We start from the raw sequence: 144,179 nt of genomic DNA, 5'->3' as shown, positions 1-144,179 counted from the left end.
TTAGGCTTAGATTGTTCTTCTTTTTCCAATTCCATAAGATTGCTTGTGAGATTGTTGATGCGCTCTCTTTCTGTTTTTTGAATGTAGGCATCTAAAGCAATGAATTTTCCTCTCAAAACTGCTTTTGCAGTATCCCACAGGTTTTGGTAGCTTGTATCTTTCATTGTTGTTATGCTCAAGGAAGTTAATGATTTCCCGTTTTATTTCTTCCTGCACCCATCTGTTATTCAACAGAAGATTGTTTGATTTCCATGCCTTTGTGTGGGGTCGAGCATTTTTGTTAGAGTTGAGCTCCACCTTTAGTGCCTTATGGTCTGAGAAGATACCAGGTAAAATTTCAATTCTTTTGATTCTGTTGATATTTGTTTTGTGTCCCAGGATATGATCAATTTTGGAGAATGTTCCATGGGGTGATGAGAAGAATATATATTCTTTATGTTTGGGGTGGAGTGTTCTATATGCATCTATCAAGCACAGTTGTTCTAGGGTCTCATTTAAATCTCTTATATCTTTGTATAATTTCTGTTTAGAGGATCTGTCCAGCTCTGTAAGAGGAGTGTTAAGGTCCCCTGTTATGATGGTATTATCAAATATCATATTGCTCAGACTGAGTAAGGTCTGTTTCAAGAATCTGGGAGCATTTAAATTGGGTGCATAAATATTTAGAATCGAAATGTCTTCTTGTTGTATTTTTCCCTTGACCAATATAAAGTGACCATCTTTGTCTTTTTTGATTTTAGTTGCTTTAAATCCACATGTATCTGAAAATAACATTACAACTCTTCTTTTCTTCTAAATTCCATTTGCCTGAAAAATTGTCTTCCAACCCTTGACTCGGAGCTTTAATTTGTCTTTTGAAGCCAGGTGTGTTTCTTGCAGACAGCAAATGGATGGCTTGTGTTTTTTAATCCAGTCAGCCAATCTATGTCTCTTCAGTGGGGAATTCAAGCCATTAACATTTATTGAGATAATTGATAAGTGTGGTAGTATTTTATTCGTCTTATTTTGTGAGAGTCCATTGCTTAGTTTTATCTTTTGCATCAGTGTGGAGGTTAGGTTCTGTCCTTTAAGTTTTGAGTTCTTACTTTGCTGCTGATCCGTTGTGGTGGTGTGTGCAGAACAGGTTGAAGTATTTCCTATAGAGCTGGTCTTGTTGTGGCGAATTTCCTCAATGTTTGTATATCCATAAATGATTTGATTTCTCCATCAATTTTTAAGCTTAGCTTAGCAGGGTACAGAATTCTGGGCTGGAAATTGTTCTGTTTAAGTAGATTAAAGGTAGATGACCATTGTCTTCTTGCTTGGAAAGTTTCATTAGAGAAGTTTGCGGTCACTGTGATGGATTTGCCCCTGTAGATCAACTGGCGCTTACTCCTTGCAGCTTGCAGAATCTTTTCTTTTGTCTTGATTTTGGACAGGTTCATCACAATGTGTCTTGGAGAAGCTCGGTTAGAGTTGAGGCGACCTGGGGTCCGATATCCCTCTGAAAGCAGTGTGTCAGAATCTTTGGTGATATTTGGGAAATTTTCTTTTATAGTATTCTCTAGTATGGCTTCCATTTCTCTGGGGCATTCTTCTTCCCCTTCTGGAATTCCTAGAACTTGTATGTTGGAACACTTCATAAAGTCCCATTATTCTGACAGTGAACGTTCTGCTTTCTCTCTCTTCTTTTCTGCCTCTTTTACTATCTGAATTATCTCAAGAACTTCATCTTCTACCTCTGAAATTCTTTCTTCTGCGTGGTCTAACCTGTTGCTGATACTTTCCATTGCATCTTTAAGTTCCCTAATTGACTGTTTCAGTTCCTTCAGCTCTGCTATATCCTTTTTATATTCTTCATATCGTTCATCTCTTATTTGATTCTGTTTTTGGATTTCCTTTTGGTTATTTTCCACTTTATTAGCAGTTTCCTTCATTGTTTCCATCATTTCTTTCATTGTTTTCATCATGTGTATTCTAAATTCCCTTTCTGTCATTCCTAACATTTCTTTATAGGTGGAATCCTCTGCAGTAGCTACCTCATGGTCCTTGGCGGGGTTGTTCTGGACTGGTTCTTTATGTTGCCTGGAGTTTTCTGCTAATTCTTCCTCATGAGTGATTTCTTTTAACTGTTTCCTTGTCCTAATTTTCCTTTCACTTGCTCTTGCTCTTTAAGTTCTTGTGCCTGTGGAATTTGCGGGCGGGTTTAGACGGATTGAACACACGTGACCACTTGCCATTTTTCCACTGTTTTAGTCCTCCTCTTCGGGTCCAGAAGTCTCTCACTGACTCCCTGTATCCTCACAGGGGTGATGATAGGCAGATCCCACCAGCCAGAGATGCCTGGAGTCCTATCTCCCCAGACTCACGGTGCCCAGATGCAAGGAAGCTGTTACTCGGCGGCCATCTTTCTCCGCCTCTCAAATGTTTACTTTTCTGACGGTATGGAGCGTCTTGAAGAGCGGCCGCTTCGGCGACAGCTCGCCCAAAGAGGATGTAGAGGGCCTGGTAGGGGTCCCGCGCTGAAGATAATGTTTTATTTCTCTTGCACAGAAGTACGTGGTGGTGAGAAGCTCATAGTTGACTCACAGGGCAGTTTGTCTTCACAGCTGATACAAGCTACAAGCTGATGGTTGGTCTGGCTACATTCAATGTGAGGCTTCTATTGGTAGGTCCAAGGTACTAACTATTCTGGTTCTCCATGTACCAAGCATCAGGAAAGCAGAGAGACACCATTCTTAAGAATGAAATATAGAAGTTTCATTCATAGTTTCCACTTATATCTCATTGGTAATAACTGAGTCCCTTTGTCAAACCTAGCCACAAAAGAAAGTAATAAAAGCACTAACTGGCCATCTGTGTCCTTTACTAAAGTTCCAGAGGGATTTATTACTAAAATTATTGAGAGAAGATTCCCATTATCAGTTTCTAATATAGGGAATTATGATATCCCTATTTAAGGAGGAAAAGAAGAGGCTTAGAGAGAGTAAGTGATATTTTTACAGAATCACATACCTAGAATGTGGCAAAGACAAATTTAATTCAGATCATATTGATTCCACCTTTATTTTTAGATGAATGTAGATTCATATAAAATTGTATGAAATAATATAAGTTTTATGTATCCTTTATTTAACTTCCCTTAGTGAGATCATCTTGCAAAGCCATAGCAGGCTGTCACAGCCAGCATATGGACATGGTTACAGTGAAGGCACGGAAAATTACCATCACCATGCAGATCCATCCTGTGGCTTTTTAAAAGTCACATTTACCTCTCTCCCACTTACCCCTTTCTTATTGGCAATCACTAATCTATTCTCACTAAACAGACTGCTTAATTTGAAATAAATTTCTATATAAATATAAATATATATATGGAATCATATGGTATGGTCCTTCAGTGACTGGCTTTGTTTCAGTTCACATAATCGTCTAGTGGTTCATTTAGATTGCTGTATCTGCACCAACAGTTTGTCCCTTTTCACTGCTAAATAGTATTTCAAGGTATGATACCACAGTTTCTTTAACCATGCCCTCTTTGAAGATGCGATCTTGGTGGTTTTTAGTTTTTGGTTATTACAAACGAAGCTGCGATAAATACTCATGTACAGGAGTTTATGAGAACACAAGTTTTTAGTTAGAGTTAGCTGGGATCAATTCCCGCAAGTGCAATTGCTGCCCCTGTAGTAATGCATTTTTAAGTTTTCTTTTTAGCCTGCCAAATTGTTTTCCTAAGTGAGAATGGACTGTTTTACATTGTTACCAACAGTGGATGAAAAGCACAATTTCTCTGAATCTCTGCCAGCATTTGGTGATATCACCATTTTTTATTTTAAAGTGATATTTCATAGTGGTTCTAATTTTCACTCCTTTAAAGTCTGATGATTTAGACATCTCTTCATGTGTTATTTCACATTTGTATGCCCTCTTTGGTAAAGAGTCTTTTTATGTCCTTTGCCCAATTGTTAGTTAAACAACTGGTTTTTGAGAATTCTTTATATATCCACTAGTTCATTGTGGAATATGTAGTTAGCAAATATTTTCTCTTGGTCAGTAGCTTCTCTTTTGTCCTCTTAGCACTGTCTTTAGTACAACAAATCTTTTTAATGTTGAAGAAGTCTTCTTTAGCGATTTTTAAAATGTGTCATGCCTTTGGTATTAAGTCTAAGAATTCTTTGCCTAACCTTAGAGCATGAAGATTATTTCCTACTTTTTTCTTAAACCTTTCATGGTTTTACATTTTATACTTAAGTCCATTATACATTTTGAGTTAATTTTTACATAAGGTATAAGAAAGGTCTGTGTATATGTGTACTTTTTGTCAATGTATGTACAATTCTGTCAACACAATTTCCATTGCTTTTGTACCTTCATCGACAATCAATTGGTCATATTTATGGGAGTCTATTTCTAAGTTTCCTATTCTGTTCTATTGCTCTTATGTCTATCCCTGTGCTAATATTCACAGTTTTTTAAAACCACTTAAATGAGGTAATATTGACATTCAAAAAGCTGTATATATTTAATGTATACAACTTGATGAGTTTAGAGATAAGTACACAGATAAAAACCATCACCAAAATCCATGCCATAAACATATCCAACACCTCCACAATATTCTTCCTACTCTAGCAATTTATTATTATTATGTTTTCATAACAACACATAATATATATGTATATATAAATGTGTGTGACTCTCCTAGCAGAATTTTAAGCATTCAATACACTATTGTTAACTATGGCCACTATGTTGCATAGTACATCTCTGGCACTTATTAATCTTACATAACTAAAGTTTTGTACTCTAGTATTTGTCCTTCTGTGTCCAGCTTATTTCAGTAGCATAATATCCTCCATCTTCACCCATATGATCATAAATGGTAGGATTTCCTTCTTTTTCAAGTCTATATACTATTCCATTGTATGAATATGTCATAATTTTATTTGTTCATTCATTTGTAGATGCACATTGAGTTTGCTTCCCTGTCTTATTACTGTTAATAATGCAACAAGCAGGAAAACATGTTATAATGCCTTTTGATATATGCCTAGAAGTGGCACTACTGCATACTTTGGTAGCTCTATTTTTAACTTATTGAGGAACCTCCACACTATTTTTCACAGTGGCTGCATCATTGCATATTCCCAGCAGCAGAGATTTCTTTGTATCTTCTCCATCACTTATTATCACTATGTTGTCCTGGCCATCTTCGTGGATGTGAATCGGTACAGTGTGTGTGGTATCACTCTTCATTTGCTGATGATTGCTGATGTTGAGAACATTTTCATGTCATTATTAGCCATTTGCATATCTTCTTGGGAGAAATTTCTATTCCGACATTTTGTCAATTTTTATTGAGCTATTTTTCATTTTATGATTGACTTGCAACAGTTCTTTGTATGTTCTAGATACAAGTCCTTTATCAGATATATGATTAGCAAATATTTTTTCCATTCTGTGGGTAGACTTTTCATTTTCTTTCTGGTGTCATTTGAAGCAAAAGTGGGTTTTATTTGTTGCTTTAGCTCAAAGAATTGATGTCTTAGCTAAGAATTCACTGTGAAATCTGAGCCACAAAAACTTACTACTTTTGTTTATTTTTATTGTTGCTGTGTTTACTTTGGGGGTCTTCTTTGATAAACTCTTTCCCTAGGCCAATATTTATAAGAGTCTTTCCAACATTTTCTTCAGAATTCTTATGGTTTCCTGCCTTAGGTTTAAATCTTTTATCCATTATGAATTAATTTTTGACAGTGGGGAGAGGTGCAGATGCTGTTTCAGTCTTTTACATTGGCTACCCAGTTTTACCAGAACCATTTATTGAATAGGGACTCTTTTCTGTAGTGCATGTTTTTATCTACTCTGTCAAATATTAGATGGGAATATGAGTATGATCTCATCTCTGGGATATCTGCTCTGATTCATAGGTCTGTGTCTTCTGCTTTTGTGCCAGTACCATGCTGTTCTGGTTATGAAAGCCTTGCAGTATAGCTTGAAATCTTCAAAAGTGAGTCCTCCCACTTTTCTCTTATTACATAAGGTTACATTGGCTATTCAGAGTCTTTTATGGTCCCATATGAAGCATAGAACTATTTTTTCTAGCTCTGCAAAAAATGGTATTGGTATTTTAATGGGGATTACATTGAATCTATAAATCATTTTGGGTAGTACAGCCATTTTAACAATGTTGATTCTGCCGATCTATGAACATGGTATATTTTTTCATCTGTTTACATCCTCTGGAATTTCTTGTCTCAGTGTTTCATAGTTCTTTCTATAGAGTTTTTCACCTCCTTTGTTAAGTATATTCCTAGGCATTTTGTTTTGATTTGATTCTCAGCTTGACTGCTGTTGGCATATGTGAATGCTGATTCGTGTACACTGATTTTGTAGCCTGAGACTTTGCTGAATTTATTTATCAATTCCTGGACTCTCTTGGTTGAATCTGAGATTTTCTACATACAAGATCATATCAGCAGCCAAGAGTAAAAGTTTGGTCTCTTCATTCCCTGTTTGGATACCCTTTATTTCCCTCTCTTGCCTGACTGCTCTGGCTAGGACTTTTAGCACTGTGTTGAATAGACGTGGTAAAAGTGGGCATCCTTATCTGGTTCCAGTTCTAAGCAGAAATTTCAAATTTCCCTATTCAATAAGATATTAGCAATGGACTTGTCATACACGTCCCTTATAATTTAAGGTATGTCACTTCTATACCGATTTTTGTTGGGCATTTTTATCATGAAAGAATGCTTGAATTTTGTCAAATGCTTTCTCCTCATCTATGGTGCTTGATTTTGCATCTACTATGTGGTAGATTATATTTATAGATTTGCATATGTTGAACTATCCTTGCATCTCTGGGATGAAGCCCAGTTGGTCGTGATGAATTATTTTTTGATGTGCAGCTGAATTTGATTTGTTAAAATTGTTTTCACATGAAAGCTATAACCCAGTTACAACCTAAGAATAGGGGGAAGGGGGAAAGGGAGGGGAGGGAGGAGGGAGGTGGGTAGAGGGAAGGGGATTGGTAGGATTACACCAGCGGTGCATCTTACAAGGGTATATGTGAAGCTTGGTAAATGGTCTGTGAAGCTAGTGAATGATGCCTCATGATCATATCAATGTACACAGCTATGATTTAATAAAAAAAATTTTTATAGAGAATTTTTGCATAAGTGATATTGGTCTGTAGTTTTCTTTCTTAGTTTTGTCCATTCCTGGCTTTATGGCTTTGTAAAATGAGTTGGGAAGATTCCTTCCTTTTCATTGTTATGGAATAATTTCTCCAAAAAAGGTAAAAGTTTTTCTTTGTATTTTTGGTAAAATTTGAGTGTGAAACTGACCTCAGATTTTGTTGGAAGATCATTTTATTACTGCTTCAATTTCAGTGCTTGATATTCATCTGTTCCAGAACTCCATTTCTCCCTTTGTGAACCTAGGGAGGTTGTATGTTTCAAAGAATTTGTCCATTTCCTCCTCATTTTCAAGTTTATGACCATAGAGATTTTTCTAGTATTCCTAGATAATGTTTTGTGTTTTTTTATATCGATTGTGATTTCTCCTTTATTTATTTTGGAGACAGAGTCTCATTCTGTTGCCCTAGGCTAGAGAGCCATGGTGTTAGTTTAGCTCAAAGTGACTTCAAACTCTTGAGCTCAAGTGATCCTTCTGGCTCAGCCTCCCAAATAGCTGAGACTACAGTGTCCACCACCAGGCCTAGCTAACTTTTCTATTTTTTTGTATAGACAGGGTCTTGCTTCTATTCAGGCTGGTCTCAAACTCATGACCTCAAGCAATCCTCCTGCCTCAGCCTCCCAAGTAGCAGAAACTACAGGTATCTGCCACAATATCCAGCTAATTTTTCTATTTTTAGTAGAGACGGGATCTTGCTCTTGCTCAGGCACATTTTGAACTTAAGGGATTCTCTTACCTCACCCTCCCACAGTGCTAGGATTACAGGTGTGAGACACTATTTCTGGCCCTTACTGGGATTTTAACATTCATGTTCATGGTTACTAATGAGATTAAGCACCTTTTCAATATTTTTTGAACATTTATATATTATCTTTTATAAAGGATACATTCATATCTCTTGAACATTTTTGCTATGGTATTGTAGTGTAAGCACACTCTATGTTTGCACAATGAAAACATTGCCTAGTGGCATGTTTTTCAGAATGTATCCTCATAGTTAAGTGACCCATGACTATATACTAGATGAGAACCTTTTGCCAGTTATGTGTTGTGAATTTTTTCTCCCTCTTTAAATTTTTGAAAATATTTATATTATAAAATAAAACATAAAACCAGAAAATGACTTTAATAAGTACATAACAGTAAAGCTTTCTTGAGACAAACTCTTGTAATCACCACTTAGATCCAAAAAAAATAACTTTGCTGGCCAGAAGCTGCTCTGTGTGCCCTTCCCCAAACGCAGCCATAGACACCTTCCTTCCAAAATTCATTATTACCCTCAATTTTATACCAGTCACTTTGTAAATATCATTGTAGTTTTATTAGTTGGCTTTCCTATTCACTCCCTAAATAGTACCTTTTGACTGAATAAAATTTCTCAATTTTGATATAATCAACCTTTTGATTTTAGTTAAGGATTTGCTGTATGGTTTAAACAATTTTTTTGTTTGTTTGTTTTTACCACAGGTTGGTGAGGACATCTTATTTCACTTTCTAAAAGCTTTATTATTTTGCTTCCTCCATTTTTAGGTTTTGATATTCAGAAACATAAGATTTTGTTTTTCTCATATGGATATTCTATTTTTCTAGCATCGGCTATTCTCATTGCTCTGCAAGGCTATATTCATCGTAAAGCGAATGCCCATGTGTGCGTAAGCCTTTGGGTATTTTCAGCTTCCATCTAGTCACTTATTTCTAGCTTAGCAATGGATCCACATGTTAAACAAAAGCAAGTTAATCGGTCTAAATTCAGATTCAGGAACTGGAGCCTAGATATAATGTATGTCTTCTGCACCCACTGTGAGGAGGTAAATTGTTAGCATTTATTTCTGAGATTTATAGCTTCCCAACAAATTGCCGGGAATGAAATCAAAGTAGAAGAAACACTCTTGCTACTGATGTAATGACCACAGATCGCAGACAGCAAAGATTAGATTCCATCTGCATGTGTTATAAAAATAATCTCAAAGAAAGAGAGTGTGGTAGGAACTAAACTTATCAGTTGATGTGCATCATTATGTTAATCTATTATTTCATTTATCTTTAATATGGTTCCTAAATAATAGGGTCAATATTACTCTAATATAATTTTATATAAATTTTATATATACCAAATCCCAGTTCAAATTTTATGTTTCCCAAGAAGTCACAGAGTTGATTAAGGGTAGAATTTAAAAAAAAAAAAAAAAAAGGATTTAGGAATCCTAGGCTTACATTTCAGCATTTTCATTAAGATCATTCACTATTCTTCTGTGACATAAACTCCAGAGCATTTCTTATTTTATTCTGGTGATATAAAGAATTAGTGCTGTGTTCATCTGGTTTTGTCCTTTACACGCTGCCAAAATTATACCCAAACACTTTTCTTTGTGAAATCTCTCTGTATCATGATGTAGTTCTTTAACATTTGCTTTTAAATATCTTCACCTTAGAGAAACTGGGGACACATTTTTCATTTCCATGGTTCTCTCAGTCTTAGAAGATGTAGACACTAGTGTTTCGTTTACTCTTGTGAAGAAACGTTGCACCATAGCCTATATACTTGGAAGTTAGCATTTGGCAGTCATTGAAAGGCCACAGTCATAAACAAGATATTATTAAAAATATTCACTAATTTTTATGGCATGAGCACTTAAAAATGTGTGTGTGTATATATATGTGCACAAATAGACAGCTGGTGTTTTTAAAAGGGTATATCTCTTATCAGAAATAGTTTCTGTACTGGGAGGTGCAACTGAGTGTTTTATAAACTTGCCTAGAAAAATTCCTCAGCTTTTGATGGTTAGCTATTTAAAACATCTCTTAGTGCAGTAGTTATACATGCTGGTTTTTTCCTTCCACTTTATTTCTTTTCCCACTTCATGAGTGGTACAGGACCCTCAGAAGTTGACTGGCGGAATCTGTATCTGCAGGACATTCTTCCTGTGACAGTGGAAAGCAGAAACACAACCTTTTCAATAAACTAAGTAAATATCTGTGATGGCTTATGTCCTGGTCTCAGTACCTGTATCTCAATCTCTGAATAAAGGTAAATGGCATAGGCTTCTCCAGAGGTCACAGGATAAATGTCCACTGAATTCTAGGGACCTTGAGCCATGCTTCAAACCAGTACTAACAAGGCAAGATTATTTTGTCAAGGCAAGTGTCCTTCCCATCATCTTTATAAAAGCATCCTTCATGTCCTTATTTCTGAGACTGAATATGACTGGGCTGAGTAAAGGAGTAACAACAGTATAAGGGACTGCTATCAGTGTGTCATCTGCCCCTGAGGCTTGTGGCTTCAAATAAACAATAGATGCAAAACCAAAGTGGATGATGACCACTGTGAGGTGGGAGGTGCAGGTGGAAAATGCCTTATGCTTGCCCTCAGATGAAGGGATCCTGAGGACAGTCGAAAGAATGAAAACATAAGTCAGGATGATGAGCAGAAAAGTACCCAGCAAGCCTGCCACTGAGATCACCGTTACAATGAATTCTGTGAGGTCACTGTCTATACAGGACAGCCTGACAACTGCCCGCATGTGGCAGAAGAAGTGTTTGATGAGGTTAGGTCTGCAGAAAGAGCCCCTGAATATCAGCGCCGTCTCTACCAGAGAGATAAAGAAGCCTCCAGCCCAAGCAGAAGCCACAAGTTTTCCACATATGCTGTTGGTCATAAGCAATGGATATCTTAGAGGATTAAAGATGGCTAGGAAGCGGTCATACCCCATCAATGTGAGGATGATACAGTTTGTGCCACCAAGTCCCAAGAAGAAACACATCTGTAAGCCACAGCCTGTGACTGAAATACTTCTGTCCTTGACCAGTAGGTCTTGCAGCATCTTGGGAATAATTGCCAGTGTGTAGCAGGTCTCAGAGAAGGAGAGTGCACGAAGGAAGCTGTACATAGGGGTGTGGAGAGACCTGTCCACCCAAGTCAGAACCAGGATGGCCAGGTTACCTGCAAGGGTGAGAAGGTAGAGGCAAAAGAAGACCACAAAGAGGAATGTCTGTGCATGTGGGTAAATGGAAAAGCCCACAAGGATGAATTCCTTCAGGATTGTCTGGTTGATCTTCATTGCTTGTGTGTCTGAAATATAAGAGAAACAACAAATAGACATTCAATTCTCCATTATTCTTTGACATCATCAAATGGAAGTTGTGATGCGAAGCAGACAAATCATCAGAATTCCAACTGCCAACTGCCTTTTAATTTAGTTTAGCAAAATCACATGTATGGAGGTAATAAATTTTCCTCCTTTTCCCATTTATTCATTCAACTCTTCCTTTATTCAGCAACTAATTATTTGATGACTCACATGATAAGAAGACTTGCAATAGCCTAATTTTAAAAAGGGTTTTATTTGCTGATAATATAATAAGAGAGAAAATACTCCGCTTGATGTTCAGATGAAGGAGATTCAGGTGAGCCAGACTTAGGTGAGCTTGTGAACATTGTAAAGACTTGTAAGTGACTAATAAACAGAGTCAGAGACCCACACAGCAACTTACATGTGTATATAGCCTCTAAATGTTTACTGAGTAAATTGATTTACTAGTAATTTCATTAAAAGCTTGGACAATGCCTTACAATTGTTGGGGAAACAAAATCGTTATTCCTTCTTGGAGAAGTCATTTATGTCCTAAAATATTAAAGGAAAACAAAGAACATGCACCCTTCCATATACCCTGAGAAGAGGTAAGGAAGAGAGAAGAGGAGACCGAAGGCCCCTAAGATTAATAGTGATTAATTAGAATATTTGGATGGTCTTGATAAACAGACTCTATGCAAGCAGGTTGCAATTGGGATTTTATCCATTAGTGAATGCCAAGCTAAGCACCCAAAAAGCTAAATTCTTTAGTCATTGCATGAGCTCATCAGTAACTTTACACCTGATTTAATCTCATCCGTCCCCGAGTTATACAGGTTGCTTGTCCTTATATCTAACACATTTCTATTATATTGGAGTACTGTTTTTCTTGTCCCACATGTCAAGATATTAAATACTTAGCACTTATAGAGCCTCCATTTACCAAATTCTGTCAAAGGTTTATTGATTTTGGTCTTCACAGCACATATATGCAATACATAGGCCAGCTGTGAAGTGTGTAGGGCAGCTGGGATTATTTTACCTATTTTAGAAATAAAAAAGTTTTATCTAGGAAGTAGAATATTTGTAACTAGAAGCAAACTATTATGACTTGAATTACATATATTTTTCCATTTCTTTCCCTTTTCTTGAAGAAAGACACTACAAGTTATATATTTCTGTATTTTTCAGGGTGTTAATACAGAGCATTTTAAGAAGGAAATATTTCCCAGCAAATATTGGATAGATGGGTCAACTATCAAAATGGTGCTTAATGTATAATGAATGTTTGCTTTACTGAAGCAAAAAGTATTCAGCACTGCACAGCATGTGATTTTTGAGCATGGAGTTGAACAGACTTTTCTCTCTAAATATCTAGTGTAGGCTAAGATCAAGCATCCTCTTAACAGACTCCATCTGGTCACCAAGAGTCAGAAGAAGTAGTAGGAAGATGGTCTAAATTATAAATAGTTACCGAAATAATTCATGGCCCTATGGACTCTACCTTATAGGTCCTTAGGATTCTTTGTCCTCTCAGACCTAACAAGCCCCATTCTCTCATAGGCATATGTGAATCACATGATGTAATCTTTCCTTACTCCCATCAAGCTGTTACAATTTCCCTTTCTTTCATAGTATCCACACTTCTTATCTGTGTATATTCATTTCCCAAGAAAAAGTCTAGAGTATTTTTATGTCCTCTTGCCTAAGGGTATATTAAGCGCACCAGTGTCTACTGGAACCTTAGGCTTCCTCTGGAGGCCTTTTCGTGTAAGCCTCTTCAGTGTCCAAATTTAGTATGGATATCCTTGGTTTTCAAATCCATTTATGTATCACTGCAGAACTCTGGGTTTCCTTCAGAAGACATCCTTCCCTCTCAGAAATACTAGGTCCCAATAGGTCTCTTCTGCTTATCCCTAAGCCACTATGGAAAGTTCCTCCCTTCAGCAGGGCATTGCTCACACCAAGGTTCCAAAGTTCTCTTGACTCTTTACAGTAACTATGTAAGAAAAATAATTAAATGGATTCTAGAACTAAAATAGTGAGTAAGTATACCAAAGGAGAAAATAGACTACTTTCTTGGCAGAACAAGAAGCTGCTTTAAGCCCAGCCTAAGGCAGGAGGATTGCCTGAGGTCAGAAATTGAAGACTAGCCTAAACGAGAGCAAGACTCCATCTCTACAAAAAATAGAAAAACTGTCCAGGTGTTGTGGCAGGTGCCTATAGTTCCAGCTACTCTGGAGGCTGAGGCAAGAGGATTGGTCAAGCCCAAGAGTTTAAGGTTGCTGTGAGCTATGACACCATGGCACTCTACCGAGGGCAACAGAGTGAGATTCTGTCTCAAAATAAATAAATAAATAAGTAGTTGCCTTGGTACCTTGCGTCTTTGGTGTACTACCCAAACTCTTTCTAACATACTGCCTGAGGAATAGTCTGATTTCATGAAACATGACTTATCCCTCCTAACACAGACTGGGAGGTGGGGTGGCGGGAGGTATATTCAAAGGCATTGTTAAATTAATAAGCATTTTTAAAATGCAAAAATGCACCAATATAAATTTTAAGACAGGTTTTTCCTTATATGGTATTAACTATATACTAAATATTTATTTGGGGAATCGCAACAGTACAATATTAATGTCAGAAACTCCTCCTACAGTCTGATATATTGTGTGTATGTGTGCTGTGTCCCACTGCACCCACTTATCTTTGCACCCACTTATCTTTGAAGTTCTCCTTAATTGTACTTGTATCAAATTTAACTTGGGATAGGGAGACACTGAAAAAAGAAATATACATACTTTCCTAAATCAAAAAGAAGTGATTGATGATTTGGAGAAAATATGTAATTTTATTTCAAAGATACTTCTTTTAATAGTGACAATTAATTATGAGGAGGAAGTCAAACCATCTAGAATAGTTTCCTACCTTGTGTACTTTATCAAAATCCAAAGCAATTCACTGTCACAATTATATTCTTCCAAGACAGTCTTCACATTGTTGGTGGAAGCATGCTTTGTTCACCACTCAAAAGAAACAGAGGAACAGTTAGTATGAAAATCACAAGTCTTACTTTTACCACTACTAGTTTAGTGATGGGCAGGTTGCTACATCTTCTGAATTTGAGTTTCCCCACCTGGCCAGTGAGGTGGATGATCCTGAGTCTGTGCAAACTCCAGCTTTCTATGGCTCTAGAATTTTGCAAAATGAGCTGTAAGGCTAGGCCTTATGTGCTGTGGTCAGCCCTCACTGCCTACGAAATTAGTGGTTTAGAGCCTTCCTTTCCACCAGTTTAAAGATAGCATCAGATTATTATCAGAGCCTGAGATTCCTCAGCTTTAGAGGTTTGGTCCTACTTAGGAGACCCCAGGGGATTCCTCTCATCTTTCATCAGAGGGAGTAGAGAACTTTCTCAGCCAACTTTGTAATTTGCTCTCATTAGTTACAGGGCTTAGGGTAGCATGTGACTTATAAAACTCTTCTGGGTATCTCTCGGGATTTAAAACTTGCCAAGTTCATATCCTGACCATCAAAAAGGCTTCCTGCTGATACTCTATGAGGTTTGTCTGAACAGGGATAGTGAATCAAATTTGCAGCCCTAATGGTCATTCAAGTCACTCTTCCACTGACAATTATTTTCCTTGGCCTGACAGTAGTCAGGCTCCTCCAAGATCTCTCAATTAGACCTTGTGGGGCCTGCATCACCCAGCTGTTGCAGAACCTTGATAAGTCAGTTTGGAAAGAATTTACTCCCCTTGACATCTGGTCATCTTTAATATCTGATCAATTCCTCGTCCCCTCCCCTCTCTAGGTGGTATCTGCTCACCCTGACCTGCCCCCAGAAAGAGCCCTATTAGATCAGTTTAGGAAGATTTCCCCCTTATCCTGGAGGTTTCTTCTTAATAATTTTCCACCACTGACATCACCCATTTTTTGGTTATAGATCTCCACTTTTCCATACTTTATTCAAAATTGACTTTAGGTTTAAACTAATGTTTGTTTTCCTCTATTGCAGTAGTTCCTGAATAAAATCTCTTTTGCTATTTTAAACTACTGTATGTTTTTTTTAAAATACCACTCACCACAAACACATTCACTCGTCCCCTCTAATCACTGACTCTTTTCCTGGGTATTTAAGAAGGAAGTCTACAGCATGTGAAAGAATACTCTGAGCATTTCAGGAGAACTTAGAAAAGTATAAGGAGTATATTTATAGGAAGGGTGTCTTCTCACAAGGGTTTAATACCTCTGTAGAGGAAGAAGATGGTGCCCATAATGTGAATTGTACCATAGTAAGCTGAGGACCAAAACAAGATAAGATAAAAATAATGGGACCAAGATGGTCAGAAAGTGCCATGGAAAAGAAATGTTGAGAAGGAGTTCTAAGAATAAGAGAGGTTGGAATTCCAGCTTCTGGTAGTGTGTAAGATCTTGTGGCAGGGTTCTAAGTATGCAATGACTATACAAAACTGACCAAATGAATATATTTAAAAGTGTCAAACATATACTATGGTAATCAGAGTTTTAAAATACTTAATATATGCATACAAATGGGAAAAAAGCATATGAAAATACACTAAGCATTATCATTCATTAAAAAATGTAAATTACAAACACAATATGATTCTTCCATATCACTACTCAAATATTTCAATAAAAGATTAAACATATTACTAGTTGGTGAGGAACTGAAATAACGGTAACTCACACACTGCCATTAAAAATGTATAAATTATAAAATAGCTTGGGATTTCAAAAAATAGTTTGTCGATATTTCAACAAGTTTTATCTATTCAGGTTCTAGGACAAGATATATATATTCACTTTTCTCTGCTCCTTCGGTCCAAATGCAATCATAAAATGACCCAGAAAGGTAAAGAAGAGGAGCAGGCCTAACCACAAACCTTGGGTTTATTTTTAGACCCCACATATTCTAGACAAGGATGTGGGGAGCCCCTGCAGTTTGTTCAACTGTCAACAGGCATAGTCAAAAACAAAAGGAAGGAAAAAAAGTTGGTTCTCTCTGTCCAGAGGAACAGAAAAAAGTTAGCCCAGCAGAGGTTTAATTGTGATATTCACCATTAATGGCAGTCTGAGCTCTAATCTGCCTGCAGTTGCTCACCAGCAAAGCTGGGAAAGGAACTTAATCCCTATCTCACATCAGCCATTTAGGTCTCATCTGGACACAGTTAACAGTGTGGGCAGAGCCTAGGGGGCAATACAGCCTCAGCCTTGTGCAGCTGGCAGCAAATGGGCTGATCATAGGCAGGAAAACCCAGGAAAGTCAACCCTATGTGCTTGTTTTTACTTTTTCCTTAAGCATTTGGTATAGTCAACTAATAAAACCATCTGAATGTGGATTTTTCTTTCTAGAAAGTGGAATAGTTTGAAATCCTCCTTTTAAAACAAAATTTAAGCTATTGAGATTTTCCATTTATTTTTGATACTTTTAGTATGTTGTTTTTATTTATTTATTTTTTTTGAGACAGTCTCACTATGTTGCCCTCCGTAGAGTGCCGTTGTGTCATACCTCACAGCATCCTCAAACTCTTGGGCTTAAGCGATTCTCTTGACTCAGCCTCCCAAGTAGCTGGGACTACAGGTGCCCACCACAATGCCCGGCTATTTTTTGCTTGTAATTGCCATTGTTGTTTAGCTGGCCCAGGCCTGGTTCGAACCCACCAGCCTTGGTGTTTGTGGTTGGCGCTGTAACCACTGTGCTACGGGCTCTAAGCCAGTATGTTGTGCTTTTAAGTGAATTTTTTTTTTTTAATCTAAGTTTTCTAACTTGCTGACACTAACTTGTTCACATAGGATCTTATTATATTCTAGTTATCTGTAGGATCCAAAGTAATAATCCCTCTTTTATAACTGCTTCTGGTGACTCCTTTCTTTTCTTTTTTTTTTTTTTTTCTGGTTTCAAATTAATATGGGAGTACTAATGTTTAGGTTACATTGCTTTCAATTCCAAGGCAAAATTGAAGTTATAGTTGAGCCCTTCAACAGGGGTGTGCTGAACACCCTCATATGGTGCACATTAGGTGAGATCTCGCCTCATTGCCCTCTCTCTTCTTGCCACCCCTTCCCTCTCCCTCCTCTCCTCTCTCCATTCCTGGACTATATTTGTGTTTTATCTTTCATGTGGTTATGTAGTTATTTATATATTGGTTTCGTTATACTATTGAGTACATTGGATACTTGTTTTTCTATTCATGAGATATTTTACTAAGAAGAATGTGTTTCAACCCCATCCAGGTAAACACAATAGATATAAAGTCTCCATCTTTTCTTACTGCTGAATAGTATTCCATGGTATACATATACCACAGTTTGCTAATCCATTCATGGGTTGATGGACACTTGAGTTGCTTCTACAACTTGGTGATTGTGAATTGAGCAGCAGTAAACATTCTGGTGCAAATGTCCTTGTGGTAAAGTGATTTTTATTCTCTGGGTAGATACCTAGTAATGGAATTGTGTGATCAAATGAAAGGTTGACTTTTAGTTCTTTAAGAGTTCTTCATACTTCTTTCCATAAATGTTGTATTAGTTTGCAGTCCCACCAGCAGTGTAAAAGTGGTCCCTTCTCTCCACATCCATGCCAGCATCTGTAGCTTTGGGACTTAATGACGTGGGCTGTTCTCTCTGGGGTGAGGTGATATCTCAGAGTAGTTTTGATTTGCATTTCTCTGATGATTAGGGATGATGAGCATTTTTTCATGTATCTGTTGGCCATTTGTCTATCATCCTCAAAGAAGTTTCTGTTCAAGTCTCTTGTCCACTTAGAAATGAAGTTGTTTGCTCTTTTCTTGTTGATTAATTTGAGTTCTCTATAGATTCTAGTTATCAGTCCTTTGCCAGATTTATAACATGCAAATATCTTCTCCCATTCTGAAGGCTGCCTGTTTGCTTTAGTTGTGGTATCCCTAGCTCTGCAGAGGCTCTTTAACTTGGTAAAGTCTCATTTATTTATTTTTGGTGTTGTGCAATTGCCAGGGGGATCTTCTTCATAAAATCTTTTCCCAGGCCAATTTTGTCAAGTGTTTTCCCCATACTCTTTCTACAATTTTTATTGTTTTGTGTCTTAAATTTAAATCTTTTATCCAGCAAGAGTCATTTTTTTGTCAAGGGTGAGAGGTATAGATCCAGTTTCAGTCTTCTACCTGTGGCTAACGAGTTCTCCTAGCACCATTTATTAAATAGGGATTCTTTTCACCAGTGCATACTTTTGTTTGGTTTATCAAAAGTCAAATGGTGGTATGTGGCTGGGTTCATCTCTAAATACTCTATTCTATTCCGTAGATCTATATCTATATTTTTGTGCCAGTACCATGCTGTTTTGATCACTATAGACTTGTAGTATAATCTGAAGTCTGGTAACTTGATGCCTGCATATTTGTTTTTATTTCTAAATATTATATTGGCTGTTTGTTTCTTTCTGTTTCCATATAAAATGAAGTACTATTTTTTCAAGATCTTCAAAGTAAGACATTGGTGATTTGATGGGGATGACATTAAATCTGTAGATTTCTTTGAGTAGTAATTGACAGTGTTGATTCTTCCCAGCCTTGAGCATGGTATGTTGTCCCTTTTGTCAATGTCCTTTTCTATTTCTTTTCTCAAAGTTTCATAGTTCTCTTTATAGAGATCCTTCACATCTTTTGTTAGATATATTCCCAGGTTATTTCATCTTCTTTTGAGCTGCTTTAAAAGGTATTGAGTCTTTGATTTTACTCTCAGTTTAACTGTTAATGGCATATATGAAGGCTTCTGATTTGTGGACATTGAGATGCTCCTGTATTCCTTGATGATTTCTCAGAGCTTTGTAGTTGAGTTCCTGGGGTTTTCCAGGTATACAATCATGTTATCCACAAAGGGCAAGAGTTTGACCTCATCTGTCCCCATTTGAATGCCCTTGATCTCCTTCTCCTTGACTTATTGTGATGGCTAGGACCTCCAGTACTATGTTGAATAGCAGACAGTGGGCATCCACTCCTTTCTCTTTATTGCTGATCAGTCTTGTAAAGGATTTATCAATTTCTCTAAGAACTTCAAAGACCTCAATTTTAACAGTGCTGATTTTCTTTTTTCCCTTAATTTATTGTGTGTTATTCATATATTTATTATTTTCTTTCTTCTCTTTAATTTTGGATCAGGTTGACTTTTTCTTGTATATTTTAATTTTTAGGGATGAATAATGGTTTTAATATTGTCTTCTTTTCTTTTTTTTTATTGTTGGGGATTCATTGAGGGTACAATAAGCCAGGTTACACTGATTGCAATTGTTAGGTAAAGTCCCTCTTGCAATCATGTCTGCCCCCATAAAGTGTGACACACACCAAGGCCCCACCCCCTCCCTCCATCCCTCTATTGTTTTCTTTTCTAATAAAAGAATTTGAAACTATAAATTAGCCTTAAGCAATTTTTAGTGCATTTTACAAACATAAAGTTTTTGTTATTATCATTCATGTGGAAATGTTTTTTAATTGAACTTGTGTATCTTTTTTTGAGAAACAAAAAGAGACATCTATTATCTTGGCTTTATTCATCTGCCCACCACTTGCACTAATTACTGTAACCAAAGATTGATATACTGATTGGCCCAGCTAATATCCATGGTCTTCTTAGATTGAAGAATGGATTGAGAAGGTAGGGTATTTAACCAGCAATGGGGTGGTTAGAGATATTATGCATAAAATAGGAAAGGGGGAGTTAAGAATAGCCCACATCACAAAATCTCAAAGCTGAAGATGCTGGCATGGATGTGAAGGTAAGGGAACAATTTTACACTGCTGGTGAGACTGCGAACTAATGCAACCTTTTTGGAATGAAGTATGAAGAATCCTCAAAGAACTCAAATTAGACTTCCCATTTGATGCTACAAACCCATTACTAGGCATCTATCCAGAAGAAAAAAAATCCTTTTATCATAAGGACATTTACACTAGACTGTTCATTGAAGCTCAATTTATAATCACCAAAATGTGGAAACAACATAAATGCCCACCAACCCAGGAATGGGTTACAAACTATGGTATATGTACATCATGGAATACTATTCAGCCATTAAAAAAATGGAGACTTTACATCTTTTGTATTAAGCTGGATGGAATTGGAACACATCGTTCTTGGTAAAGTATCACAAGAATGGAGAAGCAAGAATCCAATGTACTCAATTCTAATATGAAGCCAGTGTACGATCTAATACACATCTACATAAGAGAAAAACTCAAATCAATTCAAGGAGGGGAATGGGGGAATGAGGGAGTGGGGAGAGGGGAGGAGGATGGAGCATGGGGGTTACAGTGTATGATACCTCTGGGGGGCAGGATACAATTATAAAAGGGAGTTTATCTAAGAAATGAAAACAGTATAACCTAATTCTTTGTACCCTGAATGAACCAGAACCAATAAAATAATAAATAAATAACAAACAAAAAAGAATATTGTGAAGAAATCCAGTGATTCCTCCTATAGATAAAAATTATGAAACATAGATAAAATATTTAAAAGACTGATTTGAAATCAATGGAAAATAAACAACGGAAGTCAGAAACCAGGGAAGTAGTTAATCTTAAAACATTACTACTTTGTCATATCAGGTAAGAATCGTGAGTTTTGTTTGTTTGTGTGTTGAATTACATTTATAGATTTACATATATTGAACCAGCCTTGAGACCCTGGGCTAAATCCCACTTGGTCATAGTGTGTAATTTTTTTGATGTGTTGTTGGATTCTGTTTGTTATGATTTTATTGAGTATTTTAGCATCAATATTCACTAATGATATTGGTCTATAATTTTCGTTTCTTGTTGGGTCTTTCCTTGGTTTGGGGATCAAGGTGATGTTTGCTTCATAGAATGTGTTGATGCAGAAAAAGCTTTTGATAATATCCAGCATCCCTTCATGATCAGAACACTTAAGAAAATTGGAATAGAAGGGACATTTCTTAAACTAATAGAGGCCATCTACAGCAAATCCACAGCCAATATCATATTGAATGTAGTTAAATTAAAATCATTTCCACTAGGAAGAAGGAATCTTCCCCAACACATTCTATAAAGCAAACATCACACTGATACCAAAACCAGGAAAAGACCCAAACAAAAAGGAGAATTTCAGACCAATCTCACTCATGAACATAGACACAAAAATTATCAACAAAATCCTAGCCAATAGATTACAGCTTATCATCAAAAAAGTCATTCATCATGATCAAGTAGGCTTCATCCCAGGGATGCAAGGCTAGTTTAACATACGCAAGTCTATAAACGTTATCCACCATATTAACAGAGGCAAAAATAAAGATCACATGATCCTCTCAATAGATGCAGAAAAAGCATTTGATAAAATCCAGCATCCTTTTCTAATTGAACACTGAAGAGTATAGGCATAGGTGGCACATTTCTAAAACTGATTGAAGCTATCTATGACAAATCCACAGCCAATATTCTACTGAATGGAGTAAAACTGAAAGATTTTCCTCTTAGAACTGGAACCAGAAAAGGTTGTCCTCTGTCACCTATACTATTCAACGTAGTTCTGGAAGTTCTAGCCAATACAATTAGGCAAGACAAGGAAATAAAGGGAATCCAAATGGGAGCAGAGGAGGTCAAACTCTCCCTCTTTGCTGATGACATGATCTTATACTTAGAGAACCCCAGAGACTCAACCACAAGACTCCTAGAAGTCATCAAAAAATACAGTAATGTTTCAGGATATAAAATCAATGTCCACAAGTCAGTAGCCTTTGTGTACACCAATAACAGTCAAGATGAGAAGCTAATTAAGGACACAACTCCGTTCACCATAGTCTCAAAGAAAATGAAATACCTAGGAATATACCTAACGAAGGAGGTGAAGGACCTCTATAAAGAAAACTATGAAATCCTCAGAAAGGAAATAGCAGAGGATATTAACAAATGGAAGAACATACCATGCTCATGGATGGGAAGAATCAACATTGTTAAAATGTCTATACTTCCCAAAGCAATCGACCTATTCAATGCCATTCCTATCAAAATACCAACATCGTACTTTCAAAATTTGGAAAAAATGATTCTGCGTTTTGTATGGAACTGGAAAAAACCCCGTATAGCTAAGGCAGTTCTCTGTAACAAAAATAAAGCTGGGGCATCAGCATACCAGATTTTAGTCTGTACTACAAAGCCATAGTGCTCAAGACAGAATGGTACTGGCACAAAAACAGAGACATAGACACTTGGAATCGAATTGAAAACCAAGAAACGAAACTAACATTTTACAACCTAATCTTTGATAAACCAAACAAGACCATACCTTGGGGGAAAGACTCCCTATTCAATAAATGGTGTTGGGAGAACTGGATGTCTACATGTAAAAGACTGAAACTGGACCCACACCTATCCCCACTCACAAAAATTGATTCAAGATGGATAAAGGACTTAAACTTAAGGCATGAAACAATAAAAATCCTCCAAGAAAGCATAGGAAAAACAGTGGAAGATATTGGCCTGGGGAAAGACTTCATGAAGAAGACTGCCATGGCAATTGCAACAACAACAAAAATAAACAAATGGGACTTCATTAAACTGAAAAGCTTCTGTACAGCTAAGGAAACAAGAACCAAAGCCAAGAGACAACCTACACAATGGGAAAGGATATTTGCATATTTTCAATCAGACAAAAGCTTGATAACTAGGATCTATAGAGAACTCAAATTAATCCACATGAAAAAAGCCAACAATCCCTTATATCAATGGGCAAGAGACATGAATAGAACTTTCTCTAAAGACGACAGACGAATGGCTAACAAACACATGAAAAAATGTTCATCATCTCTATCTATTAGAGAAATGCAAATCAAAACAACCCTGAGATATCATCTAACCCCAGTGAGAATGGCCCACATCACAAAATCTCAAAACTGCAGATGCTGGCGTGGATGTGGAGAGAAGGGAACACTTTTACACTGCTGGTGGGACGGCAAACTAGTACAACCTTTCTGGAAGGAAGTATGGAGAAACCTCAAAGCACTCAAGCTAGACCTCCCATTTGATCCTGCAATCCCATTACTGGGCATCTACCCAGAAGGAAAAAAATCCTTTTATCATAAGGACACTTGTACTAGACTGTTTATTGCAGCTCAATTTACAATCGCCAAAATGTGGAAAGAGCCTAAATGCCCACCAACCCAGGAATGGATTAACAAGCTGTGGTATATGTATACCATGGAATACTATTCAGCCATTAAAAAAACCGGAGACTTTACAACCTTCGTATTAACCTGGATGGACGTGGAAGATATTATTCTTAGTAAAGCATCACAAGAATGGAGAAGCATGAATCCTATGTACTCAATTTTGATATGAGGACAATTAATGACAATTATGGTTATAGGGGGGGAACAGAAAGAGGGAAGGAGGGAGGTGGGTGGGGCCTTGGTGTGTGTCACACTTTATGGGGGCAAGACCTGATTGCAAGAAGGACTTTACCTAACAATTGCAATCAGTGTAACCTGGCTTATTGTACCCTCAATGAATCCCCAACAATAAAAAAAAAAAAAAAAATCATTTCCACTTAGATCAGGAACTGGGCAAGGTTGCCCATTGTCTCCATTGCTCTTTAACATTGTAATGGAAGTTTTAGCCATTGCAATTAGGGAGGAAAAGGCGATCAAGGGTATCCACATAGGGTCAGAAGAGATCAAACTCTCACTCTTCGCAGATGATATGATTGTATATCTGGAAAACACTAGGGATTCTACTACAAAACTTTTAGAAGGGATCAAGGAATACAGCAATGTCTCAGGCTACAAAATCAATACCCATAAATCTGTAGCCTTTATATATACCAACAATAACCAAGCTGAAAAAACAGTCAAGGACTCTATTCCTTTCACAGTAGTGCCAAAGAAGATGAAATATTTGGGTGTATACCTAACAAAGGATGTGAAAGATCTCTACAAAGAGAACTATGAAACTTTAAGAAAAGAAATAGCTGAAGATGTTAACAGATGGAAAAACATAGCATGCTCATGGCTGGGAAGAATCAACATTGTAAAAATGTCTATACTACCCAAAGCAATATGTAATTTTAATGCAATTCCTATTAAAGCTCCATTGTCATATTTAAAGATCTTGAAAAAATAATACTTCATTTTATATGGAATCAGAAAAAAACCTCAAATAGCCAAAACATTACTCAGCAATAAAAACACACCAGGAGGAATCACGCTACCAGACCTGAGAATGTACTATAAATCGATAGTGATCAAAACAGCATGGTACTGGCACAGAAACAGAGAAGTAGATGTCTGGAACAGAATAGAGAACCAAGAGATGAATCCAGCTATTTACCATTATTTGATCTTTGACAAGCCAATTAAAAACATTCAGTGGGGAAAAGATTCCCTATTTAACAAATGGTGCTGGGTAAACTGCTAGCAACCTGTAGAAGACTGAAACTGGACCCACACCTTTCACCATTACCTAAGATAGACTCTCACTGGGTAAAAGATTTAAACTTAAGACATGAAACTATAAAAATACTTGAAGAAAGTGCAGGGAAAACTCTTGAAGGAATCGGCCTAGGTGAATAATTTATGAGGAGGACTCCCCAGGCAACTGAAGCAGTATCAAAAATATACTATGGGACCTGATCAAACTAAAAAGCTTCTGCACAGCCAAGAACATAGTAAGCAAAGCAAGCAGACAGCCCTCAGAATGGGAGAAAATATTTGCAGGTTATACCTCCCATAAAGTCCCAGAGTCCACAGAGAACTCAAACGTATTAGCAAGGAAAGAACAAGTGATCCCATCTCAGGGTGGGCAAGGGACTTGAAGAGAAACTTCTCCAAAGAAGACAGACGTGCAATCTACAAACACATGAAAAAAAGTTCATCATCATTAATCATCAGAGAAATGCAAATCGAAACTACTTTGAGATATCACCTAACCCCAGTAAGAGTAGCCCACATAACAAAATCCCAAAACCAGAGATATTGGCGTGAATCTGGAGTAAAGGGCACACTTCTACACTGCTGGTGGGAATGCACACTAATACGTCCCTTCTGGAAGGATGTTTGGAGAATACTTAGAGACCTAAAAGTAGACCTGCCATTCGATCCTATAATTCCTTTACTAGGTTTATACCCAGAAGCCCAAAAATCACAATATAACAAAGACATCTGTACCAGAATGTTTATTGCAGCCCAATTCACAATTGCTAAGTCATGGAAGAGCCCAAGTGCCCATCGACCCATGAATGGACTAGCAAATTGTGGTACATGTATACCATGGAATATTATGCAGCCTTAAAGAAAGATGGAAACTTTACCTCTTTCATGTTTACATGGATGGAGCTGGAACATATTCTTCTTAGCAAAGTATCTCAGGAATGTAAGAAAAAGTATCCAATGTACTCAGCTCTACTATGAAGCTAAATTATAGCTTTCACAAGAAGGCTATAACCCAACTATAGCACAAGACTATGGGGAAAGGGCCAAAGAAGGGGAAGGGAGGGGGGAGGTTATGGTGGAGGGAGGGTAATAGGTGGGGCCACACACACACACACACACACACACACACACACACACACACACATCGTAGAATGGGTATAGGCAAAACTTACTAAATGCAGAATACAAAGGCCTACATACACTAACTAAGAAAATGCCATGAAGGCTACGTTGAACAGTTTGATGAGAATATTTCAGATTGCATATGTAACCAGCACATTGTACCCCTTGATTGCACTAATGTACACAGCTATGATTTAACAGTAAAAAAATAAAATAAATAAAAAGAATTGTGAGTTTGAAGCTTTCTTGCCTATGAGCAGTCCCAAGCACACCCCACCTAACTCTCAAGATGGCAGATAATAGAATTTAAAGCAGCATCAAAATTGGATGTGTAAAAGGGAAATTGTATAAGTAAGAGAGCTACAAAAGAGATGAAATACAGAATCTGAGTATTATCTCTTCCTAAAGCTCTGACTTATCACAGGGAGCCTTGTGAGAGAGGAAAAAAAAAGGGGGGGGGGAGAGGAATACACTCTTGAGTGAATAAATGACTCTTGGTGATAATTGCGAATGTGATCTGCCTTTGTCTGAGTGTGTTTACTGACTACTGTATGATTTGAAGGCTGCCAGTAGATAGCTTGTTGATTTGAGTTATCAGACAACAGATCTCAGGAGCACCAAACCACCCAGAGATTTAGGGAAATACAGAGAAAAAGAGTCTCAGGATCTGAGAGGAAACTATGTAGATATTTGCTGAGGGCTAAATCACATAAGCAGCCAGCAAAACAGCACGTACAGATTGGAGACAACCTGGAGACAGGACTAGAAGGAAAGACAAAAGAAAAGAAGCAGCATCTTGGAGCCAAACAAAGTAAGCAGTGACAGCAATTGCTCCAAGCGGTAAGTGAGAAATACTTTGCATTTTTAGCCCAGGGAAGTTAACTGCTTGCTAAAAAAACAAGCAAACAAACCCTCAGAAAAAGAAACACAATAGATTTCAGAATCATTACAAAGTCTTTTCTAACATGTTCAGTTCTCAACCAAAAATGTTTAATTATACAAAAATTTGGTAAAGTGCAATCCATACTCAGGAAAAAGATAGTATCAAACCCACAAGCGAGCTCATGCTTTGATTTTGCAGTCTTCACATTAGATATCAAAAATATATTCAAGGAATGAAAGGGAAATATGATGATAAGGATTAAACAAGTAGATAATTAGTAGAGAAATGGAAATTATAAAAAAATTAGAAACCTAGATCTGAAAATATAATAGCTGAGCTTAAAAATTCATGAAATGAACTCAACAGCAGAATGGAGATGAGAAAAGAAAGATGAATTTGAAGCTAAATCAGTAGCAATTACCTGATCTGACGAATACAGGGGGAAAATAAAAACAAAATGAAAAATTCTTCAAGACTTTTGAGACAGCATTAAATGGTCCAATCTATGTGTAATTAGAATCTCAGAAGGAGACAAAGAAAAAGGAAGAAAGATTTTTGAAGAAATAATAACTGAAAACTTTCCAAATTTAGTGGAAAACATTAGCTTTCTCCTTTAAGATACTGAGCAAACCACAAGTTAATTACAATCAAATTTATGATACTGAAGAGAAAATATCAAAACAAGAGAAAAATGACCCATTACATAGAGCATAGTAATGACAACATTTAATGGCAACATTCTTTTCAGTAACTTTGGAGGATGGGGACATTGAAAATGACACATTGAAAGGTGAAAGAAAAGAAACCTTGATAATCAGTAATTTTATATTTGATAAAAGTACATTTCACAAATAAAAGAGAAATGAAGACATTTTCAAATAGATAAAAGTGTAGATAATGTGTTACTGGCACACCTGCTCTATGTACCATGAATAAGAAGGACTGCAGGAAAATAAAACTCTCATTTTCACTTAGACATGCAAAAATGAATGAAGAACTCTGAAAATAATAAATATTCATTAGATTAAAAATATTACATATACATAATTTTTCTTAATGCTTTACAATACAGAAATTTACATGAAAGGATCTGTGTCATTGCAAATTTTCTCCATTTGTCTGGAAATAATTTAACTGGAAATAATGTTAAGTTTAAGTAAATTATTTTTAAAATATATGCTATCTTATCTAGACAAACAACTAAAACAATGGTACAAGAAAATTCTAGTAATAAAGCCAGTAGTTAGTTATACCCATATTATTTGGTGTTTCTACATCTTACTCATCTTTTGCATCCTCTTAACCAATACAGAGTACCAGGGAACGTATGGTAATTATGAGAAAAGTCATCTTGCGTCTATTTGCTACTGTGTCACCTATTACCTCAAGTAAGTTACTTAATTTTTACATGGTTCAGTTTTCTTATCTGAAAAATAGGGATAATAAATAATAATCTTTACATATTATAGTAAATCTATATAATCATGTCAGTTGTTTCAACTCTATCAGATTCAGTTTCCTCTTTTATAAAATATAATTGTTAATACTATCTCATTAAGTGGTTATACATTTCAAAAGATTTATCATGTGAAAGTAATTAATGTTATATTTGGCACATAATAGATATGTACATTATTGTTTGAATCACAGTCCTAGCATGTCTTTGTTTACATTCTCTTTTCTAATTTCCCCCAAAGGATATTCCCAACTAATGATAAGATGTAGGCACAATTAGATGTACTTCCTGAAGGGGTGCCCACTGGGACTGGGGAATCCTCGAGAGACAAGCTATTTGGATAGAAGGTATATGTGAGTCACTACTTAGGGCTAGGGATGTGGAAGGTTTCTTGGTATCATTTGGGGACATTACTCTGCTCAGGGTAGGAGTTACTGAGGTGGGCCTCAGGTTTTCCCTGCTGGACAGCCTGCCAGAGAAGTCCAGCACATGGCTGCTGGAAAATGGGACATACTCTCATTATGAGCATCTTCGGGTGAGTGAAGAATCCGCCCTTTCCCAATTTCTCCCATTCTTTGATTCACAGCAGATCTTTGCAAGGCAGCAGCCTTCTGGCTGATCTTTGGGCTGAGAGACCAACTTGCCCTGAGCACCGATTCTCTCTTCGGCGCTCAGTATGGCCTCATATGTAAAATGAGCCTTCCGTACCTTGCCCAAGGAATTTGGAAAGGGTTAAAAATAGCTCCAAAGAAAGGTTGTATAGACCGTTTGACACATTTTCATCACACTGGTTAACATAGCCTTCCTGTGTATGGTGCCCCACGATCACATTAGTGGACACAGCTATGATTTAATAAAATAAATAAATAAATAAATAAAAATGAAATGCCAAAAAAAAAAAAAAAAAAGAAAAGAAAGGTTGTATAGATGCAAATGAGTGCCACAGACCAAGTTGTATCTCAGTCTAGATCGTGTTAGTGAGTGTCCCACAGGATTTGAGGAGAGTTCTCAGCGCAGGAGAGAAGTGATGTTAGATTAGGTCTCACCATTCTTGTTCTTGCCGCCTGGTTCTGTGTGACTTCAAGAAAGTCACTTCACCTCTCTTAGCCTTTGTTGACTGATCTATAAAATAATGTCCATCAAGCCCTCTACCTCCACCTCAAATTCTAATAGACAATATATTTATGTCCACGTGTGTATTCCTATGTGGCTGTGCATACGTAGGTCAGTATGAACGTATATGTCATCACGTCTCTACAAATTTGTGTGTTACCCAAATACATATGTATTTGTGATATAAGTGCATGACTAATATATATGCAGAGATGGCCATTAGTGGTAAATGTACAATGCATAATTTTGAATGTATGAGTACAGTTAGGCGTGAGTGCTTTATATGTGACTGTATATATGTAGTCATATGTATGTTTGTGTGCAAGTGTGTGCATATGAACGTTTATGATGATTATGTGTATGTTTACTCACACACATGCGCAGGAGAATGGATCCATACATTTCTGACTATTATAACAAACATCACTCGGAAATTTGAAATGAGTCTAAATCAGAGCTTCCTTTTCAAGTTACAACAGGCACAAGGAAAAGAGAATCCATGTCCTCCTGCCTTTGAGAGAAGCTGGGCATCTGCTTACAAGGTGGAAAGGAAGCAACAAATCTATGAGGGCCATCCCTCAGAATGGGGCTGACCAATGTGACCTCCTGGAGGGGTTTTGTCTTCCTGGGCTTCTCTTGCTTTGGAGAGCTGCAACTCCTGCTTTTTGCCCTGTTCCTCTCTCTGTATGTCATCACCCTGACCAGCAATGTCTTCATTATTGTAGTCATCCGGCTGGACAGCCATCTGCACACCCCCATGTACCTCTTCCTTTCCTTCCTTTCCTTCTCCGAGACCTGCTACACTTTGGGCATCATCCCTAGGATGCTCTCTGGCCTGGCGATGGGGAACCAGACTATCTCCTATGTGGGCTGTGCTGCCCAGATGTTCTTCTCTGCCTCTTGGGCCTGTACCAACTGCTTCCTCTTGGCTGTCATGGGCTTTGACAGATATGTGGCCATCTGTTTTCCACTGCATTATGCCAGTCGCATGAGTTCTGCCCTCTGTGGCCAGCTGATTGGTACCTCCTTCCTGAGTGGATATTTCTTTGGCCTGGGAATGACGCTGGTAATTTTCCGCCTCTCATTCTGCAGCTCCCATGAGATCCAGCACTTTTTCTGTGACACCCCACCAGTACTGAGCCTTGCTTGTGGGGACACAGGACTGAGTGAGCTGGGGATCCTCATTCTCAGCCTGCTGGTCCTCCTGGTTTCCTTCTTCTTCATCACCATCTCCTACGCCTACATCCTGGCAGCGATCCTGAGGATCCCCTCTGCCGAGGGGCGGAAGAAGGCCTTCTCCACCTGCGCCTCACATTTCACCGTGGTCATTATTCACTATGGTTGTGCCTCGTTCATGTACCTGAGGCCCAAAGCCAGCTATTTCCTGGAGAGAGATCAGCTCATTGCCGTCACCTATACTGTGGTGACCCCTCTCCTCAACCCCATCGTGTATAGTCTAAGGAATCGGGCTGTGCAGGCAGCTCTAAGAAATGCTTTTCAAGGGAGGCTGCTGGGTAAAGGGTGAAAGCTAGCCCATAGGGACATTCTCCCCTGAAAAGGCTGGGCATGGATCAGGAACCCAGGCCAACAGGCCAGACATTCAGGGGCTTAGGCCAAAGCTGTCTCACTCTCAGGCCACTGGCACAGCCCCATCTTGCCTCCTGTCCTTCCTCCCGGTAGCAGGATGCAGAAGCTTTTGTTAAAGGGGCTTCTATGACAGGATGTGGCTTAAACTAAGGAAGGATTGACTTCCAAGCAGAGAAAGATATTGACACTAAGGATTGTAACTAAGTGACAACATTCACATATTGGGAGGTGGGCTCTTTGTACAGAATGCTAGCAGTTTTACACAAGGTGAAGGAATGACCTAAGAATTCTCACTGGCAAGTGTCATCATCACCTTTAGCAAGTCAGATCAGAATGTCAAAATTTAAACCTGTTCAGACCCAAACCTGGCTTGAAAATTTTGGGAGGAAGACTCGCCTTTTCTTGCTTTTTAGTTTAATTCTTAACTTTATAAACAATTGCACTGACTCTAATAGAAATAAATCCAAGTAAATATTCTTTATATCACAGTAAAATTTAAGAGGAAGTTCAGGCACACTAAAATCCCTGACTCAAACATTATAAAAGGTATCCATGTAACAAAAACATTTGTATGCCCTTAATCTTTTGAAATTTTAAAAAGAGGAAACACAGGGGCTTGGAGGACAAGAAGGGGCCCAGCTGTGTTAGGATTTTGCCATTCTGAGAGTAGTAACATTGGCTATGATGGTGATGTAAGTAAAAGAGACAGATTGGGAAGAAAACAAGTGTTATGCTGATCTCCGTGGGGTTTCATTTTACAGGCTAAAATACTGATATTCTGGGGAATATGAAATATCTTTATTTTCAAATGTAAGAACTGAAACATGTCTTAAAACTAAAAAGAAATTACGTGTAGATGACCTTGGATGTTATGTACCTATTCTGTCATGACTCTTCTTTACAGTGTGATCAGCTCCCCTCTCCAGATGATGATACAATTCTCAGAAATACATTTAACTTTGTCCTATTTAAAAAATACTGTTTTTCAAATAAGAAATACTTTATTTTATAATCATAACAAAACAAAATGATAAAGATATGCCAAACACAGAAAATAAAAAAAATAGAGACCTTGGTACCCTTCCACAGCTGCTACTTATATACTAAGAAAATCCATAGCCTCCTGTCCTACAGCTCTTAACCCCTTCTAGCCTCCTTCACCACCCAGTTAGAGGTTCTTCAGGTACTGCAATAAATGTAATAAACACACACACACACACACACACACACACAACTATTTCTTCATCCTCCACATTTGCCCATCCCTTTCACCTCCTGGGACCTCCCACCACACTAAGATTTTCTATCATCCATGGGAGCTGCTGATCCATTGCCAAAGTAGGAACTGGTGAAGCCAACGTAGTCATAGCCAGCAGGATGGCTGCGGCCCCGTGGGTCCATGTACTGCTGCATGTGTATGGTACAGAATGACACTTGCTCTGGGGTAAGGGCCTGAAAAGCATAGAAAAAGAAAGATACAGGGACAGGGATTCAAAACAGCTGGTCCCTTGGGGCTTCCCCTATGCCATAAATGCAGGAGGTGGGGAGACTTTGGCAGAAGCAGCAAACCCTGCTCCAAATCCATATCTTTCTCCTAAATCATAATTTCTAATGAGCAGGACCAAACCATCAACTTAACTCTTTACTAATGAAAAAAGCCCACTCCCCTTGACCATTCTGCACGTCTCATTCCATGCATTTGGCTTACTGAATAGAAGGAATGAGAACGAGTCCTGAATACTGAGTTGCAGATTTTGGATGGACTGATGTGCAGTAGAGAGCCACTGCAGGACTTTTGAGCTGGGTCCAAAAGAAATGAAATGATGATCAATGCAAATGACATTCTGCACACTGGAAGGAAAGGAATGGGTGGTCATAAGATGGGGGTCATCAGATGCAGACCAGGTGATCATAAGATGCAGATTGTGAGGAGGCCTGTTGGGGAAGGTGACCAGAATCTGACCTGCTTCATGTCCTCTTTGGTAATGTAGGCCTTGCCCTCCGCCAGGGCTTGGAAAGCACTCTCTACGTCATCGCTGGACTTGATGTTCTCTGACTCCTTGTCAATCAGGAAGGAGGTGTAGTCCTCCAGTGTGACATAACCCTTCCTGTGGGGGAAAAGGACCAGTTGCTATGCCCTCTTGGGTCACAGCAGGAGGAAGGGGCCCTCCATATTCTACCCACTGTGTCAGGGACAGAGGGAGGCCTGACTCTCCAGTGCCTCTTCCACCTAGCTGAGACTCTGGGTGATAGTCCCCATTTGACCCTCTCCTCATCCTTTTACAGATAAATGATCAATGTTTACTAAGCTTCTGACTCTCGGCCCATTCATTCAGCCTGACTCTTCACAGGGTTTTGGAATTTCCCATCAGCACCACCCTCCAGGTACCTCAAATAATTTCTGATCTGCTTTAGCCCTTGGTATTAGAAAGACTTTAGTCCCTTGACTAAACCTCTATTTTCAGCAACTTGAAATCTCTATTAATCTACCACACCCTGGAAAGCACACAACCTCCACCCACCCCTCTGCTGCCCTCTGAATCATCCACGTCTTCTTAACACCTCCTATAAAGGATTCTTTTCTCAAGTCTCACCCTTAAAGCAACTGGAAATTTAGGGATCAAACACAGATAATGAATTGAGCAAACTGCAGAACTAGTGCCTGTGTTGAAGTCAATGCTGTTTACTTCTGAGTTAATCTGGAAAGTGCACCAAGCGTTGCCCACATCACCGTCGTTCCTGTATCTTCCTGTCCTCAGATGACTGAATTTCATGTTATATGGATCATTTTTCTCTCCGTACATCTCCCAACAAGCCCCAGTCCCTCCTGTAGTTTGACTCTGGGTGTCCCTCCTACCTCCCTGGGTCCACAGCATTCAGGAACTTTTGGAACTTGGGCTCAGGTTCATCCTCCTCCACCATGGGCAGGTAGTAGTTAAGTCCTCGCAGGCAGGACCGGAATTCTTTGTGAGTCAAGCGCCCTGTCAAATTATCATCAAAGTGCCTAAAAAATGTAAACATTATATCAAGCTCAATAGAGAAGCAAAATGGAGCAGAAAGGAGCATGTTTTGCTGCATCAGCGGGAGCTTTATTAACATCTCGTAAAGCTGTCAGAGAACTGAGCAGAGAGCCTAGCGGGGTCTCTCACATTTTTTTTTTTTTTACTTTTTAAACAAATGGATAGAGGTAAAAGAATAAAATATTGAGAATGAAAGGAATGTTTTTTTTTTTTTCAAGACAGTTTCACTTTGTCAACCTCGGTAGAGTGCCATCGCATCATAGCTCACAGAAACCTCAAACTCTTGGGTTCAAGTGATCCTCTTGCCTCAGCCTCCCAAGTAGCTGGGACTACAGGCACCCACGACAACACCCAACTATTTTTTTTTTTTTTTTTTTTTTTTTAGAGACAGGGGTCTCACTCTTGCTCAGGCTGGTCTCGAACTTGCAAGCTCAGGCAATCCACCCTCAGCCTTCCAGAATGCTAGGATTACAGGTGTGAGCCATCTCGCCCAGCCTAGGAATGTAAATATATATATATATATATATTTTATTTTATTTTTTTTTGAGACAGAGTCTCATTATGTCACCCTCGGTAGAGTGCTGTGGCATCACAGCTCACAGCAACCTCAAACTCTTGGGCTTAAGCAATCCTCTTGCTTCAGCCTCCCAAGTAGCTGGGTCTACAGGCGCCTGCAGCAACGCCTGGCTATTTTTTTTTTTTTTATTGTAGTTGTTATTGTTGGTTAGCAGGCCTGGGCCAGGCTCGAACCTGCCAGCCCTGGTGCATGTGGCTGGCGCCAAAACCACTGAGCTACAGTCATCAAGCGTAGGAATGTATTTTTTTTTTTTTTTTTTTTTTTATTGTTGGGGATTCATTGAGGGTACAATAAGCCAGTTACACTGATTGCAATTGTTAGGTAAAGTCCCTCTTGCAATCATGTCTTGCCCCCATAAAGTGTGACACACACTAAGGCCCCACCCTCCTCCCTCCATCCCTCTTTCTGCTTCCCCCCCCCATAAACTTAATTGTCATTAATTGTCCTCATATCAAGATTGAGTACATAGGATTCATGCTTCTCCATTTTTGTGATGCTTTACTAAGAATAATGTCTTCCACTTCCATCCAGGTCAATACGAAGGATGTAAAGTCTCCATTTTTTTTAATAGCTGAATAGTATTCCATGGTATACATATACCACAGCTTGTTAATCCATTCCTGGGTTGGTGGGCATTTAGGCTGTTTCCACATTTTGGCAATGGTAAATTGAGCTGCAATAAACAGTCTAGTACAAGTGTCCTTATGATAAAAGGATTTTTTTCCTTCTGGGTAGATGCCCAGTAATGGGATTGCAGGATCGAATGGGAGGTCTAGCTTGAGTGCTTTGAGGTTTCTCCATACTTCTTTCTAGAAAGGTTGTACTAGTTTGCAGTCCCACCAGCAGTGTAAAAGTGTTCCCTTCTCTCCACATCCACGCCAGCATCTGCAGTTTTGAGATTTTGTGATGTGGGCCATTATCACTGGGGTTAGATGATATCTCAGGGTTGTTTTGATTTGCATTTCTCTAATAGATAGAGATGATGAACATTTTTTCATGTGTTTGTTAGCCATTCGTCTGTCGTCTTTAGAGAAAGTTCTATTCATGTCTCTTGCCCATTGATATAAGGGATTGTTGGCTTTTTTCATGTGGATTAATTTGAGTTCTCTATAGATCCTGATTATCAAGCTTTTGTCTGATTGAAAATATGCAAATATCCTTTCCCATTGTGTAGGTTGTCTCTTTGCTTTGGTTATTGTGTCCTTAGCTGTACAGAAGCTTTTCAGTTAGGTGAAGTCCCATTTGTTTATTTTTGTTGTTGTTGCAATTGCCATGGCAGTCTTCTTCATGAAGTCTTCCCCCAGGCCAATATCTTCCAGTGTTTTTCCTATGCTTTCTTTGAGGATTTTTATTGTTTCATGCCTTAAATTTAAGTCCTTTATCCATCTTGAATCAATTTTTGTGAGTGGGGAAAGGTGTGGGTCAAGTTTCAGTCTTTTACATGTAGACATCCAGTTCTCCCAACACCATTTATTGAATAGGGAGTCTTTCCCCCAAGGTAAGTTCTTGTTTGGTTTATCAAAGATTAGGTGGTTGTAAGATGTTAGTTTCATTTCTTGGTGTTCAATTCGATTCCAAGCGTCTATGTCTCTGTTTTTGTGCCAGTACCATGCTGTCTTGACCACTATGGCTTTGTAGTACAGACTAAAATCTGGTATGCTGATGCCCCCAGCTTTATTTTTGTTACTAAGAACTGCCTTAGCTATACGGGATTTTTTCCGGTTCCATACAAAACGCAGAATCATTTTTTCCAAATCTTGAAAGTACGATGTAGGTACCTTGATAGGAATGGCATTGAATAGGTAGATAGCTTTGGGAAGTATAGACATTTTAACAATGTTGATTCTTCCCATCCATGAGCATGGTATGTTCTTCCATTTGTTAATATCCTCTGCTATTTCCTTTCTGAGGATTTCATAGTTTTCTTTATAGAGGTCCTTCACCTCCTTTGTTAGGTATATTCCTAGGTATTTCATTTTCTTTGAAACTATGGTGAAGGGAGTTGTGTCCTTAATTAGTTTCTCATCTTGACTGTTATTGGTGTATACAAAGGCTACTGACTTGTGGACATTGATTTTATATCCTGAAACATTGCTGTATTTTTTGATGACTTCTAGGAGTCTTGTGGTTGAGTCTTTGGGGTTCTCTAAGTATAAGATCATGTCGTCAGCAAAGAGGGAGAGTTTGACCTCCTCTGCTCCCATTTGGATTCCCTTTATTTCCTTGTCTTGCCTAATTGTATTGGCTAGAACTTCCAGCACTACATTGAATAGTAAAGGTGACAGCGGACAACCTTGTCTGGTTCCAGTTCTAAGAGGAAAAGCTTTCAGTTTTACTCCATTCAGTAAAATATTGGCTGTGGGTTTGTCATAGATAGCTTCAATCAGTTTTAGAAATGTGCCACCTATGCCTATACTCTTCAGAGTTCTAATTAGAAAAGGATGCTGGATTTTATCAAATGCTTTTTCTGCATCTATTGAGAGGATCATGTGATCTTTATTTTTGCCTCTGTTAATATGGTGGATAACATTTATAGACTTGCGTATGTTAAACCAGCCTTGCATCCCTGGGATGAAGCCTACTTGATCATGATGAATGACTTTTTTTATGATAAGCTGTAATCTATTGGCTAGGATTTTGTTGAGAATTTTTGCGTCTATGTTCATGAGTGAGATTGGTCTGAAATTCTCCTTTTTGTTTGGGTCTTTTCCTGGTTTTGGTATCAGGGTGATGTTTGCTTCATAGAATGTGTTGGGGAAGATTCCTTCTTCCTCAGTTTTTTGGAATAATTTCTGCAGTACAGGAATAAGCTCTTCTTTGAAGGTTTGATAGAATTCTGGAGTGAAGCCATCTGGACCAGGGCATTTTTTGGTTGGAAGCTTTTTTATTGTTTCTTTGATCTCAGTGCTTGAAATTGGTCTGTTCAGAAGGTCTATTTCATCCTGGCTAAGTCTAGGGAGAGGGTGTGATTCCAAATATTGATCCATTTCCTTCACATTGTCAAATTTCTGGGCATAGAGTTTCTGGTAGTATTCAGAGATGATCTCTTGTATCTCTGTGGGATCAGTTGTTATTTCCCCTTTATCGTTTCTGATTGAGGTTATTAGAGATTTTACTTTTCTATTTCTCGTTAGTCTGGCCAATGGTTTATCTATTTTATTTATTTTTTCAAAAAACCAACTCCTTGTTTCATTAATTTTCTGAATGATTCTTTTATTTTCAATTTCATTGATCTCTGATTTGATTTTGGATATTTCTTTTCTTCTACTGAGTTTAGGCTTAGATTGTTCTTCTTTTTCCAATTCCATAAGATCTCTTGTGAGATTATTGATGTGCTCTCTTTCTGTTTTTTGAATGAAGGCATCTAAAGCAATGAATTTTCCTCTCAAAACTGCTTTTGCAGTATCCCACAGGTTTTGTTAGCTTGTGTCTTCATTGTTGTTATGCTCAAGGAAGTTAATGATTTCCTGTTTTATTTCTTCCTTCACCCATCTGTTATTCAACAGAAGATTGTTTAATTTCCATGCCTTTGGGTGGGCTTGAGCATTTTTGTTAGAGTTGAGTTCCACCTTTAGTGCCTTATGGTCTGAAAAGATACAAGGTTAAATTTCAATTCTTTTGATTCTGTTGATATTTGTTTTGTGTCCCAGGATATGATCAATTTTGGAGAATGTTCCATGGGGTGATGAGAAGAATGTATATTCTTTATCTTTGGGGTGGAGTGTTCTATATGCGTCTATCAAGCATAGTTGTTCTAGGGTCTCATTTAAATCTCTTACATCTTTGTTCAATTTCTGTTTAGAGGATCTGTCCAGCTCTGTAAGAGGTGTGTTAAAGTCCCCTGTTATGATGGTATTATCAGATATCATATTGCTCAGACTGAGTAAGGTCTGCTTCAAGAATCTGGGAGCATTTAAATTGGGTGCATAAATATTTAGAATTGAAATGTCTTCTTGTTGTAGTTTTCCCTTGACCAATATAAAGTGACCATCTTTGTCTTTTTTGACTTTAGTTGCTTTAAATCCACATGTATCTGAAAATAAGATTGCAACTCCTCCTTTCTTCTGAATTCCATTTGCCTGAAAAATTGTCTTCCAACCCTTGACTCGGAGCTTTAATTTGTCTTTTGAAGCCAGGTGTGTTTCTTGCAGACAGCAAATGGATGGCTTGTGTTTTTTAATCCAGTCAGCCAATCTATGCCTCTTCAGTGGGGAATTCAGGCCATTAACATTTATTGAGATAATTGATAAGTGTGGTAGTATTCTATTCGTCTTATTTTGTGAGAGTCCATTGCTTAGTTTTGTCTTTTGCATCAGTGTGGAGGTTAGGTTCTGTCCTTTGATTTCTGAGTTCTTACTTTGCTGCTGATCCATTGTGGTGGTCAGTGTGCAGAACAGGTTGAAGTATTTCCTGTAGAGCTGGTCTTGTTGTGGCGAATTTCCTCAATGTTTGTATATCTGTAAATGATTTGATTTCTCCGTCAATTTTGAAGCTTAGCTTAGCAGGGTACAGAATTCTGGGCTGAAAATTGTTCTGTTTAAGTAGATTAAAGGTAGATGACCATTGTCTTCTTGCTTGGAAAGTTTCGTTAGAGAAGTCTGCGGTAACTCTGATGGATTTGCCCCTGTAGGTCAACTGGCGCTTACTCCTGGCAGCTTGCAGAATCTTTTCTTTTGTCTTGACTTTGGACAGGTTCATCACAATGTGTCTTGGAGAAGCTCGGTTAGAGTTGAGGCGACCAGGGGTCCGATATCCCTCTGAAAGCAGTGTGTCAGAATCTTTGGTGATGTTTGGGAAATTTTCTTTTATAATATTCTCTAGTATGGCTTCCATTCCTCTGGGGCATTCTTCTTCCCCTTCTGGAATTCCTATAACTCGTATGTTGGAACGTTTCATAAAGTCCCATAATTCTGACAGTGAACGTTCTGCTTTCTCTCTCTTCTTTTCTGCCTCTTTTACTGTCTGAGTTATCTCAAGAACTTTGTCTTCTACCTCTGAAATTCTTTCTTCTGCATGGTCTAACCTGTTGCTGATACTTTCCATTGTATCTTTAAGTTCCCTAATTGACTGTTTCAGTTCCTTCAGGTCTGCTATATCCTTTTTATATTCTTCATATCGTTCATCTCTTATTTGATTCTGTTTTTGGATTTCCTTTTGGTTATTTTCCACTTTATTAGCAATTTCCTTCATTGTTTCCATCATTTCTTTCATTGTTTTCAACATGTGTATTCTAAATTCCCTTTCTGTCATTCCTAACATTTCTATACTGGTGGAATCATCTGCAGTAGCTACCTCATGGTCCCTTGGTGGGGTTGTTCTAGACTGGTTCTTCATGTTGCCTGGAGTTTTCTGCTGATTCTTCCTCATGAGTGGTTTCTTTTATCTGTTTCCTTGCCCTAATTTTCCTTTCACTTCCTCTTGCTCTTTAAGTTCTTGTGCCTGTGGACTAAGGGTTACAGGACCAGAAGGGTGAGAAGGTTGAAGAGCAAAAAAAGGGGATGAAAGAAAGGAGGACCGAGTGATAAGAAAAAAAGAAAGATAGAGAGAGGAGAGGGGGTGGGTATAAGGAATATTGACAAAAAGAAGAGAGGCACAGAAAGAGGAAGACAGGGCAATATAGGTGTACAGTAGGGTACTTTGACACAACCTTAAAAAACCCCACCTTCTGGGGGTGCCCAGTTGCGTGGTTCCCTTGAGGTCAGCAGCTCTTTGCTAACCTGATCCGACATAGTACCCCACCTCCACCAAGTAGAGAGGAAAGACAAAAATGCTATAAATCAAACCAAAAGAAGCAAACAGAAAACTTTACGGGGATAAAATTGGGTGAAAAACCAAATTATATCGGTAGAAACACTAGCAAAAATGAAGTTGAAGTTATTAAAAAAGGCAGCAATGGGAAATTATAATTAAACTAGGAAAATTGAGAAAGGAAAAGGGATCTGTGTGGAAAAGATTGAAATTAAAAAAACAAAAGAACATCAGCAACGTCAAAATAAAGAAACAAAAAAAACAACCAAACAAAAAAAAAAAAGAAAAAAATACAGAACCAAAAACAAAGCAGTTTGTATATGTTATTGAATATTGTCTGGGCAACACGTGGTCTTCTGGGGTGTGAGATGTTAGTCACAGTTCTGATACGACTGGAGGCTGCTGATTTCTCAAACCCCAGCAGGTAGACACCCTAAATCTCTCTTTAGCCTACTTAAAAGGCACTTTGAACTTGTAAACTTGCTGAGCAGAAGCTTTCCCAGCTTTCTCACTGGAATCGCTGCTGAAGTGGCTATCCACTTACTCAGTGTGCCAAAACCGGTCTCACTCTGCCCCTGAGGGTTAGGGCTGCAAGGCGGCTCAAACCCCACCCTTAGGCTACTTGGTTGCTGGGTTACCAGCTCCCACCCGTTAGTAGCTCTGCAACCCTGAGGGCGGAGCTTGCCGGGGCAGATCACTGACAATGGATCCGGGTGACCCACCGCCAAACACTATTAGTTCCGTCTGGCTCAGCGGCTCTGACTGGGGCCCTAGACAACGGCCAAAGTTCTCCGCACTCCCGCTCAGGCCTTCCCCAAGGCAGTTCAACTCAGTGCCAAGTCCAAGGACATCAAAATAGTTCACAGGTAAGGCCTTTCTGGTTTGCAGTCTCGCTGCTACTGAACTTACAGTTGTGGGCGGGTTTAGATGGATTGAACACACGCGACCACTTGCCGGTTTTCCACTGTTTTTAGTCCTCCTCTTGGGGTCCAGAAGTCTCTCGCTGACTCCCTGTATCTTCATAGGAGTGATGATAGGCAGTTCCCACCAGCCAGAGATGCCTGGAGTCCTATCTCCCCAGACTCACGGTGCCCAGATGCAAGGAAGCTGTTACTCGGCTGCCATCTTGCTCCGCCCCCCAAGCGTAGGAATGTATTTTTTAAGAGCAAAACTTTCACAGGAATATTGTATTTAAATCCATGACTGAAACGAATTAGCATATCCAGGGCTTCATTTAAGATCCCACCAAACCACATGGAGTGGGAAGAATAGTAGCTATTTGTAGACTCATTCTGAGGGGTCTGGTGAACAGAAACAGCGGTAAATCATACTCACTTATAGACTGTGCTAAACTCCTTTAGGGTCTCTTCACTCACACCTATGGTGTCCCTGAAAGGAAGAGCATGAATTAACCCCTGTATATAAACAACAGGATAGGAGAGGCCATGCCACATGAGAGAAAGAGGTATTGTAATGGACAACTTGCTAATTGAATAACCTAGTTCAGGGATTGGCAAACTATGGCCCATGGGCCAAATATAGCCTGCCACCTGCTTTTATGCAGGCATGAACCAAGAGCGGGGTTTTTGTTATTTTTTTTACATTATCATATGGTTGAATAAAATAAAAAGAATACATTTTATGAAACATGAAATTCAAATTTCAGGGTCCATAAATAAAGTTTTACTTGAACACAGTCACGCTTATCAATTTCTGAATTATCTACAGCTGTCTTTTCATTAAAATAGCAAAGTTGAAAAGTTACAACAGAAGCTATATGACTCATAAAGTCTAAACTATGTATTATCAGGACCTTTACAAGAAAAACGGTGCCAGTCCCTGAGCTGGATTAAAATGTTGCCAAAAAGTTATTGAGACCTAAAGCTGCATTGATATAACTGATTTTTTTTTAGAAAGACTAGTGTCTACTTTTCTACTCTATTTGGCCACATTTTAAATGTTTCTTGGATTCTGGATATTACATTTAAGGTAAAGTTTTATAAAGGGGAATTTTTTTTTTTCTTTCTGAGATCATGTAAGGTGGGTAAGAGACTCTAAGAAATTGGATACAAGAGTCAGTTGTTGCCCAGACAGGGTAGACACAGGGCCATGAGGCACCCTTTTATTTTGTGATGGAAGTCAGTCTAAAGAGAAATAGTCATTTTGGGGGGCAATACAAAGAGAGCAGTGGTTTGAGAGAAGGTGGGTGCATATCTCTGGAGCAGTTCTTCTGTCTAGCAGTGCACATCCTAGCCCTCAGTTAAGCCCCAATACCTACTGCCACCTGTGCCCTCCCGCCTGCCCACAGCCCCCAGTACTTGGCCTGGATCTGCTGCTCCAGGTTGCGCTGCATCCGCGTCCCCAGCTCGTGGAGCTGGTCCCACTGCTGGGCCAGTCCAATGGTGCTGTACTTGAGGTCGAGAACCAGAGCCTCTTCCAAGTTGTCCCCCAGGTCCTCGATCTTGGTCAGTTGACGCTTCATCGCCTGGATCTCCTTCTGCTTTCGCTGGAAAAAAGTCAGAAAAGGCAACTAGTCACCAAGGCCACCAGCTCCAAACTTTGAGGTGGGTGGGAATATAGAGGATGCTGATGAATTCGAATTTCCCTTAATTGCACCTTTGCAATTATTTCTAGGGATCTTCTGGTCCTCTGTGAAAAATGAACTGCTCAGAAAACCCCTTTACTTCTAGAAGTCCTCATTTATGAAACAGTGGGAAGTTTCTGTGAGATTATTCCTGTCATTTAAGTATTCAGTAGTATAGAAATCTACGAGTTAGCAGTTGTATTTATATTGCTAATATAAAACAGTAGAATTCACAGGATCCACACATTATGGGCGCCACTGATCTGCGCTGGGCCTTGTCTGCACTGGAACTTGTCTGCACCACTAACCCTGGTGAGTTCTTAGGCTCCCTGAAGCTCCCCAGTGTTCAGTTCTAGGCCTCCTTTATCAGCTTGGGCTGATGTGGACGGGCCACTCCAGTCATCTGGGTACAGAATACCCCAAGTTTCTGTATCTTAACCATGTTTTTTCCTTGAGACTATATTGTTCCCCAAGGAAAGGAGGGGCAAATTGGTTCTGATGACAGTGGGATGCAGTGAAAACAACCTTAGAAATTACAAGTTTGTGGCCCTCCAAAGGTCAAATCTATCTGACATTGTAATCTTTAACATGTACTTGCTTTAGCTAGGGAGATATTAGATTTAATTGTTTTATTTTTTCTCCTGGAGGAGGAATAATAAAAATAAAGTTGAGGAACATTGTTCTAGACCATTGCTTCACTCAATTGTCAGAAATTCTCTAGATTCAACTGCGTCATCTTACCACATCAGATAATAACAGAAATTGCCAATGTTGCAGGTTGTAGGATAGGAACTTTTAAATTTGTTTCTTTCCTTAATTATTGTGGTAACTCTAAGGTGTAGCTATTAACTCCTTTGTACAGATGCAGAAATTGAAGTTCAGAGATATAAGTAAATGGAGGCCCATCTTCTTGAGTTGGTGGCCGGTGGCTAAAATTCAAATTGGTGGCAGGACTAGGATCACACACTTGGCTTTTTGACATTAGGTGATTTGTACTTGAAAGTATCACCAGAGTTGTGATTTTTTTTTTTTAAATTCTTGTACTCTTTATAATTCTGGCAATATCTTCAGCTAATGAATAAACATTCCTTACTTTATTTGCTTCCAACTGGGATTCCAGAGTTCCTGTTTCTTTGAGCAAAGATCTAGTTAAGAACAAAAAGGAAACATTACTCATAATATCAGAGGTCAGTATTTAACACAGACTTATCAACTCATGACTGCTCAGCTTTTCTGCTGCTTTTTCTCCCAAGCTATATGGCCTCCATGCAATGAAGTTCCACAAAGTTAAATTTCTTTTTTTTCTTTCCTTTCTTTCTTTTTCTTTTCTTTCTTTCTTTTTTTTTTGAGATAGAGTCTCACTTTGTCACCCTCAGCAGAGTGCTGTGGCATCATAGCTCACAGCAACCTCAAATTCTTGGGCTCATGTGTTCCTCTTGCCTCAGCCTCCCAAGTAGCTGGGACTACAGGCACCCACCACAATGCCCAGCTATTTTTAGAGACAAGGTCTTGCTCCTGTTCAGGCTGGTCTTGAACTCATGAGGTCAGGCAATCCACCCACCTCGGCCTCCCAGAGTGTTAGGATTACAGGTGTGAGCCACCATGCCCGGCCTCCACAAAGTTAAATTTCCACAGCCAAACCCTTCTGTCTGTTGGCAGCCTTGCCAGATTAATGAGAAGGGAAGGTTTCCCTACTTCTTCTGTCTCTGGGAGAAGAGTCCCCCATGTCCCTCCTAGTTCTTATTCTCAAGGATGCACTAACACAATGTAGGCCAACAGTCAGCCTACTGAGGAGCAGGTGCAGAATGAAGTATGAAGCATGAGCTTCACCTTCTCACCCCACATTGTATTTAAATACCATTATAATACTCACCTAATGTGCAGAATGCAAGGGTATATTTCAACATAACTAAGAGTGAATTTTAAATATCTTACCATAAAAAATAAGTAAGGTGATGGTTATGTTAATCAGTTTAAGCATTCCACATTGTATATCAAATCATAACATTGTACCCTATAAATGTATACCATTATGATTTTAATTAAAAATTAAATAAAAAAATAAACACCATGATATTGTAATGGGATGAACAGCCCTCAGCACTAAGACAGTCTTCATTGATTCTTTAAGAATAATACAACAACATAGACAGCATAATATAAAATACTGACCCATCCAGAAAGTAAGCCCTGGACGTGGAGGTCCGGAACGGGAATCGGAAGACAGAAAAGGGAAATCATATATTAACATGCAATAGTTCAAATTTTCTTATTTATTCAGATTTATGAAACATTCAAATCCTTGTCACTACAAAATGCGAATCTAACCACCCACTTTCACCAAAGCCCGTCCCACCCTGGGAAGCTCAGAGCCTCCCCTGAAGCTCCTCACCTCAGACAAAGAGCACAGGTGTCAGGCACATGCTCTGTGAGGGGCACACGCCATCAGGGCATGAAAAAGGAACCTCAAGGAGAGGCGGAGGAGGGTGCACTGTGTTTTCTCTGCCTTTTAAAAGATGTTTTTAAGACACTATACAGGGTTTCTTTTTGTTCCTTGTGTGATTTATCCTTGTTATTATGTAGAAACAGCATAAATCAAGGATTGTCTGACCATCACTCTTACCCTCAGAATACCAGAATTCTGACCCACCTATTATACACAGTTTACCAGCTTTGATCACTTATTCTAAAACATTGCACCCTCTAAGTCTCCTCTGTTCCAGGCTGCTTACCCCAGAAGATGTGACAAATGTTACCTTCATGTACAGAACATTTCTTTTTTCTTTTTTTTTTTAAGCCTGGTCAAGTGCATTTTTCTTTCAATAAAAATAATTAATCTCCTTCAATTCTCATTACAGCTTTAGTAGGCTGGCAACATAATAGCTTCACATCAAGTGTCCACAGTAGGCTCTGCTTCTAGTTGTGCCGGTAAATACATATGTGACCTTGAGAAGTCATTTTATCTACTTGAACTTCTTTCCATACTTGGAATTACAGGTAATAAGATCTGCTCCATGCACTTGTCAAGGTGGCTCAGAAAGTTAAGTGAGGGAATGGATATGGAAGTACTTTGTAAAGTGCAATGTGCCAGGCAAACATGAGGGATTTTTATTATTTTGGACTGAAATTACAAGCAACAGGAAGAAAGATGAGAAGATCAAGAAGAGAATAGAGAAGGGTACATAATGAGTTGAAGGATGAAAATCTTATTTCTCAATTTTGCACAGACTGATTCAGACAACAGTCAATTCCAAATATAAAGCACAGGCAAGATAGACTGCTTTTAGAACAGTGTATATGCTGTATGAACGTGTCTTCTCCCCTTCAGTCAGATATACATGGGTTGTTTCTTAAGTTTTGAGATACACAAAAATCAAGAAACATAAAATCTGCACAGATAGAAACAAATGAAGTCCTTCCAGGATCATCAATGAGCCAAGCAAGTAGAAACTCGCACAGGCCAATCAGAAAGGATGCTGTTGACTGTGTTTCTTGGAAGTGAAATAATGGACCATAACACATTCTGTTTCAAAACTTTTGTAGCGACCCCCTTATCCCTATAGTAAACAGTGAATGTGGCATAGAGCCCACAGGTTTGGAGGTTGCATATCCCACCTGGTCTCCTCGATCCACTGCAGGAAGGCGCTGGCATTCTGCTCAAACTCTTGACACATCTCAAAGTTCTTGACCTGTCTTGCCTCTTCCTTTTGCAGCTCCTGCTCCCGTTCCTAAAACCCCAATGCACGTGACAGGGTTCATGTTGAAGGCTTTCTATTTGCCATAAAAGAATTGTTGGTAGACTTAGCTGCATGTCTTCCTTCTCCAGGTCTAACGTATCTTCTACAGGTAATCCCTATGTGCTCGTATTTCTTGCAGCCCATCCCTTCATAGCTCCAAAATGTGAGGCTAGCTCCTGGCACTTCCCTAAGTATTTTCAGGAGTCTCAAACAAAGCCCAGTAACAAGCAAATGAGGGATAAATTTAATTTAAATAAACATAAAAACAGCCTTAATGGGAAAGGAAGTAGCAAGAGTTGCCATTAAAAAATAGTAATGTTTTTTTTCTTTTTTTTTTTTTTTTTTGTAAATGTTTTGGCACAGTAACTGAGATAACGCCGGAAAGGCTATGTTAACCACTGTGATAAAAATGTGTCAAATGGTTTATGAAGTGAGTGTATGATGCCCCATAATCATATCATTGTATACAGTTATGATTTAATAAAAAAATTAAAAAAAATAGTAATGTTATAATGAAATTTGTCTGTTAAACGTTTTAAATGTTTTATAGTTTCAATAATAAATATCATTATAGATAGAAGAAAATTACAAATAAACACATCAAAGGACAATTTTTGAGGTGCCTTGGATGGGGAGGAATATCTATACAAGCCTCATGAACTTGTCACAAGTCATCACTAGAACTATCTCTTGGAACTTCTGTTCACCACCTTGAATCATTCTCCAATGCTCACAACCATGAGACTGTTCACACTGTGGGGATCAGTGTATACCTGTTTAAAACATCTTTCCCATTTTTGTTATATGGTCTTAGTTCATGACTGTTGACCCAGTATAACTAATGGCATTTCTTTCTTTCTCAAAGTCTCCCAATTTAGATAATAAATTCAGTGGTTATGCTTACTTCAGACAAAGGAAGTTTCTGCTGTGCCCTGAGTTACCTTAATGATGTCATGCAGGTGCTTCCAGATTCTTTCTAGTACTTCCACTGTCAACCAGGTATAAGGGCTGGAGGGCACATTTAAGGCCTTAATCTGCTGGTCAAGCTCCAGTAAATAGTTGAAATCTGCTTGAGCCCCAGCCAAGGAGGCCAAGAAGTCCTTGTGGTCCTTCTGCAGCTGCCGGATCCCATTCAGGGAGACACAGTGTACGGGTTCTGAGACGTCCTCTTCAGCATTCTCACACCAGTTGTTGAAAGCTGAGGCTTTGTGTGCAAATTCCATGAATAGCTCCTCGGCCTGCAGAGAAAATGATATGTCTGTCTTTCCCAATAAAGCCTCTCAGCAAAAAAGACTGAGATTACAAATAACACTGTCTTCACATATTTGAAGGGTCAGCAATCTAAGGGGCAGAACTGATGCTGATACCATGTGATCAGATGAACAGACGTGAGTTACAGGCACAAACCCTGGGCCTGGCATTTTCTCACTGTGTGAAGTTGGTCAGGGCTTCCATTATTTACAAAGGAGGAGGCTGAATGACTTCTAATGTGACTGCAGCTCTCAGATTCTAAGAGTGGCAGGGGTAGTTTTCAATGATATGATTGCTTATTCTGAAGTCTGTGCTCCAATTCTACCTGATACATAATAAACACACAAAAATTGAAGTTAAATGAATTAATGGAAAGATGATTGAATAAACAACTGGGCAAATCTGTTTTATCATTTATCCATGTCCTCTGAGCTCCTGCAGGCCACATCCTGCTGACCTCTCCTAGAATATACTCAGTCATTGCCCTGTCTTTTTTCTAAACCTTGCTCAGGCATGCCATCTCATGTCTGACACTTTCAGACCAGTGCTTACACCTGTGTCCTGCCCGCTCACCTGCATCCTGAGCAGCAATCTGTGTATCCGTGCATTACTCCCTGCAGTTGCCCACCTGCTCTGAATAACACTAAACTGTCTGTGTTACTGAATGAGAAAACTAGCATGAGCTGTTCCAACAAGCCAGTGATCGGGGCAGCGCCTGTGGCTCAGTGAGTAGGGTGCCAGCCCCATATACCGAGGGTGGCGGGTTCGAACCTGGCCCCGGCCAAATTGCAACAAAAAAAAATAGCCGGGTGTTTGGCAGGCGCCTGTAATCCCAGCTACTCAGGAGGCTGAGGCAAGAGAATCACCTAAACCCAAGAGCTGGAGGTTGCTGTGAGCTGTGATGCCAAGGCACTCTACCGAGGGCAACAAAGTGAGACTCTGTCTCTTAAAAAAAAAAAAAAAGACAGTGATCAGAAAGTTTTAAACTTAAGATGTATCAGCGATTTGGGGTCAGCAAATTTTACTTCTAAAAGGATTTGTCTTGAGCAAATATGAAATGAGTTTTCTCTTCACACGAAGAGTATTAAAGAGAAAGAGGAGGTGGGATTGCAAAGGCATTATGCTATTACATCTTACCCCACTTGCATTTGAGCAATCTGTATGCTAAGACAGATTACTACAGAGAAAATTAACATGGCCCTTACACAGGATAGACACAAAAACCTATGAAGTACTTCATATTATTTTTATAACGTCATGGATTGAGTGAATATTTTAGAACTATTTTAAAATCAGAAAACAAAATAACAAAGCCTCTTATGGTTAGAAAATCAAGAAAAATACAGTAAGAATACAAAGTAGCTTCCTATGTGGAATGCATATATAAGCATAAAGCTGCTCATTTAATTGATTCAGTTTTTACTTAAGATTTGTTTCTGTAGGCCATGTATTTTTCAATAAAGTACAAATTAACTAAGAATCTAGACTGCCTGATTTTTATTCATGTATTTATTTCCTAATTTCTTTAACTATCTCTCTTGTTTCCAGTTCTGATTTCAAGATTGTTCTTTTTTTTTTTTAAGCACCAAAGGAAGCAAGAAAAGCTTCACCTTTCTTTGCCACGCCCATTGTAATCAAAGGACTTGTTCTGTAAAATTTGGATTCAGACAAAGGCTGTATTCAAGGATCTGGAAGGCCACATATGGTCTCAAGGCCCCAAGTTCCCAATCCTCAGCTGATCATACTGATTTTCATTTGTTATTGATATCTTTTATGGTCAACATCCAATGCCTTGGCAGACACACTGAGAATAGTATTTCATTTACTGTATCTATAGGAAACTTAGTGGCTTATACTGCATTTTAGACCCTCTGTGTTTTTAAATAGTAATAACACAAAAAGCCAAGAGAGGGTGGTATATTACCCTATTTCCCACATGGGGGAATCAAGGTTCAGAGATATGTTAAGACAGACATAGGTCTCCACCTGGGAAAGGTCAACACAAGTTGAAAATATGCTTTCTGCTTATTTGTCCAGTGCTTCATCTACTTGAGTTAGAGAATAGCATAAGGGACAACATTGCCTGCCAGCCAGTCTTAATTCTATCACATACAAAGACCTTCCATCCTCTTGTCTCACCTACTTCTTCCCCTGTAATTGCCTGGGTTCTATCGCAAGTCAATTAGATAACTAAGATAAATTAGATAACTAAGATAACTTAGATCAATCAATTAGATAACTTAGATCAATCTAAGAAAAATGAATCTTCCTATTAACTTAAAAAAAATGAACTACTTTTGCTCAGTAGGAACATCCTCTTGACCCCTTTCAATGTATTAAAATGTCTGTATATTATCCTAACAGGGTTCCAGTATCTATTTTTGAATTCCATGGCAATATACAGGTAACAGAGGTCAAATCACACCCCATCGATTTTTCTTTGTTCTTTCTTTCATTTTTCCTTTCTCTATTACTTTCTGTAGTGGCATCTGCTTCTCTAGCAATTCCCGTCTGTGGGCTGCAGAGGCTCCCAGCAGCTGTCCCCAGCGCTCCAGCAGGGCAGCATGGCGCTCCTCGATGGCTTTGGTCTGGCTGTGCTGAGCAGCCACCAGTTGGTCCTTCAGGTCCGTGATCTCAGAAAGCCTCTCCTGCTGGAAACTCTGCAGACTGGCATCCAGTGTGTCCTGAGAGAGAGCAGTGGAGAGGCTGTGAAGAATAGAACAGTTCCAGGGGCCATTCATAACCTGGGTTCTACCAGATTTTCGTCACGGGCAAAATAAAGGCCAGGCAAGAGTTGGGATGATGAAGGAAAAACAAGATATAATTTAAAGACATAGTGAATATTTGGGGCTGAAATTATAGGTAAGTGCCATGGTATGCATATTTTTATAATTAGATTTTAGGTTAGGTATAAAATTAATATTAAGGAAATGCTGGAACATGATGTGATATTCCAAATTTTCTCAATCAAAATTTCTCAATCTTTCAGCAGTGCAGATCATTTCCAAGATTCTCATATACTATTTTTTAAACTTGGTGCTCTAATTAGTAGTAGGACATGGCTGGAGACTTTGGAAGTACACAAATTAATAAGAGATCTCTGATAGGGGACAGTTATAGAAATGATATTTTTTCATAAATATTAATAGCAATATCACAACATTTGGGAAGTTCTACTTCCAGTTTTGACAGAGTGGCTTTTATTTGACCAAATCTGTCTTTGAGAAGAACTTTAAGAGATTGATAAAAACTTTTTGAAAGGAATGAAAATGCAACTCAGGTAGCCTACACGTGAGGGATCAAAATTCCAGAGAGAAAAGAACAAGACAGAAATGAAAGCAGCATTCTCCCAATTTTTCCCTCTGAAGTGTAAGCTGCAGTGAGGCTGAGGAGGAAGGCAGAGAGGCTGAGGAGGAAGCAATGCTCAGAGCCTCTGAAATTCCCAGGGAGCTAAAGACACGAAAGGTGGCCTTCTGGGGACAGAGGCAGCCAGGAATTCAGTGGCCATGAAGAGAGAACTGCAGGAAAGTGGGTTGACTGTTCTGCTGTCCTTCCCCTCTATATAGAGGACACTACAGAGGACAAAGTCTTAAAAGCCACGCAGGAATAGTAAGTAAGAATTTAAAGAGGTAAGAATCTAAGATGCTGCCTGGGATTTTCAGTAGTGCCACCGTGCCCACTGCTGCACTGGCCAGCTAGGAGCTGGGGTAGGAGCAGGCCCCTGAAAGTGTGCAGGAGCAAACAGAAAAAGGTACATCCTCAACAAAATGAAGCTGTGTCTTGAATCATTTGTACACAAACACAGGGGGTTAGATGGCAAAGGGTCTGTTAAATTATTGCTTTAAACCAAAATTCATGACTTGATTACTTCAAATGTAAATAGACTTTTTCAATACAAATTATTGATTAGATAAATAAAGTAATACACAACTATACAATAGTTACAAAAGACATATCTAAAATATAAAGATATATCTTTTAAACAAAACCTGAAACAGAAATAGATACACACTGCAAACACTAAAAGGAAAAGACAGAACATCGGTGTAGTATAGTAATACCTAAAACAGAAGAATTTAAATCAAGAAATGTTATTAGAGAGACAGAGGAATATTTCATAATTAAAAGTATCAATTCATCAAGATGATTTCACAGTTCTAGATATCAACACAACTTTTAACCAACCCCCAACATATATAAAAATAACAAGGTATTTTAACAATGTCATTAACAACTGAAATCTGATTATCAACGTCAAACACTGCAAAATATACATTCTTTTCAGATGTACCTACCATATACATTAAAACAGGCTATTTGCTGGATCTGAATCAAGCTTCTGAAAAAATATAGGATATCTTTAAGGAGGCTAGGTATGTAGGAAGAGAATCTGTGGCCGTATTTGCTTCTTTCCATGGCACGTCTAGAATATTTCCATTTGTGAACACATGAATTATTTGTGTATCCGTGTATGTCTCATGACTAAATCCAGGGACATAGCCACCTATCCCAGAATCCAGGAGGAGAGAGTCTTGGAATTGATGCCCAGCAAAGTAAAGGGGAATGGGGAGAGAGTAGGACCTGCTCCTTCCTACATATTCAATTAAAAAAATAATGCTTTTGCTTTTGAATTGAAGTGCCATGAATGTCTCACTCTCCTTAGAAAGTGACTGAACTTATTTCTCACTAAATTTTCGTGAGTGTTAAATGTGAAAACATATGCAAAGAACTTACTTAGCACAGTACTTGCATGAGTTAGGTGTTCAATAAATAAATAACCTTCCTTAGGAAAAAAAAGGAAAAAAGTACATAGAATATGCTTTTAAAATGCAGTGGAATTAAACTAGGGAATATACATTTCAGAGAGATAAGGGGAAAATTCTCTAATATTTGCAAATTACACAATATACTACCAAATAACCAATAGGTCAAAGAAGTCAAATTAGAAATGATAGAAACTAAATTAGTACAAAAAATGACACAAAATATGTGAGATTCAGCGAAGGCTTTGTTTAGAAGTAAATTTTTTTACTTAAAATCAATGTATTAAAAAAGAAGAAAGACTAACATTTTGATAATCTACTTGTCCATTTTAATAAATTAAAAAAGCCATCAAGTTATTCTCAAATAAAGTAAAATAAAATGATTAAAATATAAACAGATATTAATGGAATAGAATACACAAGAAAACCAAGGAACATCAAAAAAACCCAAAGTTGGTTCTCAAACAAATGATGGACACTAAGCAGTAAAACTAGTGAGACGGGGCAGCACCCATAGCTCCGTGGTTACAGCGCTGGCCACATACATGGAGGCTGGGGAGTTTGAACCTGGCCTGGGCCAGCTATAAAAGCAATGACAATTACAACAAAAAAATAGCTGGGTGTTAAGGCAGGCATTTGTAGTCCCAGCTACTTGGGAGGCTGAGGCAAGAGAATCACTTAAGCCCACGAGTTTGAGGTTGCTGTGAGCTGTGATGACAAAATGAGACTCTGTCTCAAAGAAAAAAAAAAAAACTAGTGAGACAAAGTGGTGGTGGGAGGAAGCAAATGACCAATATTATCAAATTAGGAAGGAAAAAAAAGACTGATATTATAGATGCTACGGAAAATAAAATCCCCAAATTTAGAATTGACTGTTGACTTAGTCCTGGAGGACTAAGCTTCTGTGAAATGTAGGTCTTGGGCTTCCCTGGCATCCGTCAAGAGAGCAGCCTACTCTCACCTGCTTTGCCAAGAGAGTGAGGAAGGCAGTGAGGTCTGCACTGTTGCCATTGTTCTTCAGGCTTGCTTCCTTCTCAGCTAAAAAAGCAAAAGGATAATTAATAACAAGAGAAAGACAGTTGGTCTTATAAAAGCCCTACTGAAGAAAAAAGGAATATTTACAACAGACAAAACAAAGTAGGTTGTTCACTGCATTACGGAAATAGTGGAGAACAGTGGATTGTTTTTCTAGATGCAGACAGGGTTAAACTGACTGAAACAGAGCTAGAGCCAAGGGAACTTTTGAATGTTTCATAGAAAAAGGGAAAATTGGAGATTAGAACAAATTATAAGTAATCGAACATTTTAGCTTATTTCCTCCAATGTTTTGCCATGGCCCTACCTTTTTTAACATTACACACGAAATCATCAATTCCCCAAAAATGTGTTCCCTGGAATTAGATACTCAGTTAGCCACCAGCATGCATATTTGTGTTTGTATATGTGTGTGTGTATGTGTGTACACATGTGAGCACAATGGCGTCCAGAAAGGATAGGAGCAGGTAGTGAAGGGAGTACCTCTTTACACATGATAAGAGGAAAAGCCCCGGAGACCATTCTACAAAGGGGATTCATTAGGATTTCTCCACCCAGGGGACCCCGGCCCTGACACATCATACCTATCCAGGCCTCTACCATATCTGCCTTCCAGTTAAACTGCTGGAAAGCATAATCATCTTCTAATTGCAACTTCCAAGCAGCCATTGCCTTGGCCAGAGAAGGGGTTTTTTCATTCAGAGCTTCTATTTTTGCAGAAATCTTCTCCTTGTTCTGACTTTCTTCCTGCAATACCAAAGTTGAAGGGAGAAGGAGAGAAACAGATATACTGATAAATGTCCAAAGCTAATAATGTGAATTCTTTAGTACCATTAGAAACTCTTATCTCTCTCATTCCAAATATATACCTAGGTCTTTTATAATTATCTTCTTATCCATGTGGAAGGTTAGTTATTTCCACTAGCATTTGTGTGGTCTTCTCGTGTGCCTATGTAAGCATGGATTTTTTTGTTGGTGTAGGAAGGAAGGTATGGCGGCATCTCCGTTCGCGGGGGACAGAGGTGTCCACATGTAACACTTACATCAATGAGGCTTTTATAAAACAATATTTAAACAAAATAATAATTTTCACATTACAAAAATATTTCACTATGATCCTCCTTCCTACAGATTTAGAAATCAATTTCTTCAGATTATAAGAACTTCAAGTCAAAGCCAGTGATAAGAATTTAATAAACACTGTGTTCTAAGCAAGACAGCAAAAATGTTACCAAAGGATTTCAAGAAAGTTGAAAGGTGTATGAATAAAAAAAATACTAGCAAATAGCAATTGAAAAGATTATTTTTGAAAAACAACAACAAAAGGCAGCTTAGAAAGGATTATTACAGTTCTAAATATGATTTTCTACTGATAATGAGTCGGGATTGGGCTGACTCACCTTACTCAGGATGTTTTCTCCTTGTGCACACACATTTTGCACCCAGGTCTCATGGACAGCAAAGTCGTTATCCAAAGCTTCATGCTTCTTTAGCAAGTTCTGCATAAAAGCGGCTGTGAGAGTCAGAACATCTGACTGGGAAGTGTATCTCAACTGAATTTCGGGCTCAAGGTAATGCTAATCTCCAGGCTCGATCCAGCTAAATTAATAGACTGATGCCTACGTTCTTTGGGATAATGCTTCTAAATTCCTTTCCCCGAACTCTTTACTGGACAAAGAGGACAATCTTAGTTTAAGAAAGGAGTCAAAGGAATACACACAATACTGTTTCCATCTTGTTATGTGATCTTAAGCTTCTTCAGTTTTGAAATGAGGTTGTTAAGGTGATATACTATAAAGATGTCTCCTCATTGAGATTTATATAATCTTATAAAACATTGTATCTAGCATTAAACTAACAACTAGGCATAAATAATGGGTAAGGAGAGTACAGAGCTGTTTTCAATATCACTCCAAATCTCTGTTTCTGACTGTTCTCTGGAAACATGACACCTGTGCAGCTGGCAGACTGCAAAGGAAGTGAGGATGAAGCATAAAGAGAGAGATTTGTCTGTCTTATGTTGTATCTTCCTGAAAAATATCTATACCAGTCCTTGTCACCACGACCACTCACACGTCACTGTTCCTCCTATTGCCTTAGCCTCCCTTTTGTCATAAGATGATCCGTCAAGATCTTTCCTACACAATGCAGCGGCCCAGACTGAAAGGAAGAAACACAATTCATATGACTATTTTATCTTTTGAAGATATAATAATTTTCTATCCATGATGGTCTAAGGCCTTAAAATAAGATGGTTACCCATTTTAAAAACAGATGGCCATATTACATTTTATGAATTATTATATGTCATCTTTTTACACAAACTATAAATGGAGATTGGAAGGATGATCCATTTTGTAAGAGTGAGTACTTGAATCAACTATATTTTTATGTACGTATACTGCATGAATATGGTCCCTTTAATATCTTTATTTTCTATTTCCAAATAATATATTCAGAAGAGACATGAGTACCGATGCCACAGAAATAAAAAAGGATCATAAGAAACTACTATGAACATTATATTCCATAAAAAGAAGAAATGGATAAATTCTATTTTTTTTGAGACAGAGTCTCAAGCTGTTACCCTGGGTAGAGTGTCGTCATGTCATAGCTCACAGCAACCTCCAACTCAGGCTTGAGCAATCCTCTTGCCTCAGTTTTTATATTTTTAGTAGAAATAGGGTCTCATTTTTTTCCTCAAGCTGATCTCAAACCCGTGAGCTCAAGCTATCCACCCACCATGGCCTCCCAGAGTGCTAGGATTATAGGCGTGAGCCACAGTGCCTAGCCCAGAAATGGATAAATTCTTAAAAATGTACAACATATGATGATTAAATCATGAAGAAATAGAAACTCTGAACAGACCTATAACTTGTACAGAGATTAAAACAGAAATTAAAAAACCCCTCAACAAACAAAAGCCCAGGATCAAATGGCCTCATTGATTAATTCAACCAAACCTTTAAAGAAATGCCAGTTCTTCTCAAACTCTTTCAAAATATTGAAGAGGAAGAAACATTTCAAAACACCATTTAGAAGGCCAGCATCACCCTGATACAAGACAAAGACACCTTATGTCATTACATAAAAGAAAATTAATCACCACAAAAAGTTCTTGGTGAATTTCAAATTTTAAGTTCACTAGGCACAGTTCAAGGTGGTAAAAACATTAATGTTTCATAATCTCTCTCTCAAAAGATATCAATATCGGTATTAACTCAAGATCGCATTGAGAACTTATTCTTTTCTTTATTGGAAAACCCAAGCCTACATTTCAAGGGGTGTCTATAAATGGTAGAGCTATTCTGTCTTATAGGCTCTTTTCCTAACATTATATTTTGTAGATACTGCAACCAATGTTTAGACAAAAAGTTTTCCAGATCAATATACAATCAGGCTTTGAGGGAATCTTTAAGAAACCTTTAACCTATAAGTATAGGCCTTTACTCATGATGTCTTTGATTCATAGATCAGAGATCATGGCATCAGATTGAGTTCTGCCTTCAAGGCTGATTGGTTCCATGACTTTGTGCAAGTCACTTATATCTTTAGATCTTAATGGTTCATATTTGAAACTGGCAGAATTATCAATACTTCCCTTATCTCCTTCTCCCACCAGGACACAGGTTTTAATTTTACAGGTAAAAACACTGACAGAAAAGATACAGATTGAAGACAAGAAAATTGCACTTTATGGGGGCAAGACATGATTGCAAGAGGGACTTTACCTAACAATTGCAATCAGTGTAACCTGGCTTATTGTACCCTCAATGAATCCCCAACAATAAAAAAAAAAAAAAAGAAAAGAAAAGAAAAAAAAATACAAACCATTAAAAAAAAAATAATAAAAATATTTTAATCTCTTCTGTAAAAAAAAAAGAAAATGTTAATCTATTTTTTCTAATTATGCTGATTTCTAATATATTTTTCAGTAGAAAATTATATTTGCTATGGTATATTTGTGGTTATAAATATAATTTTGTGATTATAAAAAAAAAAAAAAAAAAAGAAAATTGATCATGTCTTCCTGTTCCTCACCTCAGTAGCAGCCAACGTGTCTCCAGAATCCCCTCGGGCAACCATAGCTTCCATTTCACTGATCCAAGCTTCCTCTTCCTCAGCATTCTGCATGAATTGCAAGTATTCCTGGGACTCTTCCAACCGAAGCCCTCTAGAATAGAGTGGTAAGCCCCAGTAAGGAAAAGAAGGAATAGGTCAGCAGTGGGAGTAGAGTGGCGTGGCACAATCTCATGAGAGCAGACCAGCTTCTTCTCACCAGGCAGCCACAGCTGAACTGGGCCTGAGCACAGTCTGGGATGTGCCCATTGGTCAGCAGGGCCTATATCCTGCAGGATGGAGGGGACTCCTGCCCTAGGAGTTCATTGTATACCATCATCTGCTCTCTAGGAAAAGAACCCTGGCCAAGAAAAAGGAAATGATGAGACTTCAGTGTTGGAAGATGTCAGCAGCAAAGCAGTTATCTCTTTGCACTTTGAGTGCTGCTTTCTTTCTTATGAGATGAAGGCCCCATAAAGTATCACTAGATCCCTTTCATTACTTAGCAAGAAATGTCTTCCTACTGGCAACAGAACCAGGACTATAGACAGAAATTTTTACAGTTGGTCATATGACTATATGGTTCAAATTTGCTATAGGACTGTGAGGGGAAAAATGTTCATTAATAAGGGTTTCAAATAATATTAAAACTGGGGAGATAAAGTAAAACACATGTATGGCTAATGATCCAGCATGAAGGCCAACACACATAGGGAAAGAGTGATGAGAGACACCTGCAATAAGGGAGTGGGAGAAGTATGTTCAGAACAGAGGCGGTGATCACTCTGGCCAAGGTGGCTGGGGGAAAGGTGCATGGAAGACCTGGAATTTGAGGAAGGACTTAAGAGACAGATGGGTGGTTGGGGAGAGCAGGCGATGCCAAGTAGGCACTTAAGATCCTCCCAACACCAGCCTAGTACCTGGAATCCAGCAATAGAATTCGGCCTTTAAGTCCCACTCACCGAGCCTTGGCCAATTCTTTGAGCTTCTCCCATTGTTGGACAAACTGTGCCAGTCGCTCTTGAATCTCCCCTTGTCCCACAGCACCCTTGTCTTCCAGACTTTCTGCCATATCCAGCACATTCTGAAAACCACATGGCATCCATGTGATGTCACCTCACAGTCTCCCTCGTTTAGCCATAGTCCTCTGGCAAAGCAACTAGCTTTTTCTACCCTTGAGACTGTTTATAAACTCCACGAGATTTAGGAAGGTCCTGAAAATCCTGGGAGAATGAAGAAAGCTGCGGCAAGGTCTATGGTGCTAAACTTTCTCAAATATTTTGGCAAATATCTCAGCTCTTGCTCTAGGCTACTCTCTGTAACCTGCTTTGTGGATCATTCATGACCACAGAGGGATCCTGCTGCCAAGTCAGACCCAGGGTTGTCTTCTTCACATATGGCTCAAGTGCAGCTTGGCAGGTGTCCCAATCTGTAGCCCATTTGTCAACAAATGCCCAGGGGTCCTCAAAGTTCTCTTTTCAGGGAAGAGTGGGTTCAGAGACAAAATTTATCAGAGACAAAATGTGGAAGAGAAAAGAACATTTGAGAACCCCATGACTAACTCTCTGTCACTTTGGTTCCCTACTTATTCATCTTGTAATGCTGTCCTATTTATCTGTAACTGAAGGGACCTAGATTAGATTATTTCTCTCTTTTCAGATTCAGTAATACTATTCTTACCTGGATGGCAGGCTCATGTGCCACCAGTTCCCCCTCTAGCCGTTTGTGCTTCTTCAGTAAGTTCTGAACACTCTGAAGATCCCTCCCATAGTCCTGGGAGCTCACTTGTAACAACTTCTCTCTAGGACCAGGAAAGGAAACACAAACTTTGGAGTTTGGACACACTAAATCCATAGAAAGAGTGTATGCATGGCTGGAGCTGCTAAATTCCAGAACACCCTGGTGTCAATAACAAAAAAATAATCAGTGGCATTCAACAAAACTTGTAACTTATGCCTACAAATTAAAGCAATCTGCTGATCTCCACCACCTTAGCAGCTGTGACAGTTGTACCATTAGTCCCATTGCCTGTCTACCCATATATCTCCTCTTTGTTTGCTCAACGATATGCACTAACCCTGAAATTTATTTATTTTATTTATATTTTGAGAGAGTCTTACTATGTTGCCCTTGGTAGAGTACCGTGGCATCACAGCTCACAGCAACCTCAAACTCTTGGGCTTAAGATTTTCTCTTGCCTCAGCCTCCCAAGTAGCTGGGACTACAGGTGCCCAGCTATTTTTTATTGTTGTTGTTGTAGTTGTCAAAAAAAGAATATGCACTAATCTTTCTCTTTTCAAAATATGTGAAAATTGTATATAACCTCCCTGGCTTTTATTATTTCTGTCTGTTAATTTCAGTAAAAAATTTAGCTAGAGTAGGGTTTACAGAGATATGACAGAAGCCATGGCAGCTGGGATGTTTCCAACTGTAAAATGTTTGAACATCACCATGAAGCACAGGCAAAGACTACAGAGACAAACCTACTTCCTTAAGTGCTTTTAAAATGTTCTATGTGTTGCCCTGTGCTTTCCTCTAATTCATTGATTATTCATTAGAATCAGCAGATTTGTAGAAGAGACACATAATGAAGCAGGCCAAATGGGAAACAGGCAAAATAATTTGATTTTCTAAGATTTTCCTAACCATACTTTTTACAGCAAAACTAGATTAGTAAAGAAACCATGGCAGATACTGTGTAACATTCTTTGTACTGGTGTTCTATTCAGTGTCACTTAGGATACATAGAAACAGAATAGTGACAGTGAGCTGGTCAGCTGGGTAGGCTGTAAGTGCCCAGTTGTCTCTGTGAGCATGACACAGTCTGTGAACTATCTAGAACAAACATATATGGATTCTTAGTTTTGTTCCCAGCATATATGTAAACTGGTCCCCACCCTTTCCACACCTGTCTCTCTCTGCCTGGATCCAGTAAAGGAATTTGGGAGAAATAAAATCAGTGAACTTTAGAGCAAGAAAACATGAAGAAGTCATACCAATTTCATAAAACAATTGCTCATTTCATTTCAGCATAAATTGTAACAAGTGTGATAGATTAACCACTCTCTGGATTATCACCACATTGTGAGTTGGTGGCACATACTCTATCCAGGATTTCTCATCGTCTAGATCCTGGAAGAACTGGAACAAGGCATAGGTCTCTTTCAGCTTCTTGTGGTGTGCAGCTGCCAAGTTCTGGACATCCAGGAAGCGCTTATTAACACCATCCATCTTCTGCTCAATCTGTTCAACATTGAAGGTCCCGCTCGAGAGAAGATCCATAGCCAACTTATTGAGGTCCTTGAGTGCGTCCTAGAAAGACCAGTGTGCTCAGTGAACAGTCTAGTACAGGTGTCACACGGATCCCAGACTTCAGCTACTACTGGAGGGCCAGTTATGGTTCAGAGACTGGGTCAAATAAATTGCCTTTGAGGATAGTGAATTTAAATATGAGTTCTCAATGTACTAGTGCATGTTCAGGTTGGGCAAGGGCCAGAAGACAGAACAATAGAGACAGCAAGACTACTCAAACTGTACATTTATTCATGTGTCCTGTTTCTCTTCCTGTTTTTCACATTTGCCTTCTGTCCTCAATGAGAAAATAAGATGGTAACAAGTAATCGTTTGTCCCATATATGACTGTCTTCCTTCTCAGTTCTGAATTTGACAGTCAGAGATTGATTGGTTGATTGAATGAAATATTCATCAAGAATGACTCTATTGATAAGGTCTTCTGGGCCCAAAACATGGCCAGACTCTTCTGTGTCTATTCCCAATATAAGCCATACCCTTAGTTATGTTACAGGAAATATTGCTAAGTTCTGAAGACTCGAATCTAGCAAGATTTGATTTCCTGAACTTTCTGTGCATATATGTACTGCCAAATGAAACTGGTAATACAAAATTCATCTGTATGAAATCAACAACTGCCATAATTTTCATGACTGCCATAATTTTCATAACTTTCCCAGGACAAAGTTATTGTTGATTCATATGTTAGAAGGCAACTGGAATCCTCCACAGGGTTTCCAGGATATATATACAGTTCAACTTAATTTCACATGCCCCCACCAGATTTTATTTTTTCTTTCTAATTCTGTAAAGTAAACTTCCATTTTTTTCAACGTCCAGATCAAATATAGCTTTGGAAGACAATGAGTTTATATCCATGTACTGGTCAGAAGGTAAATAAGATGGCTTTTAGGATCCACTTCCTGGAGTCTTAGAGTCTATAGTTTAGTGACTGTTGAATAAAACTGACAGTTATACAGGATCTGTAGCCCATAGATTTGATCTGATTAAAATGACCAGTACTTGAGAACACTAAGGTCACTTTTGTAAGGCTATGTTTTCAAATAATATTTTAAGACAGGATAGGGAAAAGCCAAAAACATTTCCATTCTGCCGAGGTACATTTACCTCTCGAGCCAACATCTCTGTTTCCAATAGCTGATGCTTTTTGAGCAGGTTTCCTGCTGAAGCCAAGTCCCTGGCCTGGTCTTTCATGGCCAGCAAAGTCTCTGCCTAGGAAAGGAGAAATAAGCAATAAAGCTTCCAGGTGAACTGTCTATAAGGAGAATAAAATTAGCAGCTATGTCTTCAAACGTTTCCCAAGAAAGGTCAAAGAAATTGTTCAGGTACAAATTCATTTATCTGACAGGTATTTATGAAAATTTCTTGCCCCTCACCACTTCAAGGTGCAATTACCTCTGATAGCCAGAACTCAAAGTCCCGGATGCCTGTGTTGAACCTCTGTTGGCGACTAGCCTCATTGAGCTTCTGCCCTTTGTCAGTTGTTCTCTCAAGCAGGTGTTCCCAATGTTTGTTTAGTTCATCTAGTTGCACCTAACCCAAAGAAAATGAGGGGTCATTAGACGTCTTTAAGTCCATGGCCCCTGGGACTACTTGAAAGGATAATGTAGGAAGCTTCTGGATGTAGGGATTACCAAAATCATGAACATCATGCATGTCAAACCAATTATACTTTATCTGGAAGAACATCAGGGATTGCTAGATGAAAGGAAAAGTTTGAATAAAGGGTCTTGGGCTGATTACAGCAACTGACTTCCAACTACCAAGACTCTCAGAAGAAAGGATATAAAATATAAAACAACCATGATACATGTACAACTATTAAGTCTAAAGTTTTCTTAGAATTCCAGGTACTGAGTACAATGGCAGGAATAAAACCTAAGCATCACTGCTTTCTTCCTTCCTTGTGCAACAATCAGATGGAAAACTACTGACCATGAAACACAGTCTGCATAGCTATCCATGTAATACTGAAGAAGTGAAAGATCTCTCTTCATGTGCCTTTGTAGTCCCAAACTCATCCCAAGCAGAAGCCTGACCTTTACGGTCTCTTCATTGCCATCACATGCCCTCCGTTCAATCAGGGAGTTCCCCAGGCGGATGACTCCTTGCACCTGCTCAGCTCGGCCATTGACCTCATTTTCAAAGGCCTGGTGTTTCAGGTATTTCCTCTGAAAAGAATGCAGAAACTAAATTACTGTCTTATTTAGGGGAATAAGATAAAGAAAATCATGTTTGAAAGAAAGCCTTAATATTTCTCTCTTCACCCAGGTGGTGGTGATATCTGAAGAACCTCCATCACATTAGACTCAGAAGTCCCCAAGGACAAGCCCCATGCCTCAACAGTGAGACGGTGTTAAAATGCAAAGAGAGATGACCATTCAACCAACAATTTGCAAAGGGTGGAAGTTTTCAAGATTCCCTTTTGAACTTGCCTGAATGTTAGTGGGGTCTTTGTAGGATTCATCACAGGCTGTGGGCAGCATCTCACCAATCCATTCCTCTAGCTCCTCGAGGTCACGGTAGAATTGCTTCAGGTCAGCATAGTCTCCCAGCTTTGTTCGCTCAGATACCAGTAGTGCTTTGAGAGCCCTCCACCTGGAGGCGGGAGCTAGATCATTCTCTGCCCCCTACCCTTTCTCCACGTGCTGATGGCACATCCATAAGTCTTCCCAGCCTCCCCTTTTCCTCTGACATAGTTTTTTTGTTTTCAGGCATAAAATGCCATGGTTAAGCCAGGAAATTTCCAAGTTTTTCATTTTATAAATCTAGGTTAGAAAGTTTCCAAAAGTGTCAAGATAGTTTTAGGCATCTAGAAAAGACACAAACTCAGAGTATCCCCTCATCTCAATGACAGAAAATGGGTCATTTTGCTGCATCTTCTGTTACTCACAATGCAAGCGCTCAGGCCTGACCTGTTTAGCACACGTTGGAGCCGAGAAGCAATATCCTCCTTGGCATAATGGTCATCAGCTATGAGCTGCTCAGCAAAATGTTCCAGTTCAGTGATCTTCTCTTCCTAGATAAAGGAAAAGGAAAGAACTCAGAAGCCTAAAGATTAGGCTTTGGTGCAAACTCAGACTTCCTCCTAGAAAAGAATAGAGATATCCTTTATAGATTCGGGGGTCAAACCCAGGACCAGAGGGCAAATGCCTCACAGGGAGGTAGATTTCAGTTCAGTAAGAGGATAAAGATCTAGTAAGTATACTGGGAAGAGCTACGTGAGTACTGAGTTCCCTAAAGAACAGACACTTCCCAAGACCCTTGAAGAGGGTGAATTCTGCATAGTAGACAAAGTCACTTTTAATTCTACAGGTTAGGTTTTAGCATGCTGGACTTAAAGTAAGAAAGTCCAATGGCTACATGTGACTTGGGTAAGACACTGTCAAATGTTCAGCTTCCCTACTTGCTCAGGGTTTTCTGTGAGAGCCAAATATAAATCAAAATGCTTCCAAATCATAACACCAGACAAATGTGTAGGATTTCTGCTATTATTAGAATAGCTGTTAATAAAATCCTTACATTATTATTACCTGAGCAGTGATAGCTTTGTCCAGGTCATCACGTTTCTTCATCAAGGCCTCTAGACTGTCTAAGGAACCCTTGTCATCTGACCTCAGGAAATTCTCACGTGCCACCATCCAGCTCTCAACCTGATCACACTTCCCTTGGAACAACTATGGGGAATTAAATTAGAGGCATATGGTATATTAATTCCAAGGCGGCAGAAGAAATACTCTTACCCCCTGCCTATGACAGTGACAAAAAGGAACCTACAGGCAATGTTCACCATCTTCTAAGAAACCCTTGGGGAATCTTAGCTATTCTGAAACTATTACTCTTACCTGAACACACACTTTATGCTTACATGTAAGCTATCTTCAGCTCTTGGAGTACCAGTTCCTGTTTCCTACACCTGCTGAGCAGGGGCTGATTATTTAACACTCCGTTAAAAATTATCTTTCAGGGTAACCTATGACACCCCCCTCTTTTCTCTCAGAAACTTTTATGACTTCTTCCTGTTTAGCATAAAAAATCCATATGTGTGTTTTGTTGATAATTATCTCACTGTACTAGACAGATCTATCTGTATGTCTAAGTTTACTACTTAACAAAAGAGACACTATCTTTGTGGCCCCAGGGCCTTTATAGGTTCACCATAAAAATCAGTCAACTGATCCTGCAATCCGTAAATAAATGAAAATCACCCCACTTCACACCAAGGACTGTGGACTCTCTTGTTTAACTTCTCTAACAGGAATAAGAGCTGAGAACATAAGAACAGTAAGTCCGCAAAACAAGAATACAATGCCAGATAATCAAGAGATGCCCCCGCATTTAAAACATGAACAATCTAGTGAATCCATAATAACCACATAATGTTTCCCAGAAGGAACAGACTGAGGCTAAATACACTGACGAATGGAAGTTTGCTGCACCTGCAGCTCCAGACACTGGTCTAGCATCTTCTTGCGTTGTCCCCAAGCCTTTTCCAAGTCATCTCTCTCTAGTCTGACAGCTTGAAGGGTTTTTTCAATTTCAGGGCTAGCTTGATGCCCACTGTCTATAAGTTCTGCACCAAAGTCTTCTAAGGCCTGGAAGGTGGGAGCCTCTGCCTCTATGTCAGCTTGATGTTCCTGTGGGAAAAGGGGGGGGGGAAGAGACCAATGAGGTTAATTCCATTGAAAGTTTTAAAATGGAGAGAGGTTTTAGGTCAAGTGATCCATGGCTGTGGCTTCTCAGTCATACCTGGTGCCTCTCCAGCAAGATCTCTGTGCCAGTTAAGTCTTCAGCCAGTTCCTGTGATGACACCATGCCACCAATGCCACTGATCCAATTCTGTAGGTCCCTACGGAAACAGGCATATTGGGATTGGCAAGACCAAAACAAACAAGCAAACCCAAAGAAAACAAAAACCTTGCAACTTGCTAGGAGGGCGGTATGTCTTGCAACTTTCTTCTCTCTAAAAACATTTCCAGAATGGTGTCTTTTATCCAGCTTTACAGGCTTCACAGAGATTAGGTTTGCAGTTTTCTCTGTCATTTAATGATAACAATCCCTTGCACTTGAAAATCTCATCTCTATTATTTCTTTTGATTCCGGCAGTAAAGCACTTCTGCTGTCATTCAGAGATAAGGGAGTCAGTCTAGAGAAGGTGAGGGATCTGCCCTGGGATAGAGCTAAAAACCAACATCCGGATTAGAACCCAGATCTCAGGTCCCTTGGACTGGTACATACTGTTTCTTTTAAGTGGTTTCTGGGAATTAAACACATGTTCTGCTATGGAAACTCAGGGGATAGCTTGCCTATTTTATTACATCAACTATATATTTAGTTAAAAGCATATATGATGATTAAATTAAGCATCTCATATAGAATCTACTTACTCTTGTTCACTTAACAGAAATCCTTAACTGTAAGGAAGTTAGATCTCTTCTTTTAAAAAATCATTTATTGATTCATTTATTTAAGCAACTAAGTTTTATTTGGTGCTTGCTATGTATGTATTAAACACTGTGAGAAAGACATATCTGTGCCTTTTAGGATGTCACAATTTAGGTTGAAAGAAAAACACAGAAAAGTACATAGGCAAAATACCTATTTAAAAAATGAAAGCAAAAGTATCATTAAGAGGTAAAGTACATGTTTAGTGTTGCTCAGAGGCTGGGAATATGACTTCTGAAATATTGAAGGAATGGAAGGAGGAAACATTTGATTCAGAATCATACACATGCAAATATACCATTTTGTGGAATGTGTATGGGTGCTATTTATTAATAGTATATGAAATACAATAGTTTTCCAGAGCTGTTGAACATTTTCTTTCAAAAACATTGCATTATGATATACACTTCCTAGACTCCCAACTTTACTGCTTTCTCAGCAGACTGATATGATGGTACAGAATGCAGAAATTGTTCCATAAAGTATACATTTGCAAGGAGAGTTCTGGATTGTGATAATGTCTGCAAGACACTGAAAATTCTGTAGAAATTGGTACCAATATTTCTAAGCTTATCTCTTGCTACTTCTCCTTCCCCTCCGCCCTCCGACATAGCAAACCCACCCTCTGCCTGCCCACACTTCATGAACATTCTGCACCTTTCTAAGCCCCATGCCTTGGTTTGAACAATTCTGTTGGTACGAGTAGTTTTTGCTTCTGTTAAAATCCTGACTGATAAGGTGCAGTGAAATGTTACCTCATCTATGATGCATCATCTGTTCTCTTCACCTCTGGAGTCCCACTGTTGTCTGCTGGGATGTGTGTTTTAGTCCTTATTATGTTCTACCACAGTTACTTGTATTCTACTCTGCCTCTTTGATAGAACGAAAACCTCAATACCCCACAACATAGCACCCAAAATACAGTATATACCTTTACAGAAGCTTGCTTAATTGGTCTATATGGTCTCACAATCCTTCTAATTTCAATATTTTTGTGCCTAACCAGAATATGCCTTGGACATGGTGGTGCCCTCACACCTAGCAGTGAAGAGCATCTGTACCAACACTTCTAGAAGCTCTCCTCAGGGGCCAAACATGACAATTACCCACCCCATCTGGTGGAAGTCTTCCTGTTGAGACTCACCTGGCCTTGCTGAGGAACAGGTAGAATTTCTGGGCCTCATTCAGGCCTTCTTTACGGTCCTGTGTACGTCCTTGCAGGTCATCCCACGCCTCGTTCAGCCCTAGTCGCTGTCTCTGTAGGTCTTCAGTGGCATCTGGATGGGATTTACTGAGACGCTCTGCTGTCTCCCCCAGTATGGTCACCTGCAAGGTTCAAGAGCTCCGAAAATTAGCCTAGAGTTACACCTGAGTCCTAGCAAAGGAAGAGTCCTGAGTCCTGGTATTCATCTCCCAAAATGGACATTCATGATATATGTGCTTTACTACTATATAAAATACTACCAACATTTAGTCTACATGATAACTTGCTGAAGTAGTCAAAATTGACTTTACCATACTTCTTTTCAAGACAAAAAGATTGTGGAAAAGAGTGGATCGATGACTCTGTGGTTAGTGGTAACACCTATTAGGGTACCCGAGGTCCTGATGCTTCATGTGAAGATCTTTCTAATATGGATATCATCTGTGCTTCTTTTCACTCTGTATGAAAATATCAACCTGTTTAATGCTTCTGAGTGCATCTGGCACATAGAGGTTGGGGTAGGGTTAAACTTATTCAATTTCTGATTAAAACAAAACATGGTCAGAGGCCTGACCATCCTGGGTGTGGACATTTGCTATATCTCCTGGATTATAACTAGCTGCCACAAATTCTGGTCGCTTGGAACCCATTAATGAGGCAAGAGACACAAGATACTCACTCAGATAATAGGAGTTTGACATGTTTTTCCCCCTGATAAAGGTCATGGGGCATGTCCTTTTAGAAGTCTTGCCTTAGGGACTTATAAGTATGATGCAAGATGAAGAGAATATAAGAGTATGGGACTGGGAAATGGAACCAATGAAGAGAAACAGTTGAAAAAGCTCAAAGGCATATCTTACCTTTTCCCCAAGGGGTATAAGGTCTCTCTCAAAGACCTCATGCTGTCGCTGAAGGGCCTGAACACTGAACAGGTCTGAGCCAGGGTCCGCAGCATTGAGAGCCTGACACTTCTTCTCAATCTGCTCCTTTGTGTCATCTGCTTCTCTGGTACACATGAGAGTAAAGAGTTTAAGAGTTAGGGTGTATATCAAAGTCAAACTAGCAGGGCTCATGAGAATGTCACCACAATCACCACCACCATCGCCACCATTATCATCACCACCATCACCACTACCATCACTACTACCACCATTACATCACCACCATTATCATCATCATCCTTTATAATGTACTATACACTAAAGTTCATTTAGTTTTCACAACTCCCAGAGATATAATTATTATTACCATTCCCATGATATATATCAGACAACTGAGGCCTAAAATGATATTTTCTCACAATTACACCACTGCTAAATGGTGGAACCCACGTTTGAGCCAGGTGTTGTGACTGCAGAACCACACATATTTTATAGCTTTCCATCTTAGGCTACACTAAGCACAGATGATATCCACATTGAACAGGCAGACCCATCTGCATCTCAGTTTTCCTTCCCTGCATCTTTAAAAATACATTTATACATGGTGAAGGTGTGTGGTTTTTGTTTTGTCTGTTTGTATGTTTGTGTGTATTTCTTATTGTCAGCAAGAGTTTGAAAATCAAACAAAATAATGTTGAATGAGCAATTAAATTCAGTGTGATGTCTCTTGCCCTCTGCTGTCTGCTTATAATTCAGAAATGTAATTATTCAAACCTCTTGTTTCTACTTCAAGTTTCTTTCACTATCATGGAAAGAGACACACACTACTAATAATGTGCCAGGACCCAAGCCAAGGCATTAGAAAATTGAGGTTGGCTGTCTGGGAGTATCTTGTGTGCCGTGTGGGAATCTACTACTGAAAAATCTGACCTCCTATTGGGCAATCATCTCTCTCTCAGGAAGCAGGGTTACACAAATAGCTATGATTCTACCACAGTAACTAAACTTTGGGGTGCTATGAGTTGGCTCTAGAGCAGTACAAAGTTTTAGGATGAAAACTGTTACCTGTGAAACATCTGGACAGCATGGGCACTGCCCAGTAGCTGCCGCTGCTCATCCGCAAGCTGTTGCAAGGAGCCCCAGCGGACATTCAGCTCCTGAAAGAGGCAGACACTTCAGACTGGAGGCAGAGAACTAGCTCAGATACCTTGGTGGTGTCTGAAGACTGGATGGGATCTAAATCATGCTCATTCCTATGTTATCGTCTTCAGAAATTACATAGCTTTACTTCTTTCTTGCAAAGCTTACGTTTGTGGCTCATTTTTCCTAGGGCAGCAAGCAGAGAAAGGGGTTTCTCTCCAAACTCAGGTAGAAGCATCAACCCTGGAGCAGTAATCAAGACCTGTTACCAGAGTCTACATTACAAACTCAGAAAAATGATTGGGAAGTGTTGCCTCAGCAGGTAAAAGATACCTTTCTCTAAGGCAACCATGATACCTTTCTGGGACCCGAATTGAATATACCTAATGGCCTAGTACAGCCTTACTTTTTCTAGAGGGTAAGTACATTGTTCCCCTGCACATTCCTTCCCCTTTTTATCTCAAAACAACCAATACAAAAAGAAGCAGAAAACTCATCATCGCTGGTTTATGACAACTCAGAGAGCTAGACTGGATGTTCACAAATGTTCATTAAGTCTTTTATCAAACCATGTGTCCAGATCTATATCAGGTCAAAAATGTCCCTGGCCCTGTCTCTGCTAACCTACATTCTTGTCCTTCTTCAGCATGTTTATCAGAATTTATCCCTTTCATAAACTTTCCTTATTAACTTCTTCCCAGGAACAAGCTCCTTTACCTGCATTTTCTTTGCATTCCTGTATTTGAGAATTGTTTGTGTGTGTGGCAGTGATGGGGAAGGTGAGTATTTATTGTAGTTTAAAGATTTTAGGTCAGTTTAAATAATTTCAATTCAAAAGTTATATTTTGGGGTAGAGGTGAAAGGCAAGAACTTAACGTTCAATTTCATAAAGCCCAGTACAGAAAATGAAAAGGAAATTTGGAGATTATGCTATCCAATACTCTTGCTTTTTGGATAAGGAAACTGACACCCTTTTAAATGAAGTGACTTGCCCAAGGACACAGCTGGGCAAGGATAGAGCCAGCACTTAAACCCAGTTTTCTTGATGTCCAGTGCCATATTCTCTAATCTTCCTAATACTGCCTCTTGAAGGTAAATAAGATTTTCTGATCCCAGTGCTTTTGTCTTCCTCTATCCCCTCTACAAAGAATACTTATGTGAGATCACAGAAGACACTAAAAAAATGTTAATAAGTAAACCTGCTGTAAGTTCATTTAAAAACGGATATGTTATTTGGACTATCATCTCCGACTGTTCCTGTATTTAGTGCCAAACTGCCATTACATTGTGCAGGTCTTAGCTAATCTACAGAATATAAAGTTGAGTTAATTAAAGAGAAATAAGAACTCCCAGAGCCCAACTTGGTGGTGAGGAGGAGTGGAGGGAGCCCTAGGTACCTGCCGGATTTGCGCTCCCTCTGGTGTTAGAAGATCTTCAAACAGCAGATCATCAGCTACCTTGTTGATATCCCTTAGCCGAGGCTCATTGGTCTTCAGATCCTGGATGGGAAAATTTGTGCAAAGCAATGTACATTTTCTTCTCAAGGATCTACCACACTTACTGGCCCATCTCTGCTACTCCTTGGCTAAATATTAAAACATGTATTAACTTCACTTGTAATGTACACCAAGCCTCTCTCCAGCAAACTGCCACTGAGAAGATGACCCTTAAATGCCCTGATGTCTAGTGGCTATCCAAACTTGCCAGGAGAACTATTATGTATCTATGAAGCATATCCATTTTTCTAGATTTCTTAAAATCTCCCCTGCATTAAGTCACACCATCAGAGTGATCTGCACCTGAACTGTATAATATTCTCTTCTATCACTACAAAATCCTCCACCTTCACAGAATGGCATTAACGGAGTTACCATCTGCCTGTGTTAACAGATGTTGTAAGAAACAGCTCTAGGGAGTTCTCCCCACCCCACACATACAGAGGAAGAGAGAAAATTCCATATTGTAAGAGAAAAGAAAGGAAATAGGGAGTGTGCCCTCACTGCTAGATCAGATACTGGGCTAAATCTGAGAGAAGAAAGGACAATGAAAAGGCTGTAGGAAGGCAAAACCTTAGAAATTGTCTGGCAATAAAGTCAGATGTTCTTCCCTTTTCTGCCCCAAACTCTGCCCCTTGGTTAGAATTTATGCACAGTCCCACAACGTCTCAAGGTCTCAAGGTGGGCATCAGGAACACAGCATGGTATGGGGCAAGTTTTGAAGACCTCGGGGAGATGGGATTTTGGAGTGGCAGAGCCTGCAGGCTGGACAGGTAGGATAACTAGTTTTCTTTGTGTTTTCCCTCCAGTTGTTGGCAACTACAATACCCAGAGATTTAGGGCTCTCAGTAGTTTGGGGAAGGATATTTAACAAATGAGAAATAAACTAAAGGTTTATGTAGAAAGAAATAGGAGATAAAAGGAAACAATAACAACCCTTAATAAGGTGTCTGGAGAAGGTTTCTCTTCCTCACCGTTTGGAACTCATCAAATTTTTTCTGCAGCTCCCAGACATCATCTAGCTCCACACCAGTGTTTTCTGCCTTTTTCTCTTGAATCCAATCCAACATGTCTCCGGCCTCATAGGCCAGCAAAAATTCATTGTAACGTTGCAGCAGACGCCGTCTGCGTTCTTCTGCCCTATCCAGCAGGGAGCGGTACCTGGTTGAAGAAGTCAAAAGAATGGGAAAAGTGGAATAAAAGATGAAAAAACAAACAAACAAACAAACAAAAAACAAAAAACCCAACAAAGCAGAAGAGTAGAGACAGGGTGAGGAAAAATAAAGAATAAAAGAGACAAAAGGAGAAAGAGGAAAAATCAAAAGAAGATTAGTCAAGGAGAGGAGGAAACAAAGATAGAAGGAAAAGGGCCTTGGGATCAGAGAGGTGAGTGTGTAGTATTGCATTTAAAAATCATAAAATTATCAATGACCCAACAGTATGGCTGGCAGTATCACATTTTATAAACATAACATTTTTACACGACAGGTGACAAGTGCATATGAAACAGCCTGGTATAATAAACTAAGACATGTTAGGAGATTAATGTGTTGATGAACATGAACGAATGAGGCTAGGGAATCTGAACACCTGTTTCTGTAAGTGTCTGACCCCAGGCCATTGACCTACTGGTTCCAGGGTTGCCTCTCCTCACCAAGAAACTCAAGTATTTAGAAGATCCTGGGTTTACTTTTAGTTCTTAACATCTGTAAATTTTCTGTGGCATCTCTAATCTAACAGACTCTTTAGCCAACAGGAAACATCTGGCCAAATACCATCCAGTTCTCCAGACTCCAGAACTTACTGGCTTTCAATCTGCTCCTGGCGCCGGGTGATGTTGCCTGGCTCCTCTCGCCGCCGCTGTGGGAGTGTCGGAAATTCATCGTGGGCCAGCTTTCTGACATGGTTAGCTGGGACAAAGCCCTGGTGGTCGTCGGCTTCCACCTTCCACCAGTCCTGAAGGCAGAGTAGACCCCAGTACTCCCTTACTTCTTGGAGCAAATGGGAAAGGCTTCAACATTCAAACACATACTTTGTTAGGCACAGGCAGAGGCCAATGGCTGAGGGAAGCTGACTACCTCAATGGGAGGCATGTCACCTTTACATATTATGGAGAGATTAATTGAGGAATTGCAGAGACAGGCTTCTGAAGTCAAGTACTCTGACATTCAATTTAAGACCTTTAACTTTTTCAAACTTCAGAGACACTTCTGCTAGTGATGGAGCACTTTGTTCACCAGAAATTTACAAAAAAGGACATGGAGCCAGAATCCAATTCAGAGTTCTTGGGAGTGGAGCACATGTGTATGACAAACTTGTACAATTTTTTTTTTTCCAGACGTCCTCCAAACTGTGAATCGTTCTGGAATTCATTTATGTGAGTATTGGCTATATTTTCTAACCACTCTGTAGTTAATTTCTTCGGAGAATAAAATGGTAAAGTGAAGAGGTCTAGACAAAGAGAAAAAGGGACCCAGCATATATTTTATTTGATAATGAAGTAGCTTGCCTTTCCAAAAATTCACTTACCTTTAGAGCAGTGGTTCTCAGCCTTCCTAATGCTATGACCCTTTAATACAGTTCCTCATGTTATGGTGACCCCCAACCATAAAATTATTATTATTTTCACTGCTACTTCAGGTGTTTATAATGTCTTAACCCATTCTTCTTCATAACTGAAATATGTGTTTTCTGATGGTCTTAGGCAACCCCTGTAAATGGGTTATTTGACCCCCAAAGGGGTCGCAACACACAGGTTGAGAACCACTGCTTTAGAGTAACAATATCCCAAACCCTCTTTTCTTCTCAAGAAGGTGTCAGAGTATAAAAAATTGCTTGAGTTCTCAAGGAAAATATATTAAAAATGCTGACCAATATTTTATCACTGTTCTCACAGGAATAAGATCTAAAGAAAATCAAGTTGATCAGGCTTCTCCTAAACCAAGACATAGTTGTTTTCATCACTATAAATATTTTTATAGAATTGCCCCTCATACATTCTATACTTGGGGACTAATTATTTAACTTTAATTCTTCATTTCTTTAATTGTGAAATTGGTATTATCATTCTAATAGATAATTGGAACTTGCATGATATTGGAGGAAAGATAATACTCCATCTGTTATAGACATTTAAGAGGTGAAATGGTAAAAGCATTGGGTGATGAAAACATGTATATCTGGTAGGGTTGAGAGAGATGGATCAGGAAGAGCCACTTTTTGATGGAAAGAAGGTTAGAAGGAAAAGGTCACCTTGCTGATGGAGCTCAGCAGGGTTAAGACATCATCTTTCTTCATGGTGACTTCCCGGGGGCTGCGGGCCTGGAAGTCATATAAGGCCAAGACCCTCTCTTCCCGAGAGGCTCCCTCCACTGGCACAGCCTGCTGTCGCTGAGCAAAAACAAGAAGCACTTATTAGTTGTCTGCTGGAAATATCCCCCTGCAGAGCCCACCAGCAGTGGGGAGTCCCAGGGCCTCACGGGAGAGAGTAGCCTCTGGATGCAGAGGTTAAAATCTGTGGATTTTAAAATAAGTGGATGCAGAGGTTAAAAATCTGTGGTCGTCAGAGATACTGCTTTACTCTAGCCCTTACCTGGGACAGGCAGGTTGGGAAGTGCTACTCCAGAACAAGTAAATATGTGGTTTGTCAGAAACATATGAAATACTCTAAGTAACTTGTTCTTAAAGTGGAAGGGGTAGTATGCTTCCCAGAGACAGTCCAAAAGAAACATATACATCAAAATTTCAGGAACATTCTTGAGTAGGTGGAAGACACATTCTCTATCACCACCCTTCCCTTTTCTTTGGCCTCCATTGATAATTCTTCTTATCCCCCTGACCTTTAACCCTTTATCGACCTAGGAGTGAGCTACAACACAGGAAAAGCCACAGAATTTAAAAAACTGAGAACATCAATTAAGGTCATTAAAGATACTTTGTCTCACTTTAGAAAGCAGCCTGCACTACAAGGGAGAGTTTTCTCTGATATCTACCTTCTGCAAATATAATATATCTGAGATAATGAGAAAAATATTACCTCTCCTTTTAAGCAATGGCTCCCTTTCTTCAGACTGGAGTTGAAGATGTACCTCCCTTCAGACACCCCTCCAATTGCATATCCTTCAAGCACCCTGTCTCCTCCTAACTCACCAGGCACATATCCACCTGTTCTTGTTGAAATACCCAGAGTGCACAGTTGGAGGAGGCATAGAGTAAGGGCTTCATGAACATATATCAACTGGCCAAACAGAGTCTGAGTCTTTTGTCTCCTCCAAGTGTGTGAATTCAGAGCCTCTCATTAGAAAGAATTACTGGAATATAAGCAGTATTATCTCTTTTATTTCTCCACTACACACAGGAAACACCTCTATATCATTTATTTGACTCCAACTTCATTGGTCTTCCTAACACTCCCTTTTATCTTGTCCCTTAGCTACCCTCATAGTCTTAACCAATTACATTTCCCATTTTCCAAATGCACTTGACCATTTCATGCCTCTATGCATTTGCTCTCATGGCTTATTGGCTAGAAAAAAACTTCTCTTCCTTTTCTGCACAATCCACTCATCTTTTTTCTTTACTAACTCAGATAATATAGATCATTTCAGCTATGAAAATTTTCCTATCTTCTAGTACTCTTATTTCAGGAGAAAAGAAGATTCCTCTCTTTGAGACTCCTTTTCCCATTCACACATCTGTTATACACAATTATTACTTGAATGTCTGGCTTTCTAATAGATTATAATTTTCCCGCAAATCAGGGTTTTTAAAATTCATACTTGCATACAGTAGACATTTACTAGGTATTAATATGGAAGAAAACCCCTAAGGAATGAAGAACAAAAATTATAAAGGAAGATAAGAAGAAGAGATGAAAACAAAGAAAAATAGGAAAGAAAGAATGAAGAAGGGTAAAAGCCTAAAAGGAAAGAAAGGAAAGCCAAAAAACCACCAAATGACCAATGAACACATCATAACATTTATTGACAACTTCTTTTACACTAAATCTTTGCAGATGAGAGAAATCTACAATTTCTGCCTATAAGTACCATAGAATTTAGTATTTTCTTTGCAATTGTTTTCCAAGTTGTAAGAAGTAAAAAATCAGTAATAAAAAATCAGTGATAAAGAGAATTCCTTTTCTTCTGCAGGAGTGTGGTTCTTGTCATCTCTAAGTTCTTACCTGGCAGGCTTCTGCCTGGTCATGTAGAGCTTCTATACTCTTTCCGAAGGCATTGAGATCCACTAGGAAGGCCTCATGCTTCTTTAGAAGATCCTGGATTTGTAGATGAGAAGGTCATCAGAACAAATATAGGAACACTAAGTAAACTTGGGAGATGATTCAGCTAGTATTATTTTGGGTTATGTTGATTCTCTTAAATCCTAGTAAGAGCCACTTTCCATCTATTATTAATTTCTTTTTAGCCCTAAATTTGTAAGACTCAAGAAAATAGGAGTTAATAAATAAATAACAATTTCAATGCGTTTGATAAAATAAAAATTAACTCAAGTTTGCACAAACATTTTTACCAACACACATCATAGTTGGAAGGGGATGCTGTTAATATTGCTGCTTTACAGGACAAACATAAGTACAGCTTTAAATGTGCATTCTAATTATTTCCAGTGCCAGACATGATACTGGCTTCCTATAGGACAATGAACAAAAGAAGTGGATACAAAGGGTAATTATGACCCTTTTGAGGTTCTCCTCGTCCCCAACATCTGGCTGATTTAATTTCAATAAAGTAATTAAACTGTCCATATCATAAAACTACAGGGACATGGTTGATTTATGAATGCCCAAGGTTATTCTGGAAAGTTTAGATAGGACCAAGATGGATATAAATCTCTGGTCACAACTTTTGGATTTGCACAATTTCTAATGAATTTATGGATCTTTGTGGGATTAGAAAAACGTGGTGTATATTTTGGGGTCCCTGTCAAGTCCAAGGGAGTCTCAACAGATGGAAGTCCAAAGATGATCACTCTGGGACCTCCAAATAATCTAGCAGAACCTGTAGCTGTCCCATAACCTAAGCAAATCTCAAATAAATAATATAGTAGCATTTCATGAGGATTCACTAGACAATGTGCACCTCCACCCACACTTTACCCCAGCTGCCTCTTCATCAGCCCCATAGTTAGTGTTGTCCACAATAGGCTCCTTCTCTCTAATCCATGCTTCTGCTTCATGCAGGTCAGCCAGATACTGCTGGAACTGGGCATTGGCCTTGAGATCATTCTGCCGTCTAGCTGCTCGAGCACAGAGAGACTCCATATTCTGGTTCAAACTCTTGATCCTAGAGGCCACATCTTCTGCAGCAAAGTGTTCTATGGAATAGTTATAAAAAAGTTGAGTATAACCCTCATTATTGTCTACAATATTATATAAACCTCTTACTAACTTTGGAAACAAAATGGAAGGCATGAAGATAGTATTGCATTTAGTCAATGTCACATTTTTCTTAAGTTCCCTGGGAACTGGAGTGAGATGAAATAGTAGTAGGTGGAAATGGGGGATAGACATGTATGCATGATGGTGAATGGGTTGGTGTAGTCAAATATATCCTGAAAACAGAATACTTGTGTGTGGGTAATGCTCAGAATTCCAAAACACATCTTCTATAGACTGAACAGAAAAATAAATAGATTTCCATATCTTCCTATGACAGATTTATCATTATAGGAGTAGCTTTTTCACCCCAACAATGAGAAAACAGGGAGGACTAAGATACAATGATTTTCAGACAATGAGTAGAAGATTGTGACTCTTGAGAGATAGGAAAGAAATGAGATATGTCCTATAGTTGCACAGCTTACGCCTTGGGAAGTTTCTGGGATATGGTGCAGGGAAGGCTAACCCAAACAGAACCTACCAGTGATACTTAGTTGAGGAGGCAGATATCAGAGTTCGGGAAACATAAGAGAAGAAGAGAGAAGAACAGAGAACTTGTGAGGTGGAGAACTGAAAAGGAGTGTGCTGCAGAGAGCCACAAAGAGGTCTCCTAGAATATCTGACTCACTGTTCATTTGCACACATGTGTAAGGAAACTCCTGGAGGATGACAAAAGAATTACTTGGAAATAATAACCAAGCAATTTCTAAATAATTCCTAGGGCTCATGTAAGGTGTGGAATGCTTAAAATTACCACCCACTAAAGTGGAGGGATATTGTAATACACAGGTAGGGTCATTGAAAGGGTAACATCTTAATATTAGGCTCAACTCTAAATTGGTACCAGACTAAAGGCTGTCCTGGAAATACTATAACAAAGCAGATCTGAGAAGCTCAACAACTGCAAAACCAAAGAAACAAAGCCACATTAAGTTATATCATAATCATATTTCTTAAAACAAATTACAAAGAGAAATCCTTTAAAGAGTAAGAGGGAAAAAAGACACTTTGCATGCAAAGGAGCAAAGATAGTGATGACAACAGACTTCTCATCTTTAAAGCACTGTAAAAAAGAAATTGCCAACCAAGAATTTTATATGTTGTGAAAATATTTTTCAAAAATTAAGGTAAAATAAAGAATTTAAATGAACAAAAGCCTAGAGAATTTATGAGCAGACCTGTGCTACAAAGATTGTTAAAGTTCTTTAAGTATAAGGAAAATGATACAGATGGAAATGTTAACCTATAAAAGGTTAGTGAAGAACTGTTCTTCTAGTGAAAAACACTAGAAATGGTAAATATGTGTTTTTCCACATTTTTTAATCCCATTCAAAGGTAATCAACTATTAAAACTACTAAACACATATGACAACTACTAAACAAACATTGTTGAGTTTATAACATATATAAACTTAAAATATCTGATACTGATAGCACCAAGGATGAAATAAGATAAATGGAAGTATGTTTGAAGATCTTATATTGCACATGAAATAGTATGATATAATTTGAGGTTAGACTTATCTTTTAATTATTAAAGGATTGGCTCTCAAATTTTTGCTGCCAGAATCCCTTTACAATTTTAAAGATTATTGAGGACACACAAAAAACTTTTGCTTTTATATTTATCCCGATTGATAGTTACTGTATCAGAAATAAAAAAAAAATTTCCTAACAAAAGAATACACAAGTATACATTCCACTAGACATTAAAGCAATGATATTATTATACATCTGTAGTCTCTGAAAAATTCCACTATATGTTTGTAAAATAATGAATATTAAAAAAAGTCTTAACATTATTTTGAAAATATTTTGATTTTGTGCACCCACTGAAAGTGTCTTAGAGACTACCCCAAAATGACCCAAAACTATAATGGGAGAATTGCTGCACTGGAACAAACACATATACACATATCTCAAACAGAACTATACCTAGTAGGCTAATACAGAGATAAGATGGAAATCATATAACAAATACACAATTGATCTAGGGAAGACAGAAAGTGATGGGTAAAGAGAAAACAATAGCAAAATGCTAGATTTAAAATCAGCCATTTGATAACTGCACTAAGTGTAAATGGTTTAAACACTCCAATTAAAAGGAAGAGATTACCAGACTGGATAAAATAAAAGCAGGCCTAATTGTATGCTGTCTGTAAGAAATCTACTTCAAATATTTAAAAAGAAAACAGAACAAAAGCAAAAGTATGGATAAAGACCATGCAGAAAATAATCAGAAAGATATATTAAAATTACACTAAATAGTCTACGGCCATACCACCCTGAACGCACCTGATCTCGTCTAAAATTACACTAAATAAACATTAGGACAAAGACAATCCCAGAAATAAAGATAATTATTTCATAATACATATAAGAAAGATTTAACTTAATCAAAACCAACAATTGTAAGTGTATAAGTACATTAACAGTAGAGCTTTAAAATACATGAAACAAAAAGCAATAGAATTGAAAGAAATAGACAAAATCCACAACTACAGTCAGAGATTTCAAGGGAAAAAAAATGTCAAATTGTTCTAGTAACACAGGAATGCTGAATACACATTTATCAGTTTGACTAACTCAGTTGAAAGCTAAACTTTTGTTCAGCATATGGAATTTTAATCTACATTTTTGAAAACTATTAACTAGCTGGCAGCCATCAACAGAAGGAAAATCCTGATATGATCTGCATTGCTTATATCATCCCTGGCCTGTGATGTTCAGTTTTAAGCCTCATATTTAAGCAGTAGGGATTTCTGAATATAGAAGACTAGGATGAGAAGAGGCATTGAAACTATATAAATGATAAATGTAAAGAAACGGCACTGTTCACCATAAACACAATACAACACTTCCAATCTAAGATCTATCTTCACAGATCTGAAACATTCTACCTGGGAAATGGACATGATCTGTTTTTACAGGGCTTTGAGACATACCCTCTACAAACTCCACAACTTCTACAAAGATGCATATTGATAATTTATTTTATTTTTATAATTTGGGCTTTATAAAATATAGAATACTGGCTCACAAGATTGGAAGATTCTTATTATTGAAATATACAAGCAAAGTTGTATACACATCTATCAGAAATGCCCCTAGAGGATTATGAAGGAAAATGAATCAGTTCTTTTTAAATTCACTTTAAACCCTAAGATTGTGCAAACTTCTTTCCAGAGGTCTGTCAGAGTGATTTTGGGCCAACTTGGTATGAATCATACATACCTTCCTCTACCATTTTGTTTCCCCTCTCTGTTATTGCTTGGATGCGTGGCTCATGGCTGGCAATGTCTGCCAGGATGACTTCATGCCTGTTGAGAAGATTCTTGGAGGCAATCAGGTCCTTTCCTACAGACAAAAGAAATTTCAATGTTTGAGATTATCCTGGTGTGTGGAAGTACTATGCCTCCCTTTTTTATGACTCTCGGATCTAAAGGTTTGTCCCTGTAAAGTCATAATCATTGAGTTGATTTCTTTAAGTTTATAACATCTGTGTTAATTCTATTCATCTTTATGTTATTCCCCTTCCTATTTGTACTAAGAAATTTCAATTCATTATTATACAAAAAAAAAAGAGAGAGAAATCACTATTTTTATTGGAAGAAAGATAGAAATGCAATTAATTCTTAGCTTATCTGTCCTATATTGTGCAACCAATTTTCTTCTGGTATATTTTGGTATGCAAAGCAGGATCCTTCACTTATAAATTTCTGCATATTTCACAAAGTTATTAAATCCTCTAAATGTAAGTTTTTTTCACTATGAAAAAATCACAATGGCTCATGCCTGTAATCCTAGCCCTCTGGGAGGCAAGTAGATTACTTGAGATTAGGAGTTCCACACCAGCCTGAGCAAAAGCTAGACCTTGTCTTTATATAAGAATAGAAAATTTGGCAGGTCATAGTGGCAGGCACCTACTTGGGAGGTTGATGCAAGAGAATTGGTCAAGCCCACGAGTTTGAGATTGCCATGAGCCATGGCACTCTACCCAAGGCAATTGCACAAGACTCTGTTTCAAAAAGAAAAAGGGAAAATAGTACCAATTTGATGAATTATTTGTAATGATTAGACATAACTTATTTAAAAACTTCACTTATTTCCTGTCTTTAACAAACATACAATAAATGTGTAAATTTTCTCCATCTTCTAAGATCTCTAATTCCTGCTGTCTGCTTCATTTTCCCTCTCTCCTAACCATGCTTGCTCCCTTCTAAACCTTCTTTCTCAATATTTCCTATTTAAAAATCTCTCTCCAGAAATTCTCTATTGCTTTCCCATGAGCCTCAGGTTTTTCCCTTGTAGGTACCTTTTCTAAACTAACCCTTCCATTGTCTGCACTATCCAGCCCCGCTGATGCGCCCAGACACATCTGGAGCACCCTATTTATGCACACTGTTTTCTCTGCTTCCATGTAAATGTCTTGGTACTGACACTGGTAAACTAATACCCTTAAAATGAAAAGCTGTACTTTGGGTTTTCAAAGCACTCTACCCCCAGAACTGGTGGCGGGGGAAAAACCAGTGAGGAAGGTGCGTCCCGCGGGCCATGCAGATACAGAAGTAAGGAGTGGTGGCAGGAGCTGCTAGTGGCAAGAAAAGAAGCATTGCTTTTAGGCATCAGCATATGGAAATCCATGAACAAGTTCCTTCCTCTGAAGTCAGTTCACATCCAGTTCCCCGCCAGATGATCCTTAATTGTAGATATCCTGCAAGTGGCCCATAACAGGCCATTAACAAAAAGACCTCAAGATTATGAATAGGGGCAGAGACAAGATGGCTGACTGAAGCCAGCTTTCCACAGAGGCTCCCATCCAGAAAGAGAGTTAAAGGACAGAAATTTGGCAAGTAACCTGGTGGATTAGAGCTGCACCAAGAGAGAAGGTTGAAGAACCCACATCAACCCCACTGAGGTGAGCTACGACCCCAAGGATACAAACAAAAGGTACAAAATTCATCACCAAGTGGACAGGAGTCCCCTCCCCCATGAGAATGGCTCAGAGTGCCCCACAAACAAAGGAGCAGAGTTCAAAGGTCCTCTCACTATACTCCATGGGAGAGACCCTCCAAAAACTGGACCTACCTCCCCTATTAGGGTACCACGGCATTCTCCTGCCAGGCATAAAACTGTATAAAACTATATATATTCTCTACCTGCAATTCTGAGTTCCCAGCACTCTCCTCCACTCTCACTCTGAGGTCTGGAGGCCTGTCCCCCAGGAGTCCAGATTCTTGGTTGATTTCTCAAGGGGTGTGGACAGGGCCTATACCGCAGATGATCAGTGATGATTCTGTGGCACAGGAGTGAGGAGAGGATGGTTGGCTGAGAGGGAATCACACAGCTAGAGCGGCGGTGCCCCAAGGTGCAGAGCAGCAGCCATTTTTGGCAACAATAGGGCTCACTCCTGGATATTCCAAAGCCACACTCCCTGTCTCCCTGGGCAACCAGAGGAGGCTGGGCATCTTCTCAGGTGCCAATCACTGCGGAACAGATCTGGGATGGAAACACAGGCCCTGTGAGTAAAGGGTTTGCCTGAGGCAGTACCAGCCTGGGTGGAGTGTGGGGACTAGAAAATGCACACTCAGAGATGGGAAATTCCCAGGGTGGGGCTGACCCACAGGAATACTTTACAGAGCCTAAGACGCATGTGGCCCTCAGGGGATCGTCAGCCTATAGACAAAGTAAGGCAGGAGGCTAGAACTGACAGCTAACCAAATACAAACTTGCAGGAGCAAAGACAGAGCCTGAGGCGCAGGTTCTGGGAACTCAAAACAGCTTCTCTTCTGCAGGGGAATTTAGCAGGGACAGAAACATATTCCTGCAAAGTTGTTCTGTTCTGTCAGTAACATCAATCAGGGGCGGGGCTGGAACTGAGTGAACACCCCTCAGCTTCCATCAAGTGCCTGAGGTTGTCAGGCCTCACCTCCCCCTGCTAGATAGAGGCATAGAGGCTGGATAGTGGTCTGGCTGAGCAGATATAGATTTCCTTGAGATTCAGGCAGTTGCAAACCCCTGGAGTATCTGCTCACTGGAGACAACTGGGTCACAGCCCTGTGGGGCTATCAGTGACTGGGTGTGACAGAGGTGCAAGGTGGGGAAGGAGGCATCAACATTCCCCGACCAATCTATTTGCTGGATGGGTCCTCCTGACTTCATGGAGCACTGGAGCAAGTCATATCTGAGTTGTCACCAGACCCCTGTGATCCAGTTGCCAGAGACCTTTTAAACTCTCCCACCTGAGACAGGTGCTGACTCAGACAATTGATATGGACCTTATGAACTGAGCCAATTGCCCAAGGACTAATCAAGTGGTGCCCTGACTGTGTGGTTGTAGGAAGGTTTGATTTTCCTTTTCCAATTGTTGCCTGTGGGGGGCAGGATGACTTAATTGCTGGCATTTCTCCACAGCTGAGACTTCAACCCATAGTAACTGTTTCACTAGGGTCGAACAGAGACCAGCTGAAAGCAAGACTAGCCCTCCAACACCAAACAGGTCCCCAGGTTCTCAGGCCATAGCACTGTACAGAGCTCTAGGGGGAAGATCAAATGGTGTAAAATAATCATGGGGCTGAATCAGCGAAAATACTCTGGTAATAAGAATAACCAGAATAGATCACCCCCCCCCAAGGAAAAATATGGCAGATATAGCTGAAGATCCCATTCATAAACAGCTGGGTGAGATGTCAGAAATCGAATTCAGAATTTGGATTGCAAACAAGATTAATAGAATGGAGAAAAATTTGGAATTAGAAATTCGAGGAGCAATTCAAAAGTCAAAATTAGAAATTCAAGGAAAAATTCAAAAGTTGTCTCAAGAATTCAACGAATTTAAAGACAAAACCACCAAAGATTTTGACGCACTGAAGCAATAATTTGCAGCCCTCAAAGATCTGAAAATTACAGTAGAATCCCTCAGTAACAGAGTGGAGCAAGCAGAACAAAGGATTTCTGACATTGAAGACAAAGCCTTTGAATGCTCCCAAACTCTCAAAGAGGAATAGAAATGGAGAGCAAAAACAGATTATTCTCTCAGAGAGCTCTGGGATAATTCGAAGAAGGCTAATATCCACCTCATTGGAATCCCTGAAACTGATGAAGTGGCCTCGCTGGGCACAGAGGCCCTTCTCCATGATATTATGAAAGAGAATTTTCCAGACATGCCAAGAGATTCTGAAATTCAGATAGCAGACAGTTTCAGAACCCCAGCAAGACTCAATCTGAATAATACATCCCCTAGGCATATCATAATTAACTTCACTAAAGTTAATATAAAGGAGAAAATTCTGAAAGCAGCCAGACGTAAGAAATCCATTACCTACAAAGGGAAGAATATTAGACTGACTGCAGATCTCTCTGCTGAAACTTTTCAAGCCAGAAGAGGATGGTAATTGACTTTTAATCTCCTAAAGCAAAACAACTTTCAACCCCAGATCCTGTATCCAGCTAAACTGAGTTTCATTTATCATGGAGAAATTAAATACTTTAATGACATTCACATGTTGAAGAAATTTGCCATAACCAAACCAGCTCTTCAAGATATTCTCAGACCTATCCTCCATAATGACCAGCCCAATCCTATACCACAAAAGTAACTCATTCAGAAACTTTTGATCAAACTCCAACTTCCACAGTGGCAAAAGGATTAAAAATGTCCACTGGAATTTCAAAAAACTCAATACCCAAATTTTTACCAGACTTATCAATATTTTCCATTAACATGAATGGCTTAAACTGTCCTCTAAAGAGGCACAGGTTAGCTGACTGGATACAAAAACTCAGGCCAGTTATTTGCTGCATACAAGAGTCACATCTTACCTTAAAAGATAAATATAGACCCAGGGTGAAAGGATGGTCATCCATATTGCAGGCAAATGGTAATCAGAAAAAAGCAGGTGTTGCAATTCTATTTGCAGACACAATAGGCTTTAAACCAAGAAAAGTAAGGAAGGATAAGAATGGTCACTTCATATTTGTTCTCATCACTCAATATGATGAGATTTCAATTATTAATATCTATGCACCCAACCAGAATGCACCTCAATTTATATGAGAAACTCTGACAGACATGAGCAACTTGGTTTCTTCCAGTTCCATAATAGTTGGAGATTTCAACACTCCTTTGGCAGTGTTGGATTGATCCTCCAATAAGAAGCTGAGCAAAGAAATTTTAGATTTAAACCTAACCATCCAACTTTTGGATTTAGTAGACATCTAAGAACATTTCATCCCAAGAAAACTGAATACACATACTTCTCATCAGCCCACGGAACATAGTGCAAAATCAATCACATCTTAGGTCACAAGTCTAACCTCAGTAAATTTAAAGGAATAGAAATTATTCCTTGCATCTTCTCGGACCACCATGGAATAAAAGTTGAACTCAGTAACAACAGGAATCTGCATACTCATACAAAAACATGGACGTTAAATAGCCTTATGCTGAATGATTGCTGGGTCGGAGATGAGATTAAGAAGGAAATTGCCAAATTTTTGGAACAAAATGACAATGAAGACATGAATTATCAGAACCTCTGGGATACTGCAAAGGCAGTCCTAAGAGGGAAATTTATAGCACTGCAAGCCTTCCTCAAGAGAACAGAAAGAGAGGAAGTTAACAACTTAATGGGACATCTCAAGCAACTGGAAAAGGAAGAACATTCCAACCCCAAACCTATAGAAGAAAAGAAACAACGAAAATTAGAGCAGAATTAAATGAAATTGAAAACGAAAGAATTATACAACAGATCAATAAATCAAAAAGTTGGTTTTTTGAAAAGGTCAATAAAACAGATAAACCTTTGGCTAACCTAACCGGGAAAAAAAGAGTAAAATCTCTAATCTCATCAATCAGAAATGACAAAGACGAAATAACAACAGACTCTTCAGAAATTCAAAAAATCCTTAATGAATATTACAATAAACTTTATTCTCAGAAATATGAAAATCTCAAGTAAATTGACCAATACTTGGAAGCACGTCACCTTCCAAGACTTAGCCAAAATCAAGTGGAATGTTGAACAGGCCAATATCAAGTTCTGAAATAGCATCAACCATACAAAATCTCCCTAAAAAGAAAAGCCTGGGACCAGATGGCTTCACATCAGAATTCTACCAAACCTTTAAAGAGGAACTAGTACCTATATTACTCAACCTGTTCCAAAATGTAGAAAAAGAAGGAAGACTACCCACCACGTTCTATAGAGCAAACATCACCCTGATCCCCAAACCAGGAAAAGACCCAACAAGAAAAGAAAATTATAGACCAATATCACTAATGAATATAGATGCAAAAATATTCAACAAGATCCTAACAAACAGAATCCAGCAACACATCAAACAAATTATACATCATGACCAAGTTGGTTTTATCCCAGGGACTCAAGGCTGGTTCAATATATGTAAATCTATAACTATAATCCAGCACATAAACAAATTAAAAAACAAAGACCATGTGATTCTCTCAATTGATGCAGAAAAAGCTTATATAATATTCAGCATCCCTTCATGATCAGAACACTTAAGAAAATTGGTATAGAAGGGACATTTCTTATATTGATAGAGGCCATCTACAGCAAACCCACAGCCAATATCATATTGAATGTAATTAAATTGAAATAATTTCCACTCAGATCAGGAACCAGACAAGGCTGCCCATTGACTCCACTGCTCTTTAACATTGTACACAGCTATGATTTAATAAAAATAAATAAATAAAAATAATAATAATAAAAAAATTAAAAAAAAACATTGTAATGAAAGTTTTAGCCATCACAATTAGGGAATAAAAGGCAATCAAGGGTGTCCTTATAGGGTCAGAAGAGATCAATCTTTTGCTCTTTGCAGATGATATGATTGTATACCTGGAAAACACTAGGGATTCTACTACAAAACACTTAGAAATGAACAAGGAATACAGCGGCATCTTAGGTTACAAAATCAACATTCATAAATTGGTAGCCTTTATATATACCAACAATAGTCAAGCTGAAAAAACAGTTAAGGATTGTATTCCATTCACAGTAGTGCCAAAGAAAATGAAATATTTGGGAGTTTATCTAACAAAGGATGTGAAAGATCTCTATAAAGAGAACTATGAAACTCTAAGAAAAGAAATAGCTGAAAATGTTAACAAATGGAAAAACATACCATGCTCGTAGCTGGAAAGAATCATTGTTAAAATGTCCATACTACCCAAAGCAATATACAATTTTAATGCAATCCCTATTAAAGCTCCACTGTCATACTTTAAAGATCTTGAAAAAATAATACTTCGTTTTATATGGAATCATAAAAAAACCTCAAATAGCCAATACATTACTCAGAAATAAAAACAAAGCAGGAGGAATCATGCTACCAGACCTCAGACTATACTATAAACTGATAGTGATCAAAACAGCATGGTATTGGCACAAAAACAGAGAAGTAGATGTCTGGAACAGAAGAGAGAACCAAGAGATCAATCCAGCTACTTACCATTATTTGATCTTTGACAAGTCAATTAAAAACATTCAGTGGGGAAAATATTCCCCACTTAACAAATGGTCCTGGGTGAACTGGCTGGCAACCTGTAGAAGACTGAAACTGGACCCACACCTTTCACCATTAACTAAGATAGACTCTCACTGGATCAAAGATTTAAACTTAAGACATGGAACTATAAAAATACTAGAAGAGAGTGCAGGCAAAACCCTTGAAGAAATTGGTTTGGGCGAGTATTTTATGAGGAGGACCCCCGGACAATTGAAGCAGCTTCAAAAATACACTACTGGGACCTGATCTAACTACAAATTTTCTGCACAGCCAAGAACACAGTAAGTAAAGTAAGCAAACAGCCCTCAGAATGGGAGAAGATATTTGCAGGTTATGTCTCTGACAAAGGTTTAATAACCAGAATCCACAGAGAACTCAAATGTATAAGCAAGAAAAGAACAAGTGATCCCATCGCAGGCTGGGCAAGGGACTTGAAGAGAAACTTCTCCAAAGAAGACAGGTGGATGGCCTACAGACGTATGAAAAAATGCTCATCATCTTTAATCATCAGAGAAATGCAAATCAAAACTACTTTGAGATATCATCCAACTACAGTAAGATTAGCCCATATCATAAAATCCCAAGACCAGAGATGTTAGTGTGTATGTGGAGAAAAGGGAACACTTCTACACTGCTGGTGGGAATGCCAATTAATACATTCCTTTTGGAAAGATGTATGGAGAACACTTAGAGATCTACAAATAGATCTTCCATTCAATCCTATAATTCCTCTACTAGGTATATACCCAGAAGACCAAAAATCACATTATAACAAAGATATTTGTACCAGAACATTTATTGCAGCCCAATTCATAATTGCTAAGTCATGGAAAAAGCCCAAGTGCCCACCGATCCACGAATGGATTAATAAATTGTGGTATATGTACACCATGGAATATTATCAGCCTTAAGGAAAGATGGAGACTTTACCTGTTTCATGTTTACATGGATGGAGCTGGAACATATTCTTCTTAGTGAAGTATCTCAAGAATGGAAAAAAAAGTATCCAATGTACTCATCCCTACTATGAAACTAATTTATGGCTTTCACATGAAAGCTATAACCCAGTTATAACCTAAGAATAGAGGGTAGGAGGAAAGGGAGGGAGGGAGGGGGGAGGTGGGCGGTGGAAGGGTGATTGGTGGGATTACACCTGTGGTGCATCTTACAAGGGTATATGTGAAACTTAGTAAATGTAGAATGTAAATGTCTTAACACAATAACTAAGAAAATGCCAGGAAGGCTATGTTAATCAGTGTGATGAAAATGTGTCAAATGGTCTATAAAACCAGTGTATGGTGCCCCATGATCGCATTAATGTACACAGCTATAATTTTATAATAATAAAAAAAGAAAAAGACCCCAAAATTTGAAGTTCAGAGAGTAGTTGAATAAAATTCATTTAATCACTAAAAAAAGAAAAGAAAAGAAAAGCTGTACTTTGCTACTTTACCCCTTTTATCCTTATAATAAATAGCATATAGTTTATAAAAGGCACCCACCAACAACCTATACAGAAATACTTGTCTCAAACATTAACCATGCCTGCTCAGCAAAGGACCTTTACAATAACACAAATTTCAGAGCAAGCAGCATAAAGCTGAGAACTTCCCAGAAGTCTTAAATTCATGGCATTGCTCATGTCTAGTTTTAGGAGGTGATGTTTTTAGTATATATTTTTAAAATCTTTTTAAGGGGGATTAGACAAATTTTCATGAGTCTAGAAATTTGGGGGAAAAGGTAAGAGAAAACTTGTCAGCCCCTTACTACTGTATCCCAGGTCTCAAGCCCTCTGCAGACTGGGGTTCCTCCTCATGGCTTAGACTGCTCAAGCTATACTAACCAAGGTAGGTGGATGCTGCTGAGGGTTCAGTTTCTTGGATCCAGGCCTCCTCATCCTCAGTGTCTCTACAGATCTGCTGCAGATGGAGTAGGTCAATGAGCTTCTTCTTCCGGGTGGCCAGTGGCTCTTTCAGAGTCTCAAACCGGGACACCAAGGACTCCTGCCTTGACCTTATGTCCCCAGAATCAGGATGGTCTATTTCTTCAAAATATGCAGCCAGGTCTGTGAGGGTGTCCACCTGATCCTAAGGGAAATAGAATGGGTATCAGGAAATTTTATCGCTCAGTGGGTAGCGATGGCAATTTGGTATGGAGGGAAGGGGGGCCTGGAAAAATCAGTCCCCATATGTACTGGACCCCTGTCTAATTCAGTGAAACAGGATGGAAGGGGTTGCTGCATGGAGGACCACCTCTTTCAACTGGGGACTGTTTATAGCAAAGCAGTTCTCCAAACACATTTTAGAAAGGACAAAATATTTGTACAATACACTAGGGAAATCAGAAAAATCAGAACTGCAGAGCTTTAATTAGGAGTATTGATAAACATGGGCCTGAAGAAAAAGAGTGGGAACCTTTTTTCACCTCAGCTCCCCTTCCATATTCTCTTTCTCTTTAAAATGAGACAGAACTGTAAATAAATGGAAACTTCTCAGGCTTAAGGTTGTTGCACAACACTAATAATACTTTTGTGATGAAACGTAGTGTTACAGAAACAAATGTCAGAATCTTCAAAAGATAAATGTAAAGGCATTGCCTGGGTCACTACCTAGTTTTCCCGGTTTTGGCTGTATCTGAGAAGGAAGGGATTCAAAAACAGGATTCTGAAGGATCTTTCTGGAAATAAAATTTCTGTTGCACGTGTATGTGTTGAAATAGATATAAGAGATACATTCCATCTTTCAGTGAGGTCAACTCTAACTGCCAGCCTGGCAGAAATCCAGTACTCAGAATTTTTGTTTGCCTGTTTTGCTTGGGTTTTAGGGGGCAGGGGAGGTAAATGAGTAGTTCTTCAAGTAGTGTAGGAACATTAGGTATTTAACTTTTTCTAGTTTGCTGTCCAGTGCTCAATCTATAAAGAGTTTGATCAATCTCTCCTCAGACTGGGGGGAAAAAATGGCTATCAATAACTTCTTAAAACATATATTGAACTTCTTCCTAAAAAATTAAAGCATCCATAAAGAATTAAAATTAAAATCTTCCACTAGCCAACTGTTCTCATTTCTTAGGACACTGGAAAACATTACTGCATAATAGAGTGATTTCCAAACATAAGCATTATCATTATTAGTATGGATCCACTATACTCTTTGAAAACCTCTGAAGTAGTGCAAGGTGCTACAGGCTGGGGCCAGAGAAGACCTGGCATTTTTTCCTCATCTGACAGTCTATTGCCATTTGATCTAGACAAAGTTCTTTCACAACCATAAAATTATTTTCATTGCTGTGAGCAACATGAGGAACTGTATTAAAGGGTCACTGCATTAGAAAGGTTGAGAACCACTGGGCTAGAGGATAGTCTCCAACTTTAACATTCCATATCTAAAATTTCCTTTCCAAGTATCATCTGTTAGGCTCTGCTCCCACTAGGAGAACCCATGCCTGGAGATCAGGGGCTCTATCTTTCCCAAATGAAACCATGTACTCCTGTTTCTTAATTGATTATACGCACAGTTCATCTTCCTCAAAATGTCCTTTCTTCTTTTCTTTAATAAAAAAGTAAACAAATCTTATCTTTTCCTCCTTTGAAACTCTGTTCCTCCACACAGATTTCAAAGCCTTCTTTTTATGATTTTCCTATCTGCAAGATTTGGACTTATTTAAAGCCCCATGAATCGATTCCTAAAAGTATAAAAGTGACTTTTTTTCCTGTTTTCTGTAGGTTATTCTTTCACATTTAATTCAGAATGATCGAGGAGAAGACAACATAAAAGTGTGTTTTAATTAGTGGAACTTTCAAGGGAACAGCAGAGTCATTTTTAAATACAAGGTAGGATTCTTAGGATGAGAAATTGTGTCACTGGGAGTGGATTTCCACTGAATTCTTCCAAAACTCACATACGGGATTCATGATCTAGAAACTTAGTGGATGGATCTATTTTAAATAACAGCCTGATGGGATGTTGGTGGACATGTTCCTGAAACTAGGAGCTTAGACTTCTGTCTCATAGTCTTGCCCTTTTGCTAGTTTTCTCTGTAACATTGGGAAAGTTGCTTTCCTTCTGTGGGTTTCAATTTTCTTTAAAAAAGTTGTAAGATTTAAAATAAAGTATTTTCAAACTTTGAATCACAAAATACACATATCAGAACAGGAAAAAGCAATTTTATCCCCAGCCCTTATTTTACAGATGAGGATATTGAGAAATAAAAAGGTAAAATGGACCTATCAAAAACCACAAAACTAAAAAGTGACACCATTATATATAAAACTCAGATTTCTGGATTGAGAGAAGAGTGCTAGGTTTAGAAGAGTCACCCAAGTCTTATGCTGCCCACAGAGTTCTGACAAAAGACCCTAAGCACTCAGGTCTCCTGGTGAGAGTGGAGGAGATACTAAGAAGAGGCCAACTAAAAATAAAAAACAACAAAAACCAAAAACTTTTACCTTTCATCCTTTGTTCTCTTAATAACAATTACCTATCATGGGTGTGCACAGAACACTTATGATTGCCTACAATTGGCCAAAAAGCTAACAGCAAACCTGGCGAGTAGCCACATCCGCCTCCAGGAGGTTGTGCTTCCTTAGTCTGTTCTGCACGTCAGCCAGGCCTTTTCCGTAGTCCTCGGAGGTGACCTGCCACCCCACTTCCTCCAGCCAGCGCTGCAAGTCTTCTGCATTGTTTTCAAATTGCAGCTGCTTGTTAGCTTCATGCAACTGGGTCCCTGAGAGAAGACATTCGTCACAAGACATTAAGTATCATAACTGCTCCTATCGGCACTGGAATCTACCTTCCCTTAAATTAGGAAGCAATATAATATTTTTACACTACAAAGAGAAAAATATAACTCTCTCACATGTGATTATATAAAAAGTCTATTTAAATTTGAATGGATTCCCAATGGTAAAATTGCTTTTGAATAGAATAATATTCTCAAAACAAAAATAAACAATCCCTGGTGAGGTATAGTTCTGTTGTGTCAGATTTTAACTATCTTTTGTGTCTTCATATATTACTTTTTACTCTCTATTCAGATCTCTTTTTCAAAGAAATTCAAACCCAACACTCTCTTTTTATGGGAAGCATACATAATATGTAATGTTGATTCAGTTTGAAATTTTTTATTTATTTATTTTTTTATTAAATCATAGCTGTGTACATTAGTATGATCATAATTTTGAAGTTTCTTTTTATAAACGCCTTTTTATGAATTTTGCTATCCTGCCCATAGTGTCCATCTTTCATTACAAACCATGCCCTAATTTTATTTTCCAGAAAATGTATTATTCATATTCTGTTTGGCTAAAGTCCTTATTATACGCTATAGGACCTTATAGCTATTATTTGCATTGTTTCTGCAAAGTGGTTACTGTATCTCCTGATGAGAAGTGGTCATGACATCTTATTGTTATGGCCAACTTGCATTTGTGTTTTCCTAATCCAAAAATCAGAAGGACATCCAAAAACATAAGTATGACATACCATTTTTGTAAACAGGGCAGAATCATGTTTCTAGGTTGATGTCCATAACAAGGGGTACATTGACAGAGAAAACTCATATCTGGTTAACTACCAACAATTGATTAATTTTCCAGAGTAAGAGCTGAGGTAAAATGTAAGTAGAGGCTTATATTTTATATTATATTCTTATATATATTTATATTTTATATATTTTATATTTATTTTATATATATTTATATTTTATATAAATATATAAAATTATATATAATAAAATATATATTATTATAAATAAAATAATATGTAATAATGATAAAATAAATAATATATTATATATAATTATTATACATATATATTTATTATATATAATAAAAATAATAAAATATATAATGAAATTATATATAATATATAATAAAATAAATTATGTCTATATAAATTTATATATATTTCTATAATATATTTATATAATTCATATATTTATATATAAATTTATATTTATATTTATAAATATTATTATATTTATATTCTTATATATATTTTATATTTATATTCTTCCCATATAAGAAGATGTGGTAATTTTTTAAAAAGTTTACAGCAGAGGCTGAACATGTTCACCTAGATGAAAAAAACATGTGATCAAGATCTATAAGAATTAGATATTATAGGAATATCACAAGTGATGCCAACAATCTTTTAATGTCTAATTTAATCACCCGAGCCATCCTGTCTTGTCTAGTTTATAGAACCAATATATGCGCGCTAAATTTAGGTACACTGCCATCACTACATTTATAGTTCATGAAGATATGTTCAAGGGAAAGAAAAAAAAAGTAAAAGAAAGTGAAGAAAACACGTGATTGCAAGAGGGACTTTAACTTTTAAATTATGTTAAAATTAGTGTGATAAGTTGAAGGTGGATTTTATAAACTTGTGTACCATCAAAAGGAAGACACAAGGAAACAAATGGGTAGCATCCTTTCTCAAAGAGGTCACCAGATAAATTTGTGGCAGGAAAGGTGAATGTGGTGGGTTTCAAATGTAAGAACTGGCCTTTCACCAAGACTCCTGCTTCTTACCTTTCTGTGCTGTAGCCTCTAACAGCTCCTTCCAGAGGCTGTCTACTTCATACAGACGAGTGGTCACGTTGTCAGCCGCATAGTGACCACCCTCAATCATCTCCTGCCCAGTTTTCTTTAAGTCATGGAGAAGGATCTCATTAGCTGCCAGTTCCTCTTCAAACACTTGCTGCTTTTGAACCCGGCTCTTCAAGTTCTGTGTATCCTAAGAAAAATAGAGGGGAAGAGAAAACATTACTCGAAGAGTGAGAGGAAGAAATTTTAAGGATAGGGGTTACTTCATACTACAAATCTTACTCTACTAAGAAGAGGATCCCAGGAAGGATTGCACTAGTCCAGTACTCAGAAAACTCCCATGACCAATATCTCCACCTACACGTGGCAGATTTTATTTGCACTGAGCCTGGATACTGCCTGAAGATCATTTTGAATATGACACTCCATGAACCCATTAAACCTCAGTGGGAGCTATCATGAGAGGTGAAAATTATTTTCCATCTCTTTCCAAGTACATGGGTCATTAATTCATTTGCCCAATATTTATTCAGTATACAATATAGCCAAAATTTCTTTAAAGAATGCAAACATGTGCAATCTAGTACCATGAAATAAAAGGTAGAGATAAGATGTTCATAGATCTATAAAGATATAAGAACAAAAGGATCAGAAGAACATATTTAAGACTAAATGATATCTAGGAAAGTAAAGAGACACTGGCTTAGAAATCAAGAGAATAATTCTAGCCTTGATGGCAAATGTCAATGTTTGTGGGTGTATATGTGTGCACATAATATTTTATATTATATAACATTTTTGAATGCCAAATATGTGTTCAGTACAACTCCAAGAAAGACATGTCTATGGCTCAGAGATAACTCAGGAATTTCCATAGTCACACTAACTAAAGTAAGAATGTAAGCCCAGGTTCACCTTCTCCAGAGTGCTTCTAAACTTTATGTTAAACCACCTTCTAAATAACTGGATAGCTTTGGCCAATTCACTTGCAAAACTAGATCATGGTTCCCTCATTTATAAAATAGGGAACAGTTGTCTTCCAGCCACAAAACTGTATCTCTATATTATATCAAACTTTTAGGATACTTTTGAATTACTACTAGCTTTCCAAATGAAATTAGACACAATATTTTCCTACTTTATAGGGCTCAAGGGGAGCAGATGATCTGATACAGGGAGAACAGCAGCTAGCAAGGATCATCCCTACCCTTCCTCCACTCTGTTAAGGATCACTGGAAGCCGTGTCAGAGGAAAGGGGTGAAGAATGGCAGAGGGTAACCAGAACCTAGATTTGTAACTGAATATATAGTCTTAGGGGAGTCATTACCCTCTTCTCAGCCCCTGTTTCTTCATCTATAAAATGCAGATCATCAGCTGAACACTGAAGTCCATTTGTCTCTAAGATTGTAATTCCACGAAACTAACTCCTAAAACACTTATCCATGGTCTGAAAACCCTGCCTACCTTGTAATCCTCATCATCTGCTAACTTTTTCTTTTTGTTAATCCAGTTCTTTAGGTCATCTGAATCTTGATACAATTGTTGCAAAAGCAAAGAATCCTCCAGCAATCTGCGTCGAATGGCAGCCCTCTCACGCAGGGCATCCCGCCGGGCCAGCAGCTGCAAAAACCATGAGCAAACTCACTGTTAGCAAAACCAGTTATGGGCTCATGAGATTCCATGCCCACTTGCTCAGCATACCCCCAGCAGTTTCCCTGACCCCTGTGCATAGGCAGGCAGAAGCTCTGGGCCCTTGGACATACCCCATCACGGATAGCAGCGATGTTCTTTGAATCATAATGATCGTTGTCAATCAATTTGGTTGCAGTCTTGTCTAATGTCTGAAAAAGAAATACAGTCGTTTTCCCACTGAGTAAGTGGTCAGAGTCGGATGCTTGTTTAAATATGAAGCATGACAACATTGGAGGGAACAAGTTAGAAGGTCAAAAGACCGAGGTCTTCATTCAGATTCCTCTTATAAATTAATTGCACTTCAAAATATACCTTAGGGATATCAATTACTTCCTCTGTGCCACAATATATACCAAGCTATGCTGAATGAGTTCATATGTCACTACAAGATAAATATTTGATCTAATCATAACTGCCAAGAGGAAGCACTATTAACAATACAGTCACGTCCAGTGGCACAAGTCTAACTTTCCATCTGTTTCCCTATCCATCTATTCTTCTATCATATAATTATCTGTATCCATATTTATATCTCCAGCAATGTGGGTAGAGCACTCAGAAATTTTTACATATATATCCCAAAGGAGCTTAGAATTAACTGGAATAGAAAAATCATCTAAAATAAATGATAGCACTTCATATGGAAATTATTTTATAGCGTTAGCCTTTATCCAATACAATTAAGCAGAAAGAACATGAATATGGATCAACAATGGAAAATATTAAGTTCCAGATTGAGTGAAGGTTAAGAAGACTTGGAATTTTTTGTTGTTGCTGCAGGGGTTGATGGCATGTTTGTGCAAGTGGGGAGGGGAAGTTAAGGTCAGCACCATGCTAGAAGATGGCCAAAGACATATAATAAGCTGGACCCATGAAGTCATTCTCACACTCCTCTGAGTCCTGCTTCTATATTGACAGGATTTCTGGACACTGTAAATTGAAGTTAATAGGAAAATAGTGTAGCAGCTTAGATAAGAAATACAAAGATGAAGAAATTCTATTAAGAAAAATATGAAGGAAAAGAGTAGATATTACTTACATATCTAGATATTACTAGAGAAGAGAAAACTGTAGTAAGATATTACTAGAGAGGAAAAAACAAATATAATCATGCACTGAATCTGGAAAAAAATGACCTGCCATCTCAGAAAACTTTCCTAACATGCTTTGTAGAATATGAAGTATATTAGTAAAAATGGGTATGATTCTTTTACTGGATGTTTTAATTGTTTTATTTTTCCTTTAAAGATAAGTATGATGTTTTACCTTTCACACTATATCAACATTTTACATGTTTAGAAAATTAAATCAAAGAGTTTAAAAGCACAAAGAAATACTACTAAGAATAAAACAAGGAGGTAACTTAATTAAGAATAATCCTCATGCTATGTTTAGTAGTTATAAGAGTGATTTTTTTTTCCTTCCTTCTTTTTTTCTGTACAAAGGCCCAGGTATTGTCTGAGGTGAGCTATACAAGCAGAAAGACAGTGCCCAGCCCAGGGCCCATTTCTTACAGTAATCTTCTCTTCTTGGGCAGTAAAGGCTTCCTCAAAGTCATCGTGCTTCTGAAGAAGGGCCTCTACACTGCCGAGTGAGTTTCCCAGATCCTCATTTTCCAGGAAGGCCTGTAGAGGACAGAAAGGCACATGCTGGCTGTGCTTCTTGAGTGAAGAACATTCTTTATGGAATATGTCTGAGACAAGGAGGAAGGAGGGAGAGAAGATGGCTGGAGAAAATGCAAGAATTAGCACAAACCAGGCAGTCAGTAGAGACTAGCCTCAAACAGTAGGAGCTTCAGGCCTCCCTCCTGATGTTCTCACACAATTTTCTTACCTATGTTTCTGAATCTATCCACATGGAATTTCCCCACCCAAACTAGTAACAATTTTCTCTTCTTGACCCCTCATCAATTTGATATTCATTTTGCCTTCTGTTCAGTTATGGTTAACGCCTCTCTGCTATGTACTTAAGTATTTTTATATGTATTTTTCCATGAGGGAATTGTAGAAGCCATATAGAAAGAGCCTATCATTTGTTCTTTGGATAGTTTTGTAGTTCCTGGGACAAATTCTGGCCCATAGAAGTGGTTATGAGGTGCTCTTAGTAGTCGTGAGGGTAGAAGAAATGATTCCTAGAGGCTGGCCGGAGCCCTCCCACTCTTACTTCTTGTCTACTCATCCAGCTGTCCACTTGTTCGCTGTCTCTGTAGAATAGATGCAAGTCCAAGCATTGCTCATACTGATGCTGACGCCTGTCCCACAGTTCCAGCAGGGTGGCCCAGTTGTTGGCAAGTATTGCCATCTATGGAAGGGAGAAGACAATGGATCAGAAAGGTCATATATGTTACTCTACATTAATTGAGTATCTAATAAATACAAAGCCATGTAATGGAAACAAAAATGAAAAAGAAAATAGTTTTTTCTTTTAAGGTTTCAACATCTAAGCACATAATTTTAGCACAGTAAAAATGGAACAAATGCCATGAAAGAGGTAACAATATGTTTAATATGTATAAAGGAAGAAGGAAAGACTAATTCTGGTAAGAACAACCAGAGAGAAGAAGTCCAGGAAAACCTGGGAAGTCTTATACCAAACAGACTGTAGGTAGCGAGGACTGGGAGCAGGCAGCAGGACTAGAGGGGAACATGATGCTGTGATAAAATACTGTAGGAACTCCAAGTAATTGTTAGATTGTACAATGTGCTCTAGAAAAAAGTGCAGTGTCTAAAACAAGGTGGACACTTAATGAAATTCATAAAGCACTTACAATGTCAGATTGAGTACTCTACAGTTTATTCTGAAAAACAATTAGAATAATCAAGGAAAGAGAAAAGAGACATTCTCAAATCCATAAAAAAGTCTTTGTTTCTGCCCAAGAATCTGCCCAGGAAATTCCAATATAGGATAGCTGTTTCTGCTTCTGTGTTAACTCTATCAAAAAAACAAAACAAAGCAAAACAAAAACAAAAACAAACAAAAAAACAGCACAAGTTCTGAGAATCCCAGGATAATAGGTTTTCAAGGACTTAGGGCTCTGCTACTCCTCTGGCAGAAATGTATTACTAATAAAAACCTATTTTATGAAAATACGGTTTTCATAAAAACTCTACTCCACAGAGTTCTGGTAGAATATAAAACATAGTTATCTTAATCTCACCTATTGCACAGTGCTACAGGCTATGCCTGGCATCAAGTGAGATGGTGGCCTAAAGTGGCCTATAGATTATTACTATCATCCCAAGGAATCCCTGGACTTGGTGACTGGAGCAAAATCTCTCTGGGTCAGGGGGCTGAAGCAAGGCACTGTGATCCAGGAGCTTAGAAAGACGGCAAACCTGATGTCTTTGTTCAGTTGTAATTGTTGAGTATTTAAAATTTTCCTAATAATTTATGTGAATTTGAAAAATACAGACACAGAAAAATCAGCATAATTTGGGGTTGTATAGAGGACAGAAGAAAAGGTACAGGTGTCATCCATGTTCCAGGCACTGTGCTAAGTGTATAGGGGACCCACAGGTGATTAGGTGCAGTCCTTATGGAATTACAATCTAGAAATGAGCATATGTCAAAAGGTGTCAAAAGGCAAAATGGTACACAGGTTTCCTACTAGGTAGACATCAGAGGGCTGGTGAATTAAAAACTTAGTTTTCTGTCATACTTTAAAGACCTAGAAAAATTAGTACTTCGTTTTATATGGAAACAGAAAAAACCTCAAATAGCCAAGACATTACTCAGAAATAAAAACAAATCAGGAGGAATCATGCTTCCAGAGTTCAGATAATACTATAAATCAATAGTGATCAAAACAGCGTGGTACTAGCACAAAAATAGAGAGGTAGATGTATGGAATAGAATTGAAGACCAAGAGGTGAACCCAGACACTTATCATCATTTGATTTTTGATAAGCCTATCAAAATATAAATTGGGGGAAAGATTCCCTATTCAATAAATGGTGTTAGGTGAATTGGCTGGCGACCTGTAAAAGGCTGAAACTGGACCCACAGCTTTCTCCTCTAACAAATTTGACTCTCACTGGTTAAAGGACTTAAACTTAAGACATGAAACTATAAAAATTCTTAGAGAAAGTGCAGGGGAAATGCTTGAAAAAATTGGCCTGGAAGAAAAAATTGTCCTGGAAGAATACTTTATGAGGAGGACACCCTGGGCAATTGAAGCAACATCAGAAATACATTACTGGGATCTGATCAAATTAAAAAGCTTCTGCACTGCCAAGAACACACCAAGTAAAGCAAACAGACAGCCCTCAGAATGAGAGAGGATTTTTGCAGGTTATATTTCCAACAAAGGTCTAATAACCATAATACACAGAGAACTCAAACTTATTACTATGAAAAAAATAAGTGATCCCATTTGATTGTGGGCAAGAGACATGAACAGAAGCTTCTTTGAAGAAGACAGTCACGTGGTCTACAGACACCGAAAAAATGCTCATCATCTTTAATCATCAGAGAAATTCAAACCAAAACTACTCTGAGATACCATCTAACTCCAGTAAGAGTAGCCCACATCACAAAATCCCAAAACAACAGATGTTGGCGTGGATGTGGAGAAGAGAGAACACTTCTGCACTGCTGGTGGGAATGCAAGCTAGTGTGTTCCTTTTGGAAGTAAGTTTGGAAAACACTCAGGGATCTAAATGTAGACCTGCCATTTGATCCTGCAATTCCCCTTCTAGGTATATATCCAAAGGACCAAAAATCATTTGACAATAAAGATATTTGCACCACATTGTTCATTGCAGCTCAATTTATAATTGCCAAGTCATGGAAGAAGCCCAAGTGCCCATCGACCCATGAATGGATTAATAAATTGTGGTATATGTATACCATGGAATACTATGCAGCAGTAAAAAAGTGGAGACTTTACCTCTTTTATGTTTACATGGATGGAGCTGGAAAATATTCTTAGTAAAGTATCTCAGGAATGGGAAAAAAAATATCCAATGTACTCAGTACTACTGTGAAACCAATTTATAATCACTCATACTTGCATATGAAAAATGAAATACAACTTTAGCCTAGGATGAAGGAGGGGAGGGGAGGAGGGTAGGTTGATAGAGGGAGGGATAGTAGGGGGACCACACCTATGGAGTGCATTGCAAGTACATGTTGGATCTATCAGGTGTACAAAACAAATGTCTTAATGCTGTAATTGGGTAAATGAGGTGAAAGCCATGTTGATAAGTAGGATGCAATCCCTCCAATTTGTACAAATAATCAACACATCAATCTCATAATGGCATAAATGTATTTATGATCTATGTACAAATGACTTAATAAAAAATAAAAATAAATAAATAAAAACTTAGTTTTGAGTAAGCACACATCATATCCCAAGAATTTCAAGTAACTCAATTTGCCTAAAACAGTACAGTTAGTCCTCCACATCTGTGGGTTACATATCTGTGGCTTCAACTGATGATGGATAGAGAATATTTGAAAAAAAAAATTGCATCTGAAGAACATGGTCATTATCATTACTCCCTAAACAATATGGTGCAACAACTATTTATGGGACATTTACATTGCCTTAGGCATTATAAATCTATACATTATTTAAAGCATGCAGGAGGATGAACATAGGTTATATACAAATATTAATTATTTTATATCAGGGACTTAAGCACCCATGGATTTTGGCATCCCAGGGAGGTATTCAAACGAATTCCCCATGGATTGGAATGACGGATGACTGTATGTGAAAGGGAGCAACATAAAGTTGGATGCATATTATTAACATGTTTAGATGACTTCTATCCTCCTCCCATGCAGAGATTATCATATTTCTTTGTCATTAAGTGAGGACTAAATATGTGATTGAAATTTTAACAAACTCTGTTAAACTACATTACCTTCTCCCGAACTTCATCAGAGGCTTCATGATTGGCGTCCAGGAGGGCTTGACCAGTCTCATCAGCAGATTGAAATCTGTCATCGTAAGAGTCAATCTCGTGCTGTTGGCCATAAGACACATTTCAAAAAAGCAGCAAGAAACCTTTTGGCATTCCTGGCATGGAATTAATCCTCATCCCCTGGTCCTGTGGGGGGGCTGTTCCTTTCTACCTTGTGCTGCTGATGCCTGTCCAGCAGGACCTCCCCGCCAGCCACATCTGCAGGCAGCTCATCGGCATTGATCAGATCAGTCTTCTCCTTCATCCAGCCCGAGAGCTCATCAAAATCAGATGAGAACCGCTGGTACCTGTGTGAAAGGTAGGGTAAAGGTCTCTGAACAAAGAGGTGGGGCTGAGTTGAACTAAGACATGCTCCTCGCCCTAATCCTAGCCCTCCCTGCACCCTAGTTCTTCCTGTCACTCACAGTCTAGGTCCTCTAGTGGTACAGGTTGTAAGCCTTCCACACCAGGTTGCATATTCCTAGGGTAGGTGTGTCATGGTGTGATATGACACATGGGAATTACTTCTCTATCACTACAAGGTCATACCTACCACACAGGTATTCGAAATGAAATAAAGTACTCATAGCAGCCAGTAAATAAACACATGTTGTGTTAGTAACAGGAAGCACACTGTAGGGATGGGGGACTAGAATTAGGGTTAGGATTCCTCATGTATATCAGGTCACCTTAAATCCTGTTATTAATAATGAAAAACAAAATTTGAAAAAATGGCTACTTATTCCAAAAAATTAAATGCACGCGATTTGATTTTTAAATCATAGCTATAAGGTAAACAGTAGCTTCTGGTTAAAGACTAATCACAAGGATGGGTGGAGGGAGGGTAATTGGTGGGACCACACCTGTGGCGCATCTTACAAGGGTACATGTGAAATTTACTAAGTGTAGAATATAAATGTCTTAACACAATAACTAAGAAAATGCCATGAAGGCTATGTTAACCAGTTTGATGAAAATATGTCAAATTGTATATAAAACCAGCACATTGTACCCCATGATTGCATTAATGTACACAGCTATGATTTAATAAAAAAAGAAAAGAAAAAAAAGAAATTGTTTTTTTAATAAACTTTTAACCCACATTCATAAAATAATAATGGAGTTGTTCTGATGCTCTTCAGTTTGAAAATTTATTTCAGCTCCTTAACTAGAACCAGGATTTTGAGATGTTTCTTCTGCTGCTTGTCCAGCATTATGAGCCTCTCCACAGCAACATGAGAATATGCAAGCAGGGAAGACAGGTGGATGCGGGTGAGTGGAGGTGTCATGCTGAGTATAGCATACCCCCTTTCTATAGGGCATGCGCCCCAACACCCCCAGTGGAAGCCTGACTCTCAGTGTAGTATTGAACCCTGTCTTACCTATACTATGTTTATGTGCCTATGACAAAGTTTGATAGCACAGTAAGAAATTAACAGCATTAACCAATAATAAAATAGAACAATTAAGTAAAGTTAAGTATTATTTGAAGACAAACACTGCTACATCACAACGGCGGATTTGGTGATTGACTAATGGGCCGGGTGGGATGCAGCATAACAGCGAGAGAGTTCATCATGCTACTTAAAATTATGCACAATTTAAAGCTCATGAATTGTTCATTTCTGGAATTTTCCATTTACTATTTTCAGACTGCAGTTGACCTTGGGCAACTAAAACCATAGATAAGTGGGGACTGCCGTGTTGTATCAGTCTGCAAAACACTTTCTTAGGTAAACCGAATCGTTTGCCTCTACTGAGGAGGCAGCGGAGAGGATCCCCTCGCTATCTTATTATACTCCCTTCGCTATTAGTTCTGTTTTTCATGTTAACACCTGCACCCTGTAGAGAAGACAGAGCCATAGGAGGAGGAAATTCCCACCAATAAGAAGCCTGCAGTTTGGCATATCTGCTGGTAGCCAAGGCCCGGATGCGCTCCCAGTTGGAGACCAGATCTTCTTTCATCTGCTGGATCTCAGGTGCATCTGAAGGATGGGAAAGCTTAAGCTTGTCTGCTTTGGCACATAGCTCCTTCACCTTTGGAATGGAAGAAAAAGTACCCAATGTACTTACCCTTATTATGAAACTAGTGTAGGACCTTCACATGAAAGCTATAACCCAGTTACAACCTAAGAATAGGGAGAAAGGGGAAAGGGAGGGGAGGGAGTGGGGAGGGACAGAGGGAGGGGGAAGGAGGGGGATTGAGGGGGATTAATGGGATTACACCTGCGGTGCATCTTACAAGGGTATATGTGAATCCTAGTAAATGTGGAATGTGAAGGTCTTAGCAAAATAACTAAGAAAATGCTACAAAAGCTATGTTAACTAGTGTGATGAAAATGTGTCAAACGATCTATGAACCAAGTGTATGGTGCCCCACGATCATACTAATGTACACAGCTATGGTTTAATAAAAATAAATAAATAAATAAATAAAATTAAAAAAAAAAAGAAAAAAAAGAAACCTAATAGGAAATTCAAGCATTCTGACTCCTTTTGGCAAAGATTTGTGAAAGAAATATAGAAAAACAATCACATATACCCTTGTAAGATGCCCCATGATCGCATTAATGCACACAGCTATGATTTAATAAAAAAGAAAAATAAAAAGAAAAACAATCACATGACTAACAATAACTTATAAATATGTTTATATCGATGTATTTATATTAATATACAGATACTAATATACTCCATTAATAATTACATTTTATGGAGTACTTTATCTCTCATTGTGCTAAGCACTTTACATGTATTTTCTTATTGTAGATTCTTCCTTTAATAATAGTATGAGGTAGTAATTATTCTTATTTCTCTTTTATATGAAAACTAAGAGGTAAAGTATTTATTTGCTCAAAGTCATTCAACTAGAAGGGTCATAGCAAGGATTTGACCTAAGTTGTTCCTTCACCATCTCAATACCATTTCCCTAATTATTACTGTGGGAGTCAGAAAGACTTTTCTGCTAAGACTAAGAAAATTCCAGGAATAGCAGACTATTTTAAGCACAGTCCCTGAGTAGGAGGGTTATTAGGGCAAAGTGTGGATATAGATGACTTTCCACGTGTTACTACCCCTTTTCATAATAATCCACTGTAATCGGACCTTATCTAGGGTGTGGGATTTCATTACTTTATTCACTAAATTATGGGATTTTATCGTGCATCATTAGGGAAAAAGACCAAAAACTAAAACAAAAATGAGGAAGAATGAAAGAAGTAGAAAGGTGGAAGTTTGCAGAGACTGTGTACGGGGACAGGGCTGTAATTTAAGCACAGTGAGAGTCTGTCTTTCTGTGGGCTGACTCCACTGTGGGCACTCGAGAGTGACTGTTCTCAGTTATAGCTGAAGTTGTGAGGGAGGAAGGAAAGGGTGGGAATCATTCAAGAAGTTAGGCCTGTTCCAAGCTCTGGTGTGCCTGTGCCCACTCCCTCTAGCATTGAAAAGGGGAAATCTAAAGGTGGGTTTGGCTGTTGTCTTGGAATTTATTACAAAAGGAAAAGAAGAAAATACTTTTCTGATCTCCTGAGTGCAGAAGAAAAAGAAACAGGTTTCAGCTGCGACAGAAAAAAGCATTGATAGATGAAAGGAAAGACTCTCTGGCCATAGGATAAATTTTACCAGGTGAGATTAGGGAACCATCAGTGGAGGTATCCATTTTTTGTTTTTAAATCATGAAATAGATCAGAAAAATATCATAGAATACAATTCATGTATGTATAATTTGAATAAAGATAATTTAAATAAAAATAAGGAGTATCCAGTATCTACGTGTGAGTTAGGAACCAGAATAAAGAAGTATAAATTTCAGTGCCACAGAATTTCTCTTTCATTGAAAAGAGATATTTATTTTTATTTTTTATTTCAAATTAATATGAGGGTACAAATTTTTCGATTACATTGTTCTGACTTCCAAGGTAAAGTTCCAGTTGTAAGAGAACCCCTCACCCAGGGGGCATAGTATACATACATGCATTGTGGCCATTAGGTGAGATCTCACTAAATGCCCTCCCTCCTTCTGTTGATGCAAAGAGAATTTATTGTGCCCCCTGGAGGTATGGTGCTAGGCAAGATGACCATCACATGCTTCTCCTATCTCCAGGGCAACCATTCCTCTGATAGTGGCTTACCTTGTCGTTCATGACTGCAAGGTTCCTCTCAAGTCCCTTGTGACTGTGAAACAGTGCCTCAGAGCTAACAAGATCCTGACCATAATCCTCAGAGGTGAGTAGAGGCTCCTTCTCCTTGATCCATTGGATGGCTTCAGTCACATCCCTATCAGACATTGGCAAGAGTTCCAACCAAAGAAGAAGAAGGCAGGCCGTGAGGGGGAACAGGGTAACAGAGCACATGGCAAGGACCCCCCAAGTTCACCCTAGAGCCATTACATTGCCTTCCTACATACTTGCAAAAAGTAACAGAATATGTTCTTGCTTAATAGTTAGTTTCATTGAGATATTAGGAACATGGACCTCCTGACAGTTAAGCTTCCAGAGACACTTAGCATATCTGGGTCAGCTCTCTATGAGGGCTATTCTTCTTCCCAAACCCACCTTCCACCACACTCTAGTTCTCAGTCTGCTTTTCTCGCCTCTGCAGAGCTTCCACAGCTGAATCACCAGGGCTGTGCTGTCTTTGAATTGCTTTGGGTTCCAATCTTCATAGTATTGCCTTGTCTACCTTCTCCCTTGCTGTCTCAGAGGCAAGCACTTTGGCTGACCACTAATTGCTAGCAAGAGTACAAACAAACTAATACAAATAACAAAAATAATGCTATTTTAAAGTTTTCTGGAAAGCAATGGCCAGATTCATACCGTTTGAACCGCTGGAGGTCTGCAGCCTCGGACAAGGTTCTCCGTCTCTGCAGAGCCAGGCCGTGGAGACGCTCCCAGGCAGCATTCACGTCATCCTGTTTAGACTTAATCAAGGGCATCTGAGGATGGTTCTCCTGAGAGAGAAAACCAACAGTGCAGTTACAAAAAGATGAGCCTACATAAAAATCATTTAAGCACTTCTTGTTTTACACTAGTTCATCCTTTGATAGAAGTGGAAACTGACCATTATAGCTAGACACTGAAAACCACTGTCTCCCTGCACCCTACCTCTCACCTGAAGCACATCACCAAAACTTAGAAAGCCAGCAGGCCAGATATTGTTTCCAGTGCCCACAGCCCTGGACCAGCATATTAGCACAGGCTGCTGATGTTGTTTTCAAGGCTCTACCTGGTTGCTCTCTGCCAAATCCCCTGAAATTCCTGGTAACCACCAAGAAGAGAAAAATTCCCTTTCTGAAATATGAGTTAATTTTCTCAAACTCTAGTACTGTGATTCTTCACTTTTTTGTGTTCCTAACACCTCTGAGAATCCAAAGAAAGCTATTTCTCTTCCCAGAATTAGAGACACATACTTATACATACAATTTTGCCGAAAATTCTAGGCATTTTTGCAAACCATCAGAAGAGATACGTGAATACTAGATTAAGCTGGTAGCAGCAGCCTGTTTTGATATTTGGCAATTTTGAAGAGTTCTCATTGGCCCATCTCCCTATTCTTCCTGTCCTCAGATCTTCCCATTTCCATTCCTATTCCCAGGCCTCTCAGACAGAATTTTCTACTTTCTCCTTCTTAAGTGTACAGTTCTTTCTGCTATGGCAGTGTAAGTGTAGGCCATCCTCCAAAAAAACAGAAGAAATACTTTGTGTTGAATTCTTTCTGTGTAGATTTCAAAAAAAAAAGACCATGACATTTTGCCACTTCTCCCTTCACGAGGTGGAATCGGTCTCCTCAAGTCCTGGATCTGGAATGGCCTTTGCCTTCTGTGCCAAAAAATGTGCCAGAAGTGGCTTTCTGGGGGCTCCAGCACCTAGGCCTTAGGAAGGCTCAGAACACCAGCTTGTAAAGAAGCATTGTCTACTGGATGGTGAGAAACTGCACAGAGGAAGCTTTCATCATCCTAATCAGGGCTCCTGACCTAGAAAGAAGCCCCAGTTTTATCCTCAACTCCAGCTGAGGTACCTAATAACTTCAGCCACATGGGAACACTGGGCATCAGGAGAACGCCCCAGCTGAGCAGCTCAAACATGTGACTCACTGAATTAGGAACAGATACGACGTTTGTTGTTTTCAGTTAGAAATTAATAGATAACAACAAAAGAAAAAGTGGTTGAGGAAGAAAATGTAGGGACCATAGGAAATACAGACTAAAATAATTAGAAAAACATTAAGTTATTTTTCTTACTCAGCATTCATTCATCCTAAAATATTGGTTCTATCAATACAGAATGATCATTCTCACTATAGACCTGCAATCATAATAAAACCATAAATGGAAAAGCACAATATAGCAGACTACTGGAGTTTATTTTATATATGTATTTTGTATAAGTACATATATATGTGTATACGTATATATCTGTATATATACATACATGCACAAAAGGTGCCAAAAATTGTATACATATTTTAAGAAAGAAAGAAGCTGCATTTAAATTGCAATATTTAATATCTACTGATAACAAAAGATGAGTACAAGTCATGTTTGAATACTTCTTATAATTGCAGAAGTCAAGCATCTCTTGAGTATTACAACTGGCCTCCTCGTTTTCCTGATACACTTGAGTTATTTTTTCCCACACTGAGTCTTTTCTCAGGGATTACAAACATCTTTAAATATTTTCTAAAGTAAATAAAAGTAATTCTACCTCCTTTCCCCTTCTCCCCACACCAAAATAATCATGCATAATGATATTATGTATATATGATAACCCAACATTATTTTATATTCTCTCCTACTTTAATCTTGCTCCTTTTTATGAAGAAATTGCCCCATAAATACTAATACTTCCTGATACAAAAGCTTTATTTTTTTATTTTATTTTATTTTATTTTATTTAATTTTATTTTATTTTTGGGGATTCATTGAGGGTACAATAAGCCAGGTTACACTGATTGCAATTGTTAGGCAAAGTCCCTCTTGCAATCATGTCTTGCCCCCATAAAGTGTGACACACACCAAGGCCCCACCCCCCTCCCTCCATCCCTCTTTCTGCTTTTCCTCCCCCTCATAACCTTAATTGTCATTAATTGTCCTCATATCAAAATTGAGTACATAGGATTCATGCTTCTACATTCTTGTGATGCTTTACTAAGAATAATGTCTTCCACTTCCATCCAGGTTAATACGAAGGATGTAAAGTCTCCATTTTTTTTAATGGCTGAATAGTATTCCATGGTATACATATACCACAGCTTGTTAATCCATTCCTGGGTTGGTGGGCATTTAGGCTGTTTCCACATTTTGGTGATTGTAAATTGAGCTGCAATAAACAGGTACAAGTGTCCTTATGATAAAAGGATTTTTTTCCTTCTGGATAGATGCCCAGTAATGGGATTGCAGGATCAAATGGGAGGTCTAGGTTGAGTGCTTTGAGGTTTCTCCATACTTCCTTCCAGAAAGGTTGTACTAGTTTGCAGTCCCACCAGCAGTGTAAAAGTGTTCCCTTCTCTCCACATCCACGCCAGCATCTGCAGTTTTGAGATTTTCTGATGTGGGCCATTCTCAATGGGGTTAGATGATATCTCAGGGTTGTTTTGATTTGCATTTCTCTAATATATAGAGATGATGAACATTTTTTCATATGTTTGTTAGCCATTCGTCTGTCATTTTTAGAGAAAGTTCTATTCATGTCTCTTGCCCATTGATAAATGCGATTGTTGGCTTTTTTCATGTGGATTAATTTGAGTTCTCTATGGATCCTAGTTATCAAGCTTTTGTCTGATTGAAAATATGCAAATATCCTTTCCCATTGTGTAGGTTTTCTCTTTGCTTTGGTTATTGTCTCCTCAGCTGTACAGAAGCTTTTCAGTTTAATGAAGTCCCATTTGTTTATTTTTGTTGTTGTTACAATTGCCATGGCAATTTTCTTCATGAAGTCTTTCCCCAGGCCAATATCTTCCAGTGTTTTTCCTATGCTTTCTTTGAGGATTTTTATTGTTTCATGCCTTAAATTTAAGTCCTTTATCCATCTTGAATCAACTTTTGTGAGTGGGGAAAGGTGTGGTCCAGTTTCAGTCTTTTACATGTAGACATCCAGTTCTCCCAACACCATTCATTGAATAGGGAGTCTTTCCCCCAAGGTATGTTCATGTTTGGTTTATTGAAGATTAGGTGGTTGTAAGATGTTAGTTTCATTTCTTGGTTTTCAATTCGATTCCAAGTGTCTATGTCTCTGTTTTTGTGCCAGTACCATGCTGTCTTGAGCACTATGGCATTGTAGTACAGACTAAAATCTGGTATGCTGATGCCCCCAGCTTTATTTTTATTACTAAGAACTGCTTTAGCTATACAGGTTTTTTTCTGGTTCCATACAAAATGCAGGATCATTTTTTTCCAAATCTTGAAAGTACCATGTTGGTATTTTGATAGGAATGGCATTGAATAGGTAGATTGCTAATTAAGGACACAACTCCCTTCACCATAGTTTCAAAGAAAATGAAATACCTAGGAATATACCTAACGAAGGAGGTGAAGGACCTCTATAAAGAAAATTATGTAATCCTCAGAAAGGAAATAGCAGAGGACATTAACAAATGGAAGAACATACCATGCTCAAAAGCTTTATTTTTGTTCATTGTGGATGTCATTCCCTTGCGCTCACACACACACACACATGCACAAACGTGCACACACATGCAGACTGACAACAAGTGGATTCAGAGGAATCCACTGGATTTCCTCTACTGGGAGGAAACTGCTCAGGCCATGTTCTTCATGTTCTTTCAGTGTCTCATCTCCCTCATATCCCATCTACTAATAGTCAGAAGTTCTCATTAAGGATCGGAATGCCTTCCCAGGAATGACTCTTTTGCTCCCACCTTACCTTGGCACACTCATTGGCATATTGGTTCACTCCATCCACTCTCCCCTTTCGAGCTGCCAGATCCACTTGGAACTCTTCAAACTTCTTATGCAGAATTTCTGTGCGTTCCCAGTCCTCACCGAGCTCCACTGAAGTGACTATAGCTTCCTGTAGACACAGACAAGTTCATCAAATCACCAGCAATTATTTAAGCATTCCTACAGGTCAAAAGCCTCCAAGGCCCTTCTTGCATTCCCAGGACAACTGGGATGAAAACACTAGGGGACCATGGGAGACCCCTTCTGGAAAGAGCCAGAACTAGGAATGTATTTTCTGAGGTAGCTCCTTGGCCAACAGAGGAGTATTTTTTGAGAGAATCATTTAGCCAGATTGGGGTCATTGTTGGCCAAAGTCCCTGGAATAATATGGAGAATAAATTCATCTTATTCCTATTTAATGCAAAGTATGGAGTATCTACAAAATCATTGCACTAAGTACTTGCTGGTGTAAATCTTCATTCCTAATGCTTGGATTATTCTTTAAGTATTTTGAAAAATAACACCTCCCAGAGTTAGTAGGCCCTGAGAGATAAGAGATTATAGAAAGTTCTGTCAACACTCTCAGTCAAGGACCAAAGTAAGAGCAAAAGCATAGGAGAAGCTGTTAAAGATCATGGAGATAGAAGGAGGGTAAACCTGGATCATCTTCCAAGGCAATATCTTCATGTAAGTCTGGCCTTCTCCATATTCAGATCCATACATTTAGACCTGCCCTCCACAACAGGCATCTCTGGAGTAGCTCTACATCTTTGACAAAATTCCTCCTTCTTCCAAGGAATAAAGTCCAGGAGCAGACATTGACTTTTTTGTGTGTAGTCTGCAATAAGGTGCCATGTAGAGCCCAGGACAGAGAGGAGGGAGGTCCCATGTGCTTACTGTTGAGTCCTATACCTTGTCTCCGATCCACTCTAAGATGTCAGCACATTCCTGTAAGTACTGCTGGAGCCTCAGGGCCTGCAGCAGCCGGATGCCCTTCTCCTGAGTCAGCTCCACCAGCAGGTCCCACAGGTGACGCAGTTCCTCCAGATGGGCCTATGGGAAAGAGGCAGAAGCACTCAGGGGCTGTGGATCAGGGACAAACTCAGAGACTTGTGCAGAAAGGGACATGGATGCAAATTCTACTCTAATTGATGCATACATCCATTGCTCTACAAATATGTAAAGGAGGAAATAGGATATATAATAGAAATAGCTAATAAACCATGACAAATGTGAACTTCCATAGAAGAAAATTTTGGAAAAATGCCTTGGGGTTTTAGAAAATGGAATAATTACAAACAATATAATGGAAAGAAGAATCAAACAAAAGCTTGATGACTAGCATCTATAAAGAACTCAAATTAATCCACATGAAAAAAGCCAACAATACCATATGTCAATGGGCAAGAGACATGAATAGAACCTTCTCTAAAGAAGAGAGATGAATGGCTAAAAAACATATGAAAAAATGTTCATCATCCCTATCTATTAGAGAAATGCAAATCAAAACCACCCTGTGATACCATCTAACCCCAGCAAGAATGGCCCACATCACAAAAATCTCAAAACTGCAGATGCTGGCGTGGATGTGGAGAGAAGGGAACACTTTTACACTGCTGGTAGGACTGCAAACTAGTACAACCTTTCTGGAAGGAAGTACGCAGAAACCTCAAAGCACTCAAGCTAGACCTCCCATTTGATCCTGCAATCCCGTTACTGGGCATCTATCCAGAAGGAAAAAAATCCTTTTATCATAAGGACACTTGTACTAGACTGTTTATTGCAGCTCAATTTACAATCACCAAAATGTGGAAACAGCCTAAATGCCCACCAACCCAGGAATGGATTAACAAGCTGTGGTATATGCACACCACGGAATACTATTCAGCTATTAAAAAAAATGGAGACTTTACATCCTTTGTATTAACTTGGATGGAAGTGGAAGATATTATTCTTAGTAAAGCTTCACAAGAATGGAGAAGCATGAATCCTATGTACTCAATTTTGATATGAGGACAATTAATGACAATTAAGGTCATGGGGGGTGGGGGTAGGGGAAAGCAGAGAGAGAAAGAAGGAGGGAGGGTGGGGAAAGGAAGAGCAGAAAGAGGGAAGGAGGAAGGGGGTTGGGGCCTTGGTGTGTGCCACAGCCTTTGGGGGCAAAAGACGATTGCAAGAGGGACTTTACCTAACAAATGCAATCAGTGTAACCTGGCTTATTGTATCTTCAATGAATCCCCAACAATAAAAAAAAAAAAATTGCTGTTTGAAATGAGCCTTAAGGAACAGAAAAAAATTTGACATATAGATGATAGACACAGTGAGTGCTAAGCACAGCAAACCGCAATGGGAAAAGCATAGAGAAAATTTAGTACAAACTGCCCACCGGAAAGTATAATAGCAGCCATTTTGCTAAGTTATAAAGAAATCATTGGCCCCAAATCTGTAAGAGTGTTTGGGATCTATATAGTTTGAAACTCTATAGAAGGCATTGAATGCCAGGATAGCTCAGAACATCATGTATTTATCTATCTTTTGAAGTTAAAGTTACCATCTATATGATGTCTTTAAGAGTATTACATTTTTCAACTACTCTTTTGCTTAAGGTAGCATATTTCTCTCTGAACCCTGCAGTGGGGTACCATCTGATATAGCTTTAGTTATTCTGACAGACGTGACAGTGTTTCAAACATTTTTCAAATATTTTAATTAATGTAGGAGTTGGGCACCCGTGAAACTGTGAATAATGCAAACATTATTTCTGTTTCATAGAAATAAATAAGTTTTGAGACTTTCTTTTAATGAGTTCTTCTTTATAATAAAATCCTATTCTGGTGAAAGTCTGTGTTCCCTGAATATATTTTACTGACAGTAAAATAGGCAGAATTTTTATGCTACCTATAGGAAGACCAGCTCAGTTTCACAATAGGTAATGCAAATCTGCTTTGCCAATTTAAAGAATACATAAACAATATAAAGTTCACTCACACCAGAAAATTCTGACTCGATCATGTTAACACAAACCTTTGGAAGAGTATGAGGATTAAGTCAGAAAATAGTTGTTAATGATAAATTACACAGTAGTAAATGCTTATAAAAATGGGGATGGAAGGAGGAGGGGCAAGATGGCCAACTGGATGCAGCCTCCGACATAGGCTTCTGTCTAGAGAGAAGGATAATGTCCAGAGGGTATCCAATTGAGCTGAAGACAGGAAGCCCAGTTGAGAGAGAAGAGAGAAAACTATAGGTCACCCTTGCTAAGGCAAGCTGCAATTCCAAGACAACAGTCTCCAGGTACAAAACTCAACTGAAAGGAAAAATGTCCAACCCCTCCCCCAAGAAAGCTGCAGGTTCTTTTTTTTCTTTTCCTTTCACTCTTCGTTTGCTCCGGTGGGATTTCTACAGGCAAGTAGTGAACTGAGGATCTCTTGTCTCAAGCCACAGGTGAGAGCAGTAAGAAGTGGGGACTACTTCCTCCAGAGGGACCCTGAGGTGACTCTGAACATTCTCTTACCAGGCAGAAAAATTCAACTTACATTTTTCCTGCCATTCTGAACTTTCAGTCCACCCTTCCCCCCAACCAGATAAACCGGACCCCTAACCCCTGCAGAGACTGAGGGAGGAGGCTCATGAGCAGTGCCCTCCCCTCCCAGCCTGCTTGACAGAGTACCTCACCCCTGCCCGGTTGGTCCCCTGCTCACTCCCTGTCTCCAAGCCGCTCTGGGCCCCCATGCCCTCCCTGCCTCTGCACCACACCCCACCCACCTGGAGACCTCAGAAGCCTCATGCTGCACCCACGCCCCGCCCGCCCAGAGACCACTGAGGCCATGCCACACCCCACCCACCCAGACAGACGAGGCTGCACGCCACACCCTGCCCATCCACGCCCTGCCCATCCGGAGACCACTGAAGCTGCACGCTGCTCTTGCCTGGCCTCTGGGCTACACCCCAGCCCAACCAGAATCGCCAGTGGAGTAGTGTTCTTGCTGAAGTCAACAGGCGCTAGATACTGCCAGAATCCATGCAGTGTACCTCACCCTGCTGCCAGATCTGTGTGCAGCATGCTCCTACAGTTGCTCCTACAGCCAGAATTCTCTGGCTTTGGCAGTGGTAGTGAAAGGTGCAGGGGCACTTCCCACAAAGATCCAGCAACAATAGAATCATCATGCCGGGGTCTAATCTTGGAGAAACACCCCCTCCCAACTCTGTGCACTGCCAGAGGAAATCAGAAGTCACTCTATAGGGATACTGGTGCTGCAGAGTGCCAGGGACAAAGGTGCGGTGGCTGAGGGATACAAGAATTTGCAGGCCTGGTACCCACAGGATTAGACTGAGCCCAAGTGGAACACTTGCCAGTGGAAATTGAACACCTGAGGCAGGCAGTCCTCAGCTCCCCCAGCTGGCTATTAGCCGAAGCCAGTGGCTGGGCCTTGGGGGCATTGACCTTCCTTTGACACTGATAGGCGCTAAGCCCTGGCACTTCACATTATTGGAGGAAACAGGACTGCAGCCCTGTGGGGTCACTAGTGATTGGGCGTGAAAAAGGAACAAAGTGGAGAAAGAGACTTAGCCCCCTGATCCTACTGTGCTATTGGGCGGGCCTTTCTGACTCTGTAGAGCACTGGAGAGAGCCAAATCTGAGCAGCCAGTAGACCTGTGCTATCTAGCTGCTGGAGACCTTTCAAACTCTCCCACCTAGGAATTCATACTGACAGGGTCAATTGGTTCAGAACCCCTAACTTGGGACAATCACCCAAGGACCCTCTAGGGGGATACACTGTTTGTGTAGTAACAGGAAGGGTCAATTTTCCCATTCCAGTTGTTATCTGGGGAGGTGGGATTTCTTAATTGCTTGTATTTCTTCACAGCTAAGACTTCACCAGAGTCACTAATCCACCAGGATTGGACAAGAACCAGTTGAATACAAGACTGAGCCACTTAACCCCACCACACCAAGCAGGTTTCCCCAGCCTCAGACTGCAATACTGTACAAGGGGAAAAAGCTGCAGTCATCAGTCCCAGATCCTTAACAAAGGGCTGGTTAACCACAACCCCAGGAAACCCCAGTCCAATCTCACCTTACCAGAACACCTAGCCAACAGTGAAAAACAATCATGAGGTGGAATCAGCAGAAAAACGCTGGCAACATGAACAATCAGAGTAGATCAACTTCCCCAAGAAACAATAAAGCAGATACAGCACAAGATCCTATTCCCAAACAAATGGCTGAGATGACAGAAATCGAGTTCAGAATTTGGATAGCAAATAGGATCAACAAAATGGAGGAAATGATGAAATTAGAATCTAAAGCAGAAAGTCAAAAGATGTTTCCAGAATTTAACAAATTTAAATACAAAATGACCAAAGATTTTGACACATTAAAGCAAGAATTTGCAGCCCTCAAAGGTCTAAAAAATATGGTAGAATCCCTCAGTAACAGAATGGAGCAGGAAGAAGAAAGGATCTCCAATATTGAAGACAAAGCTTTTGAACACTCCCAAACACTCAAAGAGGAAAAGCAGTGGAGAACAAAAATGGATCATTCTCTCAGAGAGCTCTGTGATAATTCGAAGAGGTCTAATATTCACTTTATAGGAATACCTGACAGTGACGAGGTTGCTGCAAAGGATACAGATGCTTTGCTTCATAAAATAATTAAAGAGAATTTTCCCGACATGCAAAGATATTCTGAAATTCAGATAGCAGACAGTTTCAGAACATTGGCATGACTCAACCAGAATAAAAATTCTCATAGACACATTATAATTAATTTCATTAAAGTTAATATGAAGGAGAAAATTCTGAAAGCTGTAAGATGTAAGAAAACCATTACATACAAGGGGGAAGAACATTAGAATGACTGCATATTTCTCCACTGAAAGCTTTCAAGCTAGAAGAGGGTGGTCATCCCCCTTTAATTTCCTTAAACAAAATAACTTTCAACCCAGGATCCTGTATCCAGCTAAACTGAGTTTCATCTATGATGGAGAAATTAAATACTTTAATGACATTCACATATTGAAGAAATTTGCCATAACTAAACCAGCTCTTCAGGAAATTCTCAGAGCTATCCTCCATAATGAACAACACAATCCTCCACCACCAAAGTAAAATCACTCAGAAACTTTTGATCAAATTCTAACTTCCATAGTGGCAAAAGGATTAAAAATGTCCACTGGACTTTTGAAAAACTCAATACCCAAAACTCTGTCGGGTTTATTATTACTCTCAATTAATATGAATGGCATAAATTGCCCTCTAAAGAGACACAGGTTGGCTGACTGGATACAAAAACTCAGGCCAGACATCTGCTGCATTCAAGAACCTCACCTTACCTTAAAATAGGTGTCCTCAAACTGCGGTCTGCTGGCCACATGAAGCGGTGTGAATTGTATTTGTTCCCGTTTTGTTTTTTACTTCAAAATAAGATATGTGCAGTGTGCATAGGAATTTGTTCATACTTTTTTTTTTTTTTTTAACTATAGTCCGGCCTTCCAACAGTCTGTGAGAAAGTGCATTGGCCCCCTCTTTAAAAACTTTGAGGATGCCTGCCTTAAAAGATAAACATAGACTCAGGGTGAAGGGATGGTCATCTATAATTCATGCAAATGGAAATCAGAAAAAAGCAGGTGTTGCAATTTTATTCACAGATACAATAGGCTTAAGTTTAAGTCCTTTAACAAGTGAGAGTCAATTTTTGTTAGAGAAGAAAGGTGTGGGTCCAGTTTCAGTCTTCTACAAGTTGTATTCAGTGGATATAAATTTACAGATATGCCCCCAGTGAGAATGGCCCACATCACAAAATCTCAAAACTGCAGATGCTGGTGTGGATGTGGAGAGAAGGGAACACTTTTACACTGCTGGTGAGACTGCAAACTAGTAAAACTTTTCTGGAAGGAAGAATGGAGAAACCTCAAAGCACTCAAGCTAGACCTCCCATTTGATCCTGCAATCCCATTAGTGGGCATCTACCCAGAAGGAAAAAAATCCTTTTATCATAAGGACACTTGTACTAGACTGTTTATTGCAGCTCAATTTACAATCACCAAAATGTGGAAACAGCCTAAATGCACACCAACCCAGGAATGGATTAACAAGCTGTGGTATATGTATACCATGGAATACTATTCAGCCATTAAAAAAAATGGAGACTTTACATCCTTCGTATTAACCTGGATGGACGTGGAAGACATTATTCTTAGTAAAGCATCACAAGAATGTAGAAGCATGAATCCTATGTACTCAATTTTGATATGAGGACAATTAATGACAATTAAGGTTATGGGGGGGAAGCAGAAAGATGGACGGAGGGAAGGGGGTGGGGCCTTGGTGTGTGTCACAAAATTTAAAAAAAATTAAAAAAATGGGGATGTTCTTCAGTTCTAACTATTCAGGGAAGATTTTCTAAATACGTGGAATTTTAGGAATGGAAAGGGAGAGTTTGGAGAGGTACAAAGGTAGTCACAGGGTGTGGAGTGTGAAAAGAAAGAGGTATTAGAGACAGAGGGAAAATGATTTGGGTGGGATTAAAATGAGAGAGCATTTTTTGTTTGAAAAATTTAACAGACAAAGACACTGAGGTCAGAAGAAATAACCAGCAAGGACATTTGGGAAGCCAACTGATGTGGGAAGTGTGAAACAGCTTGATGTGGGCTTCATCATGAGCCACTTTGATCTGTGGTGGCGTGAGAAGGAACGTCATGCCATTTCATGACAGCTTTTGTCTCATAATTCTTTTCTTCACCCCAAGGAACCCAAGGACATCCCATCATTTTGTCTGCCTCAATCCAGAAGATAAGAGTTGAAGATAAGAGGAAAGAGTCTCCCTGTCAACATAATCAACAATTAGAAACTTCTATTCAAGAGTCCCGCCATACGTTTACCTTGGTGTCCTCATAGGCAGCATGACCCTCAGCAAATCGGATTTCCCTGGTTCTTTCCAGGTCAGGAATGATAAATGCTCTTGCTTGAACCTCTGCATCAAAGGACTGGTGTTTCTGATATTTCCCCTGAAGTTTAGAAATCAGAGTTTATGGTTAATGATGCCCAGTCTTGGCGGGAAATGTTTGCTTTAGGTAGAGTCATGGAACACAGGATCTCAAAAGGTCCCAGGTTCAAAGTCAGAGGCCACAGAGAAAGTCTTTTCCCATCCCCACTTCTGTCCTTAGGGAATTTTCAGTAAATATCTTATTATTTTTCAAAGGGTCAACAGACTCTCATGTGAGTAAAAGAGTGTAGTGTTTTTACTCTTCAGAAAAGAGGAAAAGCTGAGTATTAAAAGTAGAGCCCAATGAGAAAGGTAATAGTTATACATAATGTTTTTTTTTTTTTAATTGAAAGGTTTGGGGCACTCTGGCTCTGTTCCTGTTATGTGCAAATTGATCCACTTAATATAGTCCAATACTTGGCTCTTGTTCTAGTGCTTCCTTCCAGTATCAGTTGCCACTCTTAGGCAAATGTAACCCTTTCTTCTGATCATGACTACGCCACATGTGATAATTCTAAGTACACAGAAAGGGGAGGTAGTTTCCACTAACTATCATCTATTAGGACTTCTCATTTGCTCTTAATACGAGCCATGAATAGTAATTTGGGAAAAATCCAGAAAAAGATCTAGTGAATTCATGTCTTTCTGAGAAAAGTGAGAACAGTTGCTTCAGAAAACATTGATGGTGCGTTACCCCAATTCCATTATGAATGTCATGGAATATTGAAATCACATTGTTTGTCAGAAATTCCTGGGAGTTTTAGTTACCATTTTGCCCACAGCTTAATTTCAGATGAATATAACATTTATTAAATGCTATCGAGAATGAGTTTCCTTTGCAAATAAGACCCTGAAGTTTCAGATGTTGAAAACATGGCAGAATTACTGTTTAGTGGCAGAATTACTGTTCCTAACAGATAGTCTAATCTTTCTATTACATTACTGCCCAGTTAACCAGATAAACAGTTACATTACCAAAATGTACGGTCTGAATGTGAGTTCATTACAAGAAACACTTCCAGGCTTTCAACAAATGACAAACTGCCACTTTTTGTTTGATTTCTGCCACTTTTTGTTTGATTTTTTTTCTTTTCTCCATTTTAACCCTCCTTATAAAGGGAGATTGACCTATGATTTTCTCTTAATTCAATTCTTTAACTTCACACTCCACTGGCTTATTTTTGTTTTGTTTCTGAATGGAATCTGATTAGACTCACACCCACCCTTTAACATTTACATTAGGAAAAATCTGCTTTTCTCCTTAGAGATCTTAGGATTTTCTCTGTGGAAGTCAATGGAGCTTAGTGACCTGTATATTAGTTGGGTCTTCGTAGCTCTTATCTTGTGCAATCTTGAGTTTCTCCAAGATCCACTTCTCCAGATCATCTGCATCTCGTCTGAAGACCTGGTAGTGATAGGACTCTTCAAGCTTCTGACCCCTCTCTGCAACCCGCTCCTTGAACCTCCGGTACCGAGTCAACACTTCCTGACGTCTCTCCTGGATCTCCTCAGCTGTCTCCAAAACTTTTGGCCCAGTGCTCTCCAAAACCTGCAAATTAAAAAGTTTCTGTCTATTGCCATTTCAATTCTCAAATGTGCTGCCCTTCTTACACATCCCACATTCTCTCATGTTGAACCTGTGTTCAGACATCTTTAAGCCTGGAAATGCCTATTGTTAGAAAAGCTGTGGTGTATTCATGTGGTTTTAACCATATATAGTAGCTACTGTCTAGGCTAAAAATTCTTGATTATTTAAAACATTCTCTAAGCTTTTCACATTCATTTATGCTAACATTTATTAAGTTGTATACAGAATTAAATTGAGCTGATGAGGGAGCAAGTTTAAATGAGCAAATCACAGAATTTTAGATAGAAATGTAATTTTATTGCTTTCAAAGGCTAAAAAGATGTGGAAAAATGCTGATCATTCTGAACATAATTTAATGAATAACTAAGAATAGCTTCCAACTAAATTAGTGAATGTTATTGCAAAATTTTGAAATATTATTTTCTTCATATTTAAAAATAAAGCATTTTTTACTCTTTTCTATTTGCTTTATTTACAAATACTACAAATCAAGAGTTCAGCCATCTTCTAACCAATTATCACAAATTTTAAATGATTAGTTTCTCTGTAATTGGTTTTTGAAATATAAAGCCTTGTACTATCAAACAACATAAAGTGTCATTTTCCTATCAAGGGAGCCAAGCTGTTTGTGAAATATCCAGCAAAATCACCACAGTTCACCCTCATTCTTCTGGTTAGAGGTGCCATTTTCCCTAGCTTACCCCAGCCAGAACACTTAATAATAGGAGCAAAAATTTTAGACTCTCTTTATTCTTCCTAATTGCAAATGCTACTCTGTGAACTGCCATTACTAGTCAGACTGTAGAATCAGATTATTCCCCAGAGAACCACATCTTTATTGGGTATCATTTTTCTTCAGTTACCTAGTTATTCTTTGTGGGAATGGACTTAAGTCATGGCTGGGTTTTGGAGTTATATAGACATGAGGTTATGGTTTAAAGTTAAACAGTCATGAAAAGAGAGCTAAAATTAAAATTCTCTACTTAAAACCCCTCCCAAAAAAGAATTCTTAATGACCCTGTGAAAGACAGTGTAGGAAGTTTAAAGAAAACAGCTTAATTATGTACTCACTGTTTCCTTTGGAATGTCCTCCATTTTTGCTAAAGACGTAGAACCTGGAGCAATTAAATGTAGGTGAGAGAGAGAGAAAGAAAGAGAGAGAGAGAGACACTTCACATGGAACTGTCTAGTCTAATTTATGTAGGAATGACAGAAACATTAAGTATGTGGCAAAGACAAAAAACCAGTCCTCTTGCTTGGTCCCAGAATCCTGCCAGCCACGGACAATCAACATTATCTTCAGGAGACATATTCAGTTTAGAGAGCGGTTAACTTTCACAGATGGTAGATGACTCAGCAGTTTTGAGAGGGCTGTGACTGTCAAAGTTACTCAATAGGACTTCAAAAAAAATGAAAGCATGTATTTGGATGGAAAATTGAGAAAAAACAAAAAAGGTGTCTTAAGATGGTGGTTTTCTCTTTGATTAGTTTTAGGTTTTATGATTTCTGAGAATCATAAATCAGGAAGGAATTCTGGGTTGCCCATTGTTCTAATCTTCAAGAACTCAGGGCATATATAGGTTCTTTTTTCAACCTATCTCTAGGAAATACAACTCAACAGTAAATATTTAACAGCCTCTAACTCAACAGAGTATCCTGATTTTTGCTGCAGAGTTTTTCCTCATATGAGATTATATTTCTGACCTCATATATTTGCTTTGCAAAAATTTGATTTAGTTTTACCCTAAATAATTTAAATGGAATGGGTAAGAGAAGTAACATAGATGAATGTGTTTATTTTGCATTTCATGAAACAAAAATTAGGATATCTTCTTTGACAAACTATTAATGATGTCACAGAAGATCTGAAAATGGAACTGACTTCTAAAATACGCGACATAAGTTATTCCCTATTTTATATATTATTTTTACTGGAGAAAAGAAGGAGGCAGAATTTCTTTTTAAAGGCATAGTTCTTTTAAGCTATCTTACAAAAGTGGAAAAAAAAAAAACCAGCAGAAAGAAAGTAAAGAAAGGGTTGATTTTAGACCTTACAAGGCACTGGAGCTATCTATGCCAAATTTTATTCCAATGTAAGTTCAGTTTGAACAATCTAGTTTTCATGGTCTACTAGAAGAAATTTCAATTCTGCATTTGTCTTTTCTCCTGTCCCTGGACCATCTTACCCAGAGAAATTGAGAGTCCTTTACAGAAGTCTTTCTTCTTAGAAGTCCGGATTACTGGTGGATTAACATCTGGACTTCTGACCTTCTCCTTGGTATTTCTCTGTCTCCCAAGAGTGCTATGGGCACTGATCACATGGAGATCTTGATTTAAAAAGACAAATAAAGAATTCATGGCAGATACCATGAGGTGTAGAAGCATGCATAGTCTACAAAGTGGATGTTATGCTGTATAAATGAGTCTTAGGAGCCTCTGGGAGACACTAGAATTAATCACAGCCAGCTTAAATGAAGAGAAAATAGAAAAAGGAAAGTTATATTGTGGATCAGAGAATTGTAAACTTGAGTAATATTGAAATTTTACATTTTCAGGTAGAATTAGGTAGTAAATAAGCTTAGTGGACCTGGAGTGATGAGGTAAAGTGTGTACAATTATTGGTAAACCCACCTTTTCATTTTTTGAGTGGTACCTTTTGCTCTGATATAGTTAGGAGCCAACAATTAGAGGAAGTTTTCAATCAGAATTATTTTTTAAAGAGAAATATATTATACATTTTTACAAGGGCTGGGGTAATTTAAAGTGCTATTGCATTTGCCTGCAGTTATCAGTTCCTGAGCAGGTCTTTAAATAGTAGTTTAATCAGCAGTGACCAACTTGCCTCAGCCTCTGCTCAGGCAACAGAACACAGTGACATGTATGATCTCCTGGCCTCAGAAAATCTAAGTGATGCTTTCTATCCACAAATTCCAATGTCTTCTCAACCTCAGTCACTAAAATTAACCTTGTTTTCTGTGGATATTTTGGAGTTCAACTTTATCTGCTCATTAACCAACAAAGACAAACATATTAACTTTAATGTAAAATTATTTTTTCTCATAAGTAGGGGATTATTTTGTAATTTTTTGATTTTACCATTTGTTTCTCCAGAAATAGTTCTCATTTTAAAATGTTCCCAATTTTGAATCTTAACTGGGTCAGAACAGTAGATAATACTATTCAAAAAATTTTAAAAGGCCTTCTGGCAGTTAATTTAGACACTCATCACTTGAGGTCCTCTAATATTGTTTGCCCCTTAACTCTATTAAAAAATTTTTATATATAGGGCGGAGCAAGATGGCGGCTGAGTAACAGCTTCCTTGCATCTGGGCACCGTGAGTCTGGGGAAATAGGACTCCAGGCATCTCTGGCTGGTGGGATCTGCCTATCATCACCCCAGGAGGATACAGGGAGTCAGCGAGAGACTTCTGGACCCCAAGAGGAGGACTAAAACAGTGGAAAAATGGCAAGTGGTTGCGTGTGTTCAATCCGTCTAAACCCGCCCGCAACTGTAAGTTCAGTAGCAGTGAGACTGCAAACCAGAAAGGCCTTACCTGTGAACTGTTTTGGTGTCCTTGGACTTGGCACTCACTTGAACTGCCTTGGGGAGAATTTTGGCCGTTGTCTAGGGCCCCATTCTGAGCCGCTGAGCCAGACAGAGCTAATAGTGTTTGGCTGTGGGTCACAGGGAGCCATTGTGAGCGATCTTCCCCGGCAAGCTCCGCACTCAGGGTCGCAGAGCTAGAATCGGGTGGGAGCTGGTAACCCAGTGACCAAGTAGCCTAAGGGTGGGGTCTGAACTGCCTTGCAGCCCTAACCCTCAGGGGCAGAGTGAGACCGGTTTTGGAACACTGGGTAAGTGGATAGCCACTTCAGCAGTGATTCTAGCGAGAAAGCTGGGAAAGCTTCTGCTCAGCAAGTTTACAAGTTCAAAGTGCCTTTTAAGTGGGCTGAAGAGAGATTTAGGGTGTCTACCTGCTGGGGTTTGAGAAATCAGCAGCCTCCAGTCATATCAGAACTGTGATTAACATCTCATACCCCAGAAGACCACGTGTTGCCCAGACAATATTCAATAACATATACATACTGCTTTGTTTTTGATTGTGTTTTTTTCTTTTTTTGGTTTGGTTGTTTTTTTGTTTATTTCAATGTTGTTTTGTTTTTTAATTTCAACCTTTTCCATATAGATCATTTTTCTTTCTCAATTTTTCTAGTTTAATTATAATTTCCCATTGCTGCCTTTTTCAATAACTAGAACTTCATTTTTGCTAGTGTTTCTACCGCTTTTATTTGGTTTTTCACCCAATTTTATCCCATAAAGTTTTCTGTTTCCTTGTTTTGGTTTGATTTATAGCATTTTTGTCTTTCCTCTCTATACCTGGTGGAGGCGGGGTACTGTGTCTGATCAGGTTAGCAAAGAGCTGCTGACCTCAAGGGAACCACCCAACTGGGCACCCCCAGAAGGTGGGTTTTTTTGAAGGTTGTGTCAAAGTACCCTACTGTACACCTATATTGCTATGTCTCCCTCTTTCTGTGCCTCTCTTCTTTTTGTCAATATTCCTTTTACCCACCCCCCCTCCTTTATCTATTTTTCTTTTTTTTTATTATCACTCGGTCCTCCTTTCTTTCATCCCTTTTTTGCTCTTCAACCTTCTCACCCTTCTGGTCCTGTAACCCTTAGTCCACAGGCAAGAGAACTTAAAGATCAAGAGAAAGTGAAAGGAAAATTAGGGAAAGGAAACAGATAAAAGAAATCACTCATGAGGAAGAATCAGCAGAAAACTCCAGGCAACATGAAGAACCAGTTCAGAACAACCCCACCAAGGGACCATGAGGTAGCTACTGCAGATGACTCCACCTATAAAGAAATGTTAGGAATGACAGAAAGGGAATTTAGAATACACATGTTCAAAACAATGAAAGAAATGATGGAAACAATGAAGGAAACTGCTAATAAAGTGAAAAATAACCAAAAGGAAATCCAAAAACAGAATCAAATAAGAGATGAACAATATGAAGAATATGAAAAGGATATAGCAGAGCTGAAGGAACTGAAACAGTCAACTAGCGAACTTAAAGATGCAATGGAAAGTATCAGCAACAGGTTAGAAAATGAAGAAGAAAGAATTTCAGAGGTAGAAGACAAAGTTCTTGAGATAACTCAGATAGTAAAAGAGGCAGAAAAGAAGAGAGAGAAAGCAGAACGTTCGCTGTCAGAATTATGGGACTTTATGAAGCGTTCCAACATACGAGTTATAGGAATTCCAGAAGGGGAAGAAGAATGTGCCAGAGGAATGGAAGCCATATTAGAGAATATTATAAAAAAAAATTTCCCAAATATCACCAAAGATTCTGACACACTGCTTTCAGAGGGATATCGGACCCCAGGTTGCCTCAACTCTAACAAAGCTTCTCCAAGACACCTTGTGATGAACCTGTCCAAAGTCAAGACAAAGGAAAAGATACTGCAAGCTGCCAAGAGTAAGCGCCAGTTGAACTTCAGGGGCAAATCCATCAGAGTGACCACAGACTTCTCTAATGAAACTTTCCAAGCAAGAAGACAATGGTCATCTACCTTTAATCTACTTAATCAGAACAATTTCCACCTCAGAATTCTGTACCCTGCTAAGCTAAGCTTCAAAATTGACGGAGAAATCAAATCATTTACAGATATACAAACATTGAGGAAATTTGCCACAACAAGGCCAGCTCTACAGGAAATACTTCAACCTGTTCTGCACACTGACCACCACAATGGATCAGCAGCAAAGTAAGAACTCAGAAATTAAAGGACAGAACCTAAACTCCACACTGATGCAAAAGATAAAACTAAGCAATGGACTCTCACAAAATAAGATGAATAAAATACTACCACACTTATCAATTATCTCAATAAATGTTAATGGCTTGAATTCCCCACTGAAGAGACATAGATTGGCTGACTTGATTAAAAAACACAAGCCATCCATTTGCTGTCTGCAAGAAACACACCTGGCTTCAAAAGACAAATTAAAGCTCCGAGTCAAGGGTTGGAAGACAATTTTTCAGGCAAATGGAATTTAGAAGAAAAGAAGAGTTGTAATCTTATTTTCAGATACATGTGGATTTAAAGCAACTAAAGTCAAAAAAGACAAAGATGGTCACTTTATCTTGGTCAAGGGAAAAATACAACAAGAAGACATTTCAATTCTAAATATTTATGCACCCAATTTAAATGCTCCCAGATTCTTGAAACAGACCTTACTCAGTCTGAGCAATATGATATCTGATAATACCATCATAACAGGGGACTTTAACACACCTCTTACAGAGCTGGACAGATCCTCTAAACAGAAATTAAACAAAGATATAACAGATTTAAATGAGACCCTAGAACAACTGTGCTTGATAGATGCATATAGAACACTCCACCCCAAAGATAAAGAATATACATTCTTCTCGTCACCCAATGGAACATTCTCCAAAATTGATCATATCCTGGAACACAAAACAAATATCAACAGAATCAAAAGAACTGAAAATTTACCTTGTATCTTCTCAGACCATAAGGCACTAAAGGTGGAACTCAACTCTAACAAAAACGCTCGACCCCAGCCAAAGGAATGGAAATTAAATAATCTTCTGTTGAATAACAGATGGGTGCAGAAAGAAATAAAACAGGAAATCATTAACTTCCTTGAGCATAACAACAATGAAGACACAAGCTACCAAAACCTGTGGGATACTGCAAAAGCAGTTTTGAGAGGAAAATTCATCGCTTTAGATGCCTACATTCGAAAAACAGAAAGAGAGCACATCAACAATCTCACAAGAGATCTTATGGAATTGGAAAAAGAACAATCTAAGCCTAAACTCAGTAGAAGAAAAGAAATATCCAAAATCAAATCAGAGATCAATGAAATTGAAAAACAAAAGAATCATTCAGAAAATTAATGAAACAAGGAGTTGGTTTTTTGAAAAAATAAATAAAATAGATAAACCATTGGCCAGACTAACGAGGAATAGAAAAGTAAAATCTCTAGTAACCTCAATCAGAAACGATAAAGGGGAAATAACAACTGATCCCACAGAGATACAAGAGATCATCTCTGAATACTACCAGAAACTCTATGCCCAGACATTTGACAATGTGAAGGAAATGGATCAATATTTGGAATCACACCCTCTCCCTAGACTCAGCCAGGAAGAAATAGAGCTTCTGAACAGACCAATTTCAAGCACTGAGATTAAAGAAACAATAAAAAAGCTTCCAACCAAAAAATGCCCTGGTCCAGATGCCTTCACTCCAGAATTCTATCAAACCTTCAAGGAAGAGCTTATTCCTGTACTGCAGAAATTATTCCAAAAAATTGAGGAAGAAGGAATCTTCCCCAACACATTCTATGAAGCAAACATCACCCTGATACCAAAACCAGGAAAAGACCCAAACAAAAAGGAGAATTTCAGACCAATCTCACTCATGAATATAGATGCAAAAATTCTCAACAAAATCCTAGCCAATAGATTACAGCTTATCATCAAAAAAGTCATTCATCATGATCAAGTAGGCTACATCCCAGGGATGCAAGGCTGGTTTAACTTACGCAAGTCTATAAACGTTATCCACCATATTAACAGAGGCAAAAATAAAGATCACATGATCCTCTCAATAGATGCAGAAAAAGCTTTTGATAAAATCCAGCATCCTTTTCTAATTAGAACACTGAAGAGTATAGGCATAGGTGGCACATTTCTAAAACTGACTGAAGCTATCTATGACAAACCCACAGCCAATATTTTACTGAATGGAGTAAAACTGAAAGTTTTTCCTCTTAGAACTGGAACCAGACAAGGTTGTCCTCTGTAACCTTTACTATTCAACATAGTGCTGGAAGTTCTAGCCAATACAATTAGGCAAGACAAGGAAATAAAGGGAATCCAAATGGGAGCAGAGGAGGTCAAACTCTCCCTCTTTGCTGACGACATGATCTTATACTTAGAGAACTCCAAAGACTCAACCACAAGACTCCTAGAAGTCATCAAAAAATACAGTAATGTTTCAGGATATAAATCAATGTCCACAAGTCAGTAGCCTTTGTATACACCAATAACAGTCAAGATGAGAAGCTAATTAAGGACACAACTCCCTTCACCATAGTTTCAAAGAAAATGAAATACCTAGGAATATACCTAACGAAGGAGGTGAAGGACCTCTATAAAGAAAACTATGAAATCTTCAGAAAGGAAATAGCAGAGGATATTAACAAATGGAAGAACATACCATGCTCATGGCTGGGAAGAATCAACATTGTTAAAATGTCTATACTTCCCAAAGCAATCGACCTATTCAATGAAATTCCTATCAAAATACCAACATCGTACTTTCAAGATTTGGAAAAAACGACTCTGCATTTTGTATGGAACCGGAAAAAAACCCGTATAGCTAAGGCACTTCTTAGTAATAAAAATAAAGCTGGGGGCATCAGCATACCAGATTTTAGTCTGTACTACAAAGCCATAGTGGTCAAGACAGCATGGTACTGGCACAAAAACTGAGACATAGACACTTGGAATTGAATTGAAAACCAAGAAATGAAACTAACATCTTACAACCACCTAATATTCGATAAACCAAACAAGAACTTACCTTGGGGGAAAGACTCCCTATTCAATAAGTGGTGTTGGGGGAACTGGATGTCTACATGTAAAAGACTGAAACTGGACCCACACCTTTCCCCACTCACAAAAATTGACTCAAGATGGATAAAGGACTTACATTTAAGGCATGAAACAATAAAAATCCTCAAAGAAAGCATAGGAAAAACACTGGAAGATATTGGCCTGGGGAAAGACTTCATGAAGAAGACTGCCATGGCAATTGCAACAACAACCAAAATAAACAAATGGGACTTCATTAAACTGAAAAGCTTCTGTACAGCTAAGGAGACAATAACCAAAGCAAAGAGACAACCTACACAATGGGAAAGGATATTTGCATATTTTCAATTAGACAAAAGCTTGGTAACTAGGATCTATAGAGAACTCAAATTAATCCACATGAAAAAAGCCAACAATCCCATATATCAATGGGCAAGAGACATGAATAGAACTTTCTCTAAAGATGACAGATGAATGGCTAAGAAACACATGAAAAAATGTTCATCATCTCTATATATTAGAGAAATGCAAATCAAAACAACCCTGAGATATCATCTAACCCCAGTGAGAATGGCCCACATCACAAAATCTCAAAACTGCAGATGCTGGCGTGGATGTGGAGAGAAGGGAACACTTTTACAGTGCTGGTGGGACTGCAAACTAGTACAACCTTTCTGGAAGGAAGTATGGAGAAACCTCAAAGCACTCAAGCTAGACCTCCCATTTGATCCTGCAATCCCATTACTGGGCATCTACCCAGAAGGAAAAAAACGCTTTTATCATAAGGACACTTGTACTAGACTGTTTATTGCAGCTCAATTTACAATCGCCAAAATGTGGAAACAGCCTAAATGCCCACCAACCCAGGAATGGATTAACAAGCTGTGGTATATGTATACCATGGAATACTATTCAGCCATTAAAAAAAATGGAGACTTTACATCCTTCATATTAACCTGGATGGAAGTGGAAGACATTATTCTTAGTAAAGCATCACAAGAATGGAAAAGCATGAATCCTATGTACTCAATTTTGATATGAGGACAATAAATGTCAATTAAGGTTATGGGTGGGGAGGATAAGCAGAAAGAGGGACAGAGGGAGGAGGGTGGGGCCTTGGTGTGTGTTACACTTTATGGGGGCAAGACATGATTGCAAGAAGGACTTTACCTAACAATTGCAATCAGTGTAACTGGCTTATTGTACCCTCAATGAATCCCCAACAATAAAAAAAAAAAAAATTTGTATATTGCTCAAGTTTGAAATTCTCCAATAAAAAAATAGAACTCTTCTTTCCCTGCCTTATTTATCTCTCACTTTTTGATTAATTTTATTATTCTTTTGTTAAGTTTTATTGCATTGCACAGGAAAAGATCCCTAAAGCTGGGATGTTTTCTTTATATAATGACTTGTGTTTTTGGAACGGGAAGATAGCTTAGTGGAAAATTCACTGGATTTGAAGCTGAGTCATCTGATTTGAATTCTTGGTTCCATCATTTAATGATCTGATGATTATTAAAAATGTACTAAAATTTGGGTTGCACCTGTGCCTCAGTCGGTGGGGTGCCGGCCCCATATACCGAGGGTGGCGGGTTCAAACCCGGCCATGGCCAAACTGCAACCAAAAAATAGCCAGGCGTTGTGGCGGGTGGCTGTAGTCCCAGCTACTTGGGAGGCTGAGGCAAGAGAATCACTTAAGCCCAGGAGTTGGAGGTTGCTGTGAGCTGTGTGAAGCCACAGCACTCTATTGAGGGCCATAAAGTGAGACTCTGTCTCTACAAAAAAAAAAAAAAAAAAAGTACTAAAATTTTATTAAACATATAATGGGGATAGTATTATTAATCTCCCCTATTTTTGAGGATTGTTAATATGTCTCAATTTAGATAGCAGACTAAAAAGCGCTTTGCATGTAATTCTACATAGTAGAATTTAGAATCAGTTATCTTTGTTAACTGATAGGAATAATACCAACTACATACATTTTCACTACTTCTAGTCAAACTTATCATTCTGAATCCCTCAATTTTGAAAATCAGAATGTAAAGGAGAGAGATCTTATGGGGGATAATTTCTCATAAAAATAAGTGATTATCTCTTAACTAACAATTTTGCAATGCCTTATTAGCAAATCTTACATAAAGTTGCTTCATACTCCCATCCCTTAATAATTATCTCTGAGTACAGCAAACTTAGAGGAAATTATCTAAGCCCAAATTACTAGAAGACTTATAAAAGCAGCATATTTGGTGACAGATCACACTCAGGGAAATTTTAAAAAGCTCAAAAATACTATTTTTCGTTAGAATAGGAGTACATAGGAAATAGAGCCAAGTTCTGGGACTAAACATATTATACCTTCAGAACCATAACTAAACTATGAAGCTTAATTACTATATTTTAGAGACTAGATTCCCAATGTATAAATGAAAGTCCTTCTATGCCAATTATAGAAATTTAAGTGAGTTATCTATCCCATGGCTTCAGTTTAAATGTTAAAATTGTTTTCATGTGAAAATATACCCAGTTTTTATTATCTTATCTTGTCTTTACCCATTTTCCCTCTCCCCTGACACTTTCTGTTGAATGTGAAAATAGTCTGAGTATTTTATAACTTATAACTTCAAAAGATAAAGACTGCCTTTAATCATTTGTTTATTCTTTCAGCAAACACAAACCATTATTGAGATTTTTTACAGGGAAAGCATTCTATTAGGCATTGGAAATATAGATAGGAACAAAACAAGATATCTACTTTAGAGTCAGTAGATTGCAAATTAGAGAGACATATAAAATATGTAAACTAGGACATAAGAGATAGACAGCCTATAGAATGGGAGAAAATATCTGCAAGCCATACATTGATAAAGGGCTGATAACCAGAATCTGCAAATAGCTCAAGTAAATCAGCAAGAAAAAAAAAATCCCATTAAAAAGTGAACAACAGACATGAAAGCAACTTTTCAAATAAACCTATGGTAATAGCTGACAAACACATGAAAAAGTGTTCAACACTTCCAATCATCAGAGGAATGCAAATCAAAACCACAATGAGATATCACTTAACTCCAGTGAGAATGGCATTTATCAAAAAAGTCCCAAACAACAAATGCTGGTATAGATATGGAAAGAAAAGAACTCTTCTTTATTGTTGGTGCAACTGCAAGCTAGTACAGCCTCCATGGGAAGTAGCATGGAGATACCTCAAAGAACTAGAAGTAGACCTACTATTTGATCCAGCAATCCCACTACTAGGTATTTACCTAAAGGAAAAGTCATTTTATCAAAAAGACACATGTACTCAAATGTTTATAGCAATTTATTGAAATTCACGATGACAAAGATTTAGAAGCAACCCAGGTACCCACCAATACATAAATAGACTAATAAAATTTGGCCTATGTGGACTGTGGAGTTCTACTTAGCCATTAAAAAAATGGTGATCTATTATCTTTAGTAATAACCTCGAAGGAACTGGAGACCATTCATCTAAGTAAAGTAACACAACAATGGAAAAATAAGAGAGCCCACAAAACTCAGCAACAATACTCCTGGAAGTGATAAAAAAAATACAGTAATGTCTCAGGGTATAAAATCAATGTCCACAAATCAGTGGCCTCTGTGTATTCCAATAACAGCCAAGTTAATAAGTTAATCAAGGACACAACTCCCTTCACAGTAGCTTCAAAAAAATTAAATAACTAGGAATATACCTAACAAAAGAAGTGAAGGACCTCTGTAAAGAAAATTATGAAACCCTGAGTGAAGAAATGGCAGAAGATACTAACAAATGGAAGAATATACCATGGTCATGGTTGGGAAGAATCAACATTGTTAAAATGTGTATATTTCCCAAAGCAATCTACAGATTCAATGTAATCCTCATTAAAATATCATCATCATACTTTCAAGACTTGGAAAAAATAATTCTTTGTTTTGCATGGAACCAGAAAAAATCTTGTATTGCCAAGGCAATTCTTAGTAATAAACAAAGCCAGGGGCATCACTGTACCAGACTTTCAGTTATACTACAAAGCCATAGTGGTCAAAACAGTATGGTATTGGCACAAAAATACAGACATAGACATCTGGAACCAAATAGAAAACCATGAGATGAAACTAATATCTTACAGCCACCTGATCTTTAATAAACCAAACAAGAACGTACAATGGGGAAAAGAATTTCTATTCAATAAATGGTGCTGGGAGAAGTGGATAACCACATGTGAAAGACTGAAACCCAACCTGCACCTCTCACTACTTACAAAACATTGATTCAAGATGTATAAAAGATTTAAATCTAAGACATGAAACAGTAAAAATCCTCGAAGAAAATGTGGAGAAAACACTTGAAGATATCAGCCTAGGGAAAGATTTTATGAAGAAGACTTCCATAGCAATTGCAACAACAACAAAAATAAATAAATGGGACTTAATTAAACTGAAAAGCTTCTGTACAGCTAAGGAGACAACAACTAAAGCAAATAGATAATCTTCAGAATGGGAAAGATATTTACATATTATGAATCAGACAAAAGCTTGATAGCTAGGTTCTACAGAAAACTCAAATTAATCAACAACAACAACAAAAAGAGCCAATAATCCTATATATCGCTGGGTAAGAGACATGAATAGAACCTTCTCTGATGAAGACAGATGAATGGCTAAGAAACATGAAAAAATGCTCATCAGCCCTAATCATCAGAGAAATGCAAATCAAAACCACCCTGAGATATCACCTAACCCCAGTGAGAAAGGCCCACATCAAAATGTCTCAAAGCTTCAGATGCAAGTGTGGATATAGAGAGAAGGGAACACTTTTACATTGCTGGTGGAACTGCATACCAATCCAACCTTTTTGGAAGGAACTATGGAGAGTCCTCAAAGAACTCAAACTAGACCTCCCATTTGATTCTGCAATCCCATTACGGGGCATCTACTCAGAAGGAAAAAAATCATTTTATCATAAGGACATTTGTTCTAAACAGTTGATCACAGCTCAATTTACAATTGCCAAAATGTGGAAACAATCTAAATGCCCACCAACCCAGGAATGGAGTAACAAGTTGTGGTGTATGTATACCATGGAATACTATTCAGCCATTAAAAGAGATGGAGACTTCACATCTTTTGTATTAACCTGGATTGCGGTGGAATGCATTCTACTTAGTAAAACATCACAATAATAGAAAGCAAGACTCCAATGCACTTAATTCTAATATGAAGGCAGTAGTTGACTAATACATGGTGGGGAGTAGGGAAATGAGGGAGCAGAGAGGGGGTGTGTGAGGGGGTGGAGGGGTCATGGTGTATAGCACACCTCTTGGAGGTGGGACACAACTATAAAAGGGACTTTACCTAACACATGCAATCAGTGTAACCTAATTCTTTGTATCCTCAATGAATCCCCCAAAATAAAATAAAATAAAATGGAAAAATAAACACCACTGTACTCAATACTAAATCAACATTAATTGATCAACACTTATGCACACATATGGAAGTAAAATGAAGCAGGCAGAGGCGGAAGAGTGGATGGGTAAATTCACACTTAATGGGTACCATGCACACTATATAGGTGAAGAACACACGTGTAACCTTGACTCATTCTGTACAAAGCAAATTATGTAACCAAAACTTGTGTACTCCTGTAACATTCTGAAATAAAATTTTAAAACATTATGCTAAATAGAGGTCCCAGCAAAACACAGAGAAAGTGTTTATAAAAACACAGAGAAAGTGTGTTTATTTCTATTTTAAAAGATTAGAGAAGATATCAAGGCAGAAAAAGAATTTTCTAAGACTCTCTCTGGATTTTAAAAAATAACAAAACAAGGACTTGTGGAGATTTTATCCCACTTTCTTTGGATTTTATGGTCACTCAATCTCTGAGGACATTTACTATTAACAAATTCACAGGGATAGTAAGAACGGTGAAATGTTAATTTACTATCTTTGCACAGAAAAAATAAGCACAACAGAATAAAGACATTAAAAACAATATAGATTTTGCATAAATATACTATTAACTAGTATGTTTTTTGTCTTGTTTGATATGATGTGTGAATATAATAGATTGGCACATGTGCTTTTTTATGGCTTCCTTGATCTCTTTATTCCTCAGACTGTAGATAATTGGGTTGAAGAATGGAGACAACACTGCGAACATTAAGCTGATGGTTGTGTCCCAGAAAAAGGAGTACTTTGCAGAGAAACGCAGGTACATGAGAGCTACACTTCCAAAAAATATTAAGAAAATAGCAAGGTGGGAAGCACAGGTGGAAAAGGCCTTTTGGCGCCCTTCAGCAGAACGGATTCTTAGGATTACTGCAATGATCTGGACATAAGCCAAAGCCACAAGCATTACGGCGGTGACAATCTCCACAGCATGTACAATATCCACGATCTTGATTAATATAATTGTGCCAGTGTCCATACACGCCAGATTCAGGATGGGATCAAAGTCACAGAAGATATTCTGAATTTGGTTTGGACCACAAAATGGCAATGTGGCTATCCAAGCAATCTCAGGGAGTGGCGTGAAAAAGCCACAGAAGCAACAGCCCAGCGTCAGCTGACTGTAGAGCTGAGGCGTCATGACTGTGGTGTAGCGGAGGGGGTTACAGATGGCCAGGTATCTGTCCATAGCCATGGTGGTGAGCAAGCAAACCTCAGTGATGCCGAGGGAGTGAAAGAAATACATCTGCAAGAGGCAACCAGCCAGAGAGATGGTCTTCTGCTCACTGACTAGGTTGGAGAGCATCTTGGGGATGGTGGTAGTGGTATACCAGATCTCCAGGAAGGAGAGGACACTGATGAAGAAATACATGGGGGTGTGCAAGCGGGAATCCAGTTTCACAGCAAAGAAAACCATAAGATTCCCAATGATGATGAACAGGTAGATGAGCAGCAGGAGGATGAAAAACAGGAGCCCACCTTCGCGCAACTGAGGAAAGCCCGTGAATACAAATTCAATCACTACTGTCTGACTCTTATTGGCCATCTTCTCAGCTGTAAAGTGAAAAAAAGAAAAAAAAGAAGAAATGAGGTTCCTGGACAGAGAGTTTAGAAAGTTAATTAGATATCCAATTCATTTGTGACATTTAGTGAGCAATTACTGTTTTCCATGTATTGTGTAATATGCTGGAATGAGAAGGATCACCACAAAAGATGTTCGGTTCCAACTACATAAATTTCTGTATTTCTCCTAGCCGACTATACTGTGAAATTCAACATAAGTGATCAATTGTCTCTGATAGTCAAGAACACACCTCCATAATTGACATAATTTTCCCCTTTCCTTTTTTTTTTCTTGTTAGAAAGAATTCATACCCTTCACCTTTGTCCCTATAAATCAGGCCCTCATCTGCTTAAAAAAAGAATACATCAGAGTTCAATTCAACATTTCATTTAGGTTATTCTTTATCATCTACTCATATTCAGACTCTATGCGAACAAAGATTATTTTTATAAAGTTATATGTAAAATGCATAGAACAAAAACAGGGATGATGTATAACAATTGGTTGATTTATTGATTAATTCTAATTTAGGAATATGTGATTCATATCTTTTTCACTCCTATCAAGTTGCATTTGTTTTTAGAGCAATTTTCCCAGAGTGCCTGAGACAAAATTAGTTCAATGTTCCTGTGGCTGATGGAAAAATAATAATCAGGAAATCAGAGTCTCATAAAGGAAATGAAAGTGTAGGTGACATGAGACTATTAACATGTGAAGTGAGTAGGCTAGAATGTGATGGAATTTTAGAATTAAGACTAATATGATTTAAAAATTTATGATTTCCTAGCTGCAAAATGGCCAACATTTTATTGCTTTCAGCCTGCAATTAAGGTTTAGAGTGTCCTTACATACTCACTTAGTAGATAAATGAACATACAGCTGTTTGTACAAACTTTTCTCTTTCCCCTAGGAACCCAGACCCTCTGTTTACATAGAAAAGCCTCGGAAAATCTGTTATTCCGAGCTCTGAAGAGCTAAACACAAGTAACAAAATGTCAGAAAATAGAGAGGCAACTGTTAGCATCATTTCCCTTTTATCCTTTTTGTGGATAAAACCACACAGAACATCAGAAACCATGAATCAATTCACTGAGACCATTATTGTATAGAGTGCCTGCTAGATACGGGGAAGCATGCACATATTAATGAATGACCAGTGTGCTCCAAGTGGGTGTATTAATTATAATTCCAGGTAGAAAGCAATCAGAGTCAGAATAGAGGAACAGATAATGTACAGAGAGATTTTAGTGGACTCCATTGTCAGTGGAGTCATGATGCTGGGATTCAAGGTCTACACTTTTGAGAAAGTTATTTGCCTTTTCTTTATCTTAATGTTTTCAACTGCAAACAAGAAATGATGAGATCACTTATCTCACTATATTGTAAGCACTGAATAAGGTAATTGATGCAGAAGCATCATGTTCTTGGCACACAGAGATAATAAATTGTTAGATAAAATTATAGTTACTAGTTACTCTTCTTCCCTAAAGGGGTGAACAAGACTAAAATTGTATCTATCTGGGAGAGTTCTGGTAGTACCTGACAGGTAATGCTGAGACAGTGGTGCTGAGTGCTACTGCAGGAAGAAGACATGCAATTTGACATCAGGACTGGTTTTGGTTACTTGTTCTGTCAGTAGCCAACCTTCTGACCTTAGACAAATCCATTTGTTTTGATTTGTTAAAATGTGTACGATGTGCATATAATTTCTACCTCATTAGTTTGTTGGGAGGATTAGGTGAGGTGATTCAACAGAAATTATTTTATAGGCTATAGTTCTTATCAAAATTGGGCATGAGGGTTCATGTGAACCGTAGTGTACAGGGAAGTTGCATTTGTCTACATTTGCCCCACAACTGCTCACTCAACTAATACACGTTATATACATACCATTTTCTTCCTCAGCACGTTTGGCCAAAGCCACTGTTTTTTACCCACTCAAAGTGTTCTGGATCCTTTCTCTGGGCCAGTGAATCTTTAGGTGGAGAAAGATCCCTTCTATTGGGTCCGTGGTTCTATTTTGAACTTTCTGACATCAAGCCTCATGCTCACCTCTGCCTTTTCCTTGAAAATAGGATGGAACACACACAAGTATAGATTTATAAGAGTTTAAAAATTACTTAATTTTCCCCTGAGAGTTTTCTTCCAGAGTGTCTGAGGATTTTGAGTATCAAAACAAAAGAAAGTAGCCCATTCCCTTAAGATTAATTAAGAAAAATTAGAGGTGCTATTCTAAAGGCATCTTCCACTTCATTCATTAATTCTAGGTCATATTGTAGTCAAGGTTTTAAAAGATGTGGAAAAATATTCAAGAGATAAAATATGAAAATAAAGGGAAAGGGGGAAAGGAAAGACAGAATAGGTAACAAGGAAAGAGCAAAGAGAAAAACAACCTCCTGCCTTGGTCATCTCATTTTCTTTATAAACTATTCAAATGTCGAATACAGCTTCCTTTATTTTCCTTACCTAGAGTCTCATTTTTCATAGATTAATTTCCACCTTCTGCCTCTAATGTGCAATCTCAGTTAGGATTGATCTTTGTGTCTTTTTTTTTTTTGTAGAGACAGAGTCTCACTGTACTGCCCTCGGGTAGAGTGCCGTGGCGTCACACAGCTCACAGCCACCTCTAACTCTTGGGCTTACTGAATTCTCTTGCCTCAGCCTCCCGAGCAGCTGGGACTACAGGCGCCCGCCACAACGCCCGGCTATTTTTTTGTTGCAGTGTGGCCGGGGCTGGGTTTGAACCCGCCACCCTCGGCATATGGGGCCAGCGCCCTACTCACTGAGCCACAGGCGCCGCCCCGATCTTTGTGTCTTTTTATCATCTACAACCTCATCTCTTATCTTAAGCATGTGTCCATGGGGAAAGATCTGAGAGAGTAAAAAGCAAATGTAGCAAATGCATCCAATATTGAGCAATTCAGTTGCTTTGTGCTCTCTATCACTTTAATAATACTCTTTTAAATAAAAACAGTTTATTTTCTTTATCCTGTTACATGAATAAAAAAAGTAGGCACATAGATGATTTTCACCACAGACAAGATAACGAAAAACAAATGTGAAGACAGCTCCATATTTTAATAAAAATATTTTATGTTACCACTTATGGAAGACTTTCACTAATTTTATGTATTCTAACTCATCCCCCCCCTCCTTTAATGTGGAAAGAAGAGAAGAGAGTGATTACTTCTTGGTGAGGAAGAGCAAAAGACCCATTACAGTTTCTTCTATTTCTTAAACTCTAATTTCCCCTGAATTATGAGATTCTGGATATCAGAGATTGTACCTGAGACCCATGTTGTTCCCACACTTACCATACTCCTCTGCGTATAGCAGATAGTTTAAAATGCTTCTTGAAGAAATTTATGAAGTATTTCAATTGTACTAACAAGAAACTTGGGGATTATCTATGCTAAATTGTTGATAAATAAGTCTCCCTATGTGTACTGATTAATTTCATCTGTCAATTTGGGCAAAGGGGTGTCAGATAGCTTATAAAGCATTATTTCTGAGTGTGTCTTCTAGAGTGTTTCAGGAAGAGAAATTGCCTTTTGAATCAACTAATTGAGTAATGATTAACCTCACCAATGTGTGTGGGCACCATCCCATCTGTGGAAGGTAGACCAAATAGAACGAGGCACAGACAGGGCAGATGTTCTGAGCTGGGGCATCACTTTTCTCCTGCCTTTGGTCATTGGTGCTTTTGATTCTCTGGTCTTTGGATTTGGACAACATTATACCACCAGCTTTCCTGTTTCTTTAAGAGCTTCTAGGTGTGCACGGAAGTGGAGTCTTATCTGCTCTGACTGTAGAGTTGAAACAGCTGAAAACAAATACAGACCCTCATCCTGTGATTGGCAGAGTTACAAAGCAAATTGAACTTCTATCCTTTCACAGTGTCCACTGTTGGGAAAGAAGAGGATCCTCTAAGCTAGTATGGGGACATAACTTCCCACCGGAAAGTTCCTGATGATGCCAGGATCATTGAACATCTAAATTCTGATTAGTCTCTTTTGACAATGGAGGTGGACTCCCTACCTACAATGATATTAACCTTTTCACCTCGCTCTGAATTTTTAACCTTGCATTGAGCATGGAAACTGTCAAGAGAACATAGGAGGTCAGACAATGAAGTTTACAAACTCATCCTAGAAAAAGTGCTACCTACCTCATTGTTGAATATCACTATGGTTACCAGAAGGCCAAAAGGAGTACTCCAAAGTATTGTTGCACTGTTGACATTGTGTTTATTGGACCTAGTCAGCAATAAGGTATGCAGCACTTTTTCTAGGATGAGTTCAAAGCTTAATTGTCTGACCTCATACAGCAGAGAGTTCCTATAAGAATGGTACCATAAGAGTTTCAGTCAGAACCTTCAAATTAAGTAGAGAAAGAGGCCTTTAAAATGATAAGACTGGGACTTGAACAAAAGTATTATGATGGACATAAAATCCATTTCTGCTAGAATGTAACTTCCAGGAGTCAGGAACCATTTTACTGCTGGATTATTGTTAACCTTAAACCAGTGCTTGACAAATAGTAGGTGCTCTAGAATTATTTAATTTGATAGGAAAAACCTGTAGAAAGGACAAATATTTTCAGATTTCAATGAGTTCAACAATTAGTCATAACAATTGTACTAGGAAAATGATTCCTCTAAGAAGCCTTAAAAATGAACTTAGGGAAATGATCATTCAAGAAAAATACATAAAGCATACATGCACACACACTGTATAAACTTTCCAGTCCTATAATTTAATTTTCATGAATCTTGATCACCGTTCCCTTTCATAGGATATCACACTGGTCCATTGCACTGTTGACATTGTGCTTATTGGTCCTACTGAGCAAGAAGCAGGAACTACTTTAGACTTACTGTAAGGAATTTGCGTGTCAGAGAGAGGAAAATAACTCTGACTAAAATCCAGGGCCTTTCTACCTCAGTTAAATTTCTAGGGATATAGTATTTGTTATGGGGCATATCAAGATATCCCTTCCAAGGTAAAGAATAAGCTATTGCTTCTTGCCTATTGTATACCAAGAAAAAAGGCACAATGCTTAGTGGGCCTATTTGGATTTTAGAAGTACCATATTTTTCATTTGATTGTGTTACTATAGCTTACTTACCTGGTGACCCAAAATGCTGCTAATTTAAAATAGTTGTCTATTTAAAGTTAATGAGGAATGAGTTAGCAGCCTCTATTCTCTCCAAGGTAGAAGGTACATGTTTCCTTAACCCTATAAATACACTAAGAGTACATGTGCAAGGTCATGAGCTTGCAATGCACCATGAGCTTTCTTTCTCTGTTTCCTTTTCTCTTGTTTCTCCCTCATCTTGGGCTATTCCTTAGTACGCACATACATACCCACCCTTCACAAACACACATGGAGGGTAGCCAATAACATTACTATATGATGATAATTTAAAGTGACATTTAAAGTGAGTTTAATCAAAGAAGGTTTTTAGGCACAGTAGTAAAGTTATCAGATTTAAATTTCAAGAAATAATTCGGTTAGCAGTGGGGAAAGAAGTCTGAAGGTGGGAGAGTATGGATATAAGCTATGCAATGTTAGATAGATAAATTTTTATGACCTTTGATAATATTTACAAAAGTACAGTACAAAGTGGAGAAAATAGGGAAAAATTAATGTGAACTTTTCATAAATTCGAGATTTATGTTTTTATGTTTGTAGCAATATTGCACTTAAAAAAGCACAGTTAAGGTAATTAACCAACCAGTGAAGTAATGCTATTCCTTGAGTATTTTGAAGAACATTAAAAATACATAACTTAAACTTATAAATACTTGTTTATCCTCCTTTTCCCTTGTCACTCCTTTCTTTAAACCATGTATTCTCTGAAGCCTTTCTTTGACCCAGACTTCCTCCACCCACAACGTATGACATTTCTTTCATTTTCTTTCTCTTCTTTACTCCAGCTCTTTATTAGATAACATGAGCCTTTTCTTTGTACCTGACTTCAAAGTATCATAAGATTTAGGGGTAAGGATAAGGATAAGAAAAGGTCTGTGTTGCTCCATACCCATAGCTCAGTGGTTAGGGTGCCAGCCACGTGGACTGGAGCTGGCTGGTTTGAACACAGCCCGAGCCTGATAAACCATGACAGCAACAACAACCAGTAGTCGGGCATTGTGGCAGGCACCTAAAGTCCAAGCTACTTTGGAGGCTGAGGCAAGAGAATCGCTTAAGCTCAAGAGTCTGAGGTTGCTGTGAGTTGTGATGCCATGGCGCTCTACTGAGGATGATATAGTGAGGCTCTGTCTCAAAAAAAAAAAAGGAAAGGGCTGTGCACACAAAAGTGGAAAAATTACTCTGATAGCTATAGGATTTGTGTTGGTGTGAGAGGGAATGCCTACTGATGTTTATGCAGTAATAAGCTTTATCCCACCCAAATTGTGGCACAGGCCCTGGAGTAAATCACCTTTTATGAAGCATGTGACAAGAAGAGTCAGCAAGAGAAGGTGCCCTCAACACGGTAAGATTAAAAGAGAGTTCAGAATGCTGAAAGCCCAAGGAGAAGAAAGCTTGAAAAATGAAGAATTATTGGTTACAGTTGACCAGTTGGCTAGAAAAAATCCAATGGCAGTATGTTAGTACTGGTTTATTTATTCAACAGATATTTGTTACATTATGATTTAATATGCACAGTGCATTTAATCACAGTAAATACAAAGACTAGGCATTTTTATTTAGCAAGAAAAAATTGATTACTTAATGGATAACTTCATTAGATTACTTATTGATTAATACTGGAATACTCAATTTAGAAATTTGAGCCATTCTTCAACCATATACACTGGAGGCACCATGAAGAAAACCTAGTCTTATAAAGATAATTTTTCAACTACCATGTCTTACAGACAAATATTTTGATTGTGTTAAAATTAATGTTTATGTAAAATATTTCAACAAAATGAATTTACCATCAATAATGTGTCAGAAAGTGTAATTAATTCAAAAATATGTCAAATCAGATAAAGATTGAAAAGAAGTCATTGACTTCAACTATTGTTCATTGGTGACCTTTGGGAGACCAGTTTCAGTAAAATGCTGATTGGAAAAGACAGAATGCTAAGGATGAATAGGAGTCCTTTCCAAACTAAGAGATCTTCCTTGAATTCCCTGGTCTAATGACAGATGATCTTTGCTTGCCCCAGGTGCTTTCTTATAGCTTCTTTTATCTCTTTATTCCTCAGGCTATAGATAATGGGGTTGAAGAAGGGGGACAGAACCGCAAAGCCCAGAGCAATGGTTGTATCCCAGAACAAGGAATAGGTGGCAGAGAAGCGTAGGTACATGAGAGCCACATTGCCAAAGAAGAGCAAAAAGACAGTGAGGTGTGAGACACATGTGGAGAATGCTTTGCGGCGGCCCTCAGCTGAGCGAATGCGTAGGATCACAGCCACAATACCAACGTAGGACATGACAATGAGCATCACGGCTGTGATAATCTCCACTGCATGGACAATGTCCACTATCTGAATCATGATGATGGCTTGTGTGTCCGTGCAGGCCAGGCGCAGCACTGGGAGGAAGTCGCAGAAGATATGCTCAAGGTGGTTTGACCCACAAAATGGCAATGTGGAGATCCAGGCGATCTCAGGGAGGGGTGTAACAAAGCCACAGACACAGCAACTGAAAGTCAGCTGGGCACATAGCTTGGGGGTCATGATAGTGGGATAATGTAGAGGGCTGCAGATGGCCAGGTAGCGATCAAAAGCCATAGCTGTCAAGAGACACACCTCACTGATGCCTGTGGAATGGAAGAAATACATCTGCAGGAGACAACCATTTAAGGAAATGCTCCTCCTTTCACTAAGAAGGCTGGAGAGCATTTCTGGAATGGTGGCA

At 38.6% G+C, this 144,179-nt stretch overlaps 5 protein-coding genes across 5 annotated transcripts in view; 1 reads left to right on the top strand and 4 right to left on the bottom strand.

The window, feature by feature from the left end:
• Positions 1–10,301: 10,301 nt before the first annotated feature.
• LOC128595516 (olfactory receptor 10X1) lies at positions 10,302–11,280 on the bottom strand. Its single transcript, XM_053604201.1, has one exon. The coding sequence runs from the start codon at positions 11,274–11,276 to the stop codon at positions 10,302–10,304; it is 975 nt and encodes a 324-aa protein (XP_053460176.1). The 5' UTR covers positions 11,277–11,280.
• An 18,561-nt stretch (positions 11,281–29,841) lies between these two features.
• On the top strand, positions 29,842–30,783 carry LOC128595692 (olfactory receptor 10Z1). Its single transcript, XM_053604497.1, has one exon. The coding sequence runs from the start codon at positions 29,842–29,844 to the stop codon at positions 30,781–30,783; it is 942 nt and encodes a 313-aa protein (XP_053460472.1).
• A 1,120-nt stretch (positions 30,784–31,903) lies between these two features.
• SPTA1 (spectrin alpha, erythrocytic 1) lies at positions 31,904–121,781 on the bottom strand. Its single transcript, XM_053607951.1, has 52 exons — positions 121,724–121,781; positions 120,374–120,613; positions 118,961–119,086; positions 111,990–112,130; positions 111,061–111,207; positions 106,996–107,129; positions 106,312–106,456; positions 104,064–104,218; positions 102,354–102,489; positions 102,143–102,244; positions 98,433–98,570; positions 97,784–97,894; positions 96,341–96,418; positions 96,042–96,197; positions 94,563–94,767; positions 92,571–92,752; positions 89,874–90,117; positions 80,729–80,851; positions 77,213–77,430; positions 76,280–76,372; positions 74,350–74,487; positions 72,902–73,053; positions 72,072–72,258; positions 70,999–71,100; positions 69,527–69,618; positions 68,441–68,585; positions 67,521–67,702; positions 65,681–65,780; positions 65,371–65,568; positions 64,465–64,608; positions 63,847–63,950; positions 63,367–63,529; positions 62,971–63,102; positions 62,327–62,464; positions 62,039–62,143; positions 60,723–60,931; positions 59,300–59,420; positions 58,582–58,703; positions 57,602–57,734; positions 54,962–55,059; positions 54,145–54,317; positions 53,487–53,563; positions 50,237–50,446; positions 47,453–47,749; positions 46,390–46,502; positions 44,947–44,964; positions 43,868–43,919; positions 42,509–42,696; positions 41,526–41,579; positions 33,703–33,849; positions 32,809–32,953; positions 31,904–32,297 (listed from the first exon to the last, which is right to left on the bottom strand). The coding sequence occupies exons 1-52, from the start codon at positions 121,745–121,747 to the stop codon at positions 32,139–32,141; spliced, it is 7,296 nt and encodes a 2,431-aa protein (XP_053463926.1). The 5' UTR covers positions 121,748–121,781; the 3' UTR covers positions 31,904–32,138.
• A 13,530-nt stretch (positions 121,782–135,311) lies between these two features.
• On the bottom strand, positions 135,312–136,289 carry LOC128596478 (olfactory receptor 6K2-like). The gene has a single exon (XM_053606096.1). It carries the CDS (start codon positions 136,287–136,289, stop codon positions 135,312–135,314), a length of 978 nt encoding a protein of 325 aa, XP_053462071.1.
• A 7,064-nt stretch (positions 136,290–143,353) lies between these two features.
• LOC128597523 (olfactory receptor 6K2) overlaps positions 143,354–144,179 on the bottom strand; it is a 1,090-nt gene continuing 264 nt past the window's right edge. The window contains exon 1 of the mRNA XM_053607955.1: positions 143,354–144,179. This exon is cut by the window's right edge and continues 264 nt beyond it. Within this exon, the coding sequence (XP_053463930.1) occupies positions 143,456–144,179 (724 nt within the window). The 3' untranslated portion in view covers positions 143,354–143,455.

Source organism: Nycticebus coucang, chromosome 10, assembly GCF_027406575.1.
Source record: "Nycticebus coucang isolate mNycCou1 chromosome 10, mNycCou1.pri, whole genome shotgun sequence".
Taxonomy (NCBI): domain Eukaryota; kingdom Metazoa; phylum Chordata; class Mammalia; order Primates; family Lorisidae; genus Nycticebus; species Nycticebus coucang.
The sequence above is the reverse complement of the archived record's forward strand: the minus strand, read 5'-3'. Positions and strand labels throughout refer to the sequence as shown.

Coding starts and splice junctions, on each gene's coding strand:
- LOC128595692 (XM_053604497.1), top strand. CDS start 29,842: ATGGGGCTGACCAATGTGACCTCCTGGAGGGGTTTTGTCTTCCTGGGC.
- SPTA1 (XM_053607951.1), bottom strand. CDS start 121,747: ATGGAGGACATTCCAAAGGAAACA. Junction 97,895..98,432: donor GCTGGATGAGTAGACAAGAA/GTAAGAGTGGGA, acceptor TGTCCTCTACAG/GCCTTCCTGGAAAATGAGGA. Junction 41,580..42,508: donor GAGCAGCAGATCCAGGCCAA/GTACTGGGGGCT, acceptor TCTTCCTTTCAG/GGACACCATAGGTGTGAGTG.
- LOC128596478 (XM_053606096.1), bottom strand. CDS start 136,289: ATGGCCAATAAGAGTCAGACAGTAGTGATTGAATTTGTATTCACGGGC.
- LOC128595516 (XM_053604201.1), bottom strand. CDS start 11,276: ATGTCTATTTGTTGTTTCTCTTATATTTCAGACACACAAGCAATGAAG.